This window comes from Hippocampus guttulatus, chromosome 15 (assembly GCF_054856545.1).
Source record: "Hippocampus guttulatus isolate MCC_2025c chromosome 15, RoL_Hgut_1.0, whole genome shotgun sequence".
NCBI classification, from domain to species: domain Eukaryota; kingdom Metazoa; phylum Chordata; class Actinopteri; order Syngnathiformes; family Syngnathidae; genus Hippocampus; species Hippocampus guttulatus.
Genome location: NC_141275.1, coordinates 1,671,702 through 1,815,880, shown reverse-complemented (window position 1 = coordinate 1,815,880; position 144,179 = coordinate 1,671,702). Strand labels below are relative to the sequence as shown.

At 44.4% G+C, this 144,179-nt stretch overlaps 4 protein-coding genes, 3 long non-coding RNA genes and 1 pseudogene across 14 annotated transcripts; 3 read left to right on the top strand and 5 right to left on the bottom strand.

The window, feature by feature from the left end:
* Positions 1 to 27,530: 27,530 nt before the first annotated feature.
* tiprl (TIP41, TOR signaling pathway regulator-like (S. cerevisiae)) lies at positions 27,531 to 69,764 on the bottom strand. Of its 6 annotated transcripts, none has more exons than XM_086130484.1 (10): positions 69,626 to 69,764; positions 69,376 to 69,417; positions 65,065 to 65,157; positions 60,033 to 60,159; positions 46,739 to 46,918; positions 45,737 to 45,836; positions 33,777 to 33,908; positions 31,909 to 32,004; positions 30,909 to 30,971; positions 27,531 to 27,734 (listed from the first exon to the last, which is right to left on the bottom strand). In XM_086130484.1, the coding sequence occupies exons 4-10, from the start codon at positions 60,134 to 60,136 to the stop codon at positions 27,612 to 27,614; spliced, it is 798 nt and encodes a 265-aa protein (XP_085986610.1). In that variant the 5' UTR covers positions 60,137 to 60,159; positions 65,065 to 65,157; positions 69,376 to 69,417; positions 69,626 to 69,764; the 3' UTR covers positions 27,531 to 27,611. The 6 variants fall into 6 exon arrangements, with proteins under 6 accessions (XP_085986610.1, XP_085986608.1, XP_085986609.1 ...); XM_086130482.1 differs by lacking the exon at positions 65,065 to 65,157 and adding an exon at positions 63,145 to 63,411; XM_086130483.1 differs by lacking the exon at positions 65,065 to 65,157 and adding an exon at positions 61,251 to 61,390.
* An 8,693-nt stretch (positions 69,765 to 78,457) lies between these two features.
* Positions 78,458 to 84,626, top strand: LOC147193435 (uncharacterized). Its single transcript, XR_015102998.1, has 2 exons — positions 78,458 to 78,547; positions 82,483 to 84,626. It is a non-coding gene; the product is annotated as an uncharacterized LOC147193435 (long non-coding RNA).
* Positions 84,627 to 86,296: 1,670 nt separating this feature from the next.
* LOC147193434 (uncharacterized) lies at positions 86,297 to 91,309 on the bottom strand. Its single transcript, XM_086130477.1, has 2 exons — positions 90,367 to 91,309; positions 86,297 to 88,619 (listed from the first exon to the last, which is right to left on the bottom strand). Exons 1-2 carry the CDS (start codon positions 90,491 to 90,493, stop codon positions 87,358 to 87,360), a joined length of 1,389 nt encoding a protein of 462 aa, XP_085986603.1. The 5' UTR covers positions 90,494 to 91,309; the 3' UTR covers positions 86,297 to 87,357.
* A 12,845-nt stretch (positions 91,310 to 104,154) lies between these two features.
* On the bottom strand, positions 104,155 to 112,410 carry LOC147193433 (uncharacterized). The gene is given in 4 exon segments (XM_086130476.1): positions 104,155 to 107,603; positions 107,605 to 109,430; positions 110,185 to 110,376; positions 111,675 to 112,410. Coding segments are annotated over 4 exon segments (2,100 nt in total). The 5' UTR covers positions 111,706 to 112,410; the 3' UTR covers positions 104,155 to 107,552.
* Positions 112,282 to 116,322, top strand: LOC147193432 (uncharacterized; annotated as a pseudogene). Its single transcript, XR_015102992.1, has 2 exons — positions 112,282 to 112,772; positions 114,862 to 116,322. The product of XR_015102992.1 is annotated as an uncharacterized LOC147193432 (transcript).
* Positions 116,323 to 120,084: 3,762 nt separating this feature from the next.
* On the top strand, positions 120,085 to 124,778 carry LOC147193431 (uncharacterized). The gene is made up of 3 exons (XM_086130478.1): positions 120,085 to 120,316; positions 120,483 to 120,574; positions 123,548 to 124,778. The coding sequence occupies exons 1-3, from the start codon at positions 120,312 to 120,314 to the stop codon at positions 124,618 to 124,620; spliced, it is 1,170 nt and encodes a 389-aa protein (XP_085986604.1). The 5' UTR covers positions 120,085 to 120,311; the 3' UTR covers positions 124,621 to 124,778.
* A 376-nt stretch (positions 124,779 to 125,154) lies between these two features.
* LOC147193430 (uncharacterized) lies at positions 125,155 to 126,033 on the bottom strand. 2 transcript variants are annotated; one of them, XR_015102997.1, is made up of 3 exons: positions 125,796 to 126,033; positions 125,629 to 125,724; positions 125,155 to 125,553 (listed from the first exon to the last, which is right to left on the bottom strand). It is a non-coding gene; the product is annotated as an uncharacterized LOC147193430 (long non-coding RNA). The 2 variants fall into 2 exon arrangements; XR_015102996.1 differs by having other exon boundaries at positions 125,629 to 126,033.
* A 2,066-nt stretch (positions 126,034 to 128,099) lies between these two features.
* Positions 128,100 to 129,255, bottom strand: LOC147193429 (uncharacterized). Its single transcript, XR_015102993.1, has 2 exons — positions 129,023 to 129,255; positions 128,100 to 128,580 (listed from the first exon to the last, which is right to left on the bottom strand). It is a non-coding gene; the product is annotated as an uncharacterized LOC147193429 (long non-coding RNA).
* Between the last annotated feature and the right edge of the window lie 14,924 nt (positions 129,256 to 144,179).

Here is a 144,179-nt window from a genome sequence, read left to right as displayed (position 1 = left end):
CCAGTCCACTTGTAGGCTGCCTCCATAAACTGACAAGATAGGACAAACTGGTACAGATGTATCTTTAAGCATTTGTTTTACGTTTGCGTAAGGTGAGTCGGTGAAAGGGTTAATAGGCACACTTTGTCGCCCCACGGCAGACTCACAATAGGATGGCGGCGCAGAGGGCAGCTGCTTGACTCCCACACTTTCTGTCTGAGATTCTTTTCTTGACTGTTTTACAGCATAGCCCATTGCCAACAGTCTGGCATTTTTTGTCCATTTTTCAACTTTCTTTAGACTTCCTCTCACCTTCCTGCCTCTCGGAGACAACTTGTTTGTTCTTTTCACATCTTCCTCCAATTTTTCCTTTTTATTCAAACATGCTTTTTCTACTTCTTTCATCAGAGTCACCAAGCACGCAGCCGAAGACATCGGCGGGAACCAGCCCTTGTCACAACATTCTCTCACCCACTCTCTCAGTTCATCCCTTTTTTCTTCCCTACTTTTCTCTGGCAAAGCGCCCACACACACACTACATGCACTTCTCACTTGATCACTCAGCAGCACACTACGGCCATGGTTTGGAATAACACGGGTATCGAACCACTCCAACTCCCTATCGAATTCCCCATCCATCTTTATACTTTAACAACACAAAACAAATTACAAACAAGGACACGACACACAGATTACAAACTAAGACACGACACACAGATTACAAACTCCTCTTCTCCCCTCCTCTTTTTATTTTATTAGCGGCCTTATTTATTTATTTAACGTCACACAAATTGAGGTCAATTCTTTCCCTATCAATCTCGCCCTACCTTATACTGTAAATTGAAATGTGTGACTCCCTTTATTCTTTTTCCCGGGAACCCCTTTTATTCGCGAACTGCAGTATTTAATATCCGTGAACTTCGTTGTCCACAAACTTCTGACTCACGAACCTCTTTATTCGCGAACCTCTGTATTCGCGAACCTCTTTATTCGCGAACCTCTTTATTCGCGAACCTCTTTACAAGTGAATTCTCCTGTATTCTCTTTATGATCTTATTAAATTTGAGGAATTCCTGTTTCTAAAATTCTTGACAGAACGAAACAACCCCGCCTAAAATAAGATCAGTCTTAAAATCAACTCGTCTTCCTCGAGGAATTCTAGTCTCTAGGATTCTTAACAGAACGAGACAACCTCCCTGAAGACGAGTTTTTCCTTTCCCTTTTTCCTTATTCTCTTGTACTTCACTTGTATTTCTCTTAAAATCAACTCGTCTTCCTCGAGGAATTCTAGTCTCTAGGATTCTTAACAGAACGAGACAACCTCCCTGAAGACGAGTTTTTTTTCCTTTCCCTTTTTCCTTATTCACTTGTATTTCTCTTATTCTCTTATTCTCGTGTACTTCTCTTCTTTACCGGTTATTTTAGGCCTTTGGTTTAAGCCGCAAAACGAGGAATTATTACTCCTATAACTCGATAATTCAAGCGGAGTACACCCAGTAATACGTTTAAACCGGTTTAAACCGTAAAACGAGGAATTATTATTTCTAGAACTCAGAATTAGAGCGAAATACACCTAGTAATACGTTTAAACTGGGTTTCTCAATTACCAGCCCCAAACTAATTTGGTCTCAAATCAAACGTGAATCATCACATCATATCAGTCAACAGGGCAGAAAATCAATCGAGAGGATAAATGTCCCCTTACCTTATCAATTATGGCGCGCCGAAATTCTGCCTGTTGACCGACAATCAGCTCGAATCACGTCGGGGTCACCAATTGTTGGAGGATGATCAAACAGGGGGAAGCGTGTTGTTGTCGACACGGCGGGATCCCTTGACCGTTCTCCACTTCCCCAGGTCCTCCGCGTGTTCGTTTGATTCGGGCTGAGTTGATGTGCAAAAGTCAGAGGCTGGAAATGGAGAAGTTCTTGCAAGATGTTTTACTGAACGTTCAGGGCACAACACGAATCGATTCGGGCTCCTGTGAGTCTCAGATTTCATCAGGAAGCCCCGAGCAACTACAGTCACACGTACATATAGGCATAGTATGTTAATTATATTAATTAGGGGCGGGCAGTCCTTCCCCTCATGTAAAAATCTGAAACAAAGAAAGTCAAGCAAAGTTCGATTTTGGCATTTTGACAAAGTACAGACCATATCTGTTGGTCCACAAATCTTGAGATTAGGGTTCCTCTTCGAAGGCACTTGACAGCCTTCAGGGACTTTCCCAAGGTGGGAGACGCAAAAGAAAACACTTGGGGGGCTGTTAATCACTCAAGGGGAAATAGGAGCCCAGCTTCACACTACATTCTTTGTTTTAAGTAGCGGATGTTCAGGACAGAGACCTAATAGTCAAGGTCGACCTGTCTATGATACAAAGTTTTAAGCTAAACATATAACATAGGTGATATCTTCAAGCTCTCTTCTGAAACATTTATTTTTGTGCATGCAAACACTTTGTTTTTTCTTCTTTCTACCCCCCAATTTTGCTGCTGTACACTAAATTTGTGTACAGCACAAATAAATAAAGTGTGGGACAAATAAAGGATATCTTAATCTTAAACCATAAAAGGAAGAGTTGAGGTCAAAGTATGATGATAGCCACACAATGGACTCTGCGCCAACCACCCTGATATCTTTTTCAGGTTTCGGCGACATACTGCACAGAGCCTCACATAAACAGCACAATAAGCCTTAAAAAAGACCTGTTTTCAAAAAGCAATGAAAAAAGTAGGATACACATTGTTGTGTTCCAATGTGCTAATGTTCTCAAGTTTTAAATTAGAACAGATTTTCTAGTGATGTTGAAATCTGCGAACTCCGAAAGTGGTAGTTTGTGGATGTTTGAAGCGATAAGATCACTGTCACATCACACACCAAGCTCTCCAATCTGTACTTCTCCCCAGAGTACATTATTCATCCAAAAGAAAAATAGGGGACGAAATTAGCAACAAAAAAGCACTTTCAGTACTGTTTTCTGTTTACCGTAATTTCACAAGTAGAAAACTTTTTTAATCTAAAATCGACAGGGTGATGGAAAAAAGGAAAATTCATCACATACTATAGATTAGTAATTCTCACGTTTGTCAATCTAGGACCTGCATCCGGTACAAAGTTGTTGCCAACTTTATAGAAGTTCAGAACAATAAAGCATTCATTCATTTTCCGATCTGCTTTATTCTCACAAGGGTGGCGGGGGGTGCTGGATTCTACCCCAGCAGTCTTCGGGCAGTAGGCGGGAGACACCCTGAACCGGTTGCCAGCCAATCGCAGGGCACACAGAGACGGACAACCATCCTTGCTCACACTCACACGTAGGGGCAATTTAAGATAAGATAAGATAAGATAAGATATCCTTTATTAGTCCCACACTGGGGAAATTTACAAATTTAGAGTGGTCAATCAGCCTGCCGTGCATGTACTTGGAATGTGGGAGGAAACCAGAGTACCTGAAGAAAACCCAAGCAGGAACGTGCAAACTCCACACAGGAAGGCTGGAGCCGGGATTGAACCCATGACCTCTACACTGTGAGGTCCACACACTAACCACTGGACCACCGGTCTTAATTTTTTTTTTTTTTGAAAATACATGTACACTGTATTACATTTTAAAATTCAGTTTTACATGAGTTTTTCACGACGCTAGATGGTGCCAGATATCATTGAAGCGAATGCTGAACTTGACTCCCATGCCAAAGTGAACCCCTGTCACGAAGAATAAAAAATAAAAATAGCGGTAGCACGAAGAATAAAAACTAAAAATAGCAGTAAGAAAGAAAAGAGAAGAACATAATAGATGAGATAACACAAAATGGAGAGACGTAGCGACAATCTGGAGAAAAGTGGGTCGAAGATCGGCCAGGTTAACCGGCAGCTGAGGAGAAGTTATGATGTAATTTACATTTCAAAAATCAGAAGCCATTCATTTACGAATGTGATTGCACGTTAGTTTACATATTTAAATGTTCAGATATTAAGATTTCAATGAGGCAAAATAACATGCTTTTTCTCTCAAATATATTGTTATAATTATTTGTTTCAGATGTACTGTAATTATTTTCTGCATAAAAATTAATTTGGTGTTCAAAAAGTCTTTTTTCAAACTTGAGTCTTGAAAAAGAGGGGGTTGTCAGTACGGTAATTGGCCCAAAAATGAATTATTTATAACAGATAACGTATCATTCGCAGTGATGAAAGTCCTCCGGATTTTCCCAGAATTCCGGATTTTCAAATTTTAGTGAAAGTTTCTCTGGAGAATTGAGGAAAAATCGCCTAAAATTAATCAGAATATTAGTTGACAACATTGAACGAACACGTGTTTGAGTTAGTTGTTTTGCTTTCACGAGCGTAGCCATGTTGAAGCACTAACACTAGTAACAGTAAAGAGATTTTCGTCTCCTTATAAACACACTTGCTAAACCTCAGTGGAATGAATAAAAGACGCCATGGACAAGACAGTTGTCGTAAAAAATATATTTGGACAAAAAGGGAAACACACAGATTGGCAGAAAAACGTGTCCATCCGACTTCGAGCGTCGTGTCGTCTCGGCTAGCTTAGCTTAGCTGTTGTTGTATGTCGTGTGTGACATCGGTTGTGTTGGCGCTGATTGGTTGAAATCAAAAGACGAGCGCGTGCGTACATGTTCGCGCTGACGCACGCACAGCAGAAAGCAGCGGACTATCGACTGCTGAGGCACGCTTTGCTCGAGTGGCGTCGCCACAACAGTAACACCCTTGCCTCGCCTTCTCATGGCCTCGCCATATCTCGGAGATTTCGAAATTTCGGTGAGAACGGAAGCCAGAAAGGGTGCACGTGTGCACACAAAAGGAAGATTAATCATTGAATGTCGAGTATTCGAATAGCGTTTTGTGTAAACTAATTCATGCGTGATCAGCCACGTGTGTGTGTATACAGTATATACATTTTATATATACAGTATATACAGTACTTTTTTTTTTCCTGGAATTTTCAGGAAGGTCAAACAGAACTCATGAATGAATCTTCTATTTGATGGCAGAAAGTATATAACTGGCGTGTATCCACTTGAGTTTGGTGGTATGCTGTGGTATTTTTCAAACTTAAAATGTGTGCCTTGACTCAATGAAGGATGGACAGGGTTCCCACTCTTCCGCTTGCTTTTTATTTATGGACCTTTTAATGCCTTTTGTGGACCAATTTCGCCATTTTTTAAGGACTTTTTCTCCATTCAGCGGGGGATTCACAGTGGATTTAATGCCCGCTCAGCAATACACGGGCTGAACAGAAAGCCACATATCACTGAGCTGGTGTTCAAATCATTGCTGCCAAAGGAAGGGCACATCTTTATTTTTAGGGGCAATCACTTAACCCTTTATTTGACATACTGTATGTCAAATTTTCACGTTGCTACCTGTATCACAGGTAGGAAAATGAAAAAAACATTTTTAATTAATTCTCAAATAAAACACACAAAGAAAAATTTAAATTGAGAAAAGAAAATTCAATTTATTTTCGAATAAACACAACTCTAAGAACAGAGCTAATGGTGATATGGGTCACCTGGACAGGGTTTAGAAAAATCTGGTTTCACGAACAGTAGTACTGATTGCCCATCTGAGCAGTATCCAGTATACCTGAACAGCTGAAATGCATGTCAGAAGTCTAAATCCCAAATGGTCCAACCCTATTATTTTCCCTCATATCACCTTCAATGATCAGACATGTTTTACAATGACAAATATGAAACCGATATGACAATTAGGGAATAGCAGACAGTGACTTAGTTTTCTCCTCAATCTCTTTTGCAAGTTCTTGGCGATCCATTTTCTTCTGTTTTGCTGTGTGCCTCAATGCATTTGACTTGACCAGGAGGCTATGACAAGTTTTACCTCTCACGGAGATGCTCTTCTTGCACACTCGGCAGTAGGCCGATGTATAATCGCCAGCAATTTTTGCGACTCAAACACGGAACTCCGGCTTCTCCAGCTACGCCACTTGAAAATAGCATTGTCCCGGAATATTTGTAGGGACGCCACTTGAGCGAAGCGCGCCTCAGCAGTCGAAAGTCCGCTGCTCTCTGCTGTATGTGCGTCCGCGCCAACATGTACGCACCCGCACGTCTTTTGATTTCAACCAAGCAACTGACGTCACAAATCAAATACGCTTTGATCTACGACAACAAAAAGCTAGTCTAGTCGAAACAACAGCTAAGCTTAGCTGACGCACACACAGCAGAGAGCAGCGGACTATCGACTGCTGAGGCGCGCTTCGCTCAAGTGGCGTCGCTACATATTTGTCTGTCACTTGTTGAGATCGATAAATTCGATGAATAGATTTTTCCAGAAAATACGGTAATTGTTTGCCGAGCCGGCAACCAAACCATCCATTCACTGCCCCAGGATGGCTCAATCTATTGTTGTTTCCCGGAATGACCTGAAGTGTTCACGTGATCATCGTCGTAACTAATCGGAGACGGCGAAAAAGCGGAGCGGGTACCAGGTCCTGCATGTTCCGACAAAACTATGAATTGGAAGGGTGAGGAAAATGACATACACAAATGAAATGAACACCGCAGGTTAATTTTTATGGATTTTAGAAGATTTCCCAGAAAATTATGGACAATTAAGAACATAATTTTACAACTTTTTTATTGATTTTTATGAACTTTATGGACCCGTACGAACCCTGATGGATGGCTTGATGGATAGATAGATGCAAACCCAATTCCAATAAAGTTGGGACTTGTTCAATTAAAAACAGAAAACAATGATTTGCAAATTAGCACCCCCCGCGACCCTAGTGAGGATTAGGCGGTTTGGAAAATGAATGAATGAATGAATGATTTGCAAATCATCTTCAACCTATATTTAACTGAATACACTCAAACGGGAGTCGGCAACACGCTCCCTGGAGCTTGATCAAAAAATGTTTGAAAATGGAAAAAGATTTTGATCGTAGGCTAATGTAACCAGGTGAACCATACTTAGACTTTTGTAGTGAAGGCTGCCTTGTTTAACAAATGTAGCACTGTCACTTTAAGAGCCACGCTAGATGAAAACACGCGGGAACATATAGAGCGTGTGGGAATCAGACCAGGAAGCGAAGTAAGGGTGACATGCACGTGAAGGAGGGTAGTCGTTGAACTGTGCCTACTGCTTGTCCCAACTTGATACACTCATGATCATCGTTGTAACCCTGGCGATATTCAGGTAATTGGTAGCTATTTTACCATGAAGCTTGTTAGGTGTTATATTTGGACGGGTGATTAATTATTTGAATGGTATTTGTAGAGCAAAATATCGTGGTTTGGAGTTTGAAATCTGCCGCTAGTGAGTCGTGTGAACAGCTGTATAGCGTAAGTGTTTTCGCAATGTTACAAGATGTAAATATGTTTTTTTTTTACTGTGAAATGATATGAACTGTGTATCTGTTCTTTAGAGGGGAGATCATTTGTGTTTTTCCACGTGTTTTGTATACACCCAACATGCCGGAAAGTGTCGAGTAAGTGTGTCCTCTCATCACATTGGATTGTAATGATTGCACTTTTAAGTTTCATGGATTGTTGGGGCTTGGAAATAATGCATTTTTATTTCTCTTTCCTTATCAAGCAAGCCACTTCTGTTGTTTATTATGGTGAATTTTCCTTAATCTGTTAGATAATTTTCTTTGATCTCTTAGATCCCTTTTCCAACTCTTTTAAAATTCAGTTAACATCTCAGTCTTTCATCTTAATGCTGAACAACTTTTCATTGTTCAGTCGGGAATAAAGCCCACCTAAAAATTATTTTGTGTCCAGTCCAGTCTTTCCAAAGACCCGGCTACACAATTTTGGTGTCAGAAGTGGGATTCCCTATTAAATTCTGAGATTGGAGTGGATAGTGTTAGTTTGAGTATAATAGACAACGGTCGGTGAAGGCCCTCGTTATCGAGGAATGCGGCCCCCAGGACAAGGCGACGGCTCCTGGTGCTTGTGTCTCCGATGACTGTGGAGGCCCAGTCTTCCCCGAAAGCCCCGCCCGCAGGATTGACAGAAGTGGGTTGGGGGGCCGGGCGGTTGCCGGGCCCTCTCCTTCCTCCGCGCTCGCCGGTCCTCCTCCGCAGCGACGCGTCGAGTCTCGAGGACCCGGACCCCGCCCCGCACAGCCCCATGCCAGGCCACCCGATCTGCGGCCAGGTCAGCCCACTGTGCCGGGGGAATCCGGCACCGCTGAAGATGAGCCTTTAGCTGGTCTTTGAATCGTCTTTTCGGGCCACCGCGGGGACGGGTGCCCTCCAGCAACTCCGCGTAGAGGAGCTGCTTCGGGAGACGGTCGTTGCTCATCCGCTGCACGTGGCCGGCCCACCGCAGTTGGGCCAGGGTGATCATGGCCTCGATACTCGTGAGGCCAGCCCGGGTGAGGATCTCATTATTAGTCACTCTCTCCTCCCAGGAAACGTTAAGGAGAGATCGGAGTCGTCCTTGGTGGAACCTCTCGAGCCTCTTGATGCTGCTCCGATAGAGGGTCCAACATTCGGCGCCATAGAGAAGGGTCGGGAGGACGACAGACTTATACACCATGATCTTCGTGTTGGTGGAAATGGCGTGATTCCTGAAGACCCGACGACCGAGGCGTCCAAAGGCTGTGTGGGCTGCCTGGATACGGTAGGTGAGGTCCTCCGTGAGGCCGGCGTCCTCCTGGATAATGCTGCCCAGGTAAGGGAACGCCGAGACCTGCTCGATGGGTTCGTCGTCTATGGTGATTTGGGGTGGACGATGGTTCAGGTGGAGGGTCTTTGTCTTTTTGGTGTTGACGGAGAGGCCAAAGGTCCTGTACGCCGCGGCGAAGCCGTCCGCGATGACCTGGAGGCCCCCAGAGGAGTTGGAGACCGCAGCATTGTCATCAGCGTATTGGAGTTCGCTGACGGTCGTGACCATGGTCCCCCGCCTGCTCCTCAAACGGCTGAGGTTGAAGAGCGACCCTTCAGTTTGGTAGCGTAGAGTGATTCCGTGCTCCTGGACAGGGCTGACGTGGTGGATGAGCGCGGCGATGTAAAGGCAGAACAACGTCGGCGACACCGTGCAGCCCTGTTTGACTCCGGTCCGAACCGGGAATGGGGGAGTCATTTCGCCCTGAGTCAGGACGCAACCCTTCATGCCGTCGTGAAACATCCGGATGAGGGATATGAATTTGGGGGGGGCAGCCTTGACGTTCCAGCACTTTCCAGAGTGCTGCTCGGGGCACAGAATCAAACGCTTTGGCCAGATCATAAAAGATGGCGTGGAACTCCCTCCGCTGCTCCCGGCACTTCTCCAGGAGCTGTCTGGCGCAGAACACCATGTCCGCGGTTCCCCTTCCTGGACGGAAGCCCGCCTGGGACTCCGGAAGAACCCGCTCAGCGAGACAGGTGAGTCGGTCGGCCAGTATACGACAGATGAGTTTTCCAGCAGTTGACAGCAGGGAAATTCCACGATAGTTTCCACAGTCGAGTTTGTCGCCCTTCTTGAATATCGTGACGATGATGGAGTCCTTCAGTTCCCCAGGCACCGTCTCCTCGACCCAGCATTGAAGGATGAAGGTGTGGAGGCGGGTGAGGAGATGTGCACCCCCAGCTTGTAAAAGTTCTACGGGGATGTCGTCGACTCCAGCAGCTTTGTTCTTCTTCATCCTCCTCAGGGCTCCGGAGATCTCCCGGAGAGTTGGCAGCTCTGTCATCCAGTGTTGCACGGGGAGCTGGGGCACAGGATCGAGGAAGCCGTCTATTGCACATGTCGGACGGTTCAGGAGCTCCATGAAATGCTCCTTCCATCACTGGTGAGTATCCTCCTTTTCCTGCAGGATTGTGCCGTCCTTTGCCTTCACAGCCATTGGAGGACTGTGAGCCGGACCGATGATCTTCCTCGTTGCTTCGAAGAAGGATCTGGTATCGTGACGGTCAGCGAAACTCTGCATTTGGTGGGCAAAGTTGACCCACCGTTGATTTTGGATCCTCCGGATCTCTCTCTGTGCTTCACTCTTGGCCGCCCGGTAGGCTTCTTCAAGTCTCTTGGAGGAAACGCAGTTCTGCCATGCAATGCGAGCCTCTCTCTTTCTTGAAATCAGTGGCTCAATTTCTTCCAGGTTTTCGGCAAACCAGTCGGGATTTCTCCTCTTCTGGACACAGAGGACCTCTTCCGCGGATTTGGTGAGCGCAGTTTTCAAGTGCTCCCAGTCTGAGTGGACAGTGGCAGGAAGGGTCCGAGGTTGAGTGTCCAGTTTGTCCGCGAGGGACGTCTGGTACTGTTCGAGGACTTGGGGATTCCTCAGCACCCCAACATTGAAACGTATCCTCTTGGGGATCTTCTTCCTTCTTTTCGCAGGCGCGATCTTCAGCCTAAGTCTTGAGGCTACCAGCCTGTGATCGGACCATCCGTCATCCATGGAGCGGATGGCCCTCGTGACCATGACGTCGGATCGGTCGCAGATTCGGGTAAGGACGTAATCGATCAGGTGCCAGTGGCCGGATCTTGGATGTTGCCAGGTGGTCTTGTGCTTGTTGGCCATCCGAAACAGTGTGTTGGTTATTACCATCTCCGTCTCTGCGCAGAGACCAAGGAGTAGTTCTCCATTTTCGTTGCAGTTGCCAACGCCTTCCTTCCCCAGAATCCCTCCCCAAAGCTGATGGGCCCGGCCCACCCGCGCGTTGAAATCCCCCAGAACCAAGAGCTTATCCCGGGGGTTGACGCGGAGGATCAGGCCACGCAGCGCGGCATAGAAGGACTCCTTCACCTCCTCCGAGGCGTCCAGGGTAGGTGCGTAGGCGCTGATGATGACAAGGGATTGGGATTGACACAGAGGTAGGGTGATGGACATGAGTCTCTCAGAAGTTCTTACGGGGATGATGTTGTGATCCCTAACCAGACGTGACTTAACGCAGAACCCTACACCGTGAATTCTTCTCTCCTCCACAGCTCGTCCGCTCCAGAAGAAGGTGTACCCGTGCCGAGGCTCCTCGATCTGCCTGGCACCAGGGAGACGGGTCTCGGAGAGGGCCACAATGTCCAGGCCAAGCTTCTGAATCTCAAGGGCGATGAGGGCAGTCCTGCGCTCCGCTCTCTTTGCTTTTGCATTGTCCATCAGGGTTCGTACATTCCAAGCGCCGATTTCCAGGAAAGCAGTCCGGTTTTTGTATTTGTATTTGTATTTGTTTCGCCCGCATAAAGGATGAATCTGCTGGAGGCGGGTCTCCAGCCGATCGGTGGCGGTGATGGGCGTGTTTAGGCCGCCTTTTATTGGCCCTTCCTCGGATTCAGGGGAGCAGCGCTGAGACTAGAGAGTCCTGCTCCGCCACCGTGGTCGCTGCCTCTCCCCTGCACCATCACCAGTTTGCAAGGGGAGCGACCATCGTGCCACGGCCGCCGACGTGTGGTTGTGGAGCTAGGGACGTGGGCCCTCATCTGAGCCTGTCCCCGACGCCCCGCGCCATCGCCGCCGGACTTCTTGAGGTTGAGGGAATCGGGAGAGGGGGGAAACGGGTTGAGGGGGCAGGAGGGGGGGGGGGGGAGAATCGCCATCCTGGGGGCTATGTAGCGTGAGGGAGGGGGACGGGTCGCAACCCCGCCCCCGCACTTCGACCGCGTGGCCAGGGTCCATGGCAGCGCGGTGGCCGACGGTGGTGGTCCAGGGGGTCTGCAGCACCCGAGGTTGGACCGTGGGTGCGCCGGGCCCAGTGTTTTATTTTGAAGGGTGGGCATTCCTTCATAACCCATGGGAATGGTCGGCTTGGGGATCCGGTCCGCCACCTTGCTAGGCGCTTAACGCCAGGACTGCGGTGGATTTGTATACCGCCGGACGCGGTCCCGCGGGATTTTGCTGACCCGAAGGTCATTACCACTTCGCACCAACTCTCCAGTGATGGAAAGTCCCGTCAATTCGGCGTGGAGGCTCCCTTACGGACTTCACTGCGATCCACTAGGAATTGGCGACGGTTTGATCCGCACCTTTGAGCCTAGGGATCGCAGATCTTTTGCGACTTAGTTTGAGTATAATAGACAACAGTAGTGGCGGGAAGCGAGGCAGTCCTGATGCCAGAGTTCGGGGTGTCGACGGAGTGAGGCCTTAGTGTACAAGCTGTGGTTCGTGTGGCTGAATGGGGAGCAGTTTCGCATCGACACGCATCACTGGACGCGAGCAAGTCTTCAAAGCTACCAGAAGAGAAACGGATTGACTTTTTGTGACTGTTGCGCTTTGCTGCATTAAATACATTGGAACGGAGACCTGAAAATGTCAGAGGACGACGTGCAAGCAGCTGCCATCCTAGCAGGAACCCACAGCAAGGATGACCCAAGTTCCTTACAATTGGGTGATGAAGGTAACTGTGTGACCGCATTACAGTCACAGATTAGAGAACTCAATCGGAAACAGGAGGCTCTCATGTCAAGCCTTGCAAATTTGGGTAATGTTCAGCCAAGATCAATTGTTTACATCTCAAAGGAAAAACACATTGTACCTTTTTGTGGGAAGAATGGGGAAGATGTGGACACTGTCGACGGGTTTATCGAGGAAGTGGAACGAGCAATAAGAATGAGAGGTCTACAGGAGGAAGACCAAGTAGACTTCATTCTTTCACTGTTAAAAGGTTCAGCTCTAGAGGAAGTCAAATTTTGCATGCGAGGGCAACCTAAGAAGCCCAGTGATGTGTTTTCATGTTTGCGTGAAGCCTTTCGAGAAAACCGTACTGTGCCGCAACTTCTACACGCGTTTTATGCTCGCAGACAACTTGATGGAGAAGGATTGCGCGAATTTTCACATGCTCTCTCACAGCTGCTCAATTCAGCCCTCCAACAGTCGCCTAATGTGGTATCTGATGTTCTGCTCTTAGAGACCAGTTCGTTGAGGGAGTGCGAGACTCCACCTTGAGGCGTGAACTGCGTAGGCTGCTCAGAGAGAGACCAGAAAGGAGTCTATTCGATGTGAGAAATGAGGCAATGATGTGGGCCCTTGAGGACCAACCACGCCACACTAGTGTTGCAAAGAACAGAAACCTGGTTAGTGACCACAAGGATGTGACTTTAGAGAAGAGAGACACGACCACTGGAGTCCAAACTGACTTATCCGTGACCCTGCAGGAAGTAGTTAAAATAATGGCCCAACAGGGAAAGGCTATTAGTGAATTAACAAATGCAGTCCGTGGACTCATCATGACCAATGGCAGACCTAAAGTTCAACCCAAGTACACGAGCCAACCAATTTGTCTGCGATGTGAAGGTGTTGGACATATTGCTAGGCAATGCCCGGTGACACGCAAACCCTCATATCAACGTCCTACTGTGCCCAGTCCGCCAGTCCAGGGAAACAGGAATCCCCCCCACTGTTGTGAGCCGGACAGTGAGGGGTTGGAGTGAAGGCTCAGGTAGTATGTTGACGAGAGAACGTTTTATAGAGAGGGCTGTAGGCAAGTGCCCTGAAGTAGAGATTCAGATAGGTGGAGTTCCCTTGCGATGCATACTTGACTCCGGAAGCAATGTAAGCACCCTCACAGAATGTTTTTTCAGAAACTGTCTTATTGGAACAGAGGAGGATATGCACTGTACTGCTAAATGGCTTAAATTAACCGCGGCAAATAACTTGCCTCTACCATATTTAGGTTATGTTGAGTTGGATGTGCAGGCAATGGGAATCCTGATCCCGGAGTGTGGATTCCTAATAATCCAGGATAGCACAGATGAGGCTAGCCAATTTCTTCAGGGAATTATTGGAATGAACATTACCAAGTGTTGTCAACAGTTGGCATTGGCACAGGTTGACACCCCTTTGGGAGGAAAATTGGATTTTGCCTGGAAAGAGACTTTCCAGGGGGTGCAAGAAACAGAGTTGGTAGAGAAGGTTTCAGCTGCTCGTGTCATAAGAAAATACAAAGTAAGAGTACCGTCTTCTTCTGTTGCAACAGTCTACGCAAGGGGCCTAAAGAGGTCGTCCAATAATGTGGCTGTGAAAGATAATAGCCCGACGCTGCCTGGATATTCTAAGGAAGTACTTCAAGGATTTCAGGCTGCTGACCCGACTCTCAAAGTGGTGCGAGGCTTTTGGAGCACTAATATAGCTCAAATAGATATAGATACATGTTGCAACTCCGAAAAAGGAGAGCTGTGATGTTTTTTTTTAAAACGTACACTTTATTTATGCTTTTAACAGTTTCGACAGACACAGACACGTCTGCGTCCGACTCTGTGCCTTCTCTCTTCTCGTTCAACTCGAGAGGCGTTCAAAGACAGCCTCAGAAAAACGGAAATTAATGATCACTTCACTGACACTAAGAAAAGCGAAAATAATGCACCAAAAAAAAAAAAAATCAAGCGAGGAAATTACAAAATAAATTCTATGGGGGCGTTTGTGAACACACAACAAAGGAATGAATAACAAACAATTCGGAGACAGTCCAGTCTCCTACATATATACAGCATGTGTTTCCTTCATTGTAAGTTTTATAGAAGGCTTTTATTTTTTTGCAGCTCCAGAATCAGAATCAGAATCATCTTTATTGGCCAAGTATGTAGAACACACAAGGAATTTGTCTCCGGTATAACACGCTGCATTAGTATCATCATAAACAAGGACGTGACAAATAAGTATGGAAAAATTACATATGAAAGGACATTTCGTAATGTAAGTGAACCGTAGTGCAGTGGTACCACCCAATGACAAATGTGAGACAATGTGCAAAGTATCAAGCAGAGCTAAAGTGATCAGTGGTAGAATACAATACTATAACAGCTGTACAGTTGGTGCAGAAAATCATTGAACCATTTTAAAGATTAAGATATTAAGATATCCTTTATTTTAAAGGATTTTAAAGGAAAATTTTAAAGGAAAACGCTGGGTAGGGAGAGGGAAAAAAACCCACGCTCGAACTATCCTCTTCTGAGGATAATTTAAGTCCAGGATAAAAAAAGACCCTAGCACATAAATAAGCATATGACAGTTACAACAAGTCACAAGACATAACATGTAATAAGGGGGAGGATGAATGGGAAGGGGGCGGGGGGAGGAGGGGGGTGACCGCGACGCGGCCGTCCTGACCAGCTGCACGGCACACGTGCGCTCTGCAGATCGAACCACGTCACGGGGGAAAAGAATCGGAGCGATGAAGACGGTGATAACAAGGATGTGTATGCGCGTGTGGTTGTCCAGTTGTGTATGTGTGTACAGGTCATAGCTGCTTCGTCGAGGTCTGCTCATCATGAAGACAGTCCCGGCTTATCAGTCCATGGCCGAGAAGGAGGGGGGTGATGGTGGGGGCCCTAGATTCCATGCGTACTTCCATCCATGGGAAAGGCCAGATAGCGTTGTTTGTTTTGGAGGGACGGCCACCAACAATTTCAGACAGCCTTGAGTCCGTGGTCTGTATCTCTTCACTGGCGCCGATCAGCCCGAATCCGAAGACTCTTTCCGCAGCGCGGATTCCAACTTCTCCATGTTGTTGTCGATCGCGCGGACTCGCTCCAAAACCGCAACAATATTGCGGTTGAGCTCAGTCCCCACTTGAGTCTGAGTGTTGGACATTCGCGCCAAACCATCCAAATGACCGGCAGCCTCTTCACTTCCAATAAAGCCGCTCCCGTCGGCTGAATTTTGCGATAGAACAGAAAGTTGCCAACACCAAACAGCAGCATACCTGTTATCAAAAGGCCAATAATGTAGATGTCTTCCACATCCTCCACGGACAGTATTGCCAGGCACACCGGTCTCCACTTTCTCCATGGATCCAGGGCGTATCCGTCAGCAAATGTCCCCGGAGGGCAAGCAGGCTCCCCACTGACTTCTCTTTCCGTCGAAAAAATGTTGTCGATTGCATCGAGAGACCAGCCAACTAATTCCAGTTCTTCGGATGAGGAGGCTAGGAAAAAGTTAGACAAAGACAGCACAAAGACTAAGTGGCAAGCAGGGAGAGGGTGCGGGGTGGGGGCAGGAGCTGTGCGAAAAAGCGTCCGCCTTTGTCGAGAGCCAAGCAGTATAGGGGTGACCAGTGGCAGTATTTGTAGGACAAGAAGTGTGCAATTATGCAGATGTCCTTGAGCGCTTTGAAGTGTCTGGTGCAGTGGAGTCTACGTCAGTGACTGTTTAGGGAGTTAATGGCTAGAGGGAAGAAGCTGTTTAAGTGTCTGCTGGATTTAGTGCGCATGAATCGGTAGCGCCTGCCTGAGGGGAGTAGCTGGAAAAGGTGGTTGGCAGGGTGCGGGGGATCGAGTAGGATTTTCCGTGCCCTTGTTTTGATTCTTGCAGTGTGCAAGTCCTCAAGAGTGGGTAGGGCGGTGTCAATGATTTTTTCCGCTGTCCTAACTGTCCGTGGAAGTTGGATTTTGTCCTTTTTGTGGCGGCCCCAAACCAAACCGTGATGGAAGAACACAGGATTGATTCAATGACTATCGTGCAGAATTGTCGTAGCACCTCCTGTGGCAGGCCATGCTTCCTCAGCAGCCTCAGGAAGTACATCCTCTGCTGGGCCCTTTTCAGGTGGGGTTGACCTCCAACTTCATGTCCTGGGAGACTGTGATTCCCAGGAACTTGAAGGTCTCGACGGTTGACACAGGACAGTTGGATAGTGTGAGAGGCAGCTGTGGTGAAGGATGTTTTGAAGTCCACGATCATCTCTACAGTCTTGAGCGTGTTCAGCCCTAGGTTGTGTTGGCTGCACCAGAGCTCCAGCTGCTCCACTTGTTGTCGGTACGCAGACTCGTCGCTGTCTTTGATGAGACCGATGACCGTGGTGTCGTCTGCGAACTTTATGAGTTTGACAGCTGGGCTTGTTGAGGTGCAATCGTTCGTGTAGAGCATAGGTGTCAAACTCAGGTCCTGGAGGGCCGCTGTCCTGCATGTTTTCCAAGTCGCCCTGTTGCAACACACCTGATTCAAATGAACAGGTTCAATGTCAGGCTTCCGCAGAGCTTGCTGATGATCTGATCATTTGAATCAGGTGTGTTACAACAGGCAGACTTGGAAAACATGCAGGATAGCGGCCCTCCAGGACCTGAGTTTGACACCTATGGTGTAGAGGGAGAAGAGCACTGGAGAGAGGACGCATCCCTGTGGGGCTCCAGTGCTAGTGGTGCATGTTGATAATGTTGTTCTTCCCAGTCTCACCTGTTGTGTCCGTCCCGTCAGGAAGCTGAGGATCCACTGGCAGATCGTAGGGGACACACCGAGCTGGAGAAGTTTGGGGGTGAGGAGTTCCGGGATGATGGTGTTGAACACAGAGCTGAAATCCACAAACAGGATCCTTGCGTAGGTCCCTGTGCTGGATGTAGTGCAGGCCTATGTTGACTGCATCCTACACAGACCTGTTTGCCCGGTAGGCAAACTGAAGAGGGTCCAGCAGGGGTCCGGTGACGTTCTTTAGGTGGTTCAGCACAAGGCGTTCAAAGGACTTCATGGCCACAGACGTCAGAGCGACAGGCCTATAGTCGTTCAGTTCCGATGTTGCCGGTTTCTTGGGAACTGGGATGATGGTCGACTGTTTGAAGCAGGATGGGACCTCACACAGCTCCAGGGATCTGTTGAAGATTTGTGTGAAGACCGGAGCGAGCTGGTCAGCGCAGACTTTCAGGCAGGAGGGGGACACTTTGTCGGGCCCCGCAGCTTTCTTGATCTTCTGCTGCTTCACGTCCTGTTCGTGGATCTGTATGGGAGAGAATGAGGGTGGGGGCGTAGATAGAGTAGTTTCTGGTAGAGGTGGGTGTATGTGGGAAAATGGGGGTGTCCTTTTCAAATCGGCAGAAAAACATGTTTAGTTTATCAGCCAGACCCTTATTGTTTACTGTTTGGGGGGATGGCAATCTATAGTTTGTGATTGCTTTCAGGCCATTCCACACAGATGCAGTCGTTAGCAGAGAACTGTTTTTCCAGCCTCTCTGCATAGCTTCTCTTTGCGATGTTAATTTCCTTTGTCAATTGGTTTTGGGCGTGTTTGTACACTGCCCGATCTCCACTTCTAAATGCGGCCTCTTTCTCTTTTCTAAGCTGCCTGAGTTTGGGAGTGAACCATGGCTTGTTATTGTTGAAGGAGCAGAGGGCCTTGGTTGGTACCAGTGATGTGTTCCTCGAGCCAGTCCTCGAGGCCATGGACCGCCTCGAGGACCGAAGGTCGGTCCTTGGTCCTTGGCCTTGGCCTCGGAGTCAAGTCATTGGTCCTTGGCCTTGGCCTCAGGTTGCCGGTCCTCTGACACAACGAATATTTGATCCTTCGTCCACAGATATAAAGTGGACTGCAAAAATCATGTAGAAATCAAACTAAATCCATCCAGGGAAACCCATGTTGATGACTTTATCTGCCGCTTTAAGAGGGGCGGGGCTGCCACTGACAGGTGACAGTCAGTGCAACGTGTAAAGAGCGGCATCACAGTTAGTTTCAATCACGGTTCGTTCCGTTCGCGATCGGCAGTTTAAATAGCGTGTAAAGTCTTTCTGTAACAGTGGTGTCTTTTATTTAGTTATTTTGGCACAGTCGTCACATTTGTGCGGTCGCACTAGAATATTTGTTTGAACCAAGTAATTTGCGTTACAGCTGGAGTCAATAATGCCGGCACTTCACTTCTGGGTTTGGCCGTTGGGATTTGGAGTCCTTATGCTCGATTCCAGTTATGTTTGCTGAATGCTTTCTCATATTTGGAATAATGAATATTGACAATACATAGTTTAAAATCATGGTTGATTTAATTCTTTTTTATTATTATTGTGAAGTTGAAGTTAAATTAATTAATGTAGTATTGGTGGGAGTGGTAACAAGTGTAGTACTCAGAGAATGTTTCGAGATCAGCCATCTCGTTACCTATGCGTCCCGCGTCCTAGAGGCATAATTAACCCACGGGACGCACAGTTCCAAACAATGTGCGTTTTTGGGACGCAATGAAATTTCTCAGTCAAAACAAACAAACAAAAAAAACTACGGCAAGCCTCAGGATTTCACAGTAACAATCGTTACCGGTAGCGTGTCATTGCCGTGGCATCATTTTCACGGTACAGAAAAATTGTTTAACTATAAAAGTCACCGCACACGAGTTGACTGTGTGATCAACGTGATTTCACTGTGCCTGTAATGTGTTTATGGTGTGGTGTGGTGTGTGAGTGTGTTTCTTCTAATTTACTTTCGTTTTGTTTTGTTTTCAGTGTTGGGGGGGACGCAACAGATGACGTTAGGTGCGCATGCGGGTTGCTATTTTTGTCCACAAACTGAGGAATCGCGCGGATGAAAGTTTGAGAGGGCGGCGAAAAAAACTCACCAAGGTCTACTAATTACGATATTTAAGAAATGGGAATGCTAGTCTGATTTTTCGTATGAATCGTCCAAAGGGCGTATCACTAAACTCACCTGTGACGTAGGCACAGAACGCGAGAGCGAGATACGACGCGAGGCACGATTACGAGGCAAATTGGTCATTAGATTTGTAGGCTAATCTATGTGAAAAATATTATGAAACAGTATTGGTTATTCTATAATTTACTGGTTGTAGCATGGTAACTTTATGAATAAAACATTCGTCACAAGGTGTAGTAATGCTCATGTTAACTGTTGGTAGAACTAATCATGACGTGTGTTAAATTCTTTCGTCAAATTGATCGTAGATTACACATGCATCGTCTTGGAAAGAGGATGTCAAGCCACATCAATACTTACCTGTATTAATGATTACCAGTCAATTAATCTTTGCAGTGTGAGATTGGAAAAAGTACTCTGATGATGCCACATGAGTACACCAGTTTTTGATCCATTTATTTTTTGGAATAAACCTGGAGTACACAGCTGCTGATTTAATGTTCATTGTTAATGCATAGGGCGGCCCGGTAGTCCAGTGGTTAGCACGTCGACTTCACAGTGCAGAGGTACCGGGTTCGATTCCAGCGCCGGCCTCCCTGTGTGGAGTTTGCATGTTCTCCCCGGGCCTGCGTGGGTTTTCTCCGGGTGCTCCGGTTTCCTCCCACATTCCAAAAACATGCATGGCAGGCTGATTAAACACTCTAAATTGTCCCTAGGTGTGAGTGCGAGCGTGGATGGTTGTTTGTCTCTGTGTGCCCTGCGATTGGCTGGCAACCAATTCGGGGTGTCCCCTGCCTACTGCCCGAAGACAGCTGGGATAGGCTCCAGCACCCGCGCGACCCTAATGAGGATGAAGCGGTTCGGAAGATGTTAATGCATAGTTTTCAAACATTGACCCTTGAAATATACTTTTGAGTTTCGGAATTCTTGATTATCAATAACAGTCAAAATAGAAAAATGGGTTCCCATGATGAACGTTTACGGAACCCAACATTTGTTATTGTGATTTCCCATTGGGTAATCCGACGGAACCGAAAAACGGTTAACATGAATTTCCGAAATCCTCAGGCAATCCGACGGAACCGAAAAAACGGTTAACATGAATTTCCGAAGTCCTCAGGCCTGCTCTTGAATTATTTAAATTTTTGCAGCATTTGTTTATCATTGTATGTGTATGTTGTTGCTGCGATTGGCTGGCAACTGATTCAGGGTGTCCCCCGCCTACTGCCCGGAGACGGCTGGGATAGGCTCCAGCACCCCCCGCGACCCTAGTGAGGATCAGGCGGTTCGGAAGATGTTAATGCATAGTTTTCAAACATTGACCCTTGAAATATTATACTTTTGAGTTTCGGAATTCTTGATTATCAATATCAGTCAAAATAGAAAAACGGGTTCCCATGATGAACGTTTACGGAACCCAACATTTTTTATTGTGATTTCCCATTGGGTAATCCGACGGAACCGAAAAACGGTTAACATGAATTTCCGAAATCCTCAGGCAATCCGACGGAACCGAAAAACGGTTAACATGAATTTCCGAAATCCTCAGGCAATCCGACGGAACCGAAAAACGGTTAACATGAATTTCCGAAATCCTCAGGCCTGCTCTTGAATTATTTAAATTTTTGCAGCATTTGTTTATCATTGTATGTGTATGTTGTTGTTTGTGTTATTATCATATGCAATTAAGTAGACCCTTTCAGAATTCGAAATTTGGGACTCTCTCAATGCATAATGGGACTCATACTTTTCTGATCAGCGAGTCCCTGGGACTCGCTGCCGGTAAACTGTCAAATTATCACAGAGATTACCGCTTTTTCTGCAGTCAGTGATTGACTTCTATGCAAAGTCATTTCTCAACTTGTCTTCCGTGCCATGTCATGCCTGTTGAGTGTTGATTTACTTCATAGTAAGAAACGACTGCACTAAAACATTAATTCATAAATTTATATCATATGATTTTTTTTCTCAGTATAAATAACACGTACCCGACTGTTCTACTCTTGGAATAAAAAGACTTCATTCAAGCGTTCGGGAGTGCAAAGGGTTATGATGGAGGGGTGTTGCAAATCATGAGGACCTGCCAAGTGGTATGATAGCATTGTTTTATACATGTCCTCGGCAAGGCCTCAGCTTCAAAATCAGTCCTTGGTCCTTGGCCTTGGCCTCGGAGGCAAGTCCTTGGTCCTTGGCCTTGCCTCGGAAAATTTTCCAAGTCCTTGGCCTTGGCCTCGGGTTGTCGGTCCTTGGACACAACACTGGTTGGTACACACATGTCCTCACAGAAACTGATGTATGATGTTCCAGTGTATTCATCCAGTGTGCCGGTTGAAGTTTCAAAGACGCCCCAATCAGTGATGTCTAAGCATTCTTGTAAAGCTAGCTTTGCTTCATCGGTCCATTGTTCGGGGGACTGAAACCCCCGTCTTTCAGAATGGTTTGCCCCAGCAGCACGGGGGAAGTGCGTGCGTTTGTACGGCTGGCAGTTTTTGAATACAGCGGCACATAACGAGCACTCTAGTGTCCGGTGTCTCGTTATTCTGCAACAAACATACAGAAACATGGTGTCAGAAGTGACTAGACCAGCCTCCGGTGAGGGAGAGTGCAAAACGCTCCATTGAGGGGGCTGGTAGAAGGTATGAAAACAAAACGGTAAAGACTTTAGTGGAGTGAGTGAAATAGTTGTTAGCAGCAAGCTAAGCTAACAAGGAGCAGCATGGCAGCTAATATACCACCACCAGAGGTGATGAAGATGAGTGGCAGTTCAGGGTCATGGAAAGAAATGGTTTGCTAATATAAAAATGAATGGAGGTTTTCAGAGATGCCAGTTAGACTCAGGGGCAACATGTGATGTTATGAGCATAAAAGATATAGGAGGCTTGCTCCCGAGGCAAAGCTATTACCAAGTCAGACCAGGTTGGTACTGTATTCAGGCCAGTCCATGCAATCTATAGGCATATTCCAGACAGACTGTGTAGTGAGGGGAAAAGCCCATAAATTACAGTTTGAGATTGTGAAAAGCGGACAGAGACTCCTACCGTCAGGTGAAACTAGTGAGCGCTTGGGTTTAATACAGTTCACCATCCCTGAGGAGCTTCTTAGGGTAGGACACAGCGGCTCAGTGCCATTAACTAAGCAGCATCTTATGCGTACATACAATGAAGTTTTTAATGATCCTGTTGAGTCACTCCCAGGGGATGTTCATTTTGAGCTAGATACAAAAGTAACCCCAGTACAGGCTTCCCCACGCAACGTCCCAGTGGCCCTCAGAGATGCGGTTTAGGCTCAGTTAGACAAATATGAAAGAGATGGCCATTTAACTTCAGTGTCAGAGCCCACTGAGTGGATTAGTAATATGGTTATTGTCAAGCAGCCAGAGAAGTTGAGGATTTGTATTGACCCTAAGTCACTAAATCGGCTCTAAAGAGATCTCACTACATTATGCCGACACTTGAGAATGCATTATACAAGTTACCTGGGGCCCGCATTTTTACCCTAGTAGATGTGCGATGTGTTTCTACAGTGCAGGTGGACTAAGTGGGGTGGAGCCTAGAGCAGATGACATATTGGTTGTTGGGTGTGGGGAGACAGATGAGATAGCCACACAAGACCATGATGCAAAGCTCATTGCGCTCATGCAAAGGTGCAGGGAGGTGAAGTTGCGACTCAGCTTAAAGAAACGACAGTTCAGGGTCAGAGAGGTCAGGTTTCATGGGCACATTCTTACAGCAGAAGGACTCTGAGCAGACGCGGAAAAAAATCGGGCGGTCCAGGACATGCCACACCCTGAAGATGCCAAGGCCGTGCAGCAATTCATCGGGTTTGTGACCTATCTTGCAAGATTCAGGCCACGCCTCTCAGAAGTGTGCGAGGCATTACGGAGGTTGCTGGACAAGGACGTTCCATGGCATTGGCTCCCTAAACATGATGCAGCGATCGAGGAGATCAAGCGACTCGTCACTACAGCCCCAGTCTTGCGATACTACGATGTAACTGAGCCGGTCACAATTCAGAGTGACGCGAGTCAGAAGGGACTTGGGTGTTGTCTGCTGCAAGGAAACCAGCCGGTGAGCTTCGCTTCGCGAGCACTTACTCAGACAGAGCAGAACTATGCGCAAATTGAGAAGGAATGTCTGAGCATAGTCTTTGCATGTCAACGCTTCCATTACAATTTGTATGGGCAGGGAGAGATCACAGCTGAAACTGACCACAAGCCTCTCATTTCCATTTTCAACAAGCCCCTCCTCACAGCACCCAAACCACTCCAGAGCATGCTTCTCACACTACAGGCCTATAACCTCAAGGTTGTGTACAAGCCAGGGCCCGATATGTTCATCAGTGACACTTTGAGCAGGGCCACAGCTGCACCACGTGGACCTGACGCAGAATATAAGAAAGAAACAATCTGTTGCCTACAGAGAGCGCAGGAGGAGACTGAACACATAAATCAGGCTGAGTATCTGAACGTCACTAGCCAGAGACTGAAACAAATAAAAGAGCACACTGAGGGGGATGAAAATCTTCAGCTGTTGCAAGAGGTGGTACTCCGGGGTTGGCCAGATAACAGAGAAGAGACTCCTTTGGCAATCAGAGAATACTGGTCAATGAGGGATGAAATCAGCGCACAGGATGGAGTGCTTTTCAAAAGCCAGCGAGTCATAGTACCAAAATCATTGAGGCCAGAAATGTTGAAACGCATACATGCCACCCATGTAGGGGCAGACGCCTGCTACAGGCAGGACAGGGACACACTGTTCTGGCCCAACATGCAAGGTGAAATAAAGGACTATGTGAGCCAGTGCTCAGCCTGTAACGAATACGCACATGACCAGCAGCGGGAGACAATGATGTCCCATGCGCTCCCGACACGACCATGGCAGATTCTAAGCATGGACTTGTTCACCCTAGCCGGCAAAGACTTTCTGATTATGGTAGACCATTATTCAGATTATTGGGAAATAGAGCTCCTTCCGGATCTTTCAGCGGGGACCACAGTGTTGAGGTGCAAGGCCCAGTTTGCTCGTCATGGACAGCCAGACCGGGTGATTACAGATCGGGGCCCCCAGTTTGACTGCGAGACGTTCAGGAAGTTCGCTAAAGAATGGGACTTCGACCACGTAATGTCCTCTCCCAGATACCCCAAATCGAATGGAAAGGCCGAGTCAGCTGTGAAGATAGTAAAAAGCCTGTGCAAGAAGGCAGCCAGTGCAGGCACTGCCCCATGGCTAGCCATCTTACAATGGAGGAACACGCCTACGGATGGAATGATGAGCAGCCCCGCTCAGAGACTGATGTCGCGCAGACTGAGGACTCCGCTCCCGGTTGCTGACACTCTCTTAGAGCCAAGAGTGGTCGCGGGGGTCCCGGACCGACTACGGGTGAAACATCAGACAGCCAAGCTCTGGTATGACCGATCGGCAAGAGACCTGCCTGAGCTGTGTATCGGAGAAGACATAAGGATGAAGCCACTGCCTGGGGACAGGACGGCCAGGTGAAGAAGAGGAGTTTGCTTGCAACAGATAGGCCCCAGGTCGTATCTGGTGGACGTCGAGGGGACACTTTACCGTCGCAACCGTGTGCACCTACGGCCAGCAGAGAGAGTCGCTGAACAGCGCCCTGAGCATCAGCACAACAGTTCACCCACTGTACAGCCCAGAGTTTCACCAAGCGATGCGGTTGAGAATGACGTCAAGAAAGACTCTGACACAGTCACCCAGGAAGTTGCACCTCACAGGCGGATTGTGGGACACCAGCCTCAAGATGACTCACCACCACAAGCACTTGTGCCAGTGTACAGGACGGCCAGTGGTAGACTTGTGAGAGCGCCTAACAGACTGGACTTGAAAGCTATGTGCGCGTCCTGGGAAGGGACTGTGATTTACCTGTTTGTTGAAAATGTTATGTTTTCTGGTTTCCCTATTGTTAGGGGGAGTGAAACCCCCCTCTTTCAGAATGGTTTGCCCCAGCAGCACGGGGGAAGTGCGTGCGCTTGTTTGTACGGCCGGCAGTTTTTGAATACAGCGGCACATAACGAACACTCTGGTGTCCGGTGTCTTGTTATTCTGCAACAAACATCCAGAAACATCCATTTCTTCAGTCTTAACAACCGGTTTAACACATTTGAGTTTCTGTCCGTATATAGGTATTAAGTGTATTAAATTGTGGTCAGAAAGACCCAATGCTGCGCGGGCGATCGATTGGTATGAATTTTTGAGTGTTGTATAGCAGTGGTCTAGAATGTTGCCTTCTCTGGTGAAACAGTCGATGTGTTGCTTATATCTGGGAAGTTCACGGTTAAGATGTGCCCTATTAAAAGCGCCCAAAATGATCAGGGGTGACTCTGAATATTTTAGTTCGAGTTTGTTTACTTGTTCAGCTAGCGTTTGTATCGCCGTGTTAGCATTAGCTTGTGGCGCAATGTAAACACCGACTAGTACAAATGAGGTGAACTCACGGGGCGAATAGAATGGCTTGCAGTTCAAAGACAGCGACTGCAGGTCCGGGCTGCAGTGTGCGTCGAGCTTCGTGACATCAGTGCACCATTCTTCGTTGATATAGAAGCAAATTCCATCACCTTTCAATTTCCCTGATAGCTCCGTGTCGCGATCGGCTCGGAGTAGGCGGAAGCCGGGTAGATGTAGCGCGGAATCCGGGTGGCGGTCACTGAGCCAGGTTTCAGTCAAGCAGAGCGCAGCAGAACGTGCAAAGGTTTTGTTGGTCTTTGTGAGGAGAAGAAGTTCATCATCTTGTTTGGCAGAGAACGTAGATTAGCAAGATGGATCGATGGGAGCGGGGTTCGAAATCCACGCTGCCGCAGCTTGACTAGCACACCGGCTCGCTTCCCCCTTCTCCGACGGCGTTTCCATGCTCCGTACAGCGCAGCCGCTCCGCTCGCTATTAGCTCTGAAAAACCTTGTGGATTTCCGTGTGCTGGTGAAAAAAGTCCGAGCGTAGACTCCCCAATGCTAAGCAACTTTTCCCTCGTGTAAGTAAGCCGCATAGGGTCCCCAAAAACTAATGAAAATGACAAAAACAGGGCTAATACTCGGGAGCGTGTAACCGAGGCTGCCATACTTGTCGGCGCCTGATGACATATTTGTTTTTTGTTTTTGTTTTTTTGTCCTATATGGCTCTTTCAACATTTTGGGTTGCTGACCCCTGCACTAAAAAGACAAGATACTTAATGTTCAAACTGATCAACTTTAATCTTTGAATTTTATGGCTCAAACACCCTCCAAAAATCTGGGATAGAGTCATGTCCCACTGTGTTACATCACCTTTTCTTTGAACAAAATTCAATGAATATTTGTGAACTGACAACACTAATGGTTTGCAGCTTTGTAGGTGGAATTCTTTTCCGTTCTTGCTTGATGTACAGCTTCAGCTGATCAACAATCCACGGCCTTGTTGTATTTCATAATGCGCCACATATTTCCAATGGGTGACAGGTCTGGACTGCAGCCATGCAAGTCTAGTGCCTGCACTCTTTTACCATGAAGCTACGCTTTTGTAAAATGTGCAGGATGTGGCCTGGCATTGTCTTGCTGAAATTAAACGGGGAGTCCATGAAAAAGACGTTGCTTGGATGGCAACATAAGTTTCCAAAACCTGTCTGTACCGTTCAGCATTCACTCATTTACTCCAATTATTTTCATTGGAGCACCTTTAGTACCAACCGTTTTACTGGATTTTGGCTGATTTTGCAACGTCCAAAGATTCTTGTAAGATGAAGAAACCTAAAAGAAGGATTAGAGATCGTATAGTGTTTAGCTTTTTCATGTATTATCAGCATTCTAGCTTAGTTTCATAAAAAATAAAATTTCCGGGAAAAAAAGTATCCTTTTGTAAAAACATTTCAAGCAAAACTAACGCCACATTTTTTTCCCTTTTCTATCAGCTCAAATATAGAAATAATACTTTCCTTCTCCAAAGGAACATAACATGGCAAAAAGGGCTTTTGAAATCAAAATAATCGTTTATATACACATACAACTATTAAAGTGAAATATATACAGGAGGGAGTGAGTTAGTGAGTTGAAAGTGTGATGTTGTGCTCACATGCAGAGGTGTGTGCTTGTGTGCGAGTGTAAGTGGGTGTGTGCATGTGCGTTACCCTGCAAATTACACAAGGTTTTGTGTGACTGTGTGTGTATATACAAGATGTGAATTCCTCACCAAAAATATCCCCAGTGTTTTCCTTCATTCACCTGTCTTGGAACATTGGAATATCGTGTGGTGGAGGGCTGTTTGGCACTACTAGTATGCTGAGTGCATGCATATATCGACTAACTTTACATACACGATGGTGACTGTATTATTTATTATTTGAACAAGTCAGTTTACTGTTCCGTTCAACGTTCAACAAAAAAAATGAAGAATAAACTGGTCATTTAAGGTCTTCATTAGCAGGCTCCTGCTCCGGAAATTCCAACTTCTCACACTCTCTGAGCTTGAAAGTTAAATGTTGAGCAATCTCATTCGGATCAGTGTACAATGAAGGAGGAACACTCTGAAAGACAGGGGGGAAAAAACAATGTTACGACATATCAATTTTTAAAAATAACTTTTTTATGAACTTGTTCTGCATTGTAAAGTTTACTGACAGCCGTCTTAAATTTCATTTGTAATATTTTGAGTTGACTTTTGAAAAATCCTTTTCCAAACTTAAGGGAACAGTGGGACCTCTCCAGTGGAAATAATGTGCAAGGTGCACAATTATGTAATGGACACAGGATGTTTAAATGGCAAAGAAGCTCTTATGTCATTTGGGTTGGTGGTGAATAGGAGTGTTTAAGCATGACATACTGTATGTCCACTTTATGAGGAACTACCGTATTTTCCGGACTTTGTGAAAAGCTGTTGCCATAGTAACACGTCATTCGCCAAGAAAACACTACTTTTGAGTCAAGTCAAGTCAAGTCAACAGTATTTATAGAGCACTTTCAAACAGCCATCGCTGCATACAAAGTGCTGTACATGGAGCAATTTAACATGCACAATAAACAGTAAGACAAATCGGTAATAAAGGCGGTAGAAAGCACCAAACAGTAAAACCAGGAACAAATCTAAGTCATGCTGAGTCGAATGCCAAAGAATACAAGTGAGTTTTGAGGAGGATTTTGAAGATGGGCAGCGAGGAGGCTTGCCGAATGTTCAGTGGGAGGTCATTCCAGAGAGAGGGACCAGCAACAGAAAAGGCTCGATCCCCTCTGAGCCTCAGTTTAGTTCTTGGTACTTCTAATAATGTCTGGTCCACAGACCTGAGGCGGGTGTGTAGGGGCGGATGAGCTCAGAGAGGTAAGGTGGTGCGAGATTATTCAGAGATTTGAAAACAAATAAGAGGATCTTGAAAATAACTCTAAAATGAATGGGGAGCCAGTGAAGGGATGCCAGAGTAGGAGTTATGTGCTCCCTCTTACGAGTACCAGTCAAGAGGCGAGCAGCGGCATTCTGGACCAGCTGAAGGTGCTTAATGGAGGACTGGCTGACTCCAAATTAAAGGGCATTGCAGTAATCGAGCCGGGATGTGACAAAGGCATGAATTACTGTCTCAAAGTGTTCATGTGAGAGGAGAGGTTTTATTTTGGCCAGCTGTCTAAGGTGAAAGAAGCTGGATTTAACAACAGCACCAATTTGCCGATCGAGTTTGAAATCACTGTCCAGTTTAAGGCCCAAGTTTGAGACTGTTGACTTAAGATAAGGAGACAGGGGGCCCAAGTCTACAGGATGGAATGTACAAGGGCCACTGGGACCAAACAATATCACCTCTGTCTTCTTTTCATTCAATTTCAAGAAATTTTGTGCCATCCAGGTTTTGATTTCTTCCAGACAGGATAGGAGTGGCCTTAATGAGAAGGCGTCTTTCTTGCTCAGTGGGACATAGATCTGGCAGTCATCTGCATAGCAGTGGAAGGGAATACCATGTTTCCTTAAGATGGAACCCAATGGGAGCAGATACAGCGAGAACAGCAGAGGCCCCAGAATTGAGCCCTGTGGAACTCCACATGTCAGCTCAATAGGACCTAAACTACTCAAGAGCACTGCCGCCAATGCCCACCAAGTGCTGCAAACGAGTCAGCAGAATACTGTGATCCACTGTATCAAATGCTGCAGTTAAGTCCAATAAAACTAGACACACGTGGTCTCTAGAGTCATTTGACAGGAGGATGTCATTAGAAACGCGTAACAGGGCTGACTCCGTGCTATGCATCGTCTTGAAACCTGACTGGAAGACCTCCAAGATGTTATGTTCATCCAAGAAAAATTTCAACTGCATGTGCACCACTTTTTCCAGAATTTTGGAAATGAAAGGCAGTTTGGAAATGGGCCTGAAACTTGACAGCACATCTGGATCAAGACCAGATTTCTTGATCAAGGGTTGGACCACAGCATGTTTAAACTGTTGGGGAACTACACCAGAAGAGAGGCTGTTGTTGATGATATCCAAGACCGATGCGCCAACACTCGGGAGAACCTCCTGAAAGAAGTGCGGGGGAAGAGAGTCGCAAGGGGAGCCAGATGGCTTCGTCTGGCGAACTACATCCTCCAAAAGCGCCAAGGACACAGTTTCAAAAGAATTTAGCACAGCTGAACATGGAACATGGACAGAGGGGTCAGATGCGGTATTTGAGACCGGAGTCCTAGCTGTAGAGACCTTATCAATGGAAAACTGAAGGAATCTGTTGCACATCTCGGGTGAAGAATCCGAGCAAGTAGGCAGAGGGGGTTTGAGTACAGAATCTATCGTTTTAAATAGTGTGCGTGGGTTGTGACGGTTAGCTTCAATAAGGTCCGACAGATATTCTCTTTTGGCCTCTTTTACTGTGAGCTGGTAGTTACGCCAGCAGTCTTTCCAAATTTGATAAGAGACATGCAATTTGAGGGTCTAAACATGCACGAAAACTCATGAAACATCAGGCCTGGCAAAATTATCAAAATGAATTTCTGTCTACAGTCTGCATTGATACGCGTATTATTAGAGTAAATCCACCTCCTCCCCCCAGCATTTGGAAAACACAAATGTTGCTAACATAACTTAGTCGCAAAAGGGCAGGTTTCAATGTTAACGGTGGCCACCACGTGACAGTGTCGGACCACCTGAAGTGCACTAATGGCCAGTGCTAGTTCTGTAGGGGCCACCACAGGCCAAACTGTGGTGGCCCAACAGAACCACAGAGGGGTTGAAAAGTCACCAAATGTAGCGAAAATAATCAAAATCAAACATCAACATAAAACCAGCATTTTCAAAATAAAAGCACCATACAGTGTGCACTTCATTTGGACTACCAAAACATAGTGAGAGACTGTCAGACAGTGGAGCGGGGCCGGATGTGACCTGCAGGACCTAGCTGCCCAGGTCTGATGTGGAACATGCTTTAGACCAAGGGTGTCAAACACATTTTTGTCGCGGGCCAAATTTTAATTACAATTTCCCTTGGAGGGCCGTGATGACTGAAACCATATAAAGAAGCCAAGAATAAGGATTTGTTCACCTATTGTTCAAGTTACTGTAATGAGGAGTTTGGTAAGAAGAAAATGCTTACAGTATCATTCTTATATATTACAAATGAGAATAAAAAATTTTGGTAGCGATTTTAGGAAATGTCATGAAAGTTGACATCTTTGCTTTTTGCGGGCCACATAAAATGATGTGGCGGGCTTTAGATTGTTGTACAAAGTTTACCTTCAGTTCAGCTATGTTACTTTCCCTTGTGCAGAACTCTCTTAACATGTATTTCTGTCCAGCCTGGAAGCAAAAGAAAGGACAAATTGTCTTCAAGTGTTTCAAAAATTAGACAACTAAATAAATACATCCATCCATCCATTTTCTGAACCGCTTTTCTCCTCACAAGGGTCACGGAGGGTGCTGGAGCAGGAGGCGGGGGACACCCTGAACCGGATGCCAGCCCTAAGGTTGCGTTGTACGGGCACTGCGCACAATATATCGGCAGGCCTTCTGCAGCATTATTAGTTGCAAACCATGACAGAGGATTCCATCCATGCACCAATATAGTTGGAATGTTTTTGGATAGGATTACATCCATGTACTCGTATAATACTTCGAATCGAACATTTTCATAAACAACAGCCAGAGTTATTGGTTGTCACATCCACCTTTTGCAAACCCTTATCACAAGCAAACCGGTTGAGAAAAGAGTGCTTGTAACACCAGCATGAAATGTATTTGCTTTGCGAGAACAAACCTGGTCCATTTATGTTCCCTATTCTTTTTTTTTTTTTTTTTTTTTTTTTTGGGCACTCAAACAATTGTTTGCCTGAATGTGAACAATGCATCGCTACACAGCGCCGAGGCATTTCGCCGAACAACTCAATGGCAAAGACCAGTTAACGGGACAATCAACAATGCAACAATGGCTGACTGCCAACTCTGTGAATGACGTCACTTGCTGGAGATTGCCAAACAAGAGCATTTTTGTGATGAAGAGTGTTTCTATGGGTCTAACTATGAACATGGGTGGTTGCGTTAAAACAAAAAAAGTATGCTACTTTTATAGTTTTATCCGTAAGTATTACTCAAAAGATGGTTGGCCTAGTTTACTTCACACTTGCCCTTTAAATGGATCACCTAATTTCCCATTGTGTTCGTATTTTTTGGTTAAAAAAAAAAAAAGATGTGGCACATGCCGCTGCGTTTTCTTTAGCCTTATGTCCTGTCAACTTACCTCATGATACAGGCGTGTGTCATTTATTCTGATCAGGACACCATCCACTCGCAGGAAAAAACGCAGCAATGTGAAGAAACTGGTGGGCATCACCCTCTGCACGGCATGGCATCACATCACATACACACAGGCACACACGAAATAGTGTAAATTTAAGAAAATAGAGTGCAAAAGAAAAAGTGATGAAAAATAGCATATTTTTTATCAAGGCTGAAAACCGATTGGGCAGGGGACAATATCACTTCTACCTTTGCTGTGATGTGCTGAACACAACACACACAATGATTCTAAGCATATCTGACCACCAACCATAGTTCAACTTGAGATACTTAGGATTCTCAGGTCAGTTATGAGACAGTCTCAACGAGGTCTAGAGTGTAGATTCTAGATAGTTTTGTCACAAGGAAATAACCCCATGAAAAAGAGATTGAGAGCAACTATGGCGTGTTCGCGCTGTTGCTTTAAGGGCACAAAAAAAAGGAACAATAGCATAAAAATATTGTGATTATATTATACATTTATCATCACTACATTAGATTTTTCACAATATAATCGGTGTCATGATATTAAAAGGAGCATGCGTCCATCAAAGAAGATTGCGTTTCGCCCACTTCAAGCGAATACGGTATCGTTAACTACATAGACATCATGTCATTGTCGCACATCATAAATTAAGCATTTGCATTAGGATTGCCCAACCAGTTGATCGTCGCCGACCAGTAGTCCATGGAATGGTCCCATGTCAACCGCACATTATTAATATTTTTGTCTTAGTGTACATTACAGAATACAGAATCAGTCTTGCGTCCACAAAAAAAGTATTCAAAATAAATAAAGTAGAACACCTTGGACCAATTTATTTAGTGGCACATGACCTGCATCACAGGAAGTTGTGAGCGGTCAGCAGTCTGCAATTGCAGGGAGTGATCAGAGCTATTTTTTGTTTATTCTCATTGTTGTTTGCCTGCAATGCAAAGATGGCATTGGCAAAGAAAGGGAATCGGGAATGCCAGGAGGAGCATTTTAAAACAGTACATGCGAGGTACGATATAGTGATGTTTCTGCGCTTGGCACGCGACAAAAGTGCATCCTAGCCTCCCTGTGTCAGGTCTCACTAAAGTAGACAGTGATTTCCTTTTTATACACTTTGGCCATACGAGTCTTGAATCTTAGTTTATTTTTCTGTTTCGTTCATGTTAGGGCTGTTGCTCATCAAGGAATGTGTGTGTGTGTGCATATGCGGATGTGTGTGGACATGCACGTGCGAGAACGGGTCTATTGTGCGATATTGGCTGCTTGAAAAGTAGATCTTCGGTCAAAAAAGGTTGGGCACCCCTGGTCTACATGGCGGCATTACTAGTATCACCACAAATGTCTGCTTTGTTTTTTGTTTCAAGGGGGAAAATATTAATTAAGATATAAAGTCAATACTGTAACCTTTGCCTGTGTGGAGCGCATCTGATAACGTCTATGTCGGATAGTGGACCTGCCCGTTCGGACTGCGGTCACATTGCAAAAATTCGATAAGTACCCAATCCAGGACCACATACGAAACTGGCCCAGCTTGGATTTGAAAAAAAAAAAATCAATCATTATTGAATCGCTCAAACTGTGAGAAGGAAAAAAACACATAAAGGTCGTATAAAAATCCAATCTGGGTCAGATTTGCCTGCAGTGTGACGCAAGCCTTTGATCTTAAAAAAAATTAAAAAATGGGATTCCAATGCCATTTAACTTTTTGTTTGTTTGTTTGTTTTTACACAATATCATGAATGTTTACACAGTTCCGTGAGCTTTTTTATATTGCCAACCTCCCCACAATATTGTGATAATCATCATAACGTGAACCGTATCAAGACAGCACTTACAATTTTAACACTTATCATTGAGACCCCATGGTCATGCAGCTCATCCTCAAAGAGTAGGACCTCGTCAAAGAACACAATCTGTTCACGGGCCCTCAGCTTCTCCAAGTTAATTCTTTCTGTCGTCTCAGCCACCTTGAAAATCAGCAAGAAAGAAACAGACACAGTTAGTAGCAGAAAATATTAAGATTGACAATAACAGAAAAAGAGACTCCTGTCAAAAGTAACTTGAGTAACTATTCCCTATATTCACCACTCCGGGCGAAGGGACGATTTGTCCATCAAAATTGCCTCGGGAAAGCATTCGCTACAAAATGTAAAAGTCTCGATGTAAATAATGGTGAGTGATTAATTTGCATTAAGCAATCGATAGTTTAAAACGCGGCCATTGATTTATTGTGTATTGTGGGCTGATGACTTCCATCACTGTAACAGGCAGATGCTTGTGATTTCATATTTACATTCTTACTTGCAATGCACTGAAAATTTGTGGTTCAAACGGATAGGATCAAAACGGGAACATGAGATTAATCTGTCAACTCCCGCGGTCGGTGAGACGCCAGGTGCAATCAAATATCGGCCGGCATTTCACACTCAAACAGAAAGGTCCCTCGATGCAATAAACGTTAATAACTACAAACATCTAAATGTAGACCACATATCTGTGAACCATCCCATTGAAGTCCAAGTCCATAAGGTGGTTGGTGCCTGTCGTGGCGGCAACCCCCGTATTCGCTGGTGGACATCAGCAGTAAGGGATGCCGTCAACCTGAAGAAGGAGTCCTATCGGGCCTTTATGGCCTGTGGGACCCCAGAGGCAGCTGACGGGTATCGACTGGCCAAGCGGAATGCAGCTTCGGTGGTCGCCGAGGCAAAAACTCGGGCATGGGAAGAGTCCGATGAGGCCATGGAAGCCGACGTCCGGACGGCTTCGAGGAAATTCTGCTCCACCATCCGACGTCTCAGGAGGGGGAAGCAGTGCACCACCAGCACCGTGTACAGTGGGGATGGGGCACTGTTGACCTCGACTAGGGACGTTGTGAGCCGGTGGGCAGAGTACTTCGAAAACCTCCTCAACTCCACCAGCACGCCTTCCTTGGAGGAAGCAGAGTCTGGGGACTCTGAGGTGGGCTCTCCTATCTCTGTGGTTGAAGTCACCGATGTGGTTAAAAAGCTCCTTGGTGGTAAGGCCCCAGGGGTGGATGAGATTCGCCCGGAGTTCCTCAAAGCTCTGGATGTTGTGGGGCTGTCCTGGTTGACACGCCTCTGCAACATCGCGTGGTCATCGGGAAGAGTGCCTCTGGATTGGCAGACTGGGGTGGTGGTCCCTCTTTTTAAAAAGGGGGACCGGAGGGTGCGTTCCAACTACATAGGGATCACACTCCTCAGCCTCCCTGATAAGGTCTATTCAGGGGTGCTGGAGAAGAGGGTCTGTCAGCAAGTCGAGCCTCAGATTGAGGAGGAGCAGTGTGGTTTTCGTCCTGGCCGTGGAACAGTGGACCAGCTCTACACCCTTAGCAGGGTCCTCGAGGGTATGTGGGAATTCGCCCAACCACTCTACATGTGTTTTGTGGACCTGGAGAAGGCGTTTGACCGTGTCCCTCGGGGAGTTCTGTGGGGAGTGCTTCGTGGGTATGGAGTACCGAACCCCCTGATACGGGCTGTTCGGTCTCTATACCACTGATGTCAGAGTTTGGTTCGCATTGCCAGCAATAAGTCGGAATCCTTTCCAGTGAGGGTTGGACTCCGCCAAGGCTGCCCTTTGTCACCGAATCTGTTTGTAACCCAGCCTTGATAAGACTGTTATTTTATTGTTAGTTCTGGAGGGTGATATTTGTTTGTGATACTGCTGTTTCCGAGGGACAATGAACGCACCGCAGCGCTCGGAGCGAGGACCCGTTAGCGAGAGAGACAGAACATTCTCGCACCTTTCCCAGGCGGGTCGAAACGAAAGAACGATAAATGAAAACTAGTCCTTGAACCTCTACCTGTACAAGATAGTCAAGTTAAATCCTGTGGCAATCTTTCTTTTTTTTCTTCTCAAGGCAAGAGAAGGGTTTAGAAGAGATAACGTTCCTGGTGAGTGTTTTTTGTTGAATATGTCCGGTTAGCATTTCTAGCATTCGATTTGTAACATAAAAAAACAGTCAGGAATGAAGTTGGTGAAAATGGAGATTGTTGTTCTGTTGATATAAGATATAACTGTGCCGTTATAAAAGAAAGAAAAAGGGATAAACCATTGTACCGACACGTGCGCTCCATAACAAGTGTATTAGCATCGAGCTAAGCTAACGTGCTCACGGCGAATAGCGCTGTGGCCTTCGTTCGAGCCAATTTTAGAAAATCTTTATTTTCCCTAGCCGATTATTGCCACGTTTAGTGAATGCCTTGCGCACTTTGTGCAGGCTGGTTTTTTTTTGGGACTCATAGACCATCAGAAGATTGGGGTGCAGGCTGTTTTTTTTTTGGGACTCATAGACCATCAGAAGATTGGACTACATAGTCTGGAGATTGGATGCCACGTGGGACGTTGGTGAAGGACATCTTGGACTTCAAAGCCACCCGTCCGCTGGAGGGTGGTAGGACAGTTGAAAGGATTTCCCTCTCTTTTTTTTTGTTGAATCTGAGATCTCAGTCGTTTTTTTTATGGGTCAGATCTGATACCAAAAAAACAATTGATAAGAACTGATAACAATTTAACTTACTTTATGTTTTTTTCCTTGTTCATCTTTATGCATTCTGGTTCAGTTTCCCATCTACTCCTATTGTAAATATTCACTCAATATATTTTTTTATAAAAACCTCAGTCAGTGTGTCTTCTTCCTGTTGGAGGTTTCCCCTTGACTCTAACTAGAGTCTGCTGTTGCCAATCTCGCTGTGACCTTAAGTAGTGCACCCTAACTCAAATAGATTTGATAGATTGACACACTTTCCCTTGACTGACAACTTAATAGAAGGGTGCCACTAGTAGCTGCACCTAGGGTGGCTACACAATTTGGGGAGCTAGCCAGGAGATTGGCATAGCAGCTTAGTTACCTCCAACGCAACCCCTAAGACACAGGTGACAGGTTAGTCTATTTGATTTTCTTTGACAAAATCTCAGCTTTGAAAACCTGGCCACGTCCATCTACTTTCAAAGAATTGAAGTGTTTTCTAGGCTTCGCTGGATACTATCGCCGTTTTGTTGAAGGATACTCCAAGATAACTAAACCCCTTAACCGCCTCACTGCAAACTATCATCCACCAAAGAAACGAGGAAAGATTTACAAACGAGAGCCATCCCAGTTGTCCCGTCGTCCCAATCACTCACTTGCTGACCTCTGGACTCCAGAGTGTGAGACAGCTTTTCATTCGATCATTGAGAAACTTACCTCAGCACCTATTCTCGCTTTTGCAGACCCACAACTTCCATACATACTACACACTGACGCTTGTCAGGATGGTTTGGGAGCTGTGCTGTATCAACAGCAGGGAGGGAAGCTTCGAGCAGTTGCTTATGCTAGTCGGGGGCTTTCCAAAAGTGAACAAAATTATCCCACACACAAACTTGAATTCTTGGCCCTCAAGTGGGCCGTATGCGACAAGTTTAATGATTACCTGTATGGTTCCTCTTTTGTTGTCCTGACTGATAATAATCCCCTAACATATGTCTTGACAAGTGCCAAACTGGATGCAGCTGGACATAGATGGTTGGCTGCCTTGTCTATGTATCATTTCACCATTAAGTACCGGGCAGGTCAAGCAAACAAAGACGCTGATGGCTTGTCCCGGCGGCCACAAGAGCCACCTCATGAAGACGAGGCCTTTTGCAAGGAGAGAACTCGAATTAATGACATGAAAGAACACCTCATTGAGGCATCCAACCAAGTAGACCATGGAACTTTCACTGCATTGTGTCAGCGCCATTCTGTTCCATTTCCATCAGAACCGGTTGTTGTTGTGGAGTCCCTAGCTATTGACCCTTCAGCAGTTCCTGAAGCCTATGGGGAAGACGTCTTGCCCTCAATGACAGATGCCGATTGGCGCACAGAACAAGGAGCTGACCCTTCTATTGCTCGCGTCATTACCTTGTTAGAAGGAGGTGTGAAACCTGGACCCAAGGAAATGAAGCGTGAATCTACTGATGTTAAAGCCATGCTAAACCAATGGAACAAACTGGAGCTCAGTAATGGGGTGTTATATCGCAAGTGTAAAGACAAAGATTCACCTGTCTACCAGTTGGTATTACCTCATCAGTACCGTGAAAGAGCCTTGCGAGGTGTACATGATGAGATTGGTCACCTTGGCTTTGACCGTGCCCTACATCTTGCACGAGCTAGGTTTTACTGGCCAAAAATGCCTCTGTCCATTGAAGACAAATGCAAAAGATGTCCCCGATGTGTCATGAGGAAGGGGATTCCCCAGAGGGCTGCTCCACTGGAGAACATCCATGCAACTTATCCCCTTGAATTAGTGTGTATGGATTACTTGTCCATTGAGCCAGACAGTCGAGACACAAGAAATGTGTTAGTATTGACGGATCATTTTACGAAATTTGCCATAGCAGTGCCTACGAGAGACCAGAGAGCTAAGACGGTAGCTAAAGCTCTTTGGGATAATTTGATCATTCCATATGGCTTCCCTTGTCGCCTGCTCAGTGATCAAGGCAGAGACTTCGAATCTAAGTTAGTCAAGGAGCTTTGTGAGTTCGTCGGGGTAAAAAAGATTCGTGCCACTCCATATCATCCCCGGGCAAACCCAGTAGAACGCTATAATCGGACCCTGCTCGACATGTTGGGCACATTAGAGGAAAAGGACAAATCCCATTTGCGAGACTTTGTGAAGCCCTTGACACATGCCTACAATTGTACAAAAAATGACACAACAGGTTATTCCCCATATGAACTAATGTTCGGCAGGCAGCCTCGATTGCCCATTGATCTTGTCCTTGGTACTTACCCCGGTAAAAGTGGCCCCAAATCACATGCAGATTATGTCAGAACTCTTCGTGACAACCTCCAGGAGAGCTACGCTCTTGCTTCCGAACACTCGAAGAAGATGGGTGAGAAGAATAAAACACGGTTTGACAAAAAGATAAGGGCTGCTGAGCTCTATGTCGGTGACAGAGTCCTGGTAAGGAATGTTAACATCAGAGGAAAACACAAACTTGCAGACCGTTGGGAACGAACCATTCACACAGTTGTAAGACGCATCAGAGACAGTCCTGTTTATGTTGTTAAACCAGAAACCGGAGATGGCCCTCACCGCACTTTACACAGGGATTTACTTCTCCCTTGTGGGTTCTTACCTGTTGTGGACCAAAGTGAATCAGATCCTCAAGGAGGAAATTTGAGAAAGATTTGGACACGGAGCAAAAGAAGCAAGATGAAAACCATCGACGGTGATGCTGAAGCAGTGTACAGTGACATAGAAGAGAGTGATGAAGAGGACACTTATATTGGCTCGTGGGAGCCACAGATAATCACGAAGGGCCCCTATGTCCAAACTGAAAAGTTTCCCCCAAAATCTCAAGATCCTACACATATTCAACCCAGAGCGTCACCTTCTGATATTGCAGTGCCAGACAGATCGACACTTGACTTTGAAAAATCTGACAAGGCCTCACAACATGAGATTCCTGGTTTGGGTAGTGGTGAGTTATCATCCACAGACGCTAGATGTCCAGACCAGGTTGAAGTTGATATCCAAAGACCTCACATGACAAACACCCTGACTGACAGGGTTTCCATTCCATCAGACTCTAGACCTATTGCTGAGGCTATCGAACTTGATGATGTTGACGTAGAGACGGTAGGCTTGCGACGCTCTGGTAGAGAAAGACGTCGACCTAAAAAGTTTACCTATGATGAGTTGGGAGAGCCACTGAGCTTAGCCATTAATTCTTTTATACAAGCTTTATGTGTTGCGTTCTCGAAGGCTGCAGCATTGCCTTCATAATGTCCAGGATGGGTAACGGGGCATGAAGGGACTCATGCCGTTTAGAGGGGGAGAGTGTAACCCAGCCTTGATAAGACTGTTATTTTATTGTTAGTTCTGGAGGGTGATATTTGTTTGTGATACTGCTGTTTCCGAGGGACAATGAACGCACCGCAGCGCTCAGAGCGAGGACCCGTTAGCGAGAGAGACAGAACATTCTCGCACTTTTCCCAGGCGGGTCGAAACGAAAGAACGATAAATGAAAACTAGTCCTTGAACCTCTACAAGATAGTCAAGTTAAATCCTGTGGCAATCTTTCTTTTTTTTCTTCTCAAGGCAAGAGAAGGGTTTAGAAGAGATAACGTTCCTGGTGAGTGTTTTTTGTTGAATATGTCCGGTTAGCATTTCTAGCATTCGATTTGTAACATAAAAAAACAGTCAGGAATGAAGTTGGTGAAAATGGAGATTGTTGTTCTGTTGATATAAGATATAACTGTGCCGTTATAAAAGAAAGAAAAAGGGATACACCATTGTACCGACACGTGCGCTCCATGGCAAGTGTATTAGCATCGAGCTAAGCTAACGTGCTCACGGCGAATAGCGCTGTGGCCTTCGTTCGAGCCAATTTTAGAAAATCTTTATTTTCCCTAGCCGATTATTGCCACGTTTAGTGAATGCCTTGCGCACTTTGTGCAGGCTGTTTTTTTTTTGGGACTCATAGACCATCAGAAGATTGGACTACGTAGTCTGGAGATTGGATGCCACGTGGGACGTTGGTGAAGGACATCTTGGACTTCAAAGCCACCCGTCCGCTGGAGGGTGGTAGGACAGTTGAAAGGATTTCCCTCTTTTTTTTTGTTGAATCTGAGATCTCAGTCGTTTTTTTTATGGGTCAGATCTGATACCAAAAAAACAATTGATAAGAACTGATAACAATTTAACTTACTTTATGTTTTTTTCCTTGTTCATCTTTATGCATTCTGGTTCAGTTTCCCATCTACTCCTATTGTAAATATTCACTCAATATATTTTTTTATAAAAACCTCAGTCAGTGTGTCTTCTTCCTGTTGGAGGTTTCCCCTTGACTCTAACTAGAGTCTGCTGTTGCCAATCTCGCTGTGACCTTAAGTAGTGCACCCTAACTCAAATAGATTTGATAGATTGACTGACAACTTAATAGAAGGGTGCCACTAGTAGCTGCACCTAGGGTGGCTACATGTTCATAACCTTTATGGACAGAATTTCTAGGCGCAGCCGAAGCGTTGAGGGGGTCTATTTTGGTGGCCTCAATATTACATCTCTGCTTTTTGCAGATGATGTGGTACTGTTGGGCTCCTTCAAGCAGGGCTCTCCAACTCTTACTAGAGCGTTTCGCAGCTGAGTGTGAAGCAGTTGGGATGAAAATCAGCACCTTCAAATCTGAAACAATGGTCCTCAGTCGGAAAAGGGTGGAGTGCCCCCTCCGGGTCGGGGAGGAGATCTTGCCCCAAGTGGAGGAGTTTAAGTATCTTGGGGTCTTGTTCACAAGTGAGGGCAGAAGGGAGCGAGAGATCGACAGGCGGATCGGTGCAGCGTCGGCCGTGATGCGGACTTTGCATCGGTCTGTTGTGGTAAAGAAGGAGCTGAGCCAAAGGGCGAAGCTCTCAATTTACCGGTCCATCTACATCCCAACCCTCATCTATGGTCACGAGCTATGGGTCGTGACCGAAAGGACAAGATCCCGAATACAAGCGGCCGAAATGAGTTTTCTCCGCAGGGTGTCCCTTCGAGATAAGGTGAGAAGCTCGGTCATCCAGGAGGGGCTCAGAGTAGAGCTGCTTCTCCTCCACATCGAGAGGAGCCAGATGAGGTGGCTTGGGCATCTGATTCGGATGCCTCCTGAAGGCCTCCCTGGTGAGGTGTTCCGGGCATTTCCCACTGGGAGGAGACCCCGAGGAAGACCCAGGACACGCTGGACTAGTCTGGAAGTCTGGGCTTCCTTGCTAAAGCTGCTGCGGATAAGCGATAGAAGATGGATGGATGGATGGAATGAAGTCCAAGATGGTGCCCGAGTAGGCAGCCGTCGGCAAGTGCTCTCATGAGCCTTGCTTTTTTTTTGTTCTTGTTTTTGTGTTTGTTTTGTCACTTGGTGTTTGTTGTTGCGTCGTGTGGACTGGATGTGTATTGTTTTTCAGCATTTTTTGGCCACGACATTCATCAAGGCGGAGACTCAGTGCTTGGTGGTTGCGCCTTCTCAGCAGCATGGGCATACCAGCACTGTATTTGATTGGGAGGAATGTCGGGGCCATTTGACTGTCATTGCTTGACAGCTCTCGGGCGCTTATGTTTTTTTTGCGCCTATAATGGGCAGCATTTTACACAGCCCCGCTTTGTTCAGCGGAGAGATCGGTGCTGTTGAACGGTCTGCGGCTGGATGGATGAAGGCTTGAGGACCCGACGATGAGAAGAAAGGAGTGTCAGCGCAGAGCGCTGATGCGGATGTGGAACTGGGAGTCGCAGTTTGGAGTTGAAGCGGAATACGTTGGACAGGAGATGTGAGCCAATCTCTTTTCATCAATGGACGCTACAGCTTCGTGTTTGCATTCAAAACTTAGCTTGTAGCAGACGTGTGCACATTTTCAGTGCACATTTCAGGTGCGCCTCATAATCCAGTGCGTCTTTTAGTGCGGAAAATACGGTAATCTGAATTTTTTTGTTTGGTTTTTCTTTTATACCACCGCCCCCCTCAATTTTGCTGCTGTAGATTGCAAATTTCCCCAGTGTGGGACAAATGAGGGTTTTTCTTATATATATATATATACCTCTACAATTTTTATTTTTTACATTTTTTGACCGATTCAAACCATTCTGACTTGAAATTTGCCAAATGCCAAATTTGACCACAAATTCAAAATTTTCCCCCCAAAAATTCCCACAAAATTAAAAATCCCCTTCAATATCTAAATTTTTTGACAGATTCAAATGATTTCAACTTTAAACTGCTCTGCTTAGCACAACCATTGGCAAAAATTCACACGTTTTACAATTAAAATACCCACAAAAATTCTACTATGATTTCCCCCCTCTAATTTGTATTTTTTCCAAGCGATACAAACCGTTCCAACAAAACTGTTCATCTTATATCGACCAATGCCAAAAATTTCCACTTAAAAATAAATAAATTCTATATTTTCACCATTACAGTAAAATACCCACCCCTAAAAAAATCACAAATTTGATTTTTTGGGGGGTTGTTTCTCATTTCTACAATTTTCAATCACTTCACACAGTTACAACTTTAAACTGTTTACCTATCCTTACCGAGGCCGAACATTCCCATTTATCAAAAAATTCAAGATGTGAAAGACTATGTCACTTCCAGAAAACTATTGATTTTGGTTGTTGCTGCTGAGGGTGACCTAACCAGTTGTAACGCTTAAGGGGGCAATTAATCTTTCCCCACATAGGGCCATGTAGGCGGCCCGGTAGTCCAGTGGTTAGCACGTCGACTTCACAGTGCAGAGGTACTGGGTTCAATTCCAGCTCTGGCCTCCCTGTGTGGAGTTTGCATGTTCTCCCCGGGCCTGCATGGGTTTTCTCCGGGTACTCCGGTTTTCTCCCACATTCCAAAAACATGCATTTAACACTCTAAATTGTCCATAGGTGTGAGCGTGGATGGTTGTTCGTCTCTGTGATTGGCTGGCAGCCTATTCAGGGTGTCTCCCGCCTACTGCCCGAAGACAGCTGGGATAGGCTCCAGCACCCCCCGCTACCCTAGTGAGGATAAAGCGGTTCGGAGAATGAATTAATGAATAGGGTCATGTAGGTTTGGGATTTTTCTCCCTGAATAATAAAAACCTTGATTTAAAAACTGCATTGCTTGTTTTCTTGTGCTATCTTAAACTAATATTTACATTTGTTTAAAATGGTGAGTGCAAGCAAAAAGATAAATCAGGAAGTAGGCTTTTAAACTTTTACAACATTGTAAATGAAGTGTATAATGAGCAAAACCTAACCCTAACCCTAACCCTAACCCTAACCCCTAACCCCTAACCCTAACCCTAACCCTAACCCTGACTTCCCTGACTTCTTTGGATGCCTTCTTTTTCCCCATTGATTTGCTTTGTTCACTTAAGTTTCTTGACTCGTTATCTCCCTGACAAACAGAGTGATCACTTGTTACTTATTGCCTCTGATTGTCCATGGCCAAAAACTGTCTGATGTGTAGTGTGTCTGTCTACGTGTCTAATGTGCCACCGTAACATTTATGTACAAATAGCTGTTACTAACTGCACTATAACAATGCCACTCAGGCGCTGTGTTCTCCCGTCTATAGCATTTCTCATCATGTTAGCATTAAGCCAGCAGACCTAAAAGCAAATTTATGTGGTGTTTAAAAAAAAAAAAAAAAAAAGACTTTCAATTGCCTTTTTTAAAATTAATTTGACAGTAAACTTCAATTGTGAGTGGCACTAAATCGCTGGAAGCTTCTTTTTTGAGGAATTGCTTACAAGCTCTCAAATTGCTGCTTGTTCTTACAAAGTGACTTAAACCTACTGCTACAGTGCTTGTAAGGGAGGCGTAGGTGGACTTATTTATGAAATATAACACCCCATTCCCGAGCTCTGCTACTGTGGAGAGTTTTTCTTTCAAGAGCTGGTGAAATGGTGAGAATTTTGGGGTGGGACTGGTGGGAGATAAGGACGGAAGCGACTTAAAAGGATGAGGACGGACAGGGACGGAGGACAATTATTTTATGAATAATAAGGAGTCGCGGACAGAGGACGGACCGGAAAAATACGGTAAAGTGCCCATCTGTTTTGATTGCTTTAAGATAAGACAAAGATAAGAAAACCTTTATTAGTCTCGCAATGGAGAAATTCCCAATTCACAGCAGCAAAGTTATGAAAGGAAGAAGTAGAACAACAAAATATAGGAGCTGCTAGAAAGGCAGCCACTCTCGCGGCGCCATTTTGAAATCAAAAAAACAAAAATAACACAACACAACACATAGGACACAGACAGTCGTGCAATCTCCACCAATTTTCTGCATACACTTTGTTGTCTGAAGCAGTTCTAGATGAAAGAGGAAAGGATCAGAGTGTCCTTTCACCAGTGGATCAGAGACGTCATGCTGAAAATGTGCACACGTCTGCTACAAGCTAAGTTTTGAAAGCAAACACGAAGCTGTAGCGTCCAGTGACGAAAAGAGATTAGTTCACTTCTTCTGTCCCACGTAATCCGCTTCAAACTCCAAGCCGCGACTCACACTTCCAAATCTGCATCAACGCTCCGCGCTAACGCTCCTTTCTTCTCATCGTCGGCTGCTCAAGCCTTAGATCCATCCAGCCGCAGACCGTTCAACAGCACCGATCTCTCCGCTGAACAAAGCGGGGCTGTGAAAAATGCTGCCCATTACAGGCGCAAGACACAAGCGCCCCGGGACTGTCCAGCAACGACAGTCAAATGGCGCCGACATTCCTCCCAGTCAAAAACAGTGCTGGTATAAACATGCTGCCGAGAAGGCGCAACCACCGAGCACAGAGTCTCCTCCTTGATGAATGTCTTGGTAAAAAAAATGCTGAAAAAAGTCCAAATCAGGTCCACACGACGTAACAACAAACACAAAGTGACAAAACAAACACAAAAACAACAAAAAAAGCAAGGCTCATGAGAGCACTTGCCGACGGCTGCCTACTCAGGCGCCATCTTGACTTTAAACTTTACAGCAGTTCAGAATCATTCTACCCCTTTCATCTCATTGTCAGTTTTGTTTTTTGGGGGGGAGGTTGGTGTAGAGAACGGAAAACATTCAGTTCAACATCACTTTTTGAAAGGACCACTTTTCTAAATTCTACGGTCTGATCACTTTATCTCTGCTTAATGACTGCACATTGTTTCACAGCTGTCATTGGGTGGGACTACTGCACAACGGTACCCTTATTTTACGGAAATAATACTAGGGTAGCCTGTACTACCAGAGACAAATTCCTAGTGTGTTTCTACATACTTGGCCAATAAAGATGATTCTAATGTTCCAGTCCATATTAGATATGCTATTAACCCACCTTGAGCTGTATTTCCTCTCCTATTAGGGTGCCCCGGTAATCTGTGGTGAATGTCCAGTCGTATGGTCTCACCATCTCTTGAGGGTGTTCAGAAGCAACTCTGGAAGAAAATCAAAAGTATTTTTCTCAGTTTTTCCTTCGAGTTGCATGTCCTGTTTTTGTTGTTCCTTAAGTTTTGGTTTATGTTTAATTTCAAGAAACACCCATTCATAATAACAAGATAATACAATACAATACATGCTGATTTATATAGCGCTTGCACAACAGCGGCAGCTGTAACAAAGCGCTTAACAAAACAGTTAACATCAAGTAAAATAATAAACACAACACATAACATAAAACACAGACAGTCGTGCAGTCCTAACCACTTTTCCGTCACACGCTTTGTTGTTTGAAGCAGTTTGAGATGAAAGAGGAGAGAATCAAAGTGTCCTTTAACCAGCGGATCAGAGACGTCATGCTCAAAATGTGCACACGTCGGCTACAAGCTAAGTTTCAAAGTCAACAAGAAGCTGGAGCATTCATTGACGAAAAAATTGATTGGTTCACTTCTCCTTTCCCATGGAAATCCATTTCAATTCCAAGCGGCGACTCTTGGTTCCAAATACGCTCCTCTCTCCTCATCCTCAACTTCAGCAGCCATCCATCCAGCCACACCAACGCCGACTGTCCAATAGCGCCGACATAACCACTGAACAAAACGGGGTTGTGAAAAATGCTGCCCATTACAGGCGCAAAAAACACCAAGTGCCCCAGGTCTGTCCAGCACCAACAGTCAATGGCACCGACATTCCTCCCAATCAAAATCTGTGCTGGTACAGGTGTGCTGCCGAGAAGGCGTAACCACCAAGCACAGATACTTCTCCTTTGACGAATGTCGTGGCCAAAACACGCTGAAAACAGTCCATATCAGGTCCACACGATGAAACAACAAACAACATGTGACAAAACACATTCACACCTATTTGAAAAATTGGGAGTCCAGTGCTGTGATTATCTTGCCTGCTCTCCTGCCATTGTTGAGCACAAGCCACTTGGACAGTGTCATCTGTGTTGTGGATTCTCTTCAGGGCATCAATGGCATTGAATTCAATTCCAAAGCCATCACAGTGTTGGATACGCAGGATGTTGTCCCCAAATAACATTTCTGGGAGGGCGGGCAAATTCAACTCTTCTGTTAGTCTGCAAAGGAAAAAATAAAATACATTTCAACTGAAAGGACAGGATTTAAAAAAAATAAATAAATGCTGTGAAGCCATCTTCATCTCGTGTGACACATTTCTATCTGCGACAGGAGGAGCCAAGTTATCATATACTTGTAAATTCCACGCTGAACTTTTTGATCAGTGTTATTTTCTGCTATTCTACCATATACTTAGTACCGTATTTTTTGGACTAAAAGGCACACTGGATTATGAGGTGCACCTTCAATGAATGGTCTATTTTTTTCATATATTGGACGCACTGGATTATAAAACGCAATCTACAATGCATCCACTAGATGGAAGTACACTCCTTGCTTTCGACTCGAGAGGCGTTCATGATCGCCTCCGAAAAACGTAAATTAACGATTACAGTACTTCAATGAAATTACTCAAAATTGAAAATAATGCGTAAGAACAAAAAAATCAAGCAAGGAAATCACTAAATTAATTCTATAGCCCCCCACCCCCTCCTACTTGGCATTTCCTTGAGCGTAGCTCCAACAGAAAGATCAGATGTTAGTTAAATGTTGGAGACTGGACTGGTCTCAGAGGTTTTTGTTATTTATTCCTTTGTTGTGTAATCACAAACGAGGAAATAAAATAAATTCTGTAGGGGGGCTAGAGAATTTATTTTGTGATTTCCTCGCTTAATTTTCTGTTTTGATGCATTATTTGTAATTTTCGTAGTTTCATTGAAGGAATTGTTAATTTACGTTTTTCGGAGGCGGTCATGAACGCCTCTTGAGTCAAACGGAAGAAGAGAAGGCACAGAGACGGACAAAGACGTACCTGCATATGTTGAGACTGTGAAAACCATTAATAAAGTGTGTGTTTTTAAAAAAAAAAACAACACCACCGCTCTCCTTTTTTCAGAGCTGCAACAAAAACGTATTTAACAAAGCAGCGTTCAGTTCACTGAACCAACAGCAAGTTATAACGTAAGCATGTCTCCAGCAAGGAGGCAGTTTGGGGTCGACATATTACCGCAATGACCATACAGACGCACCAGATTTTAAGGCGCACAGTGATCTTTTAAGAAAATGGAAGCCTTTTTGGTGCGCCCTATAGTGTGGAAAATACGGTACATTAAACCAGACTGCTTCATTACCAAAGAGCATACCAAATTGACCAAAAATAAATCATGCAATGCCCCTAGGGCACAAAAAGGATGTGGGGCGGTGGATCACCAAAAAAAAAAAAAAAAATCAAACTCGTAAAAAATCCTAATAATGATAGGAATAATAATAACTATATAATACTTATAATTACGGTTTGAAAAGTATAAGTTAAAAAATTAATGTAGGCTTATTCATGCAAAAACAGATTAATCTCCTGTGCGGACCTCTCATCAGTCTAGCTTTGGTGTCAACCACCCGTCTCTCTTACATTCCCTTGTACAGTCAAACCTCGGTTTTCGAACGTCTCTGTTCTCGACCAAATCGGTTTTCGACCAAAGATTTCGAGTTTTTTATGCCTCGGATTACGACCGAAAATCGGTTCTCAACCAAACTGAGCGCACTTGAATGGACCACTTGACTCCTCTCGTCTTCCTTACACAAGGAAGTGACGCTTCCTCGGGTAGACGAGGAAGTGACGCTTCCTCGTGTAGCGTTACATTGTGAGCAGAGGTGTTCAATAAAGATTTTTTAAAAAAAACAAAGAGTGTGGTTTCGGTTTTCGAACAGCCGTCTGGAACGGATTATGGTCGAAAACCGAGGTACGACTGTAGTTTGTTCCATTTTGTTTCAATCGCAAATTTGGCAGGAGTTTATTTTGCGATATCTGGACATGCCGTCGAAATATCAAGAGTCGAGGGTGGAAAAGAGGAAAAGAAAAAAAAATTGTGAGATGATGCTCGTGCATCACTTGCAGTTAAGACAATGTTTTAAATAATTGTGTTTATTTTGTTACAGCCATGTTTCGATGACCACAAGTCAAGTCCAGGTTTATTGTCAAATATGCTCTGTGTGCAACATACAGCACAGATGAAGTTACTTTCCTCTCTCAACCACAGGGAAAACATGCAGTGCATTGAAACACGCACAGCTAAAAATAAGGGCAGCAAACTCAACTGCATAAAAATACATAAAGACATAAATATATAAATATAAACAAATAAAACAATAAATAGCAAACAACAGACAACCAAAGGCACTTGTAATTATTGCAGGTTAAAGCTTAGGATGTGAATTGTTTAAGTGCAATAATCGGATGTCAGATGCTGAGGGAGGGACACAGTCTGTGGCAGAAGACGGGGGTAAGTGGGTGGGTAGTGCAGGCAGAACAGGGAGGGAGTTGAGTCTCCTGACCGCCTGGTGGAATAAACTGTTCTTGAGCCTGCTGGTTCGAGCACAGAGACATCGCAGTCTCCCACCCGATGGCAGCAGGTCGAAGGGGCTGCGATCTGGATGGTTTTGCGGGCCAGACGAGAGTTGTAGATGTCCATAAGTGGGGGAAGAGAGACACCAAGGATTTTCTCAGCTGCTCTCACAATGCGCTGCAGACTCCTTCGGCAGGACACGGTGCAAGCGGAGTACCACACGGTGATGCAGCTGGTCAGGATGCTCTCAATGGTGCCTCTATAGCAGTGTTTTCAATCTTTTTCAGGCCAAGCCACATTTCTTCATTGAAAACATCCCGTGGCACACCACTACCTGAAAATGTGAAAAAATATTATTTTAACAATTTAGTGTTATGTTGTTACTATTAGCGCTCTTTTTTAACATTGAAAAATAACACATGATTATAACACATTGAATAGGAATCAAATCAACCTCAATCCAATATCTGGTGCATTCATTTTACTGGCAAGTAAAATCTAGTCAATTAGAACTTCAACTTGCTCCGAGTCCGATTTTTTTTTCTTTGTGACAGCCGGTTCTTTTTTTCACAGTCATTTGCACTCTACCGCAATATTGTACCAATCCCTTTTCCCATCTCGAGTCTTTGTATAATTCTAACATCAGTCAAATGACTTTTCTACTGAATGTGTCGCTTGAGGTAGTCCAGCTTCCGTTTAGTCCAAATTTCTCCATCGGAAAATTCGCTTACAACTTTAGCTTTGCTGCATGTTTTGCAGAGCATAACTTTCTCACTCAAAAAGAAAATATCTCACCCAGTTTCACTGCTTGATCTTCTATTTGCACAGACTCCGACAGCCATTCCAACTTAAAAGAACCGCAGTTCATTCTTATTTTGGTATGGGGAGTCACATTCACTGCCCGGTCGTTTCGCCATGATAAAGGATTAGCATTAGCTTCACTTATCGTCGCCGCACTGTTATTGTTATGGAGCAGAGAACAAGCGCAAGTACTGTCAATGCTGTGATTGGCTGCATAGCGTCATTGCATCGTATCGTCTGATTGGCTGGACATCTGTCACTCACTGGATTACATAGAAAATTGATATAGAAAAAGAAGTTATATATCGAATTCATTTGCAGTACGTTCACTGCGCTGGATAGGTTTTCTTGTGCGCTGAGTCACACTCACCGTGACTGGGCGGTAATCATTGTAGCTGGAGGGAGACGACTTCATCGGGACCGGGATGATGGTGGTGGCTTTGAGGTATTGGGGACAACAGCCTGGTTCAATAAGGTGTTGGAAGATGTCGGTGACATATGTGAGCTCCTCAGCACAGCCTCTCAGGACACGACCAGGGATGTTGTCAGGGCCTGCTGCTTTCCATGCGTTTGTCCCTTTGAGGGATCGCCTCACGCTATCCCAGGAAAGCGTCAGCAACTGGTCGCAAGGAGGAGGTGGTGTCTTCTGTGCTGGGGTGTTATTGTCTACCTCAAAACGGGTGAAGAATTCGTTCAGGTTGTTAAGCAGAGAGCTGGAGTTGTCACAGGTCTGCAGAGAGGACTTATAGTCCGTGATGGTATGGGTACCCCGCCACAGGTTCCTGGTGTCTTAGATGTCATTGAAATGGTCTGCGATCCTCCTGGAGTATTGTCTCTTGGCCAATCTCATGCCTCGTGACAGGTTGGCCCTGGCAGTCCTTTGACCCACCACGTCCTCAGCTCTGAAGGCAGTGTACCTGGCCCTCAGGAACCTGCGGACCTCACCTATCAGCCATGGCTTCTGATTGGCCCACAATTACCACAGCCATGTTTTAGATGCACTTCAGTAATGCAATAATGAGAAAAACCTGGTTTACATGGTTCAGTCAAGTGTTCGATTTCTTTCCAAATCCATGACGTAAAACTCTTGGTCTCACTATTGTAATACAAGCTGGCCAAAAACAAACCAAAATGCTATGCTATGAAAATTAAATGGATGTTACGAGACAAATTTGTTTTATATGCAACAACTAGCAGGCAATCAGTCAGGCGCTATCTGTGTCGATCTCTCCCTTTCATATTCATAATCACAGTTTTCACATTACGTCCATAATATTTATAAAGGTAGAATACTGGAATTTCCATGTACCTGGTTTTTTTTTATAATATAGGTCTACATAATAACAAAATGTAGAAAATGTTTGTACCATGGTTCAAAACTATATTTCACTGTAGAAACCATGGATATTTTGTCTTGTATTTCTGAATACACGATCAATATATATATATATATGTTCAAGGAGGAACTCAAGGCCAAGTGAAAGTTTCAGATGATCAACCATGTCAATAGTAGTGGCATTAAGGATGGATGCTAACTAAGCTAAAAGCTATGATGGACAGTCCCTCCCACCCTCTCCAGCCCGCCCTGACAGCACTAGGTAGCTCCTTCAGCCAGACTGTTACACCCGCGCTGCAAGAAGGAGAGATACCGACGCTCGTTCCTACCAACTGCTGTCAGGCTGCTGAATAAAAAATAGCAACAATAATATTAATAATAATTAAATGATGTGGAAAACAACTGTAAATAGCACTGCGATTTATCCATTTTGTATTTATATTGCACTTAATTGAACGGTGTTTGTTTGTTTTTTCTTCTTCTTTCTGCCTACATTCTTGCTGCTGGAGGCTGTAAATTTCCCCAGTGTGGGACAAATAAAGGATATCTTATCTTATCTTATTTTCACGACTATAAGGCGCCATTAAAAGTCTTACATTTTCTCCAAAATGGACAGGACGCCTTATAATGCTATTGTGTAGTGCAATTATAATGTCTAGTGCATGCGCCGAGTTCCAAAGCCTGACTGAGAGCACCTCTGGCCGACACGCTGTTTATATAAAAAAAAGGCGGAGTGAGTGACGACAGGCATGCGGAAGTCCGCCAATGAAGGGTGGGCGTGCAAGAGGACGCTAAAGGCACGTCCCTAGCAGGTACCAGTCGCCAATGAGTGAAGGGTGGGCGTGTAAGAGGACGCTAAAGGCACGCCCCTCGCAGGTACCAGTCGCCAATGAGTGAAGGGTGGGCGTGTAAGAGGACGCTAAAGGCACGCCCCTAGCAGGTACCAGTCGCCAATGAGTGAAGGGTGGGCGTGTAAGAGGACGCTAAAGGCACGCCCCTAGCAGGTACCAGTCGTGTGAGTACATTGTAAAATGGCGAAATAAAGTACAACCGAACTCAGTTTTGCTTCCGTTGCCTTTTCAAAAACGTGTTTTTAGCGAGCGTGCATGCATGCCGTATGTTTAAACTGGCGTATGTTTTACCATGCCGGGCTGCGCCCAATAATACAGTGCGTTTTGTGTATGTGTCAAATACAGAAATAGCACCCCTTACTGAGACTGCGCCCAACAACACGGTGCGCCGAATGGTCGTGAAAATACAGTACATGTTGCAGCTCGGAAAAAGGTGTTGGTTTTTTAAAATGTACACTTTATTTATGGGTACACTTTACACTCATTGTGTTTCAAGTGAGTCCATTCTATAATGTTATCTTCCCATCTTTTCTTTTGCCTCCCTCTTCTTCTGCCACCTTGTACGGTGCCTTGCAGGATGGTCTTTGCAAGGCCTGAGGATCTGGTGACGTGTCCGTACCACCTCAGTTTCCGCTTATTGACAGTGGATAGGAAGTCATCATGTGGGCCGATGGCTTGTCTCATCTTTTGACGGACTTCCTCAGTAGTGACATGTTGGGTGTAGGAGATACCCAAAAGTCTTCTGTAGCATCTCATCTCCATACTCTGTATTCTCCTCTGCAGTTCTGATGTAAGGGTCTATGTTTCGCAAGCGTAGAGAAAGATTGGGGTGACAAGTGAGCGCAGCAGTCTCACTTTTGATGCCAGACTGATGTTATTATCTTTCCATATGAGCCTGAGTTTTGCCAGGGCTGCAGTCGTTTGAGCAATTCTGGCAAGGACTTTTTGCTTTGATCCTTCATCGGACACAATTGCTCCGAGGTACTTGAAGCTCGACACACAGTCTAGTGCCTGTCCATTGACTTCAATGTCAGAGAGAATGCCATTGTTGTTGTTGGTCATGATTTTTGTTTTGTCAGCATGGATCTCCATACCATATGCTCTGGAGGTGTTGTCAAGCCTTTGAACTAGGCTAGCAAGTTCATTTTCTTCTCCAGCAAGCAAGTCGATGTCATCAGCAAAACGAAGGTTTGTAATTGGTCTACCTCCTATACTGACACTTCCTTCGTGGTCCGCCAAGGCATCCGCCATAACACACTCAAGAAAGATGTTAAAGAGTATGGGAGAGAGAAGACATCCTTGGTGCACTGCAATTGTTGTCTTGAACCAGTCACCGATGGCTCCGTTGTAGAGAACTGCACTGGTAGCTTTGCTGTACAGATGTTGTATTTTCTCATGGTTGTCCAAAGTGCTGCATGCCATACCCGGTCAAAGGCTTTCTTGAAGTCTACAAACACGTGGTAGAGATGTTGTTGATGCTGCAGATATCTCTCGCTGATAATCCTTAGGTTGAATATTTGTTGAGTGGTGCTCCGCCCTGCCCTGAATCCAGCCTGTTCTTCAGCTATGATCAGTTCAGCTTGGGGTTTTAACCTATTCAGTAGGATCTTCAGAAGGACTTTGCTGGGATGGCTAATCAGACTGATGGTGCAGTGGTTTTGGCACAGTTGTAGATTGCCTTTTTTCGGAATTGTGATGATGAGTGACTGGGTCCATGATGTAGGCCACTCCCCACTCTGCCAGATTTTATTACAAAGGATGGAGAGAGTGTCAGTCATGGCTTGTCCCCCTGCTTGCACAAGCTCTCCTGGGATGTTGTCCACTCCAGCTGCTTTTCCCTTTTTCAGTGCTCGCACTGCTGCCTCAACGTCTTCACGAAGGATAGGGAGTGAGTCTTCTTCCTCCGTCAATTGAGGACACGTCAAGACTGTTGGATTGCCGCTTAGAGTGTGGTTGTAGAGCTCAGAGCAGTATGAAGTCCAGCTGTCCAAGATCTTTTGTTCTTCCAATAGGCATACACCGGTCTTGCTTTGTATTGCAGAGACTCTGGTCTGCTTTGGTTTTGTTAGCTCTTTAACAGTTTGATATGCCTTCTTGGTGTTGTTGTTGTTGGCATTCAGGCTGTTCTCAATTTCTTGGCACTTTCCCTCAATCCAGTTCTGTTTTGCTGACTGCAAGCCTTTCTTGACGCGCTTGTTGATTTCTCTATAGGCGTCAGATCCTTCAGGTGAGTTCTTACTCTTCTTCAGGGCTCTCAGCTTGTCACACAAGTCTAGCAGTTCATTAGTGACCCAAGGTTTTTTCTTTGGGCGGAGTTTGCCAAGAATCTCTGTGGCTGTTTCGGTTACGACTGTGTTCAAAGTGGTGGTCATGGTATCGACATCAATTTCTTCTGCGTCCAGGGTGAGCAGTGGTGCAAACCTCCCTCCTATCATCGCTTTGAAGGCTTCTGCCACCTCAGGATCTCGCAGTTTATCCAGATCAAACTTCAGTCTAGTGTACTTGGAGCTTTTGATCTTCTTTAAGCGCAGGCGGAATGACATCAGGACAAGATTGTAATCACCCCCAATATCTGCTTCCCACCGGTGTGAACGCTTGAGCGGAAGCGTTTCTTGACCAAGATGTAGTCGATCTGCTTGTGTTACAGTGATCCCTCGCTATTGCGCGGTTCGTTTATCGCGGCTTCGGTGCATCGCGGATTTTTTCAAACATATTCATAAAAATAAAAAAAAGTTGTTGTTTTTTTTTTGGCAAGTCCGCAAAAGGTCCGCAAACGGTCCGCAAACGGTCCGCGAGAAGCAGTGAAAGTCAGCAAAACAACAGTGAGTCACATAGAGCAACATATACAGTACATGTGGGGTAAGGGGGCGGCTGAGAAGATGTAAAGTCATGTTGATTGGCTGTGCATCTTCTTTTGGTCTTACCACTTGGGTTACTCTTCGGTCTTTAATCAGTGCCTAAGTGTTGTTTACGATGCTGCTAGTGTGTGCGTGCGTGTGTGTGTGTGTGTGTGTGGCTGAGAGAGAAAGAGAGAGAGAGAGAAGGCTTACAAGAACAAAAGCAGGTCTCTTACATCCTTAATTGACTAATCATAAACACGTCTGCTGCACGCTGCGGGATCGCTGGCCTGTGTGTGTGTGTGTGTTAGTGCGCTCTGCTCAAGCGCAAAGGCCCACGTGGGGCAATTTTTTTTTTTTATGGATATGTTAATTGATCGCTACTTGGCGGATTTTCGTTTATAGGAGGTGGTTTTGGTCCCCATTTAGCGCGATAAACGAGGGATTACTGTATTTTTCACAGGGGCTGTGCCAGGTCCATCGTCTGGAGGCCTTATGGGGGCCAAGTGTGTTCGCTAGCAGTAAGTTGTTGTACCTGGCGAACTCCAAGAGCCTTAGGCCTCTGTCGTTGGTCTCGCTGTTGCCATATGGACCACATGTGTCTTTCCAGTTGGAATAAGTGTCTTGTTCAACCTTTGCATTCGAGTCCCCTTGCACAATAATGATGTCCTTCTTTGGAGTTTGATCTAGGACTGCTTGCAGTTGATCGTAAAAATCCTCCACCTCACTGTCATCATATGTGGATGTTGGTGCGTAGACCTGAATGATGGTGATGTTAAATGGAGTTGCTCTCATGCGAATAATAATGAGTCTGCTTGAGACTGGCCGGCAGCCCATGACAGTGTCCGTGATGTCTTTATGAATAAGGAATCCAACACCTTGCTGGTGTTTGTCTTCCTTGCCGCTGAAATAGAACTTGTGGCCTCTGTCGGTTGATGTTTCACCGAATCCTATCCAGCGTAGTTCGCTAATGCCTAAGATATTCTAGCGGTATTGGTCCATCTCATGGGCTAACTCTTCGGGTTTCCCAACAGCAGTTCGTGTTCTTACGTTCCAGGTTCCGATCACTATGTTGTCTCGAGCGCGGAACCCAGTAGTTAACTTTCCACCTCCGTCCTGGTGGCCAACGGAAGGCGTGGTGCTTGTTGACCCGGGCAGCGACCGAGCCGATATGGTTGAAGCTGTAGTTGTCATCATGTGGTGTGTCTTGGGCAATTAGACCTGGCGGCGCTCATCCCTCTCCCGGTCGGATGCAGTTTTACGTCATACCCAGGATGTGAATTTCCGAGACACTGAATTTTAGCCACAATCATCAAAATTACCAACAAAAAATAAAAGCTTGAAATTATTTCACTCTAATTTGTGTGTAATGAATCGATATACAGAGATGAAAGTGGACTTTCCTGAAAATTCAGAAAAAAATAATTTGCATATATATATATATATGCAAATTATATATAATTATATATAGCGGCTGGATAGCTCAGTTGGTAAGGCATCGGTTTGGCGTACGGGAGACGGTGGTTCGAATCCCGCTTGGGGCAAAAAATGAGCACATAACACCATCCAGTGTGGGTCCTTGGGCAAGATCCTTCACGCTAATGCCTACCTCATACAATGATGAGAGACAATAAAATGAATAACACTCAGACGTCGCCCGGCCAAACAAGATCTGCCTCAGGCGCTGGGGAACCAGAGCACCTTGATGAAAAATGGGCTACTGGAACAAAGCGGAGATGGGTGAGATGCGATAACATGGCTCTGTTGGAATGCTACGACTCAAGCAACCCTAGTCAGAGGGGTTACATGCAGAGAATGTGGGCTGAATGGTTACTTCGAAACCCACAGTCACGGTTGACCACGAAACAACTAGTAGCTCAGTGTTCCAACATCCACAAACGGCAACTGCTGTCACAACTTGAGATTGATGAGGTACAACGCAGGTTCCATGGTGAAGGGCCCCAGGCTGCCAGATCAGAAGAGGAGGTCATACCAGAGATTGGGAGGCAAGCCCCAATGAATGCAGAAGATGAGATTGGGAGGCCAGCCCCAATGAATGAAATGCTGAGCGAGGCAGCAACTGACCTGAAAGCTAAGATCATGGCGAGAATGAAAGCTGGGCAACCTAGAAACCGATTACAACGGCTATGTGAAGTACCGCCTGAAAGTCTCATGGTGTGAATGCAGCACTGAGGGCGATCCCTACCGTAACAATCACGGACACCAATGAGCTGATATACGCTTCAGCATCAGTGATCCTAGAGATGCTTGGCTATAAGAGCAACCATGGAAGCCATGAGATACGTTACCCACCATGGAAAAGACGGTTGGAGGCTAAGATCAAGGCGGCTCGGAAAGATGTGAGTCAATTGACAGGCCCAGTGAGGTGTGATGAAAAGGCCGATACCCGAGAGGTACATCCAGATGACCATACCTGAAGCACTCGAAACTGCCAAACAAAGGCTCCAAGCCTTGTCCAGCCGCCTAAAGCGGTACACGAAAGAGAATGAGGCCAGACGAATAAACAGGCTGTTCGCAACACAACCTGCGAAGGTGTACGCTCAGTGGCAGGGTCCTAACAACTGAGCTGACCCACCAAGACTGGAAACTGAAAGGTACTGGAAAGGCATATGGGAGAAGGAGGTTGCACATAACAGCAGTGCACAATGGCTGGTGACCCTGAGAGAGGAGCACAGCAACCTCCCTGAACAGAACCCAGTTACCATAACAGTGGTAGACATACAGGAAAGAGTCTCAGATATGAAGAACTGGACCAGCACCAGGCCCGGACATGGTCCACACCTACTGGCTAAAGAAACTCACAGCACTCCATGAGTGCCTAGCAGCACAAATGAACCAGCTGCTGAGGGATGGGACTCGCCCAGGATGGCTAACCGAAGGGCGAACGATCCTGATCATGAAGGATCCCTCAAAGGGTGCAGTCCCATCCAACTATCGGCCAATAACCTGTCTCTCCACAACATGGAAGCTCATGTCAGGCATCATTGCGGCTAAGATAAGTGGACACATGGATCAATACATGAGCGAAGCACAGAAGGGCATTGGTAGAGATACCAGAGGAGCCAAACATCAGCTCCTGGTTGACAGAACAGTCGCACAAGACTTACAGCCTGGATTGATTACAAGAAAGCCTATGACTCTATGCCACATACATGGATCACTGAATGCTTGGAGTTGTATAAGGTGAACAGGACCCTAAGAGCCTTCGTTGCGAACTCAATGAGGATGTGGAAAACCACACTTGAAGCCAATGGCAAGCCACTTACCCAAGTGTCCATCAAATGTGGCATATACCAAGGTGATGCACTCTCCCCACTGCTGTTCTGCATAGGACTGAACCCCCTAAGCCAAGTAATCACCAAGACAGGCTATGGATACCGCCTCAGAAATGGAGCTACGATCAGTCACCTCCTCTACATGGATGACATAAAGCTGTATGCTAAGAGCGAAATGGACATAGACTCCCTGATCCACACAACCAGGATCTACAGCAGCGACATCGGGATGTCATTCGGGCTTGAGAAATGTAGTCGGATGGTGACTAAGAGAGGAAAGGTAGTCCGCACTGAAGGGGTCTCACTCCCTGAAGGAACAATAGCAGACATTGAGGACAGCTACATGTACAGAAGCACAGAATGTGCAGTGCTGGGAACAGCAAGGATACTGCGCAGAACCCTCAAACTTCCTGGCCTCTGGTAGAGGACCCGAGCTGAATGAGGGACAGACACCACCCGAGGGGTGAGACGAGGATTTTTATATACATATATATATATATATACATACAGTAATCCCTCGTTTATCGCGGGGGTTACGTTCCAAAACGAACCTGTGATAAGTGAAATATGTGAAGTAGGATTTATAAAAATATATTTTTTTAAAAGCAAAAGATTGTGAGAGGGAAGAAATTTCAAATCAGCTGTCTGTTTCACATACAGCACATTTGACAATAAAGTTGTACTTGATACTGGATAGTCAGCTTTGTTTTTTACAGTTATTATACAACACTGAACTTTGTATACAATGCAGAGGCGATTGCTCTAAGACTGCAAGGGAAGCTTAGCTTCTCCTAAAATGTCAAAAAATAAGTGATCAAATAAATGTGTGTAAATACAATTGTGTGTACATGTCATTGACTAAATATGCGCTACAAGAGAGAGAGAGAGAGAGAGAGAGAGAGAGAGAGAGAGAGAGAGAGAGAGAGAGAGAGAGAGAGAGAAGCAGCAGTCGACAGTCCGCTGCTCTCTGCTGTGCGTGCGTCAGCACGAACATGTACGTACGCGCGCGTCTTTGGTTGCAACTAATCAGGGCCGACGCAACCAACGTCACAGATCAAAGAAGCTTTGAGCTACAACAGCTAAGCTAAGCTCGCCGAGACAACACGACGCTCGAAGTCGGATGGACACGTTTTTTCTGCTAATCTGTGTGTTTCCCTTTTTGTCTAATTATATATTTTTTTTTTACGACAACAACTGTCTTGTCCACGGCGTCTTTTATTTGTTCCACTGGGAACAAATAAAAGTTAACAAGTGTGTTTACGAAAGAGACAAGTGTGTTTATGAAAGAGACAAAAATCTCTTTACTGTTACGAGTGTTAGTGCCTCAACATGGCTACGCTCGTGAAAGCAAAACAACGAACTCAAACACGTGTTCGTTCAATGTTGTCAACGAATATCCGGATTAATTTTAGGCAATTTTTGCTAAATTTTCCGGAGGAATTTTCGTGAAAATTTTTAAATCCAGAATTCCGGGAAAATGGATATAAAAGTTTCATTTTATGAAATAACTGACAAAATATCGAACTTTTTCCACTTTGTTAACATTTAATGTAGTTATTCTTTTACCTGCATGTATGTGTCAAGGGTACTGAAGCACAGCACAAATTGCTGACTGCCCCCCAAAAATAAATAAATAAAATTACATCTCACCTTTCAACATCTTTAGATTTCATGATATGGTTTTTGGCAGCTGTAACTTTCCATGGGCCAAAGGTAAAGTCCTGTTTGCTACTCTTGAAACCATGTGAAATCATGATAGATCGAAGGCCAGCATCCACTGCAAGCAAAGATAGGATTGGATTAAATTCATACATAGATTCATTTTATAACTTTTATTCATTAATTGTAGAATTAGTAAAATAATAATAAAAATAACATTTTTTTTTTTTAAAAAGATAAAGCAGTACTAGTTGTACATTTCACCTAGATCTATGAAAATTTGGTGGTACAGTATACGTAAAAGGCCAGGACAAAAAAAAAGTCTCCGAGAGACAAATGGCTGTTTGCCCATGTGTGCCCTGCGATTGGCTGGCAACCAGTTCAGGGTGCAGTGATAATTTTACAGTTTACCCACAGCGAGTCCCAGGGACTCGCTGATCAGAAAAGTATGAGTCCTATTATGCATTTAGAGAGTCCCAAATTTCTAATTCTGAAATGGGCTACTTATTCAATTGCATATGATAATAACACAAACAACAACATATACATACAATTATAAACAAATGCTGCAAAAATGTAAATAATTCAGTCGCAGGCCTGAGGATTTCGGAAATTCATGGTAACTGTTTTTCGGTTCCGTCAGATTACGCAATGGGAAACCACGGTAACTCATTTTGGGTTCCGTAAACGTTCATCATGAGAACCCATTTTTCTATTTTGACTGATATTCATAATCAAGAATTCTGAAACTCCATAGTATAATGTTTCAAGGGTAAATGTTTGAAAGCTATGTATTATTAATGAACATTACATCCGCAGCTGTGTACTCCAGGTTTATTCAAAAAAATAAATGGATCAAAATATGGTGTACTCATATGGCATCATGAATACAGCATACCACAAAATCGGAGTACATTTTCCAATCTCACACTGCAAAGATTAATTTACTGGTAATCATTAATACAGGTATTGATGTGGCTTGACATCCTATTCCCAAGACGATGCATGTGTAATCTATCAATTTGACGAAAGAATCTACCACACATCATCGTTAGTTCTACTGACAGTTAACATTCGCATTACTACACCTTGTGACGAATGTTTTATTCCTAAAGTTAACATGCTACAACCAGTAAATTATAGAATAACCAATACTGTTTCATCATATTTTTCATAGCGATTAGCCTATAGATCTAATGACCAACTTGCCTCGTAATCGTGCCCCCCCGTCATATCTCGCTCTCGTGTTCTGTACATATATCACAGGTGAGTTTAGTGATACACCCTTGGGACGATTTGTTTGAAAAATCAGACTGGCAGTCCCATTTCTTAGCCCCTCCTCACACACACTGAAAACAAAACAAAACGAAAGTAAATTAGAAGGAACACACTCACACACCACAAACACACATACAAGCACAGTGAAATCGCGTTGATCACACAGGAGACATTCGATCAACTCGTATGCGGTGACTTTTATGGGAAACGATTTTTCGGTACCGTCAAAATGACGCCACGGAAAAGACACGCTACCGGTAACGATTGTTACCGTGAAATCCTCAGGCCTGCCGTAGTTTTTTTTTTTGTTTTGACTGAGAAATTTCCTTGCGTCCCAAAAACGCACATTATTTGGAACTGTGCGTCCCGTGGGAAAATTGTGCGTCTAGGACGCGGGACGCAGAGGTAAATGATGGCTGTGGGTGACCTTACTGCCTGAAGACGGTTGGGATAGGCTACAGCACGACCCGCGACCCTTGTGAGTTCAAGCGGAGGTTCTTATGTGTTGTCTTGTATTATTTTGTCATTTTATGTTAACTTTTCTTTTCATGATGGCGTGGGCACCCACAGCGGCCCCTCTTGTTGCATGTTGTCTTGAGAGGGAAGAAATTTCATCTGTGCTGTACAGCACATTTGACAATAAAGAGGGACTTGACTTGAGAAAGTGGATGGATGGATAATAGTGCAGGTATGAAGACATCTACTGTATAAACTTAACTTTAATCGTAGTGGTGGTGCCACCTACTGGCTAAAGGAAATTTATGTTTTACTCTTATATTTTTCCTCACAGGATTAACAGAGCTACTCCATATTTGGCCATCATGATGTTCGAACGTGAAATTTGTGTGTTTTTGCAAAATACTGTTGCTGTGGCAATACACAGTTTTCCAATAAAATAACTCAACATGCATGGAAACACATTCAACTTTGCGCACACAAACCAGGGCTAACAATATCATCCACCCATCCATTTTCAGGGTCACGGTCGTGCTGGAACCTATCCCAGCCGTCTTCAGGCAGTGAAGCTGAATCGGTTGCCAACCAATCGCAGAGCACACAGAGACAAACAACCATCTGCGCTCACATTCACACCTAGGGACAATTTAGAGTGTTCCATTAATGTGCCACGCATGTTTTTAGAATGTCGGAGGAAACCGGAGTATTCGGAGAAAACCCAAGTGGACTTTTTTATTTTTAATTGCTCACTAGTGCTCCGTAGAATGTTTTATTTTTTTTTAAACGCAGCCTTGGTTGAACGGTACACCAAAATCGATGAAAATTTGCATGTGTATGTAACAGGTGGGCGGCATGGTCATCGACTGGTGAGCCTTACAGTGCAGAGGAGCAGGTCCATCACGACTTTATTTTTTTTTATTGAGGAATTTTTTTAAATGGCTCGATAGCGTCCCGAGAAATTTTTAACAATGCAATCCCGGTTCTATGTTTCACTTAGCTCTACAAAAATGTGGTTGTCTATGTAACCACCAAAGACTGACAAAAAAAAAAGTTTATTGGAGCCACATTGCTAAAACTGACAGGAAGGCCGCCATTTTGAGTTTACTTAAAAATTCTGCATCACGTTGACTGCATAAACAGCTGTAACGTGACACACATGATCACATGCTGTCAATATTTGACATATTTGATAGGTTTAAGTCTGAAGATATCCACAAATGTATTCATTATTTAAATGGTCAGGCCTGGGGCAGGTGGATGACATGGCCAAACCATCGCACTCGCCGCATTGCAGCGAGACGAGAGGCTGGCGGCTGGTTGGTTTTGTCTCTTAAAGCCTGATTTGTGATGTGCTGGGACCACAAGATACCTTCAATCCTCCTGAGGGCCCTGGAGTAAAGCCATCAAGCCTGGCCGCTTGAGTGTTATTCAGTGGCCAGGTTTCGGAGCCATACAGGAGGACGGAGATAACTGAGGCATTGTAGACTCTTGAGTTTGTTGCCCAGGATACGTGCCGGTGGCGCCACAGCAGTCTCCACAAGGACTGCATGACAGAGGCTGCTAGGGCGTGCCAATGGTCGACCTTTGTTTTGAGGTCTCCATTGTTGGTCACTGCCGAGCTGAGATACAGTGAAACCTAAATGGGCGAAAATACCACCTTGTGTGAAAAAATCTTCATGCATTAACACCATTCCCACTTTCCTGCCCCCCATCCAACGAAAAAAAAAATCTTGTTGCGTTATACGAAATCTTTCTCTCTGCTCTTGCCTCGCAACGAGATTCACTACAACGAAGTCTTATCCAACAGTGACCTCGACTGCTTCGTTCGGAAACGGCAACAGCAACCACCACACTGGTTTCTACATGCACAGTAGTCCAGGAAGTATTTGTTATTGTTAGTTTGACGCTAAAATGGCTACAAAACGGACCTTTGGATGTCAAGCAGCTAAGACAAGAAGAGCTCTGGCGCCGGAAGAGAGGGTAAAAGTGTCTAAATGAAAGACAGGGGAAGCAAAATAAAAGACATTATCCAAGAAATTGATGTAAGTGAAAGTGAATGCTGATCGTAAATTACGCAATTTCTTTCCCTTTTTTTTCTACACTGACTATATGACATGTCAAATAAGTGTATGCTCATACTTATGCACTATTGGAATAATAATAAAGGTTTGTTTGTGTGTGCGTGTACACATACGTGTGTGTGTGTGCATGTGTGTTTACATCTGAGATCAAATTTGCTACAGTGAAAATTGTGAAAATTTTCTTGCTGCAAATATGATTTCGTTGTAGAGGAGTTTCACTGTATTTAAGGTGGAGACAAAGTGGACAGGGGTGCCATCAAATACTAAAGATGGTGGGTCAGGTCCATCGCCAACATACATCAATTCTGTCTTCGCCCAACTTATCTTTCGGGTAAGCTTTTTGAACTCCTCATTGAACGCTCTCAGAGCCTCACGACGCTTATCGGCAGTCTCGCTGAATAGGATGGTGTCATCAGCATACTCGAGGTCCTTGAGAATGCAGTTGGCGAGTGGCACTCCAGGAATCCGCTCACAGACTCTTGATATCAGGTGGTCAATGACGCAGTTTAAGACCTCTGGAGCAGCAACATACCTGCTGTTGATGGGGAACCACTCGGAGTCTTGGCCATTCACACGTACACAGCTTTCCGCACCATGGTGCAGTTGTTTTACGAGTGTGGTGATCTTGGTTGGGACTCCAAGGGATTTTAAGATGTTCCGGAGAGACTCATGGTCCACTGTGTCAAAAGCTGCCTTGAGTTGCTTTCGTAGGTTTCGTAACTTTTTTTTTTTTTTTTTGCCATGTCATCCGCCTGCCCCAGGAACATCCACCCAGCACCACCTTGGCCTTAAATCCCCAGCAAGCTGGCTGGAGACGACCCAGAGGTGCCCCCCGCACTCGCTGGCTAGACGAAATAGCCCTGGACTTTGGGGCCTGCATGATGACCCTGGCACAAGCTCAACATCTTCCCCACAAAAGACCCAGACGAGAGACCTGGTTGCTGTGGTTGGCTCTACGCACCATGAAGTACAAGAGGACTACAGAAAGTAAGAAAGAAAGAAAGAATGGCCAGGCCACCTATTGGCTGAAGGAAATATGTTTTACTAGTTGATGACTACTTCAGCAGATAACCAGATTTACCTAATATTTGCTCTGAAATGTGTTTGTTTTGTTTGTTGTTTTATCAATTATTTTTGCTCCATGTACAGCGGCGGCTGTTTTAAACTACTCTATAAACATGAAGCCCCTCCGTGAGCCGTCACCTTACCGTGATGGAGGGGTTTGTGTGTCCCAATGATCCTAGGAGCCAAGTTGTCTGGGGCTTTATGCCCCTGGCAGAGTCACCCATGGCAAACAGGTTCTAGGTGAGGGACCAGACAAAGCACGGCTCAAAGACCCCTCATGATGATTAAAATTATAGGACCTAAGTTTCCCTTGCCCGGACGCGGGTCACCGGGGCCCCCCTTTGGAACCAGGCCTGGTGGTGGGGCTCGTTGGCGATCGCCTGGTGGCCGGGCCTACACCCATGGGGCCCGGCCGGGCTCAGCCCGAAGAGGCAACGTGCGTCCCCCTTCTCATGGGCTCACCACCCATGGAAGGGGCCAAAGGGGTCGGGTGCAATGTGAGCTGGGCAGCAGCCAAAGGGAATGTCACCTCACTGGCAGGGAAGGAGCCCGAGCTGGTGTGTGAGGCAGAGAAGTTCCGACTGGATATAGTCGGACTTGCCTCCACACACAGCCAGTTCTCTCAAGAGGGGTTGGACTCTCTTCCACTCTGGAGTTGCTCACGGTGAGAGGCGCAGAGCAGGTGTGGGCATACTTATTGCCCCCCGGCTCAGTGCCTGTACATTGGGGTTCACACCGGTAGACGAGAGGGTTGCCTCCCTCCGCCTTCGGGTGGGGGGACGGGTCCTGACCGTTGTTTGTGCATATGCACCAAACTGCAGCTCAGCGTACCCACCCTTTTTGGAGTCCTTGGAGGGTGTGCTGGAGAGTATTCCGGCTGGGGACTCCCTTGTTCTGCTGGGGGACTTCAATGCTCACGTGGGCAATGACAGTGAGACCTGGAAGGGCGTGATTGGGAGGAACGGCCCCCCCCCCCCCCCGATCAGAACTCGAGTGGTGTTTTGTTATTGGACTTCTGCACTCATCACGGATTGTCCATAACGAACACCTTGTTCAAACATAAGGATGTCCATATGTGCACTTGGCACCAGGACACCCGAGGCCGCAGTTCGATGATTGACTTTGTGGTTGTATCATCGGATTTGCGGCCGCATGTTTTGGACTCTCAGGTGAAGAGAGGGGCGGAGCTGTCAACTGATCACCACCTGGTGGTGAGTAGGCTCTGATGGTGGAGGAAGATGCCGGTCCGTCCTGGCAGACCCAAACGTGAGGGTTTCTTGGGAGCGTCTGGCGGAATCCCCTGTCAGAAAGAGTTTCAACTCCTACCTCCGGCAGAGCTTTTCCCATGTCCCGGGGGATGCGGGGGACATTGAGTCCGAATGGACCATGTTCCGCGCCTCTATTGTTGAGGCGGCCAATCTGAGTTGTGGCTGTAAGGTGGTTGGTGCCTGTCGTGGCGGCAACCCCCGTACTCGCTGGTGGACACCAGGAGTAAGGGATGCCGCCAAGCTGAAGAAGGAGTCCAATCGGGCCTTTATGGCCTGTGGGACCCCAGAGGCAGCTGACGGGTATCGACTGGCGAAGCGGAACGCAGCTTCGGTGGTCGCCGAGGCAAAAACCAGAGCGTGGGAAGAGTTCGGTGAGGCCATGGAAGCCGACGTCCGGACGGCTTCGAGGAAATTCTGGTCCACCATCCGACGTCTCAGGAGGGGGAAGCAGTGCACCACTTACACAGGGAGGGGGCGCTGCTGACTTTGACTCGGAACGTTATGAACCGGTGGGCAGAGTACTTCGAAGACCTCCTCAACTCCACCAACACGCCTTCCTGGGAGGAAGCAGAGTCTGAGGACCCTGAGGTGGGCTCTCCTATCTCTGTGTTTGAAGTCACTGATGTGGTTAAAAAGCTCCTCGGTGGCAAGGCCCCAGGGGTGGATGAGATCCGCCCGGAGTTCCTCAAGGCTCTGAATGCTGTGAGGCTATCCTGGTTGGCACGCCTCTGCAGCATCGCGTGGTCATCGGGGAGAGTGCCTCTGGATTGGCAGACCGGGTGGTGGTCCCTCTTTTTAAAAAGGGGGACCAGAGGGTGTGTTCCAACTACAAAGGGATCACACTCCTCAGTCTCCCTGGTACGGTCTATTCAGGGGTGCTGGAGAGGAGGATCCATCAAGAAGTCGAGCCTCAGATTGAGGAGGAGCAGTGTGGTTTTCGTCCCGGCCGTGGAACCGTGGACCAGCTCTAGCAAGGTCCTCAAGGGTAAGTGGGAACTCGCCCAACCAGTCTACATGTGTTTTGTGGACTTGGAGAAGGCGTTTGACCCTGTCCCTCGGGGAGTTCTGTGGGGGGTGCTTCGGAAGTTTGGGGTACCGAGCCCCCTGATACGGGCTGTTCGGTCCCTATACTGCCGATGTCAGAGTTTGGTTCGCATTGCCAGCAATAAGTCGGAATCGTTTCCAGTGAGGGTTGGACTCCGCCAAGGCTGCCCTTTGTCGCCGATTCTGTTCATCACCTTTATAGACAGAATTTCTAGGGGTTCCGTTTTGGTGGCCTCAGTATTGCATCTCTGCTTTTTGCAGATGATGTGGTACTGTTGGCTCCTTCAAGCAGGGCTCTCCAACTCTCACTGGAGCGTTTCGCAGCCGAGTGTGAAGCGGTTGGGATGATCAGCACCTCCAAATCTGAAACCATGGTCCTCAGTCGGAAAAGGGTGGAGTGCCCTCTCCGGGGGGGAGATCTTGCCCCAAGTGGAGGAGTTTAAGTATCTTGGGGTCTTGTTCACGAGTGAGGGCAGGGGGGAGCGAGAGATCGACAGGCGGATCGGTGCAGCGTCTGCTGTGATGCAGACATTGTATCGGTCTGTCGTGGTAAAGAAGAAGCTGAGCCAAAGGGCGAAGCTCTTAATTTCCCGGTCGATCTACGTCCCAATCCACATCTGTGGTCACGAGCTATGGGTCGTGACCGAAAGAACGAGATCCCGGATATAAGCGGCTGAAATGAGTTTTCTCCGCAGGGTGTCCGGGCTCTCCCTTAGAGAGAAGGTGAGAAGCTCGGTAATCCGAGAGGGGCTCAGAGTAGAGCCGCTTCCCCTCCACATTGAGAGGAGCCAGATGAGGTGGCTCGGGCATCTAATTAGGATGCCTCCCTGGTGAGGTGTTCCGGGCATGTCCCACTGGCAGGAGACCCAGGACACGCTGGAGAGACTATGTCACCCAGCTGGCCTGGGAACGCCTCGGGATCCGCCAGGAAGAGCTCGAAGAGGTGGCTGGGTAGAGAGAAGTCTCGGCTTCCCTCCTAAAGCTGCTGCCCCCGCGACCCGACCGTAGCGGTGGAAAATGGATGGATGGATGGATGGATGGATAAATATGAAGTTTGTTTGTCACTTCAAGCTGTTCCATGAAAAATTGGCATGAAGAAAAAAATGACAAGGCACTTATCCATCCATTTTCTGAACCGCTATATCCTCATAAGGGTTGCGGGGCATGCTGGAGCCTATCCCAGCTGTCTTCAGACAGAGGACACACTAAACCAGTTGCCAGCCAATCGCAGGGCACACATAGATAGATGAACAGCCATCTGCACTCACACTTAGACTTCGGGACAATTTAGAGTGTCCAATCAGCCTGCCATGCATGTTTTTGGCATGTGGGAGGAAACCGGAGTAGCCGGAAAAAAACCACGCATTCACGGGGGGAACACGCAAACTCCATACAGGAAGGCCCGAGCAGGGATCAAACCCACAACCTCTGCACTGTGAAGTCGGCACACTAACCACTTGACCACGGGCCGCCGAAAATGATCACTTACGTCAAGGTAAATTATAAAGCTTCAAATTACACGCATTTAACTGTCCAGGGTGTTGTATACTCATCTTCTTTTACGAAAACTAATGACGAAGACAAGGGAAACAACAGAATGTCTGCATGTATGTAAAGCTCTCTTCAGACTGCTCAACCAGCAGCGATGGTTGTGGCTCACACCCATGCATTGTGAGAGATGCAGAAAAGGACAACCCCTCTATATTGCATTGAGCCGATTACAATGTTGCTTCATCTACATTAATGCTTCTTTCTGGCATAAATTATTTTTACATCCATGCATACCTGTACTTGTCATCGTTGATTTCGCGCATGCGAGTCAGTGGGAGCGCCAGGTATGAACTTTAATTGAGGTGAATACAACCAACACGATCGCGTCAAATTGCATCCCAGAAGCCAGTTGACATTGGCGATTACGTTGTGCGCCAGATTAAGTTTGCCCTCGCAGGGGAACTTTTGAACTGCAAATACAAATTCTGCGCCTGTGAAAACTAGTGATGTTTTTGTTTCCCCCGAAGGTGCCGCTTTATTCTGTCGCGTCAAGGGGTCGATTCTGTGTGTGCGTGTTATTTTTCCCCTCTGTTTGCAATCTCTTGCAGCCAAATGAGATGTGTTTCACGAGTTTATTGAATAACTTCTTACCAGGTATGCAGCCGAACAATTCCGATTTAGCTCGTGGCGAATCTGCAGAGGGGAAAAACAATATTACTGGACTGACATTGCCACAAAGACCACAGATGGAATCGGTAGCCAGTGAGTCTGGAAGCCAGTCGAACCGTGACACGGGCACAGCAAAATTACTACTACGTACTTTTAAATTGACGTCCTGTTAACTGCTTCCCGAATGTAGGCCACCGTTTGTTATTAATCGGCATCAGAGAAGTAAACTTACGTGTTAATTTGCAAATCTGCTCACCAAAGAGCACTTAATATAGACGATTATGCTTATGCTTTCTGCTGCTGCTCCTGTCTTCTTCTTTTTCTTTCTTTCTTCTTCTTCTTCTTCTTCTTCTTCTTCTTCTTCCTCATCTGCTGCTGCTGCTGCTTCTGTTGCTGCTCGTGTCTTATGGCGGTTGGCTAGAAACGTTTACGTGCATTACCGCCGCCAACTGGAATGGAGTGTTGTCCCATGTACATCCACCATTCATCCATTATCCGAACCGCTTTATCCTCACGAGCGTCGCGGGCGTGCAATCTTATCCCAGCTGACTGCAGTACACCCTGAACTGGCTGCCAGCCTATATCAGGGCACACACAGACAAACAACAACCATTCACACTCACAATCACACAATTAATCCACCATGCATGTTTTTGGAATGTGAATGGAACCCGGAGAAAACCCACGTGCCTGCGAGAACATGCAAACTACACACAGGCAGGCCAGTGTGTAGCCTGCAATTGAACATAATCCCCCAAATCATGATAAATAGATAGATCGATAGATAGGTCGAGCCTGTGGTTGAAACTGTCCTGCTGCCTCCACTGTTTTCTTGATTTCAGATTACAGTAACTGCAACATTGTTTATATGACATAAAATTGACAATTGTCTTTCTTCGCCACAATAGTGTTATGTTTTTGTTTTGTTTAGGTTACATTTGCTTTTGTTCCCTCATGTGCCCTCCCCACCTGTTCTCGTCATCCGTGTCCCTTGTGTGTTAACCAATCAGCTCCCTCAGCCTTTTTGTCCAGGGGTTTCTCGTTGTCTCATCACTTTGCTTGTATTTAGTTCCCTGGGTTCTGTCTTTGTTGGATCACTGTGTTCTCCTGTCACGTTTTGTTTTCCGTCATAGGTTTTTTGCTACTTTGTAGTGATGGGTGGTGATGGTTCCATGAGGCGTCATGAAGCGTGTTGACACAATGACACACGGTGTTGTTACTGTGTCGCTGACCACTGACACCTGCTGGACTTTCAAAATCCCATGCAGGCAACCCACTTGACAGACTGCACTGAGTGATTTGATGACGAAGTGTATCCAGTATCATTGACATAATAATATACATACATACATACATTTTCCGAACCGCTTTATCCTCACTAGGGTCGCGGGGGGGGCGCTGGAGCCTATCCCAGCTGTCTCCGGGCAGTAGGCGAGGGACACCCCGAATTGGTTGCCAGCCAATCGCAGGGCACACACAGACGAACAACCATGCACGCCCACACTCACACCTAGGGACAATCTAGAGTGATCAATCAGCCTGCCATGCATGTTTTTGGAATGTGGGAGGAAACCGGAGCACCCGGAGAAAACCCACGCAGGCCCAGGGAGAACATGCAAACTCCACACAGGGAGGCCGGAGCTGGAATTACCTCTGCACTGTGAAGTCGACGTGCTAGCCACTGGACTACCGGGTCGCCCCGTGATAATAATAATACATTTTATTTGTGGGCGCCTTTCTAAGTGTCATGATTCGGTTTAGGGACCAACAGGTGGCACTGTAGGGCTCCCCTGGCAGCTGCACACCTGTTGGTCATAGGTAATCAGGCCTTTAAAAGGACTCCCAGCCCGAACACTCGGTGTCGGGTCATTGTTGCTTCTTGCTACTGTCATGTGTGTTGCTTTTGCTACTGTTTGCTCTTAGTTTCTGTCATGTTTAGTTCATTGTTATGTTTTAGCTTTAGTCATGGTTTTTTTGTTTGATACTTTGGACTTTGTGTGTTTGGGATTTAGTTTTCTTTGTTTTAATACAATTCTTCAAATACACCCTGCTCCTCCCTCCTGCCTGCTTTTTGGGGTCCACCACCACCTCGCAGACGTGACACTAAGAACTCAAGGACACCTTACAACAAGCAGGTAAAAAACACAAATACAATGTTAAAAACAACATCAAATAAAACGAAATAGAGACGATGGATTTATGGTTAGAGTGAATAAGCTTGTCTAAACAGATGTGTTTTGAGGCTGGATTTGAAATGTGTTAATGAGTCTGTGTTATGAAGGTCAGCTGGTAGTGTGTTCCAGAGTTGGGGAGCAGAGCGACTGAAGGCTTTGTTTCCCATGGTGACGAGGTGAGCTGGGGGGACAGTGAGAAGGAGAGAGGAGGAAGAGTGAAGAGAGCAGACAGGTATAAGAATGTGGATGAGGTCAGACAGGTATGGAGGGGCAAGGTTATGGATGGCTTTGAATGTAAGGAGCAGGATTTTGTATTGAATGCGGTGTATAATAGGGAGCCAGTGGAGATGTTGGAGGACAGGTGTAATATGGTTTATGGATGGTGTGAGCGTGATAATGCGAGCAACTAAATTTTGGACCACCTGAAGCTTATGGAGGGTTTTTTGAGGGAGACCGAGCAGGAGGGAGTTACAGTAGTCAAGTTGGGAGGTGACGAGGGTATGAACAAGTATAGCAGTGGAGTGAGGGGTGAGAGAAGAGCGGAGCCGGTGAATGTTTCTAAGATGATAATACTGTATGCAGAACGAGTTGAACGAGAATGTTGTTGATATGTGAGGTGAAGGAGAGGGTGCTATCAAGGATGACGCCCAGAATCTTGACCTGAGGGGAGGGGGAGATGGAGGAGCTGTCAAAGGGAATGGAGAAATTGTTTATTTTGTTTAGGGTGGACATCTATGCATTCATATTGTATTATTCATTATGTTTGAATAATGTGAAATTATGTGAATGAGGATGCTTTTGGCTTTGTCTTCAAAAATCTTTATTCAGAATAATAAGGTGAATTTGAGTCTGTTACGTTCCTTGCATGCTATTTCCCCTACTGTGGAAAACACAAGCTCACATGGCACTGATGATGCCAGCGTACAGAGGAACTCCTGTGCGAGCTGGGAGAGGTTTGGAAAAGTAGTGTGTTGGTTCTTCCAATATAACAGTGGGTCTTGACTGCGTGCAATATTCTCCTCTGCCAGGTATCGCTGGACCTCAGATATAGCATCTGCTTTTGCACTTCTTCCTAGTCTCCCGACCTCATCATCCAAATGTTGCCCCGGGTCATCTAAAAAACTAAACCGAACAAAAGTGGCATTTACAACAATTTCCAAAAAAGAAACTGATGTGTAACATGCCAAATGTCATTGCAGAGGTGCTTTTTTGGTATATGATATTTCCGTATGGCAAATTCGACATTTCACCTGCAATAAAATGTGTAAAGTAAACTAAGATTTACCTTGAAATTAATTTGAATTAGAATGGCGGCCTGGTAGTCCAGTGGTTAGCACGTCGGCTTCACAGTGCAGAGGTACCGGGTTCGATTCCAGCTCCGGCCTCCCTGTGTGGAGTTTGCATGTTCTCCCCGGGCCTGCGTGGGTTTTCTCCGGGTGCTCCGGTTTCCTCCCACATTCCAAAAACATGCATGTCAGGCTGATTGGACGCTCTAAATTGTCCCTAGGTGTGTATGTGAGCGTGGATGGTTGTTCGTCTCTGTGTGCCCTGCGATTGGCTGGCAACTGATTCAGGGTGTCCCCCGCCTACTGCCCGGAGACGGCTGGGATAGGCTCCAGCACCCCCCGCGACCCTAGTGAGGATCAAGCGGTTCGGAAAATGGATGGCTGGATGGATAGAATGGAATAAGACGTCAAAACTCCGAGAGGCACTTGGTGAGACAAAGAGATTTGAATAAATACCTTATTCTCCAAAAGGAGATCAAAATGGCTCTACACGGTGGACAATTTGCGTTTCTCCGGGAGCTGCTCCATAATATGCACGTACTGTAGCAACGCCACTCGAGTGAGGCCTCAGCAGTCGATAGTCCGCTGCTCTCGGCTGTGCATGCCTGAGCGCGAGCACGAGCACGTACTCACGTGGTTCAACCAATCAGCGCCGACACAACCCACGTCACATATCAAAGAAGCTTTGAACTACGACAACAGCGAAGCTAACCTAGCCGACACGACGCTCGAAGTCAGACGGACAAGTTTTTCTGATAATCAGTGTGATTTCCTTTTTGCCCAAATATATATTTTTATTCGAGCGAGGGTGAGGTCTGGCTTGTTTCGGCAGGCGGCATCGCGCCGCTCGACGCACTTCCTTATAAACACAGTTTGGGGGGCTTTTGCGGCATTGACGCCCCCTGGTCTGAGTCGATGCAGTTCATGTATTGGGCACGTGATCGTCATGAAGCAGTACATGCACCGACGCCGGGATTGCACTGTGAGCTTGACGCGTGCGTCGATGCATTGGTGTTGCTGGACCCATCACTAGCAATGGGTCCATGAGGCATCATGAAGCATGTTGACACAATGACACACTGTGATGATATTGTGTTGATACTGTGTCGCTAACCACTGCCACCTGCTGGACTTTCAAAATCCTTGCAGGCAACCCACTTGACAGACTGAACTGAGTGATTTGATGACAATGTGTATCCAGTATCGTTGACATCTATGCATTCATATTGTATTATTCATCATGTTTGAATAATGTGAAAATTATGTGAATGAGGATGCTTGTGGGCTTAGTCTTCAAAAATCTCTATACAGAAAAATAAGTTGCACCAGTGGCATCCAAATGTTGTCACAGGTCATCTAAAAAACAAAACCTAACAAAATTGGCATTTAGAACCGTTTCCAAAAAACAAACTAATAAAGATGAATAACATGCCAGATGGAGTTGCAGAGGTGCTTTTGTTCGTGCAGTATATGATATTTCTGTGTGGCAAATAAGACATTTCACCTGCAATAAAGTCCAGCCACCTTGATACCCCTGCGCCCCGCGTCCTAGACACATAATTTTCTCGCGGGACGCACAGTTCCAAATAATGTGCGTTTTTGGGACGCAAGGAAATTTCTCAGTTAAAACAAACAAAAAAAAAAAACTACGGCAGGCCTGAGGAGTTCACGGTAACAATCTTACCGGTAGCGTGCCATCATTTTGACGGTACCGAAACCATAAAAGTCACAGCACACGAGTTGACTGTACGCGATCAAATCTCTCCTGTGTAATCAACACGATTTCATTGTGCCTGTATGTGTGTTTGTGGTGTGGTGTGTGAGTGTGTTTCTTCTAATTTACTTTAGTTTTGTTTTGTTTTCAGTGTTGGGGGGGACGGAACAGATAATATTATGTGCGCATGCGGGTTGCTATTTTAGTCCGCAAACTGAGGAATCGCGCAGATGAAAGTTTGAGATGGCGGCGAAAAAAAAAAGGTCTACTAATTATGACATTTAAGAAATGGGAATGCCAGTCTGATTTTTCGTATGAATCGTCCAAAGGGCGTATCACTAAACTCACCTGGGATGTATGCACAGAACACAAGAGCGAGATACGACGGGAGGCACGATTACGAGGCAACTTGGTCATTAGATCTATAGGCTAATGGCTATGAAAAATATTATGAAACAGTATTGGTTATTCTATAATTTACTGGTTGTAGCATGGTAATTTTAGGAATAAAACATTCGTCACAAGGTGTAGTAATGCTAATGTTAACCGTTGGTAGAACTAATGATGACGTGTGTGAGATTCTTTCGGCAAATTGATAGTAGATTACACATGCATCGTCTTGGGAAGAGGATGTGGTATCCACGTCAATCAGCAAAGGCATCTGGCCCGCATTCGGCATGAAGCTGGCATAGCTGGCCACACTGGTATAATGCATGTGGGCAAAGGAGGCACTGGCTTGACTCTGGCAAACCAGATGAGGGCCAGTTGTGGAGTGTAGTATTTGGGCCAGAAATCAATTTACAACTCCGGCCCATATATGGCCAGCCACTATTGAGCCACCCTTAAAAGCAGTTTCAGATTTATTTTTTCGACACACAGCCTTGTTTTACAAAAGCAGACCTATGCGGAATTCCATTCATCTCACACGCACACACATTTGCACACGCACGTACTAATTCTGGTGCACACTCGCGAGTGCATACGCACAAATTAAACGTGGTCAAGTAAGATTATGTTGCAGTCGACTGCCGTCAGCGAAAGAAGGTACAAGTACAAGTTTTAAATTTGTGTGTTTTTTGGTTTTTTTCCTCGTACGTACTTTAATATACAACAGTCAAGTATTTCTACACTCCGATACAGTAGGTGGTGATGCACCGCAAACGTTAGCTGCCACCCGCCAATTAAGAAGAAGAACAAGGAGAAAAAGAAGAACAGCGCTCGCAGCCTCGTGGTGAGATGCCTCCGAGTGGCACGCGGGCTGAGTGCCGGGGCTCTTGGGCCCTAAATGCCCGCCCATCAGCTTGGCGGGGTCTCACCGGAAAGTGAGGCGCCCAGTGCTCGCCCCGCCGGAACGTAGCAGAAGGGTCCAGCTGCCAGTGATGTGTTCCTCGAGGACCGAAGGGCGGTCCTTGGTCCTCAGGTTGCCGGTCCTCGGACACAACGAGGGATTAGAGCCTCTAATCAGTGATTAGAGGCTCTAATCCCTCGTTCTAATTCCTCTAATCCTTGGCTTTGACTTTACCCCAGAAAATTTTCCAAGTCCTTGGCCTTGGCCTTGGGATGCCGGTTCTTGGACCCAACACTGCTAATCAGGTATTAAGTAGGCCAGGGGACTGTTAAAATCATAAAGGAACCAAATAAAATTCATCCAGGGAAACCCACGTTGATGACTTTATCTGGCGCTTTGAAAGGGGCGGGGCTGCCACTGTCAGTCAGTACAACGTGTAAAGAGCGGCATCACAGTTAGTTTCAATCACGGTTCGTTCCGTTCGCGATCGGCAGTTTAAAATAGCGCGTAAAGCCTTTCTGTAACAGTGGTGTCTTTTATTTGGGTATTTTTGCACAGTCGTCACGTTTGTGCGGTCGCACTTGAATGTTTGTTTGAACCAAGTAATTTGCGTTACAGCTGGAGTCAATAATGTCGGCACTTCACTTCCGGGTTTGGCCGTTGGGATTTGGAGTCCTTTTGCTCGATTCCAGTTATGTTTGCTGAATGCTTTCTCATGTTTGGAATAATGAATATTGATAATACATAGTTTAAAATCATGGTTTATTTAGTTATTTATTATTATTGTGAAGTTGAAGGTATTCATTAATGTAGTATTAGTGGTAGTGGTAATAATAGTAGTACTCAGAGAATGTTTAGAGATTCAGCCATCTAGTTACCTCTGCGTCCCGCGTCCTCGACGCATAATTTTCCCACGGGACGCACAGTTCCAAATAAAGTGCGTTTTTGGGACGCAATGAAATTTCTCAGTCAAAACAAATAAACAAACAAAAAAAAACTATGTCAAGCCTGAGGATTTCACGGTAACAATCATAACCGGTAGCGTGTCGTTTCCGTGGCGTCATTTTAACGGTACCGAGAAATAGTTTAACCATAAAAGTCACCGCACGCACACGAGTTGACTGTGTGATCAACGCAATTTCACTGTGCCTGTATGTGTGTTTGTGGTGTGGTGTTGTGTGTGAGTGTCTTCTAATTTACTTTCGTTTTGTTTTCAGTGTTGGGAGGGGGGGGGGGGGGGTTGCAACAGATAACGTTATGTGCGCATGCGGGTTGCTATTTTTGTCCGCAAACTGAGGAATTGCGCGGATGAAAGTTTGAAATGGCGGCGAAAAAAAAACTCACATAGGTCTACTAATTACGACATTTAAGAAATGGGAATGCCAGTCTGATTTTTCGTATGAATCGTCCAAAGGGCGTGTCACTAAACTCACCTAGAATGTTTGCACAGAACACGAGAGCAAGATACGACGAGAGGCACGATTACGAGGCAAGTTGGTCATTAGATTTGTAGGCTAATCGTTATGAAAAATACAGTATTATGAAACAGTATTGGTTAATCTATAATTTACTGGTTGTAGCATGGTAACTTTATGAATAAAACATTCCTCACAAGGTGTAGTAATGCTAATGTTAACTGTTGGTAGAACTCATGATGACGTGTGTTAAATTCTTTCGTCAAATTGATAGTAGATTACACATGCATCGTCTTGGGAAGAGGATGTCAAGCCACATCAAGTAGGTTATCACAGTCATTTACAAATCCCACTGAAGAGCACTGGGTAACTGCCAAACATGTATCTGAAAGGTGCTACAACACATTGATGTTAAGTACCATTTCATTATATCTACTGTAAATGATGGCAAGGTTGATGGCTACAGTATTGTCCAACTGAAGTGACGCTTGCAGATGTTATGACGAAACCTGCATCACAAATTAAGTTGTCGATTATTTTGAAGTTGTTATTTGGGTCATGAGTATTTTTTGTTTTACTTTGAAGGACCTGATCCAACTTCCGGTTTGTCCGTTTTTTTTAAAAAAAATATATATACAGTAAATATTCTCTAGTACGGACTCGTGTTTGCGCTGTCCAATTTGTCCCGATAACAGAAATTCCTCATTTGGGAAATGAGCATGGTACATGTCCTTTATGAACCTGCAAGTATGTTGACAAAATGCACGTGTAACAACACAATCAATAAAATACAAAAATATACTGTCCAAAAACTGTTTACATAACAAAAACTGCAATACAGGTGTATCCCCAAAAAATCACAACAGTAAAATACGTACAGTATTTAAATGTTTATTTTTTTCTGTCTTGGGGAAAAAAATTGTATTTTGGATTGTTTTGTTGGATGCATTATTTGGTTTATGACAATGTTTGCCTGCGTGTCATACAGTTTTCTTGCTAGTTGCAAGTAACTGTCCCGTTGATCACCGATGTCTGGTAATTCTTGTGCATACTGAAGGATTTTGTTGCCATTTGCATTGCTTCCTTGCTGGATGGTGGCTTGTCATCAGGAGTTGAATTGATGCCTTGTTTTTTAAAGTTTCGTAGATTTGCGTCTTTCCGACTCCAAGTGTCTGCTGCATCTTTTTAACTTTGTGTCCAGCCTCGCTCAAACGGATGCATTTCACTCGCTCCGCTCCAGTCGTTCTTCTACGTTTCGATGCGATGATCTACACGACGTAAGTGAATAAAGTTAAAATCTTTCGCAATTACAGTAAAACGCACGCCAATAAAAAGTCGCTTACACGTCTTCGTTTCGAATCTAATGAATGAAAACGGCGAAGCGAACACGTTTCTTCGGTCATGTCGAGTGGGTGCTGCTTTTAAGCTAGTGCCGCGTTCTCCAGGACGTAAGTGAATAAAGTTAAAATCATTCACAATTACAGCAAAACGCACGGCAATAAAAACTCGCCGCTGACAACACTTTTAAACATGTATTTCTGTTTCTGCAGAGGGTACATTAACCGACAATTTTCCATCATTGACGGCTTTTTTTAAGAGTTGTAGGAACAATTTAAGGCCGTCCGTCATTTTGACGGTTTGAAAATGGGCCATTAACCACAGCAGCAGTACGTCCTTAAAAATCTAGTGCGGCACTTTAAGAGAGAGAAGCAGAGAGACAAAGAAAAACAATGATGGCTGGATAATAGACAGAGACAGGAAGGAGTTCTTTGAATTGTCATTCCAAGAGTTTAGTACAGTACGTGTTGTGATGAGGGGACTTCTGTTTTTTTACGAACCACGGTCTCGTGGCCAAAACTATTGACGGCCTCGAAATGAAAAAAAAAAAAGGCAGTGCGAGAGAAACCCGGCCCGACCCGAACCCGAAGCAATGATTGACAGTTAGGCCCGATTTCGGGTCGGGCTTGGGCTCGGGCTCGGGCCGCCCGATCTTACCTCTATTTCATGGTCTTCTCACTGCAACGTTTCATGTAAAACAATCAGAAATTCTAAAACTATATAAAGTATAAAAACTGTAACAACATTTCAAAACACATTTGTTATTATATATTTATCTATTTAAGAAATTAAAACAAATAAAAACATCTGCACTGTTTATGCAATTTTCTGTTTCAGTTATTACAGTTTGGTACTGTTCCATATTTATGTTTGTCCATTTTTCCTACTTCCAAGACTGCAACTTCACTTCAGGAAGTTGACTGGATCCCTTCTGCATCCACCATTTAACATTGCTGCCATTGAAACCTTAAACTGTCAGAGGGGCTAACGTTGTGCTTTATCAATGTCGTAATCCAATAATACTGAAATAACAACCTATATTTCCAACCTGCCTTTCCAAAAAGATGAGAAATGTTTCTTCATTTAATACTGGGGTCTCACACTCGCGGGCCACAGGACGCTAATGGACACCTTGTTATATGGATGCTGTAAGTACAGTATTAGCACTATTTCTGTGCTAAATAGTTAGGTCTGTCTCATTCGAAGGCTAACAGCTTCGGAGCACATGAACTATAACTGCAACGTGACCGTGCCCATGGCGCCCACCACCAGCATGAATACTCGTGTTAAACCACGAATACAAACAACAGATACATCAGATCCAGTAAGAGTTGAGTAAGAATTACTTAATATTTTCCTACCTACAATCTTTAGTTTCCTGTAATTGTTACTTGAATCTAATGAATGGGATACATTTGAAATATGAGCAGTGAAATTTACTCACTTAGAGTGAGTGCAAAAATGTGACGAGTCGTTTTTTTCCCAGTGCATTCTTCTCCATGAAGGCTTTCACTTCTGCTCTCAACTCAAATAAAAATCTCTTCACATGTTTCCATTGGGCGGCCCGATGACCAGTAGTTAGCACGTAGACCTCACAGTGCAGAGGTACCGGTTTCAATTCCAGCTCTGGCCTCCCTCTGTGGAGTTTGCATGTTCTTCCCAGGCCTGCGTGGGTTTTCTCCGGGTACTCTGGTTTCCTCCCACATTCAGCACTCCCTGCAACCTGGTTGATGCATTCAGGCATTTGCTGCAAAGGGCCTGCTGATAGATGATGCAATACAGACCTATCGCTTCTTCCACACCCTCCTCTTCTAGTTTTGTTTTGTTTGTTTTTTTAACAAATCCCACCAGTCAACTTTTCCTCCCTCTAATTGATGGCGCTCCATCAGTTGTTATACCGACAAACCTCTTCCATGAAAAAACGGCATTCTCAATTGCATCGCACAGCTGATGAAATATCTCCTGAGCGGTATACTTTGCCAGCTGCGCAATGTCAGTGATATCTATGGCCTCATCAAGAGCGACTGAATATACACTGAAACATTTTGCTGTCTCACATTGTCTGTACTCCACTGGATGAGTCTCTAGTTGATCATAAATGTCACTTGACATGTCACAAATGCACTCTGCCAGAGTGTTGGCAGAGAGGCTGATGTCGCTTGACTGACCTTTCTTTTCTCGACAGACAATACTTGCGGCCTATAACAGGCCCTTTTTTTTTACAAACTCTCTCTCATCTCCCTGGTATTTTGCATGTCTAGTTGTGGAATGATGTTTCAAACTAATTCTTATGCACCGCATCTTTCTCTGTCCAAATAAGTGTCGTCAGGGTGCCCCTGTGCTCCACAAAGACATATTGAATTCCCCACTTTTCCTGAAATTGTCGGTGCTCATCACTCTGAACTACAACACGGCTTTATTTTTAAAAATAAAATCACAAAGAAGACAAATCAAAATTTTCTTCTAGAACTATATCACTTTAGCCTCGACGCAGGATGACCATTGTTACTTTATTGGACTGTAACATCATTATTTCAAGTTTCTGGGGCTAGCTTAGCTGACTTAGCCTTGCTTGCTAGCCGCTTCGTCGCAAAGCAGAGATCAAGTCAACGGAAAGTGTGGTGGTTTTCTTGGAAAATGCGCCCAAGAAAGAACAGCGGAGAACGAGGAGCAACTTTGTGGGGCAAAAGAGGAGAGCGATGCTGTTTTTAAGAAATCTCGATTTGGCTCACACAGAGCAGGTTTGGTAACTTTGAGTTCTTACTCTATAGTCCACAAACTACCGGTACTTTTTTCGCATAAAGCTTTGTTTTCTGTCTATAGTGGCCAAGCCAGCTGCCACGATTTTTCACACTTGCACATGCTGCAAAGGTCAGTTTCAAAATAAAAGCCTTAAAAGACATTGGTGACCATGTATTACCTAAAAGATTTCTGCGCCTCGTGGAGATCCACACAACAGACATTTGTAGCAAAGTCAACTGTTTCTTCAACACAGGATCTGTCCGGCACGTGTTTTTCAGTTAATACTGTATGAAAAAAATATTTTGTTGACCGATAATTGTCTGCCTCATTGAACATGCTCACATCCTTCTGCAGCTGAAAGCAGGGCTCGATTTTTCGTCTTTTATTGGATGTGATCCTGAATAAAAATGGGCATTTTCCATTGTGTCATCAAATATGTGATGTAGCCATATGTATTGTTATTTGACACTGTGTGTGGAATCACCGCTCATGTGCAGACAACGGCGCTAAGTGCTAAGCTAGTTACAAATTACCTCTGTTTTTAAGGCAGGGGTGACCAATACGTCGATAGCAATCGACTAAGAGCCAGTAGACTGGTCCCAAGTCGACTGCGAGCAGTGGGAGGAGGAAAGAAAAGATTTGTGTCTTTGTGTCTTTAGGTTTCATTTATGTTCTGGCGCTCAGGCTGTTGCTCGTCGTGGCGTGCATGCATATGTGCGTGAGTGTGTGTGTGTGTGGGGGGGGGGGTCTCTTTGCAGTAGCACAGTAAAAAAAATTGGCTCTTAGTCTCTGACTGGTTGGCCACCCCTGGTCTAAAGTCACTAAATATGAAATAAGCACTAAAACTTAGTGCCTTATGTCATGAATATTTGAGGCCAGTACCACTTTTGACTTATCCACTTCTCAAAAATGGAAACTGTCAGACTCTGTCAGTCTTTCTGCAAATAACCATGGCTAAAAAAAATATTTATTAAAAAAAATCACCACCAGGGATGGAAAAAAAATACCATCAATAACAAACTGCTCATGTCACATCGTGAATAGTAATCTGAACTCATCTGGCTCTCCTAATAACCTTCTTTGTCAATATAAACCGGATAACCATGTGTGTTTGTCTTCTCTTATCTTTCAGACATCAGTGAAAATGCTTGTCCTGAGCGGCTGGATGCAGAGCCCTCTTACATTAAACAGGAAGAGGAGCAGCAGGGCCATTACATTAAAAAAAGAGGAGCACCCTTGCACAAAAGTGGAGGTGGATGAGCCCCCGGACATCAAAGAAGAGGAGGAGGAGATGGAGGAGGAGGTTGTCTGCAAGTTGCCATTGACTGGTGTCCCTTTGAAGAGTGTAGATGAAGATCAAAGTGGGGCAGAGCCTCCAAGCAGCAACTCCTGTCAACGTATGACAATACAAGACAATAGAAACCACTGGGGACAATCAAAAGCAGATGGCCTGTTAGCTCCACTATCATAGGATAAAAAGTCTGATAGTGATCTGACACGTCAAACTAATAAAAAACGCTGGAAATGTTCTCACTGTGGCAAAACGTTTACATATGAGTCGTTTGAAATTACACGTGAGAACTCACACTGGTGAGAAACCGTTCACCTGTTCAGACTGTGGCTGGAAATTCTCTTGTACGGGAAACTTAAAAAGTCACAAAAGAACCCACACTGCTGAGAAATCTTTTGCTTGTTCAGATTGTGGCCAAAGATTCTCTCAGAAGGGTGTCTTAAAAAAGCACGTAAGAAGCCACACTGGTGAGAAAACTTTTGCCTGCTTAGTTTGTGGCCAAAGATTCCCTTGGAAGGCAGTCTTAAGAAGGCACGTAAGAACACATACTGGTGAGAAACATTTTTCGTGCGCAGTTTGTGGCCAAAGATTCGCTCAGAAGGGGCACTTAACAATACACACAGGAACACACACCGGTGAGAAACCTTTTGTCTGCTCAGATTGTGGCCGAGGATTCTTTCAGAAGGCTCTTTTAAAAGTCATACAAAAACCCACACTGGTGAGAAACTGTTAAGGAAATATTCCGCTAGAAGTAGTAGTAGAACATTGTTGAGGAATTTCATCTTGCTATGAGAACTATTGACACTAGTCTCTGTCCTGAACATCTGCTGAAGTACTTAAAACAAAGAATGTAGTGTGAAGTTTAGATCCTATTTTCACTTGGTTAATTAACAGCCCCCCGAGGGTTTTCTTGCCTCCACCACCTCGTATAAATCCCTGAAGGCTGTCAAGTGCCCTCAAAGAGGAACCCTAATCTCAAGATCTGTGACCAACAGCAGTGGTCTATACTTTGTCATCATATCAAGATCGAACTTTGCTTGGCCTTCTTTGTCTCTACTTTTTACGTAGTTAGGTTTAATGGTGATGGTGTTATTCCTCTCTGTTAGTTGTGTTTGTTCAGACACTTGAAAGGAACAATGTAAAATGCTGTTGAAGGTATTTCCTGCTCACTGTTTTTACAATCACCTTTAGTGCCCTCGAACCCCACCACTTTAGGGCCCCCCTCCACAGGACATGTTTAACATCAAAAGAGGAACTGTTATCTCAAGTATCTGTGTTCCTGCCATCACACCAAATGGTGGGTAGTGGTGGTCGGGTCTCACCTCACCGCTCCCAACGTCTTCCAGCCACACCGGGTCAGATGACATGTTACTTTCTTTGTTTCGGGGATTTGCATGAGAGGCGTACCTCCCCGCCTCTCATTATCATATTGTCTCTATATAATCTCATGAATGAGTTTCTTTGGGGCTTCCGAAAGAAATCTGAAACTCTCAGAAGCCCAAATCGATTTGTGTTGTGCTGTGATAAACTGAAAAAGTACGACGTGGTGTTGGGTCTTTATTCCACCTTACAGAGGTATAAAAGGACTTGTGTCCAAGGAGAGCAAGAAGCAAACGAAAAGCTGACTCTCCTCAACAGAAACCTTTTGCCTGCTTAGTTTGTGGCCGTAGATTCTCTGAGAAGCAAGCTTAAAAATACACACAAAAACACACACTGGTGAGAAACCTTTTTCCTGCATCGTTTGTGGCCGAAGATTGTCTGAAAAGTCAAACTTAAAAATACACACAAGAAACCACACTATCGAGAAACCTTTTTCCTGTTCAGATTGTGGCCAAAGATTCTTGTTTGTATTTGGCTTGAGTTGTGATTTTTAAATGTAGTTTGTTTTAATTAGTTGTCAGAGAATGTTTGGTCATTTGTATTTGTCCTTGTTTTTCTTTTTTCTTTTCAGACTGTGTATGGCAATAAATAATGTACAAAAATAATAGAGATGGATCTGTATTTATTAATAATAATTTAACAAGCACTGATTGCCTCAAGAAATGCTGTTATCTCCCTGCATGATTTCATTTGTTCAAATGATTGAAATGCTTTGAAGATACAGTTTTCCGGGATTGTCAGAAATGAGGGAAATTATGAAGGTTTGTTTGAAGTCAAGTGTACTAACAAAGCATTAACCTCCATGTTATTATTGTTTGGGATTTTATTTTTGAAGTTGGCCAATCTGCACGATTGACTTGTCTATCCCTAAAATTCAACATTTTCACGAGGATTTGGTAAAATATACATACTCCTCACCGCGCCACAGCCAAACCACGAGCAAAAGAAATTTGAGGGATTGACTTTCTCAAAACCCTGAACTGCATAGAATCACATGTATTTTTCTTTTACATGATAAAACAAAATGCTTTCATTTAATTGACATCATTTAACTTGCCATCTCAGCCTCTGGGCCTTGAGGTCACTTGGTGGTCAGTAAAGAAGGAGTAGTCAACAAATTATTTTGACGGACTGAAAGGCGTCATGATGCTGTTCTTGTGTGTGTCCAGCAGGCGGCAGTGGAAGGCTTCTCTTCCAGCGTTCACACCTGCTGCCAAAGTCATCATCAGGATTCAGCTATGTTTTTAATGACTGCCAAAATCATATCTCTTGTCGGATTATTGACATTGTCGCTGCTCTTGCTCACGCGTTGTTTTTCCTAACCGCTAGATCGCGTCATAGTCATCCTTTTCCCTTAGTTCCACGTTTTATAAGTAGAGTCATTGTTTAGTCATTTGATCTTGCTCTTATGATTAGTTAGTGCAATTGGACTCAAGTCATTTCATTTCTATCCTCGGATTAATATTTCCTTGCCTATTGCAAGCGCTTTTTTGTTATTGTGTTGTTTTTCCTGGTTCTTGTTGACCAGCGATTTCTGTTTATACCACGCTTTTGTTATTCAATAAAAAAAATTGTTATGCGGTTTTGTTTCGTGTCTACATTTGTAGGATCCGATCGCCATTTAGTTTGTTGTGAACTATGATATTTGTAGATTCTGAGTTTTCTCAATAAATAGAACTATTAATAAAAGTGACCCTCAAGCTTGTCCCCGACCTCTTCTTTAAAAAAAAAAAAAGAAATTATGTCTGAGCAGATTTCTGCATTTCGGAATATTTTCTGCGCAGCTGCTTATTTTATGTGTTGATTGTAAGGATGCTCTGTATGAAATGGGAATATCTGTTCAATCAAAGTGGAAAACTTAATAATGACAAAAATAGATTAAAGTTTCCGAGAATTCAAACAAGTCTACTAACTTCAATTCAAAATTAGAATCCCAACAAAACTCCCAATGAAAAGCGTGATAATTATCGATCTGATAGAACATAATTTCATAATCTATTTGTGCACAATTTTGACCACTTTCATCACCCTTTATTAAAACCAAGTGCTGATTTATCAAACTTTGGAGCTCCATTCGTAGTGGTATTAGATTTGGAAATGAAAAAAAAAAAGAGAATTTATCAAATGTAAGTAATATAATAAATCATTTGGAAATAAAACTTGAAAAATTCACCCGTGAATCCACTTGGGCCGGAAAGGGAGGCCCCTCAAAACATCCACAACCTCCTCCAGGGTGATTGGCGTGCCAAGGAATTCCATCTGATCAACAAGCGACTCAATGTTTGATGTATGACATTTATTCACAATCACATTTACACTTGCACATCCAAAATGACTTCATATGGACATCACTACATTATACAAAGTTCATGCAGTACTGAAAGTAATTTAGCACCACTGTGAAGCCTCCAAGAGTCTTAAAGAAGACACAAAGACTACAGTAATGTATTCGTGTGATGTCTTGAGAATTGTGGGACTGTTTTTAAATGTACGCTACGTGTGCAGAGGTTTTTTTCCCCTCTGGCTCAAAACATCCTCCCATTAACAGAATGGTTGGAGTCTATCGTATTTTTTGGCCTCCTCATATTCCCGACTGTTTTCCTTCCATATCTAAGATATCGGGGCGCTGAACAGCGACCTTCCACACTCGTTCTGTCTGGAACCATGTCAGTCTTGTCGATGTTTCTCTGAACGGGTTGTAACTGGGAAGTGAATTCCTTGTGTGTTTCTTGCATACATGGTCACTAAATCTAATTCTGATCAGCAAAAACACAACATGGTACACAGAATATAATAACATAGACCGTTGTGAATAAGTGTAATGGAGTGATACATGATGTTTATTAAATTATGACAGTAGTGACCCAACAGCGCACAGTATGGCACCAGCTTCCCACCTTAGCTCAGACAGAGCTACGAGGAAGTCGCATCTCGTTGATGGTCCACATTCATTCATAATTTTCTAAGAATATTTCACATTGTTTTTCTTTTTCTATTGTGTGGTGTGTTAAATTACTCCCGTGATTCGTTCTGAGTCCACATTGCTTTTTGTATTATTTAATTTACGTTTTGTCGAGTAGAAGTTTTTACACGTTGAGTTAATAGAAAGTGCTTGTCTGTTGCACAGTTATGTCCAAGATCCAATGCGACTTCACCATTGCTCCCGTCATACTGTGTTGCAGAGTGTCATTAAAAGAAAAGCCAAAATTCACCCAAGTATCAAGTGTTCTTGAAGCGACATCGACATGGCGCTAAAGACTGCCACAATCTGTCGTGACACTCGTCACATAAGTATGATGGTAAATCCTCTCTGTGTTAAATGTGTACGTTTGCATATCAAGCTTGATTACAGCGTTCCTCACCAGCACACTTGTGTCTCTTGACCTTCTCCTTCTGATAAATTTTTTGGCCACAAACTGAGCAGGCAGAAGGTTCCTCTGCAGCGTGGGTTCTCGTGTGTATTTTTAAGCTTATCTTATGTGAGAATCTTTGACTGCAAACGGAGCAGGCAAAGGGTTTCTCTCCAGTGTGGGTTCTTGTGTGTATTTTCAAGTTAGTCTTTTGAGAGAATCTTTGACCGCAAACTGAACAGGCGTAAGGTTTCTCACCTGTGTGGATTCTTTTGTGTATTTTTAACTTTGTGCTAAGAGAGAAGCTCTGACCACAAACTGAGCAGGTAAAGGGTCTCTCACCAGTGTGGGTTCTTGTGTGTATTTTTAAGTGTGTCTTTCGAAAGAATCTTTGACCACAAATTGAGCAGGAAAATGGTTTCTCACCCGTGTGGGTTCTTATATGACTTATTAAGTTTCCTTTAAGAGAGAATCTTTGGCCACAAATTGAGCAGGAAAAAGGTTTGACACCAGTGTGTGTTCTTGTGTGACTTATTAAGTTTCCTCTCTGAGAGAAACTCTGGCCACAAACTGAGCAGGAAAACGGTTTCTCACCAGTGTGGGTTCTTGTGTGACTGATTAAGCTCACGCGCTGAGAAAAACTCTGGCCACAAACTGAGCAGGTAAACGGTTTCTCGCCAGTATGGGTTCTTGTGTGGCTCATTACCTGTCCCTTCCTCGAGAATCTTTTCCCACAAACCAGACAGGAAAAAGGTTTCTCTCCTGTGTGTGTTCTCATGTGTTGTTTTAAACGGCTCTTATAAGCATAGCTTTTCCCACACTGAGAACACTGCCAGTGTTTGTTTTCAGTGAAGCATATCAGATCACCTTCAGACTCTTCATCATCATCATCATCACAATCATGATCATCCCCATGAGTCGCATGTGACATGTCATCACTATCTGACAGTGGAGCGATGAGGCCGTCTTTTTGTGATCCTCCATGGTGGTCACCATCACCGTCTGTTGTCATGCGTTGACATGAGGTGCTGCTCGTAGGCTCCACCCATCTGCTCATCTCACTTTGACATTGATATTTACTCTTCAAAGTGATGCAAGTTGATGGTAACTTGCAGATAGCCTCTTCCTTGATGTAGGGGGGCTCGCTTCCCTCCTCATTATAGTTGGGAACCTCTTCCTCCTCCTCTTCCACCTTAATGTCAGGGGTCGCTGGCTCCTGCCGCTCCGGCTGAACATCTTCACTGATGTCTGCAAGACAAAAGAAGACAATCACGATATGATGGTTTGTATTTGGAATCAGGGGTGTACATAAGCGGTGCGCCAGTGCGCATGAGCACGCCAACTTGAATATTAAGCTCTAAGTCAAGTCTCTCATCGTGCTTTTGCGCATGAGAATTTCGCAACTCAGTCAGCATGACTGCAGTCAGGCTATGCAACCTCCGATTTAAGTCAAGTCAGCCGCCACAGCAATGGCTTCCAAAGACCAACTTCAAAATTAACGTCAGATAAATCGTTGCGATATATCCACAGTATCACTTATTTCGTATTTATGTTGAAGTAGACACTTGTAGCGGGTGGCACAGTGTATGAACAAATCGTCCCAGCTGGCTTGACTACATTCATCGTAAAATGGTGGGCACATGCAAGAGAACCGACCTTCGGGTGAATTGACTTTCATCAGGATTTCAAAAATAGAGTAAAAAATAGACATGATGTCACAAATTCAAGTTCAGAAATGTGGTGTTAAAAGGGGCTGAAAAAACATTAAACAAAAAGTATTTCGTTACATTTTTCAAAAATGTAGTACGACCTTCGGATTACGGATGAACAATTTCAGGGTGAATCTGGATTTTTCTGACAGATATTGGGATTGCGAGTCAATTTAGGATTTTTTTTTTCAAAATGAAGCTTCAGCTGTTAATATTTAAAACTACGACAGAAAATTACATACCATCAAAACATATACACATAAAGAAATGACTAATAACATTGGATGTACAAAAAACTTTTTTTAAAGAAAAATGTTTCAAGTTTTACATTCGTTTGCATTTTGATTCTACATAAATGAAAGATCGTATGTAAGTTGTTTTGTGTATTTATGCCATGTTTAACTTGCCTCATATGCAGACTGAAAGGGGAGCGATATGGACTAAAATTCATATCATGCTATAAATTGAATCCATTGACAGTAACTGCACCTTTGGGGATATGAAATTAAGCATAAATACTATAATGGAAGTATGACAGTTGTTTGTTTTTACTTCCTGTCTTGAAAAGATTCTTACTCAGTTGTCGGTGACGTTAATGGTACGAAAGGTTTTAAATGATTTATGCTGGCCACATTTTTTTACATCGTAAAAAAAACTGCAGTTGAATTAGGGGTGTGTGGACTTTGTATAGCCACTGTACAAAGCAGCTTCCTCACCTTGCTACTTTTTTAGTAATATGCATGCATATTGTACAATAGTATTGTAGTTGTATGTAATAAAGTTTGTTTCTGTGAAGTGTTTCAAACTCTTCTTCAATGTGCCACCTTTGAACTTTGGGCACCAGCCGCTCCAAAGGTTTTAGCATGCCCCTGGCTGACACCACGACTTTACTATGTTGAAATTGTTCACAATATCTGAATTGTCTGAGATGCAAATCCTCCCCCTTCCCCATCTTGTTTATTGCCTCAGTCATTTCGGTATTTCACTCGATGCGAAATGAGTTCTAACATTAAATGGCTTTTACTTCCTCAAACAAATGCAACAATAAATAAATAATTTATTCAAGATATTCTAAATTGCTTTTGAGCACGCACACTCTGCAGTATTCTGTCAGACTCCGAAGATGTCAATCAATCAAGACCACAACTGCGGATGAATGTACCGCTCCCAATTATTATTTGTTTTTAAACATTGCTTCATCATCCAGAGAATGAAAACCCTAACAACACTTAAAATCAGAATGTGCTTTCTCGACAAGTGAGAGTAGGCCAAAGAAGTGACCAAACCTGCAGTGCCGAACGCAACTCTTGGTTGCATGTTGCAAATGGCGTCCACCAGTTGAAATGGTCGCTTGTTTTCCTCTTTTGGTCTACAAAACTCCTCCTCACACTCTGCTGTCCTTCTTGAGCTCATTTTCCCACGATAATCGTAAAACTTTACGCTAACACTTGATCTTTGCTTCGCGATGTGTTGATCACAAATGCCTCTCTTTGTTTGTGGCTAGCAAGCTAAACTAAGCTAAGCTAATCGAGGCCGAGTAGCTTCGACGTGCACCGAAACGATTTAACACAGACACAGGAATTTTTCAGTCCGGTGAAGTAGTGATGGACGACTTGCATTGAGGCTTCTGTACGCTCATTCGGTCCAAATTCGGAATGATTTGAAAGCGCGTGTGGTTACGTAAAATACGAACGAGAACGTACGTTGTGCTCCACGAAGGCCCACTCCACCAAAAGAGGTCAACTCTCGTGATGCATTTCAAAACAAAAGTCCCCTAATATTTGCATATTTTATTTCAATACCCCTTATATTATATCACGCGCATATGCACAGAACAGGAATGAAGATATAGCGACTGACCATTAAAAAAACTTATTATTATACGACCATTATTGTTTGATTATAAAAGTCAAATCTGTCATTCCATGAAGTTTGACTTAATCGTGTTGCCGTATATGGTCCGCTGTTGTTGACGTTCTGCTGACAGAACTCCCACAATCACACGGGCTTCACGAAAAAAACAACCAAAAATTCTCAGTACAAGTGAATACACTGAAACCTCTACGCAGGGCATGAACTCAATTCACTAAAAGTCATGTCAGGTCCACGTTGATTGTTTAAGGCCTAATTTAGCTTCCTTAGCCTAGCTTGCTAGACGGTAACAAAGAGACGCGTTTGAGATCAACGAATCGCTCAGCAGAGACCCAACTGTGAGCAATAGTGATGTGTCGTTCGCGAACATCACATCACAAGAATCCATGGTAGAAGAGGGAGGGGAGGGTTACACACACACACACGCGCGCGCACACACACACAGTCACACGCACGCACGCGCACACACGCACGCACACACACGCGCACACGCACACACACACGCGCGCACACACGCACACACACACACTTATCCACCAATAAAATATCATTTTTGAGCATCCCACTGTTCTTCTTTGAACTTGTATATTTATTAGAGCTGAGAAAAGAAATATGTGCAATTGGCGGGCGATCAATATGCACTACATAATTTGTAGTCAAAGACAAAAAATATATGAGGTATTATGTGGGTCCATTTGAATTGTACTTTTCATCTTGATAATTGATTATTTAATTTCATCTTGATTATTTAAGTCATTCAGTACCAGTCATTTTCAAACTCTTTCAGAAAATTGAAAAAAATATACATAAATACATGGGATTGAATGTGTGGAGTCTGAAAAGACATATAAATCTTTGAGAGTGAATGAGTTTTAATTAGATCATTAACTCATTTAATTAACCACTTGGCAGGTCTTCATGATTTGCAACACCCCTCCACCATAACCCTTTGCACTCCCTAACGCTTGAATGAAGTGTTTTTATTCAAAGAGTAGAACAGTCAGGGTACGTGTTATTTATACTGAGAAAAAAATATATAAAATCATACGGTATACATTTATGAATTAATGTTTTAGTGCAGTAGTTTCTTAATATGAAGTAAATCAACACTCAACAGGCATGACGTGGCACGGAAGACAAGTTGAGAAATGACTTTGCATAGAAGTCAATCACTGACTGCAGAAAAAGCGGTAATCTCTCAGTGATAATTTTACAGTTTACCGGCAGCGAGTCCCAGGGACTCGCTGATCAGAAAAGTACGAGTGCCATTATGGATTGAGAGAGTCCCAAATTTCGAATTCTGATAGGGTCTACTTATTCAATTGCATATGATAATAACACAAACAACAACATATACATACAATGATAGACAAATGCTGCAAAAATATAAATAATTCAGGAGCAGGCCTGAGGATTTCGGAAATTCATGGTACCCGTTTTTCGGTTCCGTCGGATTACCCAACGGGAAACCACGATTACAAATGTTGGGTTCCGTAAACGTTCATCATGGGAACCCATTTTTCTATTTTGACTGATACTTGATAATCAAGAATTCCGAAACTCAAAAGTATAATGTTTCAAGGGTCAATGTTTGAAAACGATGCATTAACAATGAACATTACATCAACAGCTGTGTACTCCAGGTTTATTCCAAAAAATAAATGGATCAAAAACTGGTGTACTCATGTGGCATCATCAGAGTATTTTTTCCAATCTCACACTGCAAAGATTAATTGACTGGTAATCATTAATACAGGTAAGTATTGATGTGGCTTGACATCCTCTTCCCAAGACGATGCATGTGTAATCTACGATCAATTTGACGAAAGAATTTAACACACATCATCATGAGTTCTACCAACAGTTAACATTAGCATTACTACACCTTGTGACGAATGTTTTATTCATGAAGTTACCATGCTACAACCAGTAAATTATAGAATAACCAATACGGTTTCATAATATTTTTCACAGCGATTAGCCTACAAATCTAATGACCAATTTGCCTCGTAATCGTGCCTTGCGTCGTATTTCGCTCTCGCGTTCTGTGCCTACGTCACAGGTGAGTTTAGTGATACGCCCTTCGGACGATTCATACGAAAAATCAGACAAGCATTCCCATTTCTTAAATATCGTAATTAGTAGACCTTGGTGAGTTTTTTTTCGCCGCCATCTCAAACTTTCATCCACGCGATTCCTCAGTTTGCGGACTAAAATAACAACCCGCATGCGCACATAACGTCATCTGTTGTGTCCCCCCCCCCCCCCCCCCCCAACACTGAAAACAAAACAAAACGAAAGTAAATTAGAAGAAACACACTCACACACCACATCACATCACAAACACACATACAGGCGCAGTGAAATCGCGTGCATCACACAGTCAATTCAAGTACGGTAACTTTTATAATTAAACTATTTTTCGGTACCGTGAAAATGACGCCACTGAGACGACACGCTACCGGTCACGATTGTTACTGTGAAATCCTCAGGCTTGCCGTAGTTTTTTGTTTGTTTGTTTGTTTGTTTGTTTTGCCTGAGAAATTTCCTTGCGTCCCAAAAACGCACATTGTTTGGAACTGTGCGTCCCGTGGGAAAATTATGCGTCGAGAACGCGGGACGCAGAGGTAACGAGATGGCTGAATCTCTAACCATTCTCTGAGTACTACTATTATTACCACTACCACTAATACTACATTAATGAATACCTTCAACTTCACAAGAATAATAATAAATAATTAAATCAACCATGATTTTTAAACTATGTATTATCAATATTCATTATTCCAAACATGAGAAAGCATTCAGCAAACATAACTGGAATCGAGCAAAAGGACTCCAAATCCCAACGGCCAAACCCGGAAGTGAAGTGCCGACATTATTGACTCCAGCTGTAACGCAAATTACTTGGTTCAAACAAACATTCTAGTGCGACCGCACAAACGTGACGACTGTGCAAAAATAACTAAATAAAAGACACCACTGTTACCGAAAGGCTTACATGCTATTTAAACTGCCGATCGCGAACGCAACAAACCGTGATTGAAACTAACTGTGATGCTGCTCTTTACACGTTGCGCTATCACATGTTAGTGACAGTCCCGCCCCTTTAAAAGCGACATAGTTGTTCCAACAATATGGGTTTCCTCCAATGAAATTTAATAGAATCTTTCATGATTCTTGCGGTCCTTATACAAGGGATTTGAGGCTCTAATCCTTCATTGTGTCTGAGGACCGGCAATCCAAGGCCAAGGACTTGACTCCCAAGGCCAAGGACTTGATACTAAGGACAGGCTCGAGAAACACATCTCTGGCACAAACACCTGGACTTAGTGATGGGTCCATGCGGCCTCATGAGGTGTGTCGACACAATGACACACTGTGTTGATACTGTACTGATACTGTGTCGCTGACCACTGCCACCTGCTGGACCTTCAAAATCCCTGCAGCCAACCCACTTGACAGACTGAACAAACTGATTTGATGATGACGTGTATACAATGCACTACCTCACTCTATTCACAATAGCCACAAGCGCCATTGTTTATGTTGTTGTTTATGCTGTTTATATTGTTTATATTGTCTATACTGTTCAGATTACATGTCTTTTTTATACAGTGTAGCTGCTATCCTTTCTTAGCTGTGTGTGTTTAATGCACAGCACGTTTGCATGCATGTATGCACTGAGGATTGAGAGGAAGAAATTTCATCTATGTTGCATGTCATACATAAAGCATATTTGACAATAAAGATGACATTGACCCTTGACAATATCATTCACACCCATGCATTCATATTGTATCATTCATTGTGTTTCAATAATGTTAACATCATGTGAATGAGGATGCTTGTGGGCTTTGTCTTCACAATTTTTTTATTTAGAAAAATAAGATGCTCCAGTGTTTTAAATTTCATTCTGTTGCGTTTAATGCATGCTATTTCCCCTGTTGTGGAGAACACACACACACAATGGAATAAGACATGTCAAAAATCCGAGAGGCACTTGGAGAGACAAGGAGATTTTAATAAATACCTTATTCTCCAAAAGGAGATCAAAATGGCTCTACACGGCGGACAATTTGTATTTGTCCGGAAGCTGCTCCATAATATGCACGTACTGTAGCAACGTCACACGAGTGAAGCACGTCTCAGCAGTCGATAGTCTGCTGCTCTCTGCTGTGAGCGAGTGAGCGTGAGCACATACTCGCGGCGCCGACCCAACCCACGCCACATATTAAGCTTTGAACTACGACAACAGCTAAACTAGCCTAGCCGATGTAATGATGGTCAGCAGACAAGGTTTACGTTTTATGTGACTTTTAATAGCAAGGTGGCAGAGTCATCAAACATGCGGTGTGCTCACTCGCAGTCACTTTCTGGAACTCCCCCTTATAGGCGGGACCTCTCAATCAACTGGAGTATGACGTACAGTACAAACGTTCATAAAGCACTTCTCATATAATAATAGCCTATTATATGACAGACGACATGACGCTCGAAGTCAGACGGACACATTTTTTCTGATAATCAGTGTGTTTTCCGTATTGCCCAAACATATATTTTTATTCGAGCGAGGGTGAGGTCTGGCTTGTTTCAGCAATCGGCATCGTGTCGCCAGACGCACTTCCTTACGATACACTGTGCGGGCTTTTGCTGCGTCAACGCCCCCTGCACTGAGTCGACGCCCCCTGGACTAAGTGGCGCAGCTTGGACTGTGCCAAGCAGCCGATGCAGTCTAAACTGCACCGGTGCAGTTCACGTGTCAATTAGCAGCCTGGACTGTGTCAACGCAGCCGATGTGTCAATTAGCAGCCTGGACTGTGTCAACGCAGCCGATGCAGTCTAAACTGCGCCGGTGCAGTTCACGTGTCAATCACGTGACGTAATGAAGCAGCACATGCACCGACACGTGGTTTGCTCTGTGAGCCCGGCGCATGCGTCAACGCATCGGTGTCGCTGGACCCTACTTCTCACTCAACCAAGCCACCCCACCCGGTTACACCTTCATCGACAAGCCTCGCCTCACCAGCCAAGGTGGTGGGGTGGCATCAGTCCATAAAACAGAGTTTAAAATCAGCTCTATATCCACCTCACCCACTGAGTCCTTTGAACATATCACCTTCAAATTCCCTGGTCCCTCCCCCCTGGTCATTGCTGTCATTTACCGTCCCCCAAAATTCAACCCATCATTTTTATCTGACTTCTCCGATTTTGTCACACAGCTCTCACCTATCTCACCTTTCACTCTGCTCCTTGGCGACTTTAACTTCCATATGGACAACACCAACTGCAAACATGCCTCTGAATTTCTTGACCTTTTGGACTGCCTTAACTTCATTCAACATGTCAACTTCCCCACCCACACCCACGGTCACACTCTGGACTTGGTTTATTCCACCGGTCTCACCATTGAAAAACTCTCTAGCACCAACCTCAACATTTCCGATCACCTGGCTATCACTCTGGACCTCCACCTCCCTACCCCCATTCCCAAGGAAAAACGCACCGTATCATTCAGAAACCTCAAATCCGTTTCCCCAACTGACTTTTCTACCTCCGTCCTCAACCACCTGTCCATACTACCTCCTCCACTGTCCCATGACCGCACTGTTCTCACCAACTACTACAAAAGCACTCTCTCCTCCTGTCTCAATCAACTCTCCCCCATCAAAACCAAATCTGTCTCCTTCACTCGCTCAGCCCCCTGGTACACCTTAGAACTCCCCAAACTTAAAACCCGAAAACGCCAGCTAGAAAGACTCTATAAAAAATCCGGTTTAACTGTTCATCTCCTCGCCTACACCTCACAACACTGCCCCACTGTCCCAAGGTGTTCCCCAGGGTTCTGTGCTTGGTCCTCTTCTCTTCATTCTCTACCTTCTACCCCTCGGCCAAATCATTCGTCATCATGGTCTCCAGTTCCACTGCTACGCTGATGACGTCCAATTGTACATATCCACCAAATCATGTACCCCAACAACTGACTCCACCCTGTCTAACTGTCTTTCAGATATCAAATCCTGGATGCAAACAAACTTTCTCACTCTTAACTGTACTAAATCTCAACTGCTTATAATCGGTCCTCGGTCCCTCACCCAAACAACCTCCAACTTTAACCTCACTATTGACAATTGCACCCTGTCCCCCTCCTCTCACTGTCGCAACCTCTGTGTCCTTTTTGATAATAATCTCTCTTTCGACCAACACATCACCCAAATCACCAAAACTGCTTTCTTCCACCTCAAAAACATCCGCCCTTCACTTTCTTTCAACGCTGCTCAAACCCTCATCCACGCCTTCATTACCTCCCGCCTTGACTACTGCAATAGCATTCTCTACGGTACAACCTCCAAACTCCTCAATAAACTACAGTACATCCAGAATGCCACCGCCCGCCTACTCACCCACACCCGCACTCGTGATCACATCACCCCCGTCCTTAAAAACCTCCACTGGCTCCCCGTTCCCCAGCGTATTAAATTTAAACTGCTCCTACTCACCTATAAAGCCCTTCACAATCAGGGCCCCTCCTATCTTTCCGACCTTCTTTACTAATACACTGGTTCCCGCAATCTCCGCTCCTCAAACACAAACCTCCTCGCCATCCCCGTCCGTGACCAAGCTCAAAACCTGGGGGGACCGAGCCTTCTCTGTCGCCGCCCCCACCCTCTGGAACGCTCTACCACAACACATCGGCAACTGTACTGACCTCCAATCTTGAAATCATCTCTTAAAACTCATCTTTATGAGTTTAAAGACACCTATAATGCTTTTAACACCTTTTAATCTCTTTTACCTATTTTGCTTTTTGTTCATCTAAATGTGCTTTTGTAAATTATGCATGCTTGTTTTAAGTGCACATTTTTATCCTGTGTTTTAAGCTCTTGTAAAGGAGTCTTTGAGTGTGATGAAAAGCGGTTTCAAATAAAATGTATTATTATTATTATTATTATTAACTTTAAAAACACTCACAAGAACCCACACTGGTGAAAAACCATTTTCCTGCTCAGTTTGTGGTCAAAGATTCTCTCATAAGACAAGCTTAAAAGTACACACAAGAACACACACACACATACATACAATACATTTGACAATAAAGTTTATCCAATCCAATCCAAACACATGGGTGAGAAACCTTTTGCCTGCTTGGTGTGTGGTGAGAAATTCAATCAGAAGGGACACTTAATTAGTCACACAAGGAAGCACACTGGTGAGAAGCTTTTTACCTGCTCAGTTTGTGGTCACAGATTCTCTTGTCAACGAGACTTACAAAAACATTCAAGAACTCACACTGCTGAGAAACCTTTTGCTTGCTCAGTTTGTGACCTAAGATTCTCTCAGAATGTTCAGGTCAAGCAACACAAGTGTGCTGGCAATAAATGTAGAAATCAAGAAGCTTTAAATGAAAATAACAATGTTTCATAAACCACTTGAAGATCTCATCTGCGCATGCATGAGAATCAAGTCAAAAAAATGAATAAATAAAAGGCGACCGAATGAGGAGCAGTTTTGTTTGATAGTTCATAAGGCGTAGAAAAAACGGCTGCCTCCGCCGCCGTCCTCCTCCGCCCTCGGTTTTTACTCGGCCCGTAGTGTTCATCAAATAGTTCGCTGAATTTTTTTGATACATCAATGGATGCTATTTGCTTAACATTACGGTGCGAGCATGCGACTGTAACACACAAAACGCGGTTTAAACATGTCATCGGAGATCGCGGCCGCCGCCATGTTTCAATGTTGTTGACAGACGACAGGGCAAACGACGCATGCGCTCAACGTGAATATCGCGAGAGTTTGCACCGATGTAAACCTACACAAAAATGTAGAGGGTTTGAAAAAAATGCGGACCGTAAAGTATTTTTTCGACGTAGAAATTCTCGGTCGGTCGGGTTACCCGAAACACTACTTTTTTTTCTACGCCTAAGTGTATGCCTAACTATACACCTTAAAGCTTGCATGTATTGTTTCACAGGATTTAGCCCTAAGTGACCAAGCGACAAGTGCAATCGGATTTTATATGCTTGAACGTTGCTTTAAAAACAAAAACAAAAACAAAAAACCCCCACCACAAAACATTGTTCATGGTCCGACCAATGTTTCGTAGACTGGTAACAATCTGTTCCATTCCTGCCTTGGTGTTAGCCTACGATTGGGCCAAATATGCACTGCTTCAAAATTTGTGTGTGTGGGGGGTGGGGGGTGGTTTTATCGTCTCGAAACGCTTCTGGCAGATAATTTCAAAGCGAGAGGTAAAAATTTCCCATTAAAAGTGTCAGAAGTGCCACCAAAAAGCTCTTCATTTCTGTGTGCTAACTATTGGAGTGGTTGTTAAATTTTATCTGGATAGACTTATTAATTGTAATACAGTCAAACCTCGGTTTTCGAACGTCTCTGTTCTCGACCAAATCAGTTTTCGACCAAAACTTTCGAGTTTTTTATGCCTTGGATTACGACCGAAAATCGGTTCTCGACCAAACTGAGCGCACATGAATGCACCACTTGACTCCTCTCGCCTTCCTTACACGAGGAAGTGACGCTTCCTTGTGTAGCGTTCCATTGTGAGCAGACGCGTTCAATAAAGATTTTTTAAATAACATCAATAAAGCGCGTGTTTTGGTTTTCGAACAAATCGGTTTTCGAACAGCCTTCTTGAACGGATTATGGTCGAAAACCGAGGTATGACTGTACTCATTTTCTGTTCAAACCCTAATGAAGTTCCACCCAGACATCTGTGAAAAGTCTCCTGCACACCTCAGAAGTCCTTTGTGTGTTTTACAGACTGTGCATTGCACATTCATGACTAGCATTAGCTTCTCCTCACCATGTTCTCTCTTCTTGCTCTGTGTGTGTCTCTGCATGCTTAGCGATAACTTAGCATGCAGTTATCGCTAAGCATGCGATAACTAGCGATAACAATCACTAAAAGGGGAACCTTTTAGTGATTGTGCTACCTGTTAGGAAAGGCAAGGATTAGTTTCTGTCGGGGTAACGTGCCTCGTCAAGCGATGAGTTAAGCACAAAATCGAGGGAAGGGAATTGGAATGGTTTAAAGTCCTGGGACAAATTCCTAATTCGAACGCTAGAGGGGAACAGAGTGAACCAAAAGACAGTGAGCGCCAGCTCCACAAATCCTGAACAATAAGTTTCAAATTAATAAAATACAGTATCGGTTAAGAGCGGATTCCAAAGTCAATGCTCCGTGGAAAGCCTTACAAATTAATTGCAGAATTCGGTAACTCATAAGGAGTTAGCCAAGCATGAAGAGAGGTTAAGGGAACAATGCATTCCTTTCCTTTCCTTTTTATCATTCTTTTTATTTTTCCAGTCATAGTAAGATGGCATTATATTGGAACGAAGATATTAATTAAATGCTTAAGAAATGCTTTTGAAACCGCTTTGAGTGAAGAATATTACCTTGTTACTATTGCTTTCTCTCCAAGTAATGGCATATGATGTGCAACAGAAGTTAATGTTTAATGCCTAGTGCCTACAGGAGAGAAGTGTAAGCAACATGTTTATGTATACTGTATACATTATAACCAGGGACAGAACATTCGAGAACAACATGTGACTTTTGGTCAGAGGTGGCCCCCTCCGTGGGGGCCAGAGCTGATAAAAAGGGATAGATTGCAAAATCGCAGAGCAGAAGGGCTGAAGGGCGAGGCGAGCCCTCTGAATAGCGCTCGGTCTCCGGAGGAACTTCCCCTTTTTGACATCCGCGCTCCGGCGCCCGGGAGGCTTCCTCCGCCGAGTTCTCCTTTTTCTCCCTTTTTCTCCCCTTTTGAACTTCCCTAAAAATTACTCCTTAGTTTCGCTTTTATGGCGGATCTCTCCCTCTTTGATTTTTACTCGAATTGGATTTACCAAGATGACCCCCGTATTGGATTCTTACAGAGATTTTATCCGATGCAGTGCATTTTTACTGCAAACGGGAGACCTATTTTTGTGGAGTCTTGTAAAATTCCTTACAAGAACGAGCTCGACTGAAGCCATCACAGAATGATAAGAAGGCATGACCCACGAGATAAATAGCGTACTCCGGAAATTGCAATATAAAAATCATGCTGATAAAGATAACGTTGTCGGTTAAGACTAAAAGATTTTTAACAACCTTCAAGGATTAGGCAAGTTGCACCTCGGGAGCATTTCGGGACCTGATCAATCTGCGAAAGGCGCACCGATGATAGACAAAAGCAAAAAGTATTAGAACCGCATTTATTCGATGATTTATTATTTTAAATATTATTTTCCTCTTATTATTTTTCTTTACTCTATTATAATTCTTTGAGACCACCTATCTATCATTTATATCCTTCAATAATCTCTTTTACCTATCCTTTAACCCTTTCGCCTATAACCTAAATTGTTTTTATTATCTTGAGATGACCTGGATAAATGTACTCAATAATAAATTTTTTGATGTTCGTGATTACTGTTGTGAAATCTCAGCGACTGGCTGGTTTGCATCATGTAAGAATGAATATTAAAAACCTGTTGATAATACACTTAAGCCCGTGTCCTCTCTTATGATATTAAAAGCGTCACCATCACACCCTCCATCTAAAAAAGTGTGAACGCCGGTAGGCTCTACCATCAGGGCCTCCATAAAATTCCATCGATACGAAAGAACGAAGAATTGTGTTTTACTCCGGTTTTAGGTTATGCCCAAACATATCAATACCCACCCTAACAAAGCTGAATGACTGTAACAACGGTGATTAAACCTTAACCTAGGTGTGATACCAATAGCATCAGCGTAAAATATGATGAGAGTGAGCTGCCGTAAAAACGAAGCGTTCGCATATTTCTCCGACTCTGAAGATAGCAGTTACTCGTCGGGGACAGACGGAACGGATGAAGACCGGTTGGCTTCGCAAAAACAGTTTATTATTATTCTTATCATTAACTCATTCACTCCCAAAGACGTTTTTAAACGTCTTTTCAGACTTGGTCTAGAATTGGCTGGTACTGAATGAGTTAATAAAGAACATAGGCGATTCTCTCTCTGTCATGATTCGGTTTAGGGACCAACAGGTGGCACCGTAGGGCTCCCCCGGCAGCTGCACACCTGTTGGTCATAGGGAATTAGGGCTTTAAAAGGACTCCCAGCCCGAACACTCCGTGTCGGGTCATTGTTTGCTCTTGGCTACTGTCATGTTTGTTTGCTGCAATCAGGTTTGTTTCAGTCATGTTTTGGTTGCTGTTATGTTTTATCTTCAGTCATGATTTTTGTTTGCTACTTTGGACTTTGTTTGCTTAGGATTTAGTTTTCTGTGTTTTATCAATACACTTCTTCAAATACACCCTGCTCCTCTCTCCTGCCTGCTTTTTGGGGTCCACCACCACCTCGCAAACGTGACACTCTCAGCGGTCAGTCCGCCATACGGAGGATGGGGGGGGGGGGGGGGGGGTAGAGGGGAAGCGCCGCTCCGCCTCATTGCTGGTTCGCTTTTCTCTCTCTTTTGCCCCGTCTGACAATAAGCCCATTACCGGGAGGGCCGACTCTCGGGAATGGTGATCAATCTCTGGAAGTGAAAAAGTCGAATATGATGTATGAGGCTTTTTCATCTTTTCAAAGTTCCCGGTTCGATTCCCGTTGCTGACATTACTTAAAGGAGAGGATCCGTTATGTGCAAAAAGTAATTGTGCGGCCCAAATTAGCTTGGCGTGTAGCGTTTGCTCTTTGAACTAGCTCGGGTCTGGGTAGTGTGACCTGTCCACAGTAGCATTGGGCTTGCTGGCATGAAAGTTGATGATCCCAAAATCATGTTGTCGGCGATGCCAGTTTCGAACCGAAAACGATACATCATTCACCCATCACATGGATGTACAAGGACCCAAGTAGTAACTGATACAAGAAGACAAGTGGAGACTGAATTGCTTGGAAATTTTTGTGATGTTAAATTATTTTATTTTCATATCCTGTTTTGGTGATGTTGTAATGAGTGTCTTAAGCAAGGACAAATTAAAAAATTGAAGTGGCAAACATAAATACAGTCTCCATTTAAAAAAATGTGTTGTATGTTTACTCGGTTGGAATTCATCTGATATTTAGACTTGGTTGATGATTTTAATAGTGCTGTCAAGCGATTAAAACATTGTGAGATTAATTAATTATAATTTGTAATTAATTGATCTAATTAATCTATATTTTAATCTCATGTAAAAAGGGCTGAGAAAACCCCTATTTTCATTTTAAATTCATTACATTATTGTTATCACTCAGGTCCTCGTCCTCCCTCCACCTCTCTCTACCCTCTGCCCGTCTCAGTACAATGGGGTGCAGAGCCTTCAGCCGCTCTGCCCCCAAACTCTGGAACTCACTTCCACCCAATATTCGTAATATAGACTCTCTTTCCACTTTCAAAACCCACCTATTCAGACTTGCATATCCACCTTAGATCTTTCTCTTCTTTGTTGATATTTTATCTGTGGTTTTATTATTTACTCTTGGTTGTATAGTGTCCTTGAGTGTTGTGAAAGGCGCTTACAAATGAAATGTATTTTTATTATTATTGTTATTATTATTATTGAGGCAGATCAAAAGACAAAAGAAAAGTGGCATTCTAAAGTCTTTGATTGTTTGTAAACAGACTTCAACAGATGCAGTCCTATGCATTCACTTGCTGCTGGAGTTGAGACTAGGCCCAAATCCTACCTGCAACCTTTAGTTTCGACCACCAGGATGAATATCTCCCAGCCATCTCATTACCTCTGCGTCCCGCGTCCTAGACGCATAATTTTTCCCGCGGGACGCACAGATCCAAATAATGTGCGTTTTTGGGACGCAAGGAAATTTCTCAGTCAAAACAACAACAAAAACTACGGCAGGCCTGAGGATTTCACGGAAACGATCGTTACCAGAAGCGTGTCGTTTCCGTGGTGTCATTTTGACGGTACCGAAAAATCATTTAACCATAAAAGTCACCGCACATGAGTTAACTGTATGCGATCAAGTCTCTCCTGTGTGATCAACGTGATTTCACTGTGTCTGTATTGTTCGTTTGTGGTGTGGTGTGGGAGTGTGTTTCTTCTAATTTACTTTCGTTTTGTTTTGTTTTCAGTGTTGGGGGGGAGGGGGAGGGGGGGGGGGACGGAACAGATAACGTTATGTGCGCATACGGGTTGCTATTTTAGTCCGAAAACTGAGGAATCGCGCGGATGAAAGTTTGAGATGGCGGCGAAAAAAACTCACAAAGATCTACTAATTACGACATTTATTTTATCCGATTGGAACTGTTGTCGCGGGTCACCAGTTCATCTTTGAGTAGGGTGTTCGCGACGAAACAACCCACACAGCGCCCGATCGTCATAGCCACTCTGGGCGGCCAAGATCCAAAACTCGATCGAGTAGTCCGCCACGGATTGCCTCCCTTGGTGGAGCTCGAGTAGCCGGTCCTCAGCCTCTCTTCCCCGTACGGGATGGTGGAACACCTGACGAAGCGCAGCCACGAAGCCGGGGAAGGAAGACCGGAGGCTCGGTCTTGCTTCGCTCACCGCCATTGCCCATGATGCTGCCTGACCTGTCAATAGGCTCATTATATATGCAACCTTCGCGTCATCACTAGCATAAGCGGACGGTTGCTGATCGAAAATGAGCGAGCACTGATGGAGAAAGTGCCCGCACTGACCGTGCTCTCCCCCGTAACGTGGAGGGTGTGGAAGCATCGATTCCCTACTAAACGTAGGGGGAGAGAGAGGTGCCTCTGTGGGGTTATGTTGAACCACCGGGGGAGGTGCTCTCCGCTCCTCTAGGCGTATAATACGGGGTTCGTAGTCATCGAACCCGTGAGCCAGCATGGAAACCGCGCCGCGGAGTTCCGTAATGGCCTGGCCCTGCTGACTCATCTGTTGCTCTTGACGGGATAGAGCGGACAAAATCCTTTCTATGTCTGCGGGATCCATGGTGGCCGGAGTATTCTGTCACGTTGAGCCCGAAGTGACAGAATAATCGCTTCGTGCACAACAACTAGAGGTAAGTGGATCCCCGAAACAGCAGACACAGAAAAGGAATTTTGTCATAAAAATGAAATTTATTATAACACAAAATCCCCATCTAAACGGACAACAGTATATATTATTAATTAGTGGGGTGTGTTCACTGTGAATTTACATTTGAGGCACGTTGCAACTGTTTTCGGTTAGCATTTATGTACAGCGATTAGCGCATTAGCTCGTGAACGTTATCAACACTAACGTAGTCACGCGTTCGTCATGTGTCAGGCAAGTGGGGCACATTGTTTTGCCACGTTTTATTTTGCGACGTGTAAGTGTTTTTATGTTTGTGTGTTACAGTTTGACACCTTCTTGACTCGCCTCTATGGTGAATAAATTGCAAGAAACATCAACGGGTTTGGTCATTGAAGGAGTTATCTGTCTGTCTAAGCGCAGCGGGGACGTGGCGAGGTCAGAACAGTTACCATTGACTTTATTTTCTATCTCAACTTCAGAACGCTTCTTGGTGCTATTCTGGTGTGTCAAACATACGGCCCGTGGGCCGGAACCGGCCCCCATGGAGGTTCAATCCGGCCTATGGGATCATTTAAAAGTGAAAAAAATGCATTAAAGACACAGAATGAATATTTTAAATAAAATACAATTAGTGGATTACCCAGTAGGGGGCACACCGTTTTGATCACAGTAGAAGACATTGTTTTGATCGGGGCAAGAAAACAGCAGTCTCAGTCCGTCACCGAGATAGACCCAACGCAGCAAATGATATGAAAGCGCCAATCAATGATTCTTGAGACCAAAACAAAGGAAAGCAATGATATTTTGGTGATTCAGCACATTATGGTGTAATGTTAATGGTTTGGCCCACTTGACATCTACCGAGTCCGTATGTGGCCCACAATGTGAAATGAGTTTGACACCCCTGCTCTAACCCCTAATTAAAAAAAGCTTCACATCAGTGGCAGAGCCATCTTCTTACCGAGATCCCTTCTGCTTTTGTGTGTGGCTGAACAGAATCAACACATTTCAGGTAAATGGCCTGGTGGTAGAGCATCCAAGTGCCTCGGTGTCACGAGATAGAGAACTCCACGTAGATCATAGTGGAGTTAGATATCGTAGATAATTTTAAAAAAACAATCAAACGTTTGTCATCAGTTAAAACATCATATTACCTGATGGTAGCGTGTTCTTCAAACTATCTTTCGAAATGTCATCCATCTGTGGCCCGATCTTGTGCCTCAAATTTAATTTTGAATGATTAAAATCCAACCAATCAGAGACTGCGCAACAGACATAAGGTATGGCCAACGGGGTCTGTCAATCATATCGTACACACGCCTCTGTCTCCAGCCATTTCAGTGACTACTCCAGTGGAGCAGCAGTCCTGTGGGAATAGTGGTGGTTCACCGAAGGGGCAAAAAAAAAAAAAATACATACACATACTGTACATACATACATATGAAATGGCATTTGCCCCCTTCCTGATTTCTGTGTTCTTTGCATATGTATCACATACAAAGGTTTTAGCTAATCAAACCAATAATAATATCACACAGAAACTACCCAGAAATACAAAATGTAGCTTCTAAATGCCAATTTAATTTATTAAACACAAAAAATCCCCCAAACCTTTCTGACCCTCTGTGAAAAAGTAATTGCCCCCTTGTTAAATCATAAAGTAACAGTGAATAACGACAGTTTTGGGAAAGCTGAGTTCAATTTTACAAGCAACACCCTTGCTCCACATTTGTTGAATCAAGAAATTACAGAAATAGAATCTGTAAGACAAAGTGAAGTTGGCTCGAAAAAGTTATTTAAATATATGAGTCTGGAAAAAGTTACAAATCAATTTCCAAGACTCTGAGACTTCAGCAAACTGCTGTCAGAGCCATTATCCACAAATGGATAAAACTGGGAACAGTGGCAAACATTCCCAGGAGTTGGGGACCAGCTAAAATTACTCCAGGAGTGCAACGATGACTCATCCAGGAGGTTGCAAAAGAACCTAGAACAACACCCAAAGAACTCTAGACCTCGCTGGCCTCAGTTCAGGTCAGTGTTCACAACTCTACCATAAGAAAGGCACTGGCCAAAAATGGTATCCATGGGATATCTCCCAGGTGAAAAGCACTGCTGTCCAAAAAGAACACAAAGGCGCATCTGACATTTGCCAAAAGACATTTTGATGAACTAGAGCAGTGGTGTCCAAACTCGGTCCTGGAGGGCCGCTGTCCTGCCTGTTTTCCAGCTCTCCCAAGAGCAACACACCTGATTCAAATAATCAGGAATGTGTTAATGCTGTTTCAGAGTTGATTGATGAGCTGATCATTTGAATCAGGTGTGTTACAGCTTGGAGAGCTGGAAAACGGGCAGGACAACGGCCCTCCAGGACCGAGTTTGGACACCCCTGTACTAGAGTGAAAACACAGAACGAATAAAACTCTGATGACAACTCACAATACTTTCAAATTCATGACAACAAACCTCTGAGCTTTCCACTGCAGTGACGGAAAACAAAAGTTCAGCCTTCACCCCTAAGAAAGTAAATAGAATTCAGTCATCCTTGGAGTAGAAGTAATGAAGACTGCTCAGATCAGAGGAGATCTTCATTGATGACTGCTTGTCTCACCAACACACTTGTGATTCTTCACCTGATACGTCCAAGAGAATTTTTGGCCACAAACTGAACAGGCAAAGGGTTTCTCACCAGTGTGGGTTCTTGTGTGTCGTAACAGGGTTCCTTTCCGAGAGAATCTTTTGCCGCAAACTGAGCAGGAAAAAGGTCTCTCACCAGTGTGCTTTCTCATGTGTGTCTTTAAGTCTGTCTGACGAGAAAATCTTTGACCACAAACTGAACAGGCAAAAGGTTTCTCACCAGAGTGTTTGGTTATATGTTCCGTCAATTGTCCCTTGATCGAGAATCTTTGTCGACAAATTGAGCAGAAATACGGTTTCTCACCGGTGTGGGTTCTTGTGTGACGTTTTAAGCTTTCCTTTCGGGAGAATCTTTTGCCACAAAGTGAGCAGATAAAAAGTTTCTCACCAGTGTGGGTTCTTGTGTGATGTTTTAAGCTTTGCCTCCGGGCAAATGCTTTGTCACAAACTGAGCAGAAAAAAGGTTTCTCCCTAGTGTGTGTTCTTGTGTGTTCGGTCAAGTGTCCTTTAACAGAGAATCTTTGGCCACAAACCGAGCAGACAAATGGTTTCTCACCAGTGTGGGTTCTTGTGTGAATTTTTAAACTTGCCTTATTTGAGAGTCTTTTGCCACAAACTGAGCAGACAAAAGGTTTCTCACGACAGTGTGTTTTCGTGTGTGTTCTTAAGTGTGTCTTATCATAGAAACCTTTGCCACAAACTGAGCAGGGAAAAGGTTTCTCTCTAGAGTGTGCTCTTGTGTGTTCTGTCAAGTGACTCTTTATGGAAAGTCTTTGGCCACAAACTGAGCAAGCATAAGGGTTCTCACCAGTGTGTGTTTTTCTGTGTATTTTTAAGTGTCCTTTAACAGTGAATGTTTGGCCACAAATTGAACAGACAAATTGTTTCCCAACATTGTGGGTTCTTTTGTGAATTTTTAAGCTTTGCTTCCGATAGAATGTTTTGCCACAAAGTGAGCAGGAAAACGGTTTCTCACCAGTGTGAGTTCTTGCGTGTCGTCCTAGGCTTCCCTTCTGAGAGAATCTTTGGCCACAAAGTGAGCAGGCAAAAGGGTTTTCACCAGCGTGGGTTCTTGTGTGTATTTTTACTGTTTTCCTATCAGAGAATCTTTTGTTGCAAACTGAGCAGGGAAAAGGTTTCTCACGACTGTGTGTTATTGTGTGTTCTATCAATTGTCCCTTCAGAGAGAATCTTTGACCACAAACTGAGCAGACAAAAGGTTTCTCCTTAGCGTGTGTTCTTTGGTGACTCTTTAAAGTTACCGTGTGAGAAAATCTTTGGCCACAATCTGAGCAGGAAAAAGGCTTCTCACCAGTGTGGCTAATCACATGACTCGTCAAACAGCTCTTATAAACATAGGTTTTCCGGCACTGAGAACATTTCCAGCGTTTGGCAGTTTCACTTGTCATATCACCTTCAGGCGGTTCAACATCAGTATGAGAGTGTGACGTTGTCCCGTCACTATCTGATCGGGGAGCTAAGTGGCCGTCCACCCATGACCCTCCACAGTGGCCTCCATCACCTTCTGTTCTCATGTGTTGACTTGAGATGTTGCTGCATGGAGGCCCTCCGCTCGCTTCACTTTGACCTTCATCTTTACTCTTCAAAGGGCCACCAGTCGATGGAAACTTGCAGATACACTCCTCCTCTTCTGCTTTGATGTAGGGAGGCTTTCCGTCATCCTCCTCTGTGTTGTGATGCTTTTCCTCCTCCTCCGTTTTGATGCGAGTGGGCTCCTTCTCCTTTTTAATGAGAGGTGGGTCAGGCTCCCCCTTTTCTTTAATGTGTGGTGGCTCTTCATCCTTCACTTCCTCCTTAATGTGGGCAGACTGTGGCTCCTGCCGCCCAGGACCAACATCTTCACTGATGTCTTCAAGACACATGAAGATAAACAGAAAATGTTTGATCGTGTCAATTCTCAAGTTTAAACTTTGAATTTGCACACTATTGTTTATATTTAAACTCAAGGTGCATTGGAGCTTAAGGCTGTTCCAATAAAAAGGTGTAGTTATTTATTAGCAAAATGATCTACCCAATGAGGCTACTGTGGTTTATCTGTCCGCATTAAGACAAAAACAAATGTTATTGAAAGACCGGTGACAAAGGTTTGTCATAATGACAAATGTGTAAAATCGACTATCAGACTTGAGGCTGAGGTTTGTGTGTGTGTGTGTGTGTGTGTGTGTGTTTTCCCACTGCGTATGTCCCCATGTTAAGAATGTAGTGGTTGTTTTATCTTGCAAAGCCATCAATAATTAGGGGCCAGTTGCTGTGGAGCCATTTTCAGTGTGTGGCGTAATGTAAGCATAATGAAGATGGCCGCTACCTGATTGACCACAGGCTTGTGACCATTCCTGGAATCAACGTTTTGACAATCTGAGGCTTGATCGTGTGCGAGCCAAAGTCCTTGGACGCATGCAAAAAATATCATATTAAATTGTAGTTGCCTTCTCTAAGCACTTTGTGCAACATGATGATTCTTGCAAGCGGAAGGTTTCTTATGATTGAGAGAAGACAAAATCGAAGTCACGATTACATTTCAATGAACTGGCCAGCTCTACCTTCAGATTTATAGCACTGACTTGAGCTTCTGCTTGGAGGCTTCGCTACATTGCTTTTCTCACTTTGACCTTGGTCTTCGGTCGATGATAGCTTGGTGATGTCTGCCTCTTCCTCTTTGACGCCGGGGTGTCCTTTTTCCTCCTCCTCGCTGTGAGGATGCTGTTCATGCTCCTCTTTTTTTATTGGGAAGGAGCCGCGTCTCATGTGAGGGGCCTCTGGTTCCTGCTGCTCCAGACAAAGGTGTTCATTGACATCTGCAAGACACATGAGGACACTCATGGTTTGCTCAAAGCAATTCTCATGTGTTGACTTTAATGTTCTGTAATGAGACTCGAATTACATGAATTAGAATTGCGAATTGCGAATCAAAATTCACATTTTGTGGCTCAGTCAAGCAATAATTAATTGACAAGGAATCAATTGTCAAATAAGTCTTAATGATGATGGAGAACTAACTTAATTGTGATCTTTTCCCCCAAAAAATTGCAATTGTGATTTTGTGTGTTCTGTTGTATTATTGTTGTTTTTATGCTAAAGGGTCTAGAAGACACTTTGTTACAGCTGTAGCTATTGTGAAGGTGCTATATAATGATATACAGTACTGTATTGTATTGTATTCTACTGTATTGGGGGGGTTTTTCGCGAGCAGTGAATGGCACACAAGACACTTTGTTTTCAATCTATTTTGTGAACAGATATTGTGTCTACAGCAAATGCAAGAGCAAAGTTGAATCAAGGTACTTTTATTTATATTGCCCTTACTCACAAAAGAGTCTCCAAGGACTTCACAGATACACAGTTGCAAAAATATTGGTGACAAAGACTATGCCGCCCATGCCGCCGAACCCTACACATCAAACTGGGGCATGGGAAAAACTCAAAACCCCATTTCGGAGGAGATGAAGAAACCACAAGAAGGAACCACTGGTGAGGGTCTAAAAATGTGTGAAAATTCATCAGAATGTACACATACATCAGGCTTGTCAAAAAAATAAATTTGTTGGAGGCATGCCAGTGCCCCAAGGCTGCAAAGACCCTTTATAGGTGTAATTTACTTTTTTGTCTTTTTTTTTTAAATCAAATAGTCAGAGACTAAGAGCCAATTTTTTTTACTGTGTTACCGTAAAGAGCCACCCACCCACACACACGCACACACGCACATAACCACCCACCCACACGCAGACACTTTTTTGCCCAAAGATAGACTTTTAGAGCGACCAACCTCCCATGATCGAGCATGTGCAAGCATATGAACACACACACACAAACGCAATCATGTACTCAACCATCAAAATCAACAGCATTGGCCTAGGACCCACCGTGTACAGTGTAAACCAAAGCTGTGATTTCCAACCATTCAGATTCACAATTTTCACGTTGCTGTACTCTTGCTACAGTGGCGTCAACCTCTGGTGCCCCTTGAGAATAACAGCAAAATTAATATGTGCGCCCCTGGCTATTGTCAATTTTTCGTCAGAAATCACAGGAATATCGTTAAAGATCCTTTATGTATTTTCCTTGAAACAAAAGTGAGAGTAAGAAGTGACCCAACCTGCTCTGTGAAGCACAGTTCTTGGCTTCATTCTGCAAACGGCGTCCGATAGTTGACGTTGTCTTTCGTTGTCCTGTTTTGCTCCACAAAGTTCCTCCTCGCACTCAGCAGTCCTTCTTGCACACACGTTCACATCACAACACTTTACGGTCACACTTGATCTCTGCTTGGCGATATGTTGACCACAAACGCGTCTCTTTGTGAGCGGCTAGCAAACTAAGCTAAAATAAGATAACGCTCGGCCGAGAAACTTCAACGTGCACCAAGACGGGATGACTTTAACTAAAATCGAAGATTTAATGGATATTGTTTTGTCCAGTAAAGTAGTGATGGAAGTAACGCATAGAATATTCCAACGTGTACGTGTACATCGGCAATGGATTCAAGAAAAAATGTTCAGCGAAAAGCGAGTGGTAAATAAATGAGCGGAGGTGAAGGCAGCCGATGATGTAGTACGGCCACGGGACTTGGACAAACCTTTTATGTTGCACGAGTAAATTGCAATTTAAATATTCCAAAAACCTCACATACGGACGATTGTAGTCTTGGATCAGTTTGTTTGTTTATGTACGCAGTCACAAGTTTCCTGTTGTTCATACCCTTGAATAATTTTCGTGACAGTGAAGTTTGTCCAAGGGACGTTGCCGTAAATTGTTTTTTGCAGCGCTACCTGTGCATTCGTTTGTCCTTTTCACGAAACGACCAATATTTTTTTCATGAATTAGTAACGGGGGTACTGAAGTTTCGACTCAGTACGCCCAATTCACACTTTACTTAACCAAAACATCTTTCGCGAAATCTTCGTGTCCAATTTAAATTGTCTTGGTGCACGTTGAAGCTTTTCGGCCTGGTATAGCTTAGCGTAGTTTATTTTAGCTTGCTAGCCGCCAACAAAGAGACGCGTTTGTGGTCAACATGTTGCAAAACTGGCATTAAGTGTGAGCGTTAAGTGTTGTGATTGTTGTGTAAAAATGTGCACAAGAAGGACGACACATTACGAGGAGGATCTTTGTGATACAAACAAGGACAACGACAGACAATGTCAACTGCTGGACGACGGTTGGAGGATGCAGCCAAGAAATGTGATTCACAGTGCAGGTTGAGTCACTTCTACATTTCACCTGTTTCCCATTTTTTTCTTGTAAACAACATTTCTGTGTTTCTATTCTGATGGAATCTAATCTGCGTTCCTCGCAACCACAGCAACCCGTTTTGGGTGAAAGGGCAAACAGCTGCGGTTTCTCTTAAGGGACAAATCTTGTTCCCATTTTTGCTTTGATTAATCACAATCATGCATCAGATTTACATGCTTTTCTGGAACACACTCAAAGCGCTCACAATGGATACGTTCATTCATACAAACACAGAAATGAATATTAGAAGGTGAGATTTGGGGGTTTGGGACGAAATGACCTCAGAACCCATTTGCACTTTTGCCTGCTAAAACAGCACAGTTTAGTAAGCCTAATTTGATCAAGCTGCAACTGTGTCAGAGTGTCAGCATCGAAGGTGAGTGTTCACTTTCATTTTTCGGTTTGAATCTGCTTACAAAAGTCGTCTGACGGCTCTTGCCCTCTTATGCTGAGCACTCGCTGTTAGCAGCAAACGCCAGTGACTGGAGCCATACCATACAATGACAGTCTATATAACTGAATATCTTTTTGGAGCATCCTGAGCAATTGAGCAAGATTATGGATGTGCTTATGTTGGTGGCAACAGTACGTTACAAGTGGGCTCAGGCCAGCCTCCTGTCAGGAAAACAAATCAAGCCAGTCGCCACAATGATTGTTCATACATATACATGCGCCGCGAGGGCTGTGTGATAATTCGATATCAGTATATATATCGCGATCGACACATTATCAATATCAATGGCCATCACACTCAATAAAATATAGATTGCAAAAAAAATTAAAGCAAACCCCAATCCCCGGCATGAATGCTGTCGGATGTCGGTTGGATACGTGGTTTACAAGTACATGTATAGGACTTGCTAGCGTCAGTGTTTACCAGCGCCGACCTGCTCAGCATTGCACTTCACAGGCAAGTAAAAAAAAAAATGCCCTATGACAGAATGATCCAGCCAAAAAAAAACGGATCGTCAACTGTAATGCCTACAGTCCAAGAGAGCATGATTTAGCTATGACTACATTCTATGGACAACTATTAAAGGTTAATGTAGCTGCATAAAAATACTGCTTTGCAGTTGAGTCTCCACAAATAAGCGTTTACGGCGACACTGCTTGAACCAGGAGCGTGAATGTACAGGAAACTACATCACACGTTACACTGCATTACAATGTACACATTAGACATTCCTTGAAAATGAGTTGTACAATGAGATATTGTTAAAAAAAAAGTTCTTCTCTTGGTGGTATAAGTTTTATCTGTTAAAATATTGCTTTAACGATGGCGGTAGGGAGTTCGTTCGCAGTCTTTTAAGGTTTACCGACCCGGTTAGCTGTTTTTTAAGCATGTCACAAGGAAACCATGACATTGACAGCTCAGGCGAAGGCTGAAGAGACGGCCGAAACTGTCAGCCCTGTCCCAGTTTTTTTTCTTCATCAGTAAAAATACAATTTTCTGATTAAAAAAAAAAAAGAAACCTTAAAACTATTTCAACTAATACAACGACAAGGTTATATAATTAAAGATTTAAGTCAAGGGCCACACGGTGGTTGACTGGTTAGCACGTCAGCCTCACAGTGCAGAGGTGTAAGGTTCAATCCTTCTTGTGTGGAGTTTTTATGTTCTCCCAGTGTCTGCGTGGGTTTTCTCTGGGTACTCCAGTTCCCTCCAATCCCAAAAACATGCATGGTAGGTTAATGGAACGCTCTCAATTGTTCTGAGGTGTGTTTATGAGCGCAGATGGTTGTTCGTCTATGTGTGCCCTGTGATTGGCTGGGAACCAGTTCAGGGTGCGCCCCACCTATTCATCGAAAACAAGTGGGATAGGCTCCAGCACGCCCGCGACCCTTGTGAGGATAAACAGATGTGAGTAAAAAGTGGATCGGGGGGACATCCGGCTTTTATTTTGAAATTGGAATTGCCCCCCCCCCCTTCAAAATCTATTAGTAAGTAAGTATATTTGCTAATGCCAAACAGTAGCTTGCCTCTAGGTTGTCAAAGGACTGTCATTATAAATCCAAACCATAGTACAATGTGTGTTTGTCTTCTTATCTTGCAGACATCAGTGAAGATGTTCGTCTCGAGTGGCAGGGGCCAGAGTCCCTTCGTGTTAAAGCGAAAGAGGAGGACAAAGAGCGTTCCTACTTTGAGGAAGCAGTACAAAAAATTATTTACTTTAAAAAAGAGGAGGTAGCGGACCACCATTGGATAAAAGAGGATGGAGAAGGGCTCCCCTACATCAAAGAGGAGGAGGCGGCAAGCTGCACGCTGCCATCGGCTGGTATCCCTGTGAAGTATGAAGATGGCCAAAGTGAGGAGAGCGGATGGGTCGAGCCTCCAAGCAGTAGCTCATCTCAACACATGACAACAGAAGGTGATGGAGACCACTATCGTGGATCACAAGCAGATGGCCTCTTGGCTCCACTATCGGATAATGACGAAATGTCACACACTCCTGCTGATGATGATAATCATGATAATAACAATTCTGAAGATGAGATGACATTTCACACTGACAACAAACACTGGAAGTGTCCTCAGTGTGGGAAAGTTTATGCATATAAGAGCCATTTGACGCGGCACATGAGAATTCACACCGGTGAGAAACCTTTTGCCTGCTCAGAATGTGGCCAAACATTCTCTCAGAAGGGAAGCTTAAAACGTCACACAAGTATACATACTGGTGAGAAATCGTTTGTCTGCTCAGTTTGTGGACAAAGATTCTCTGAGAAGGGAACCTTAAAAATACACTCAAGAACCCACACTGGTGAGAAACCTTTTGTGTGCTCACTTTGTGGCCAAAGTTTCTCTCGGAAAGGGAGCTTAACAATGCACATAAGAACACACACTGGTGAGAAACCTTTTGTCTGCTCGGTTTGTGGCCAATGTTTTTCTCAGAGGGGTAGCTTGACAATGCACAGAAGAACCCACACTGGTGAGAAACCTTTTTCCTGCTTAGTTTGTGGGCAAAGATTTTCTGAGAAGGGAAGCTTAAAAATACACACAAGAACACACACTGGTGAAAAGCCTTTTCCCTGTTCAGATTGTGGCCAAAGTTTCTCTCTGAAGGGACACTTAATTTATCACATGAGAACACACACTGGTGAGAAACCTTTTGCCTGCATGGACTGTGGCCAAAGATTCTCTTGGAAGGGACACTTAATAAGTCATACAAGAACCCACACTGGTGAGAAACCCTTTGCCTGCTCAGTTTGTGACAAAAGATTCTCTCTGAAGGGAAGCTTAAATGATCACCAAAGAACTCACACTGGTGAGAAACCTTTTTCGTGCTCAGTTTGTGGCCAAAGATTCTCTCGGAAGGGACACTTAATTTACCACACAAGAACCCACACCGGTGAGAAACCTTTTGCTTGCCCCGTTTGTGATCAAAGATTCACTCAGAAGGGACACTTAAGTTGCCACACAAGAATCCACACTGGTGAGAAACCTTTTGCCTGCCCAGATTGTGGCCGAAGATTCACTCGGAAGGTCAAGAGACACAATTGTGTCGGTTAAAAAAGCAATCAACATGTAGCTGCAAATGAAAGTGTTACTGTTTAAAACTGAACATATTTACTGTAGGGTGGCCCGGTAGTCCAGTGGTTAGCACGTCGACTTCACAGTGCAGAGGTACCGGGTTCGATTCCAGCTCCCGCCTCCCTGTGTGGAGTTTGCATGTTCTCACCGGGCCTGCGTGGGTTTTCTCCGGGTACTCCGGTTTCCTCCCACATTCCAAAAACATGCATGGCAGGCTGATTGATCACTCTAAATTGTCCCGAGGTGTGAGTGAGGGCGTGCATGGTTGTTCGTCTCTGTGTGCCCTGCGATTGGCTGGCTACCAATTCGGGGTGTCCCCCACCTGCTGCCCGAAGATAGCTGGGATAGGCTCCAGCACCCCCGTGACCCTAGTGAGGATGGAGTGGTTTGGAAGATGAATGAATATTTACTGTAATTATTTACAAAAATTTGTACAATTTAATTCTCTGTAAAATCTTTTATCTAATCTTTTTGACGTATTTGTGTCCTCAAAGCCTCATGTGGACAAGTGTTGAGAATTAGCACTGGTGCTAGATTACTTGAAGCAATGCATGTACTTTGTGCAATGTTCTAGTGATGTCCACATGTATGAATTAATGAATGATTGATTTGGCAAACTTGGAAGCGACATCGAGAAGGGAGTAAAGTGTAAATGTGAGTCTAAATTTCCAAGATGGCGCCCGAGTAGGCAGCCGTCAGCAAGTGCTCTTCAAGGGCCTTGCGTTTTTTTTTGTTGTTTTTGTCTTTTGTTTTGTCACATGGTGGTGTTGTTACGTCGTGTGGACCTGATGTGGAATGTTTTCAACATTTTTGGCCACGACATTCATCAAAGTAGAAGAATCTGTGCTAGGTGGTTGCGCCTTCTCGGCAGCACGCATGTACCAGCACTGATTTTGATTGGGAGGAATGTCAGCGCCATTTGACTGTCGTTGCCGGACAGTCCCAAGGCGAATGTGTTTTGCGCCTGTAATGGGCAGCATTTTCACAGCCCCGCTTTTTTCAGCGGAAAGGTCGGTGCTGTTGGACATTCTGCGGCTGGATGGATGCATGGCTTGAGGAGCTGACGGTGAGAAGAATGGAGCGTAAGCGCAGAGCGCAGCTGTGTATTTTGAACTGGGATTCGCGGCCTGGAATTGAAGCGGATTTACATGGGACAGGAGATGAGAGCCAATCTCTTTTTCGTTAATGGATGCTACAGCTTCTTCTTGCTTTCAAACCTAGCTTGTAGCAGACATGTGCACATTTTCGGCATGACATCTTTGATCCATTGGTGGAAAGGACACTTTGAATCGCTCCTCTTTCATTTCAAACTGCTTCAAACAACAAAGTGTATGCAGGAAAAGTGGTTCAGATTGCACAACTGTCTGTGTCTTATGTGTGTTGTATTATTTTGTCATTTTACATTTAACTGTCATTTAACTGTTCTTTTGATGTCGGCGCGGGCACCCGCAGTGGCTCCTCTTGTTGTCTGGTTGAGAGGGAAGAAATTTCATCTGTTCTGTGTTGCACATACAGCGCCTTTGACAATAAAGTTGTACTTGAATTGACTTGACTTGAAATATAATACAAATTGTTAAACAGTGAGTCTTTTTTTGTCTCTAAAATAGGCTGAAAACAGTCACTGAGAAGGTGTGTCCGGCAACATATTAAAGGGACTATTTAACCAAGATAGCCCATTTTTAACTGAACAACAATGTATTTTTTTATCACAACAAACGGAATTAGCTTTCCTGTTTGATTTTATCAGTTTGTTTTGGTGAAATCAGTCAAGTCAAGTCAACTGTATTTATAGAGCACTTTCAAACAGCCATCGCTGCATACAAAGTGCTGTACATGGAGCAATTTAACATGCACAATAAACAGTAAGACAAATCGGTAATAAAGGCGGTAGAAAGCACCAAACAGTAAAACCAAGAACAAATCTAAGTCATGCTGAGTCGAATGCCAAAGAATACAAGTGAGTTTTGAGGAGGGTTTTGAAGATGGGCAGCGAGGAGGCTTGCCGAATGTTCAGTGGGAGGTCATTCCAGAGAGAGGGACCAGCAACAGAAAAGGCTCGATCCCCTCTGAGCCTCAGTTTAGGTACTTCTAATAAAGTCTGGTCCACAGACCTGAGGCGCCGGGCAGGTGTGTAGGGGCGGATGAGCTCAGAGAGGTAAGGTGGCGCGAGATTATTCAGAGATTTGAAAACAAATAAGAGGATCTTGAAAATAACTCTAAAATGAATGGGGAGCCAGTGAAGGAATGCCAGAGTAGGAGTTATGTGCTCCCTCTTACGAGTACCAGTCAAGAGGCGAGCAGCGGCATTCTGGACCAGCTGAAGGCGCTTAATGGAGGACTGGCTGACTCCAAAGTAAAGGGCATTGCAGTAATCGAGCCGGGATGTGACAAAGGCATGAATTACTGTCTCAAAGTGTTCATGTGAGAGGAGAGGTTTTATTTTGGCCAGCTGTCTAAGGTGAAAGAAGCTGGATTTAACAGCGGCACCAATTTGCCGATCAAGTTTGAAATCACTGTCCAGTTTAAGGCCCAAATTTGAGACTGTTGACTTAAGATAAGGAGACAGGGGGCCCAAGTCTACAGGATGGGATGTACAAGGGCCACTGGGACCAAACAATATCACCTCTGTCTTCTTTTCATTGAATCTCAAGAAATGTTGTGCCATCCAGGTTTTGATTTCTTCCAGACAGGATAGGAGTGGTCTTAATGAGAAGGCGTCTTTCTTGCTCAGTGGGACATAGATCTGGCAGTCATCTGCATAGCAGTGGAAGGGAATACCATGTTTCCTTAAGATGGAACCCAATGGGAGCAGATACAGCGAGAACAGCAGAGGCCCCAGAATTGAGCCCTGTGGAACACCACATGACAGGGGAGCAGTGCGTGACTCAGAGCAGCCAAATCAGGACAGAACTAATCTAGAAATTCCCCTTTTCTCCTCTTCAATATAGATTTGCACCCCTCAACCCCCCCCCCCCCCCCCCTCAATATTTCAATGAGAACATCCGCAAAAGTGGATACAATTTGTGCCGTTTAAATCACTGACGTTATAAGAAATGTACAATGTCCAAAAACTCTGCTAGCTTGGCACCAAAATGTATGTGGGCATCTCAATTAGTGCCCACTTCAACTTCGGAAAATATCACAACAATCAGCTTTCCATAAGCGTTCACTGTTAGAGAATGAGGGAGTTAGTAAATGGGCTGCTTTTTTTCCTCACAATGAGGACAACAGATAAATGGGCAGCTTTTATAATGAAATGAAGAACAGATAAGGCAAAATAATTAGCTTACAGTGCAATGCATTCACTTTGCACTATTTATTGTGCATGCAATAAAAGTTTGTGCCACTGACAGTTCCACCAGCTGATTGAAAAAGAATGAATAACAGCAGAACACATTCCACACAATGTAAACTCTTTACTCAATGTAAAATTAGGTGATACTGTGTATGATGTTAATCCGCCGCCAGATGGGCACCTTCAAAATAAAAGCTGGCCAATTTATGCATGCATGTCAGTGGTTTGGATTGAAAATAATGTTATAAAATGAACTATTTTGTGATTAGGACACCATGAGTTCACGGTTCTCAATATATATATATAGATATATATATATATATCTATATCTATACAGTATATATATATAGATATATATAGATATAGATATATATATATATATACAGTATATATATAGATATAGATAGATAGATAGATAGATATATTGAGAACCGTTTTTTATGCTCACGGTCACGCGCACACACACACACACACACATACACACACTGTGATTAAGTTTGTCCCAAATAATTTGCCGTACATCGTTACTGCGGCCTGTACCTCCGCAGAACAAAATACTCCATTCATACGCGGTTTACTTAAAAACAAACAACCCCCCCCCCCTAAAAAAAAACAAAGACTTGGCCCCTTCACAATCACATTACCTCTTTTTAATTACTAAACCCACAGAAGGCTCGATGAGGTACGTCCACCATTCCTTTATTGGACTATATCATCCGCTCAAGCTTCTCGGCCTAGTTTAGCTTACTTAGCTTGCTCGTCGCTAACAAAGAGACGCGTTTCGTCGCCCAGCAGAGATCGAGTGTATGTGTTAAGTGTTGGATTGAATCTCATGTAAATGTGTGCAGGAGGACAGTAGATTACGCGGATAATTTCTTCGGAGAAAAAGAGGACAACGACGCTGTTTTGGAGATGTTTGGAGTTGGTTCGACTAGAGCAGGTTTGGCCACTTCTGTATTTTCGCACTATTGCAGGAGTCACTAACCGTATTGAATAGTGAGAGCTACTTTTTGGTTAGGGTTAGGTTTTTGGTTGCTGGTCAATGCGATGGGCCACCACTTTTATGCACAATTTTGAAACACGTTTACGCAGATTACGTTTTCATAATGTGTCAATGATGTCTCTTCATACATAAAATGTAACTACTATGGCTTCTGGATGGAAGCTGTGCTGCCAGCTCTTTCAATCCGACAAATATTTAGAAAATAATTTGTCATCCAACCTCCATGACAATTTGTTGGAAAGTAAAGCTCCAATTTGCAGGCTCATTTTCTGCTATTTTTGAAGATGACAACTAGGGTTGCCACCTTTCAGATCTGGAAATAAGGGACACCCACTTAGCAATGACGAAACACTTAACAGCTGAATTTGAGTATGTTGACCCGGTCTACTGTATTGTATTCATATAAAGTGCTGTACATTAAACAAAACCTGTCTGGGGATACTTTTACTGAAAGAGGACAATCAAATAGCCTATAGTGTGCTGCAAATGTAACAACTGAGGACACTTTTACTTTAAGGGCAAGACAAAAAAAATGAAGCTTGCGTGTGTGTGTGTGTGTGTGTGTGTGCGCGCGCGTGTGTGTATGTGTGTGTGTGCGTGCGTGTGTGTGTGTGTGTGTGCGTGTTTTAATACACTTCCCTAAAATGAAAGATTATCTTCAGCAGTTTCAACAAAAAATAATTGTCTGATTATGGTGGTATGACAAATGTTTTTTTCAGATGGAACCTTTGACCATAGAAATTATGATTAAAAGCAAAAAAAAAAATTGTTTGCATTTATCAATCACCTGGCTAAGAAGATTTGTGAATTATATCCGAAACACCACGAGACGGTGATTTTTGTTTACGATGATTTTTCAATTGATTTGTTGAAATCTAATAATCATATGAAGACTGTAGAATTTATGAATGCTGTGCTCAGTTTGGGTTTCTCTGCATTTATATTCAAACCTAGCGGAGGGTGCAACATTGTGCTGTCATCGACATGTCATTCATGTTTTGTAAATTGGCGCTATCCAGCGGTTGGTTTCGGATATGGCAGACGAGAAAAAATATTTATGTCACCGGTCTTGCAATCACATTTGTTTTTGTCTTAAATGTAGACAGACAAACCACACAGCAGCCTCATTGAGAGATCAGTTTGTTAATAAACACATTTTACCTTTTTCTTGGAATAGTCTTGTCCAGTTAACCATGTGTATAAATTAGAGCTGTCAGTTTAGCACGTTTTTATTGGCATTAATTTAAATGAATTTTAACGGGATTACATTTTTTCTCGCGTGATTAACGCGGCACACATCACAGCGGATGTTACGTTTCTCTATGAATAAACCAGAAACAAAACAACAAGCGCTCTACACAGGTCCACGCACGTTTGTTTTGCCAGCCACGGCAGCGCGAGATACCGAAAACGGATACTTAAAGAGTTTATGAATGGAGTTTACTTTTAAAAAGTTGCCAGATTGTTCCACTGACAAGACCAAAGTTACCTGTATGTTTTGCAGTCGTAAACTGAGTCTGAAATACCATTTAATGGCCAAGCACACAGCTGATGTGAGTACTCCGCCCCCTCGTCTCAGACAGACAGCTATGGATCATTTCAAAGCGAAGAAAATGGATGACATGACGAAGAACAAATTTGCTGAAGCCATAGCTAAATGTATGGCTACTGCATGCAAGCCTGTCAACATTGTCCACAGCTTGACTCAAGCTGAAATCATTCGCATTGCGTCGAACGACTCCACTACGGATTGCCAGCGAGAGCCTCCATTACAAGCTGTGTACAGAGATTGTACGTAGCGGAGAAGGCTAAGGTACACCAAGCGGGAGAAGACACTGTTTCAGGAGAGAAATAAGAGACTAGGTTGATGAGCCTCTGGTGAATAAAGAGCAGGCATTACTTTGAGTTCGATGCATGCCACTGACGCGATTGTTACTTGTTTGGAACTATTTTGTGTGGAAGGTTACAGTGTTCTGTGTCCATATAAATAAAGCGGGTGGAGCTTCTCTGTGTTCGTCTGACAGCAACTGTGTGCTGATGCACGTCGAGAGTTTAGCGGTGCAGTGGTAGCAACCACACTGAAAATAAAACGTCTCCAGTGTTGTCATCGAACCAAGTGTAGTCATCCGAAATGATGTCTACACAAAACCGTAGAGACTTCCGCGCAAGAAGGACCAACACAATCAAACAAAAAAGTATGCAACCATGGTTTAAATCCACTATAGGCTGAGTGCTAGTTTACCTTAGATGTGCACTTTATAATGTTATGTTGCTCTGTTTTGATTCCATAAAAAGAGCTGTTAAAGCAGCTGTTGTGTGACAAAATATTTTTTCACTGTTGTTGATGGACAGTAACATTGTGTGAATAACTGAAAATCGAAATTGTTGTTTCAGTAAATATTTGCATTTTGCACATAGAAAACTGATTCATGATTCCATGTTGATGAGAGCATTAAAATGGGGGAAAAATAGAACAACAAATATAAAAGGAAATTCAGAAATGATAAAAAATGTGTGAGTAATCACGATTAATTTTTTAGTTCATTTGAGTTAATTATGACAGTTACATTTTTAATTAGATTAAATATTTTAATCGTTTGACAGCTATAGTATAAATATAAACAGCCATCCGCAAATTCAAAGTTTAAACATGAGAATGTACGTGAACCAAACGTCAACTTTTGTAAATGGTCTTTCAATAACATTTGATTTTGTTTAAATGTGGACAGATTGTGTCACACCAGGTGGCTAATAAACAGTACGAGCCTTTTTACCTTTTTATTGTAATAACCTTAAGTTACAATAAAGCACAAGTAAGTATAAATCTAAACAATATCTGCCATGAAAATTTACACCATGAGAACTGACCTCGCTGAACCCTTTTTTTTTTTTAAATCTTGTGTCTTGAAGATGTCAGTGAAGATTATGGTCCTGGGCGTCAGGAGCCAGAGTCCCCCCACATTAAGGAGGAAGTGGAGGATGAAGAGCCCCCCTGCATTCAAGTAAAGAAGGAGCCAGAGCCTCCTCTCAATAAAAAAGATGAAGAGCACACTCACATCAAAGAGGAGGAAACGCATCTCCACACCCTGGAGGATGAAGGAAAGCCTCCCTACATCAAAGGGGAGGAGGAGGAGCAAAATATCTGCAAGTGGCCACTGAATGGTGACCCTTTGAAAAGTGAAGATGAAGGACAAAGTGAAGCGAGCAGAGGGGCAGACCCTCTATGTAGCAGCTCATATCAACACGTGACAACAGAAGGTGATGGAGGATCACCATCAGGCGGTGATGACATAACGCCACGTTCTACTGAGACTGGTGATAAACCGTCTGAAGATGATATAACATGTGAAACTGAAAAACGGTGGCAATGTTCTCAGTGCGGGAAAATGTATACTTATGCGAAGAGCTTGAAGAGGCATATGATTTGCCACACTGGTGAGAAACCTTTTTCCTGCTCAGTTTGTGGTCAAAGATTCTCTCGGCAGCATCACTTAAAAATACACTCAAGAACCCACACTGGTGAGAAACCTTTTACCTGCTCAGTTTGTGGACAAAAATTCTCACGGAACGGTACCTTAAAAACACACACCAGAACACACACTGATGAGAAACCTTTTGCCTGCCCAATTTGTGGCCAAAGATTCTCTCGGAGGGGAACCTTAATAACACACACAAGAACACACACTGATGAGAAACCTTTTTCGTGCTCAGTTTGTGGCCAACTATTCTCTCAGAAGAAAAACTTAAAACGTCATACAAGTAAACACACTAATGAGAAAACTATTTTCTGCTTAGTTTGTGGTCAAAGATTCTCACGGAAGGAAAGCCTAACAATTCACACAAGAACCCACACAGGTGAGAAACCTTTTTCCTGCGCGGTTTGTGGTCAAAGATTCTCTCAGAAGGGACACTTAAACATCCACACAAGAACACACACTGGAGAGAAACCAAAGATTCTCTCAGAAGGGAAGCTTAACAATTAAAATTAGAACCCACACTGGTGAGAAACGTTTTATCCTGTGTAGTTTGTGGTCAGAGATTTTCAGAGAAGGGAACCTTAAGAAATCATATAAAAACCCACACTGGTGAGAAACCTTTTGCTTGCACAGTCTGTTCCCAAAAATTCTCTCACAAGGTAACTTTAAAACGTCACAGAGGAAGACACTGTTGAGACGCCTTTTTTCCTGCACAGTTTGTGGTCAAAGATTCTCTCTAAAGCATGGTGAATCGATCATATGTTTTTGTTTGAAATTATCATGAGTAGTCGTCTTCTTTATACAAGTAAATATTCTCTAGTACGGACTTGTGTTTGCGCTGTCCAATTTGTCCTGATAACAGAAATTCCTCATTTGGGAAAGGAGCATGGTACATGTCCTTTATGAACCTGCAAGTATGTTGACAAAATGCACGTGTAACAACACAATCAATAAAATACAAAAATATACTGTCCAAAAACTGTTTGTATAACAAAAACTGCAATACAGGTGTATCCAAAAAAATCACAACAGTAAAATACGTACAGTATTTTAATGTTTATTTTTTTCTGTCTTGGGAAAAAAATGTGTCTACTTTGGATTGTTTTGTTCGATGCATTCTTTGGTTTATGACAATGTTTGCCTGCGTGTCATACAGTTTTCTTGCTAGTTGCAAGTAACTGTCCCGTTGATCACCGATGTCTGGTAATTCTTGTGCATACTGAAGGATTTTTGTTGCCATTTGCATTGCTTCCTTGCTGGATGGTGGCGTGTCATCAGGAGTTGAATCGATGCCTTGTTTTTTAAAGTTTCGTAGATTTGCGTCTTTCCGACTCCAAGTGTCTCCTGGATGCTTTTTACTTTGTGTCCAGCCTCGCTCAAACAGATGCATTTCACTCGCTCCGCTACAGTCATAACAGTTCTACGTTTCGATGCCATGATCTACACGACGTAAGTGAATAAAGTTAAAATCTTTCGCAATTACAGTAAAACGCACGCCAATAAAAAGTCACTTACATGTCATTGTTTCGAATCTGATGAATGAAAACGGGGAAGCGAACACGTTTCTTCTGTCGTGTCGAGTGGGTGCTGCTTTTAAGCTAGTGCCGCATTCTACAGGACGTAAGTGAATAAAGTTAAAATCATTCACAATTACAGTAAAACGCACGCCATTAAAAACTCACTGACACGTCGTCGTTTCGAATCTGATGATCGAGAAACGCGAAGTGAAAACGCGTCGCAGCGTCGTGTCTTTTCCGTCGCATTGGGTGGGCGTTGCGTGTATTTAAAGACTAAGTGAAGTAAAGTTGGCCAACTATGTTTTTGAGTAATATCAATGGCTGAACAATTATAAGCATATTTCCGTTATTTTTTTTAACGCAACCCTTCCAGATTCTTTGTTTAACCATTAGCAACGCCCTTGACAATGAAAATGCTTTTCTTCGACAATCTTCGGAAATGACGTCACATGGAGCGATACGAGGGAAGTCCTTCCATTGAACAGCATTGTTGCATTGCTTGTTGGTAAGATGCCACGGCGGTGTGTGGCGATGTATTGTTCACAATCGACAGAAAAGTTGTGCCAGTGGCCGAAGGATAGCAGGGCACTTAAATGGACATCTTTTATTCGCACGAAGCGAATGAATTTCACGCCGTCATCGACGAGTGTTCTCTGCCATCTCCACTTCAAAGATGACTGCTTTCTCAATCGGTCTGCTTATGATCAAGGATTTGCAAAAAAGTAAGTGTGATTTTTGGATAGATGATGATGATTTGGTCAAAGATAGCTGCCAACTCTTGTGGAATGAAAAGTAGCCTAGCTACCAACTCTTGTGGAATGAACAGTAGAAGGTAGCGACGTTAGCCGAAAGCTAACTCGAGAAGCTAGCAACGTTGACAGGAGAAGCTAGAGATAGAGACGTTAGTTTTCGGCTCGAGGCAAACCCCGATCGATGCTATTCATATCAGCGATGAGTAATGGCAGTCAGACAAATTGTTCTGGAAGTACATTTCAATAGGTTGGCAGCGCTGCTTTGTTGACGAATGAACATGACACGTCCTCTTGGAAAACTGCGACGAGCCCATAGGCAGTGAACTGCTTTGTAGATTATATGCGGCATAATTACATGCCAATTATTTTAGTCTCATGACGCGTATTAAATTTATCCTTTAGAGTAACGAGACTGAGGGAAGCTATGGAATGGAACTGGAGGGCCTGAAAAGATGCCGTTCGGAGTTGGAATGCTTCAATGCAAAAGTTGTCGTCACTGACAGGCATCGCCAGCGCCAGGTGGGGAAATGGATCAGGGAGAATTGGACCCAAGTCATCCATTATTATGATTGTTGGCACATTGTTAAAGGTTAGTGTTTTTCAATGTTTATAAATACGCTAGTTTTGGGATTATATTATTTATCATGCACGTCACTTCACGAGTTTTCTTATCATATTAAATATACAGGTATGTGCAAGAAACTGGACTCCTTGGCCAAAAAGAAGAGCATGTCGATCCTGAAGGATTGGGTACAAAGTTTGAAGTGCCATTTGTACTGGTGTGCACTTTCCTCCCAGACACCGGAGGAAAAGAAGCAGAAGTGGCTGGCATGTGTGGACCACCTGCAGAACGTGCATAGTTGTTTACATCCTCCAATTACTAGAGAAAAGGCGTGGCTATTGCCAGTTTTTTTTTGTTAGATGTTGCCTGCTAGTTAACCCTAAAAAAATAGAGATATTGTCATTCCTTGTAAATTCATTTAAAGGTACTGAAGTCAATGTCGCAGTGGTGGAAAGACAAAGACCATGTTTGTCAATGATGTCATGAAGATGTCTCACCTCGGACAGACCAGTGGTATGGAAGCTTTTCACAGTGTGGTGAATCATTTTGCCCCAAAGATGTACCACTTCTTGTACAAAGGAATGAAAAGCAGGTGTGTTAAAGAAAACTGATATGCATGAAATGTAGAACTTTGAGATATAAAGTTATTTAATCAAAATTTGACAATTTTTTAAAATAAGATCAGGCATTTTTTGTTCTATTCCAGAATAATTCTTGCTGCTATGCATTGTAATAAAAATGCTGGCAGACCACAGAAAGTGACAAAGGAAGGAATACACTCCTACTGTATTGTTTATCCCAAATATAAGAGTGGTGGCTATTCTCTGAGAAAGATACTGGTGGATACAACTTATGGTGAGTTATGAAATAAAAAGTAATTCCAGGCCGATGCATTACATACTGCGTATAACCCATATGTCGTCTAAATATTTATCATCCCAATGTTGTTGTTTTTTTTGGTAGACTATGTGAATGACTGCCTGTCAGAAGTGATGAAACTGACTGCCATTCAAAATAAGTACAGAACTGGTGATGTGTGTGTCGACCCGCAATTTCTGACAGCAGCACTGAACAGACCAGACCGGACAAGTCAACCGTTATTGCCGAGCACCAGACTAGATTCCTCAGGAAATAAAAGAAATTACATTCCCTGTATTCAGTTGTCCTCATTTGTTTATTTTTATTCCAGTATTTTGTTATGATAGACAACATGTCCACATTAACCACTCTAAAACCAGTCCAAATCACAGTTCTGGAACATTTCTCTGTGAAACACGAAACCCTTTAAATACAGCTGACTCTTGTCCTGGTGGTGGAAAATGTGCCCTGATACAAGACACGGCGCATGCTGGGAGCACAACACGGTTGTCCTGACCAAGAAACTTCCAGCATCAGCGCATCCTGTGGCCCATCAAATGCCTTGCCTTTGTACTGCTGCTTGTAGGTCATCCATGCCACCTGTAATCCATATGGGTCTAGGCACACAGCATTGAGTCCAGGATGGTCGGTGATGCAGTCCAGCACCTGATTGAAGTGTTCCTGTCCTTGTCGACGTACAGTCACTCCTTCTTGAATTTCATGGCAGCAAACACATTCGACTGCTGTAGGCAATTGCTGGCGTTTACCACAAGTACACCTGAAGTAAAAAAAAATAAAATACTGAGCGATGACACCATGAGCATAAATTTTATTGAACAAGCGTATTGCTCACAGTTGTCACTGGGTGGTAGCACCGCACTACGGTTCACTTACATTACGAATGTCCTGCCATACTCATTTGTCATGTCCTTGTTTATGATGGTACTAATGCAGTTTTATTGTGTTATACCGGAGACAAATTCCTTGTGTCTTCTACATACTTGGCCAACAAAGACGATTCTGATTCTGATTCTATACCCATCAATCAATAATTCTGTTGTGTGATTTGCTAAAAAGAATGCTCAGTGCCGAGTAGGCTAACTGCTTGAACATGAAGTCTGATTTTTTTAAAACAATGTCATCAGATAGACAAAAACATAAAATTATGTGCACATGCCTGCATCTTCCAATCATAAAAATAATACCAGCCTATATCTTACCAATCTTGATGGGTCTTGTCTCCATTCCATGTCAGGTCGTCTGGGCACATTGTTTGCATCCTGATTAGTGTCTGGCTCGTACATGTAAGGTCCAACATGTAAAATTCCAACCTCCTCTTCTTCATCTAACTCTTCAAAAATGGATATCCTCACTTGCGCTCGATCGATCGCACGTATCGCTGTTTGAATCATTGTTTGAAATGCTTTGCATGTGGCCGTATGGAGCTCTGCCATCGCTGTTCGCCATGTGATGAATCACTTCCGGGTTCGCCCCTTTCAGGCTGGAACTTCGGAAAATCGATTATTTGTCAAATATACAACACATAAATTATTTTTTCATGCTTTATTTGGTGGACAATGTTTAAGTACTTTCATTGTGACCCTATTTGGCATTTCATGAAATTACTTCACACTTGGCCTTGAACAACCCATCAAGCATGAGTATGTGAAAATAATAATACATTTTAATTATAAGCGCCTTTCAAGACACCCAAGGACACTTTACAAAAACACAAAACAATACGGGTTGAGCAGCGGCAGCCAAACGCGGCAGCCAAACGCGCCAGCGTTCACTCAACCCTGAAGTCAGAAAGAAACCACAAGGGAGGGAGAGGGGGAGAAAAAAAAAACACGCTCGAACTATCCTCATTTTGAGGATAATTTGAGTTAGGCAAAAACTCCTGCACAAGCATATGACAGTTACAACAGGTCACAAGACATAAACAATGAAGACGGTGATACAAGGGAGCGTATGAAGGAGGGGGTGATGGTGTGGGGCTAGCTTCTGTGCATACTTTCATCAGGGGAAGGTCGAGATAGAAGATGTTGTTTTGGTAGCAGGCTGCCCAAGAATTTAAGACAGCCTTGTGGCAGGCTTATGTCTCTTTAGTGGCGTCAATCAGCCAAATCCGTGATTTCTGTCAATATTTGAGCACGGATTCCAGTTTCTCCAAGTTTTTGACCATCTTGCAGAGACGCTCCAAAACCGCAAAAGTTTGTGGTTGAGCACAGTCTGAGTCTGAGTGTTGGACATCCGCACTATGCCATCCTTAGACCGGCAGCCTCTTCACTTCCAATAGAGCCGCTCCCGTCGGTTGAATTTTGCGATAGATCAGGAAACTGCTAACACCAAACAGCAGCATACCTGTTATTGGAAGGCCGAGAATGTAGATGTCATCCACATTCTCAATGGACATTGTTGACAGGCACGCCATTCTCCGCTTCCTCCAGGGATCGAGGGTGTACACAGCATCAAAAGTCCCTGAGCGGCAAGTAAGTTCCCCACTGCCTGCTCTTCTCGTCGAAAAAACTTTGTCGATGGCATCGAGAGACCAGCCAACCAATTCCATGTTTGTTTTTAGGATGAAAATACGACAGTAAGCTAGGAAAAGTCAGACAAAGAGCACATGGACTGAGTGGCGAGCAGGGAAGGGCGGGGGGAGGTACAGAAACAAAAAGCAAAAGCGTCCGCCTTCGTCGAGAGCCAAGCAAGAAGTGAAAATGTGTGCAGGAGGACAGCAGATTACGAGGATGATTTGCTCGGCGCAAAAGAGGACGCAGACGCTGGTTTCGAGAAGTTTCGAGATGGCTCGACCAGAGCAGGTTTGGCCACGTCTCATTCTTTCTCTCGATTGCAATGTCCACCAACCATTTTGAAAGTGAAAGCAACTTTTTTTGTCGCTGATCAACGCAACCACTTTCAGACACAATTCTGCAATAACACATTTAATCTGACAATGTTTGAATCATGTTGTAATTTTGTCTCTTCAGACCTGTAATGTTATCAAGATGGCTGCTCGTTAGACACTGTGCTGTCAACTAATTCCAGTGTGACAAATATCAAAATAATTGTGTATTTTTTTTTACTTAACAAGAAAGTAGAGCTACAATTTTCAGGTTTGCTTGATGCCATTTTTGAATATTTTAACACTTTTCATGATGAGCTTGACAACCAGCAAAATTGAATTACGTGGAACCTCAGCAAAATGTGTATGTATGTATCTGTGTGTGTGTGTGTGTGTGCGTGTGTGTTTCTTCTAATTTACTTTCGTTTTGTTTTGTTTTCAGTGTTGGGGGGGGGGGGGGCACAACAGATGACGTTATGTGCGCATGCGGGTTGTTATTTTAGTCCGCAAACTGAGGAATCGTGCGGACGAAAGTTTGAGATGGCGGCGAAAAAAACTCACCAAGGTCTACTAATTACGATATTTAAGAAATGGGAATGCTTGTCTGATTTTTCGTATGAATCGTCCAAAGGGCGTATCACGAAACTCACCTGTGACGTATGCACAGAACGCGAGAGCGAAATATGACGCGAGGCACGATTACGAGGCAAATTGGTCATTAGATTTGTAGGCTAATCGCTGTGAAAGATATTATGAAACAGTATTGGTTATTCTATAATTTACTGGTTGTAGCATGGTAACTTTATGAATAAAATATTCGTCACAAGATGTAGTAATGCTAATGTTAACTGTTGGTAGAACTAATGATGACGTGTGTTAAATTCTTTCGTCAAATTGATCGTAGATTACACATGCATCGTCTTGGGAAGAGGATGTCAAGCCACATCAATACTTACCTGTATTAATGATTACCAGTCAATTAATCTTTGCAGTGTGAGATTGGAAAAAGTACTCTGATATGCCACATGGGTACACCAGTTTTTGATCCATTTATTTTTTGGAATAAACCTGGAGTACACAGCTGTTGATGTAATGTTCATTGTTAATGCATCGTTTTCAAACATTGACCCTTGAAACATTATACTTTTGAGTTTCGGAATTCTTGATTATCAATATCAGTCAAAATAGAAAAATGGGTTCTCATGATGAACGTTTACGGAACCCAAAATTTGTTACCGTGGTTTCCCAATGGGTAATCCGACGGAACCGAAAAACGGTTACCATGAATTTCCTAAATCCTCAGGCCTGCTCCTGAATTATTAAAATTTTTGCAGCATTTGTTTATCATTGTATGTATATGTTGTTGTTTGTGTTATTATCATATGCAATTCAATAAGTAGACCCTTTAAGAATTCGAAATTTGGGACTCTCTCAATCCATAATGGCACTCATACTTTTCTGATCAGCGAGTCCCTGGGACTCGCTGCCGGTAAACTGTAAAATTATCACTGAGAGATTACCGCTTTTTCTGCAGTCAGTGATTGACTTCTATGCAAAGTAATTTCTCAACTTGTCTTCCGTGCCATGTCATGCCTGTTGAGTGTTGATTTACTTCATATTAAGAAACTACTGCACTAAAACATTAATTCATAAATGTATACCATGTGATTTTATTTTTTTTTTCTCAGTATAAATAACACGTACCCTGACTGTTCTCCTCTTTGAATAAAAACACTTCATTCAAGCATTAGGGAGTGCAAAGGGTTATGATGGAGGGGTGTTGCAAATCATGAAGACCTGCCAAGTGGTATGATAGCTGATAGTTTTATACATGTCCTTGGCTAGGCCTCAGTTTCAAAATCAGTCCTTGGTCCTTGGCCTTGGCCTCGGAGGCAAGTCCTTGGTCCTTGGCCTTGGCCTCGGAAAATTTCTCAAGTCCTTGGCCTTGGCCTTGCCCTGGAAAATTTTCCAAGTCCTTGGCCTTGGCCTTGGCCTCGGGTTGCCGGTCCTTGGACAAAACACTGATGTATATACAGTCAAACCTCATTGAATAAATGGTTATATATTATTACAGTCAAACCTCAGTTTTCGAACCTCTCTATTCTGGACCAAATCGGTTTTTGACCAAAAATTTCAAGTTTTTTATACCTCGGATTACGACCGAATATGCGCTACTTGACTCCTCTCGCCTTCCTTACACGAGGAAGTGATGCTTCCTCGGGTCGACGAGGAAGTGAAGCTTTCTCGTTAGTATTCCATTGTGAGCAGACGTGTTAAATAAAGAGCTTTTTTTTTTTTTTTTAAAGAGCGTGGTTTCAGTTTTCGAAAAAATGGGTTTTCGAACAGCCTTCTGGAACGGATTATGGACGAAAACCGAAGTATGTCTGTTTATATATATATAAAATCCTCGTCTCACCCCTCGGGTGGTGTCCGTCCCTCATTCAGCTTGGGTCCTCTACCAGAGGCCAGTAAGCTTGAGGGTTCTGCGCAGTATCCTTGCTGTTCCCAGCACTGCACATTTCTGGACTGAGATGTCCGATGTTGTTCCAGGGATCTGTTGCAACCACTCATCGAGTTTGGGGGTCACTGCCCAGAGTGCTCCGACCACCACAGGCACGACTGTCACCTTTACCTTCCAGGCTCTCTCCAGCTCCTCTCTGAGCCCTTGGTATTTCTCCGAGACAATAAAATGAATGACATGCCGGCTCAGACGTCGCCAGGCCAAACAAGGTCTGCGTCAGGTGCTGGGGAACCAGAGCACCTTGATGAAAAATGGGCTACTGGAACAAGGCGGAGATGGGCGAGATGCGATAACATGGCTCTGTTGGAATGCTACTACTCAAGCAACCCTAGTCAGAGGGGTTACATGCAGAGAATGTGGGCTAAATGGCTACTTCGAAACCCACAGTCACGGTTGACCACGAAACAACGAGTAGCTCAGTGTTCCAACATCCACAAACGGCAACTGCTGTCACAACTTGAGATTGATGAGGTACAACGCAGGTTCCATGGTGTAGGGCCCCAGGCTGCCAGATCAGAGGAGGAGGTCATACCAGAGATTGGGAGGAAAGCCCCAATGAATGCAGATGATGAGATTGGGAGGCCAGCCCCAATGAATGAAATGCTGAGCGAGGCAGCAACTGACCTGAAAGCTAAGATCATGGCGAGAATGAAAGCTGGGCAACCTAGAAACCGATTACAACGGCTATGTGAAGTACCACCTGAAAGTCTCATGGAAAGTGTGAATGCAGACTGAGGGCGTTCCCTACCATAACGATCACGGAAACCAATGAGCTGATATACGCTTCAGCATCAGTGATCCTTGAGATGCTTGGCTATAAGAGCAACCATGGAAGCCATGAGATACGTTACCCACCATGGAAAAGACGGTTGGAGGCTAAGATCAAGGCGGCTCGGAAAGATGTGAGTCAATTGACGGAGGCCCAGAGAGGGGTGATGAAAAGGCCAATACCCGAGAGGTACATCCAGATGACCATACCTGAAGCACTCGAAACTGCTCCAAGCCTTGTCCAGCCGCCTAAAGCGGTACACGAAAGAGAATGAGGCCAGACGAATAAACAGGCTGTTCGCAACACAACCTGCGAAAGTGTACGCTCAGTGGCAGGGTCCTAACAACAGAGCTGACCCACCAAGACTGGAAACTGAAAGGTACTGGAAAGGCATATGGGAGAAGGAGGTTGCACATAACAGCAGTGCACAATGGCTGGTGACCCTGAGAGAGGAGCACAGCAACCTCCCTGAACAGAACCCAGTTACCATAACAGTGGCAGACATACAGGAAAGAGTCTCAGATATGAAGAACTGGACAGCACCAGGCCCAGACATGGTCCACACCTACTGGCTAAAGAAACTCACAGCACTCCATGAGCGCCTAGCAGCACAAATGAACCAGCTGCTGAGGAATGGGACTCACCCAGGATGGCTAACCGAAGGGAGAATGATCCTGATCATGAAGGATCCCTCAAAGGGTGCAGTCCCATCCAACTATCGGCCAATAACCTGTCTCTCCACAACATGGAAGCTCATGTCAGGCATCATTGCGGCTAAGATAAGTGGACACATGGATCAATACATGAGCGAAGCACAGAAGGGCATTGGTAGAGATACCAGAGGAGCCAAACATCAGCTCCTGGTTGACAGAACAGTCGCACAAGACTGCAGGTCCCGACGCACCAACCTGTGCACAGCCTGGATTGATTACAAGAAAGCCTATGACTCGATGCCACATACATGGATCACTGAATGCTTGGAGTTGTATAAGGTGAACAGGACCCTAAGAGCCTTCGTTGCGAACTCGATGAGGATGTGGAAAACCACACTTGAAGCCAATGGCAAGACACTTACCCAAGTGTCCATCAAATGTGGCATATACCAAGGTGATGCACTCTCCCCACTGCTGTTCTGCATAGGACTGAACCCCCTAAGCCAAGTAATCACCAAGACAGGCTATGGATACCGCCTCAGAAATGGAGCTACAATCAGTCACCTCCTCTACATGGATGACATAAAGCTGTATGCTAAGAGCGAAAGGGACATAGACTCCCTGATCCACACAACCAGGATCTACAGCAGCCGACGGCACCGCGGGGTCGGGCCTCGGGGGCTGGGGGCACTTGCGGGTCGGGGCGGGGGAGTAGGCGACCGGCCAACGACCGGCACCGTACCCCCCGCCCGTCTCCTTCACGCCCCCGCCCGTCTCCTTCACGCCCCCGCCCCGCGCCTCTCCCCACGGGCCGCCTTCGACGTCGCCGCCGCCGCCGCCGCGGCCTCCGCCGTCCTCCGCCGTCCTCCTCCGCCCTCCTCCGCCCATCTGTTCGCTCCGGACTCGGGGGGCCGGGGCGCGCCGGGGTGCGCCAGCGCCGCCACCGACGGCACCAACGGCACCGCGGGGTCGGGCCGCGGGGGCTGGGGGCGCTTACGGGTCGGGGTGGGGGAGTAGGCAACCGAGTGAGTGTGAGAGCCACTGTCCAGGATGAAACATCCAAGCTCCATGAATACATCAAGGAGAAGGCTCCAACGGATGACGTACTCAGAGAATGTCTTAGACAATGGGGAACAGAAAATGAGGCGCTGGAGGAGGGACCATCATGGGAGGACAAGCCCCTACACGGGATGTACCACCGGACCATAACTGAAGTGGCCGATCTCAAGAAGTCCTATCAGTGGCTAGAGAGGGCTGGCCTGAAGGACAGCACAGAGGCACTCATCCTGGCTGCTCAGGAGCAGGCCCTGAGCACCAGAGCCATTGAGGCCCAGATATACCACACCAGACAAGACCCAAGGTGTAGGTTGTGCAAAGAGGCACCTGAGACGATCCAACACATAACTGCAGGGTGTAAGATGCTGGCAGGGAAAGCCTACATGGAACGCCATAACCAGGTGGCTGGCATAGTCTACCGAAACATCTGTGCGGAGTATGGACTGGAAACCCCAAGGTCAAAATGGGAAACACCTCCGAAGGTGGTGGAGAATGACAGAGCAAAGATCCTGTGGGACTTCCAGATCCAGACTGACAAGATGGTAATGGCGAACCAACCAGATATCGTGATCATAGATAAAGGGCAGAGGAAAGCCGTTGTAGTGGATGTAGCGGTCCCAAGTGATGGGAACATCAGAAAGAAGGAACACGAGAAACTCGAGAAATACCAAGGGTTCAGAGAGGAGATGGAGAGAGCCTGGAAGGTAAAGGTGACAGTCGTGCCTGTGGTGGTCGGAGCACTCGGGGCAGTGACCCCCAAACTAGATGATTGGTTGCAACAGATCCCGGGAACAACTTCGGACATCTCAGTCCAGAAATGTGCAGTGCTGGGAACAGCAAGGATAATGCGCAGAACCCTCAAGCTTCCTGGCCTCTGGTAGAGGACCCGAGCTGAATGAGGGACGGACACCACCCGAGGGGGGGTGAGACGAGGAATGTTTTGTATATTTATATTTCCGGAATTTTCAGGAAAGTCCACTTTCATCTCTGGATATAAAAATAGAAGCCCAAAAACAGAAGGTTGCCTGTATTTAAATGTTGACCATGATTTCAACATGTCTCAAATAAGGTCAGAATGGAATTCCTGAACGCCCTTTGGGCCGGGAGGTCCGAGCCGTGAAGTCAGCAAAAAAAAGTTCCCAAATTCACTCAAAAGAGAGGATCCCAATGGAGACGAAGACTGTGAATGGCAAAACATCCTCCAACCATCTATTTTCTGATCTGCTTCAGCCTCACAAGGGTCGCGGGTGTGCTGGAACCTATGGTTAAATGTAAATCTGTTATCCCATATCTACTCTCAGTATAACTGCAAAACCTTTGTTCCAGAGTTTGACTTCACAAATACTCGTTTATTATGGGAGACTTGTCGGCCTGGGAGAGCTCAGCCGGCTCCTGTTTTGGCTCTTAAGTTAACATCCTTTTGTTCAGTTAACGGCTTCTGTTCAAAGTAACTGTTGCTTGTGAGAAGGTAACATCAACTCCAGGACACCACAGCTGTGTTCACGGACCACTGAACTCGAGCAGGAGCCACCGAGACCACAGGAATGAACTGTGTGTTCTCATTGAAAGTCTCCTCTACTGAAACTGTTGTGAAATGTGCAAATACTCCCCACACACATTAGAAGATCGTGTATCAGGGACATCCTTTCAATAAATGCAAGGAGATAAACGCGGTCTCTTCAGAGTTGCCCCGGAACCTGTAATGATTTCCATGGCAGAGCCAGCTGGAGAGCTGCTCCGAGATTGTGAACCAAGACATGTTTTAGCGCACTCTCTCTTGCAAGAAAGACAACCATGCCCACCTCCTGAGTCTTCCTGTTCCTGATGTATTCTTTGTGTCAGATTACCAGCATAAACCTAACAATATTCACATTTAACTTGGTGTTACCAGGTGGCCGTAAGTCAGGGGTGTCCAAAGTCGGTCCTCAAGGGCCGCTGTCCTGCCTCTTTTCCAACACTCCCCGGAGCAACACACCTGATTAAAATAATCAGGACCGTTCTCATGCTGTTCAGAGCTGGCTGATGAGCTGATCAACTGAATCAGGTGTGTTGCAGCCAGGAGAGCTGGAAAACAGGCAGGACAGTGGCCCTCCAGGCCCGGAGCTGGACATGCCTGCCGTAAGTAATAGTCCTGGGTACCGTGAAATAGTGCAGGGTCCGACATTAAGGAAATTTGTTTTTCACACTGTTTTCTTGCCTCACCTAACTGCTCACAACTCCACAACAATTTTCAGATCATACAATATTTTGTTTAAAAGCAAGAAATCTTCAGTTTCAACATATTTATTAATAAAAATTGGACTGGACCTACCAAGCCAACATCTGGAATGCCCAGGGTGGCCCAACACAATGCATCATGGTCCAGGTCCATTGGTCCACCGTCAATGTTGGACCCTGTACTGATTCTCGCCTCGCACCGCTGCCCGTGCTCCGTCGTCGTGATCCACCGACACTCACACCAGTGCACACCAGTCTTTAATTGGGTCAGAATGCCAGGACATGATGGGAAGCATCACCGTGACCACAGAACCTGGCTCAGGCTGAAATCAATCAGCTGGGAAAGCATGTGACTGAGGACATATGGGTCCTTGGTTTGCTCCTGGGTTTCAGTATTAAACACACACGTATCAGAATCAGAATCATCTTTTTTGGCCAAGTATGTAGAACACACAAGGAATTTGTCTTCGGTATAACACGCTGCATCAGTATCATCGTAAACAAGGACATGACAAATAAGTATGGAAGGACATTTCGTAATGTCGGTGAACCGTAGTGCGGTGGTACCACCCAGTGACAACTGTGAGACAATGTGCAAAGCATCAAGCAGAGCTAAAGTGATCAGTGGTAGAATACAATACGATGACAGTTTGTACAGTTGGTGCAGAAAATCATTGAACCATTTTAGAGTGACCAGTAGCAGTACAAGAAGAGGGACTACGTCAGTGACATTTTATAATGGCTAGAGGGAAGAAGCTGTTTAAGTGTCTGCTGGATTTGGTGCGCATGGATCTGTAGCGCCTGCCTGAGGGGAGTAGCTGGAAAAGGTGGTGGGCAGGGTGCGGGGGATCCAGGAGGATTTTCCGTGCCCTTGTCTTGATTCTTGCAGTGTGCAAGTCCTCAAGAGTGGGTAGGGCGGTGCCAATGATTTTTTCCGCCGTCCTAACTGTCCGTTGAAGTCGGATTTTGTCCTTTTTTGTGGCGGCCCCAAACCAAACCGTGATGGAAGAACACAGGATTGATTCGATGACTGCCGTGTAGAACTGTCGTAACACCTCCTGTGGCAGGCCATGCTTCCTCAGCAGCCTCAGGAAGTACATCCTCTGCCGGGCCCTTTTCAGGATGGAGATGGTGTTGACTTCCCACTTCATGTCCTGGGAGACTGTGATTCCCAGGAACTTGAAGGTCTCGACGGTTGACACAGGGCAGTTGGATAGTGTGAGGGGCAACTGTGGCAAAGGATGTTTCCTGAAGTCCACGATCATCTCTACAGTCTTGAGCGTGTTCAGCCCGAGGTTGTGTCGGCTGCACCAGAGTTCCAGCTGCTCCACTTGTTGTCGGTACGCAGACTCGTCGCCGTCTTGGATGAGACCGATGACCGTGGTGTCGTCTGCGAACTGTATGAGTTCGACAGTTGGACTTGTTGAGCTGCAATCGTTTGTGTAGAGGGAGAAGAGCAGTGGAGAGAGGACACATCCCTGTGGGGCTCCAGTGCTAGTGGTGCGTGTTGATGATGTTGTTGCTCCCAGTCTCACCTGTTGTGTCCGTCCCGTCAGGAAGCTGAGGATCCACTGGCAGATCGTAGGGGACACACTGAGGTGGATAAGTTTGGGGGTGAGGAGTTCCGGGATGATGGTGTTGAATGCAGAGCTGAAATCCACAAACAAGATCCTTGCGTAGGTCCCTGTGCTGTCGAGGTGCTCGAGGATGGAGTGCAGACCTATGTTGACTGCGTCCTCCACAGACCTGTTTGCCCTGTAGGCAAACTGAAGAGGGTCCAGCAGGGGTCCGGTGACGTTCTTTAGGTGGTTCAGCACAAGGCGTTCAAAGGACTTCATGACCACAGACGTCAGGGCGACAGGCCTATAGTCGTTCAGTTCCGATGTTGCCGATTTCTTGGGAACTGGGATGATGGTAGACTGTTTGAAGCAGGATGGGACCTCACACAGCTCCAGGGATCTGTTGAAGATTTGTGTGAAGACCGGAGCCAGCTGGTCAGCGCAGACTTTCAGGCAGGAGGGGGACACTTTGTCGGGCCCCGCAGCTTTCTTGATCTTTTGTGTATGTGTGTTTCCTTTGTCTATTGATGTTGATCATTTTTCGTTGAGTGCTGTGATTCGTTTGCATCACAGCACTCTTTCTCATCCAGTGTGCGCCATGAGTATGGATGAAATGAGAACCTTTTTGGAGGCCAGTTCCATATGGTCTCCTGCCGGTCGACACATCCACGCTTTGCTTTTGTCTTTGGTCTCCTTCAGCAGGTTGTGGATCAGCTTCTCCACATAAGCATGGTTGGATCCTTCATCGATCTCCTCGTCTTCTTCGTCCACTTCCTCTCCATCTTCCTCCATGTCATACTGGCGTATCTTACCCAGCTCACCCACAGGAGGCGCTGCAAGCTCAGCTTCCATATAAGAGTTACAGGATTGCATGACCATCTCCTCAGGGAACTGTGAGAGGACCAGCATGTGGACTTTTAACTGTGTCTTTTGACCAACTGTGGACCATCCTTAGCCCACCAACAGACAGAAATAGCTCAGGTAGGAGAGTGTCACACTCAAACTATTAAGGTCTGTGGTTCAACCCTGCATTTTGGCATGTAAGGCACAGAGATTATTTGGTGTTTATGACGACTGCACGACGATGTGTCTTGTGACTCAGTTGTCAGTTTACCGATAGCTTCCCATTAATTGACTGGTGAAAAGGCCTACGTCCAACGAACAATAGGCTGAAATAGCTCATTTGGGAGAGCGTTACACTCAAGATCTAAAGGTCACTGGTGCAACCCTGGGTTTCGGCATGTAAGGCACAGTAATTTTTTCTTTAATGCAATTACTGCATACGATGTGTCCTTTGACTTGCTGTTGTCATTTTGGTTGACAAGATCCCATTAATTGATTGGTGAAAAGGCCTTAGCTAACCTCAAATGAGGCCGAAATACATCACTTGGGAGAGCGTTAGACTGAAAATTTAATTTGGCATTAAAGGCAAACAATTTCTTTGTTGCGATTCCTCATCTGTACTACGATGTGTCATGTGACTCGCTGTTGTGATTTAGGCCAATATGATCCCATTAATTGACTGGTGAAAAGGGCTTATTTAAACACATGAGAGGCTGAAATAGCTCCGTTGGGAGAGCGCTTGACTGGAGATCTAAAGCTCAGTGGTTCAACCCCGGGTTTTGTCATGTAAGGCATAGAAGTAAAATCAAGTACAATTGTATTGTCAAATGCGCTGCATATGCAGCACAGATGAAATTACTTGAATTCATTTCTTTGTTGTGATTTCTGTACGACGATGTGTCATGTGACTTGTGATTTTGGCCGATAAGATCCCATTAATTGATTGGTGAATAGGACTGAGGAAACCTCAAACGAGGCTGAAATAGCTCAGTTGGGAGAGGGTTAGACTTAAGGTCACCGGTGCAACTCCATGTTTCAGCATGTAAGGCACAGAATTCATATCTTTGTTGCGATTACTGTACGACGCTGTGTCCTTTGACTTGATGTTGGGATTTTGGCCGATAAGATCCCACTTATCGACTGGTGAAAAGGCCTAAGTTTATGCCACGAGAGGCTGAAAAGGCATTGGAAGCAGAGGGGCTCCCTCCCTTTATGTTGTTCCCTTTGTGTCTCTTCAAATAGTTCTGCAGAGTAGATCTAAAACCAAAAGAGCAAGTCAAGTCCTCTTTCAGTTTTTTCTTTCAATGCAGGTCATCAAATGTCATGTCGACCAAATTTCTTATCAGTAATACAGGATCTGAGGGTACATTCCCAAAAAAGAAGTATTGTATGTCACTTGGACTGGGCAAAGACCACGTCATAGACCGCTTGCTTGTCCTCAGACAGTTTAAGTTGATGCACTTACAAGTCCGGTCAGGAAGCGCCACCTGTTGACCAGATATTTCCTTTTCTTAATTTTTTTTATTTTAATTTTTTTTGTGGTGCCATGAATTTTGAGATGTTTGCCGAAGGCCTGCATGAAATAATAACGAGATTCCGCATAAGTGGTTTTCCTGAAGAATCCTGCTGGTCTTTGGTGCGTCACAGCAGCAAAGTCCTGGTCAGGATGTTGAGTCGTTCCCTGCCTTGCTTGGAGCCATCGTACACTTGCGCCTTTCATAGTTTGTACTCATCCAATGGAGCGCAGCGCAGAAACTTGGATGGGGCAGCAAAAAAATCTCAAACATGGGATTTTACACGGCAGGTTTACAATACAGACCAATGTGTAATCTGCAGGGATGAGAGTGGCTAGTGATGAAAAAAATCTGAAAATCAGACGGGGGTCTGGGGGCCGCAGGCAATGCCCTGGATGGGTGTCCAGGGGGCAAAGCCCCCAGAAGCTCATGGGTTTTAGAGATTTTAAAGCCTGAAAACCCTTAATTTTATCAACAAAATTTTCCAATTTTTGTTGAAATACCATTCCCTATTTGCTTACAAAATTGGCACTTTATACTAAACATGCTAAAGATGAAGTGTATTCAATGTACACACGACTTGAAACTTTCAAAGAAAAAAAATCCCAAGATGCACTATTTCACGGTACCCAGGACTATTACTTACGGCAGGCATGTCCAGCTCCGGGCCTGGAGGGCCACTGTCCTGCCTGTTTTCCAGCTCTCCTGGCTGCAACACACCTGATTCAGTTGATCAGCTCATCAGCCAGCTCTGAACAGCATGAGAACGGTCCTGATTATTTTAATCAGGTGTGTTGCTCCGGGGAGTGTTGGAAAAGAGGCAGGACAGCGGCCCTTGAGGACCGACTTTGGACACCCCTGACTTACGGCCACCTGGTAACACCAAGTTAAATGTGAATATTGTTAGGTTTATGCTGGTAATCTGACACAAAGAATACATCAGGAACAGGAAGACTCAGGAGGTGGGCATGGTTGTCTTTCTTGCAAGAGAGAGTGCGCTAAAACATGTCTTGGTTCACAATCTCGGAGCAGCTCTCCAGCTGGCTCTGCCATGGAAATCATTACAGGTTCCGGGGCAACTCTGAAGAGACCGCGTTTATCTCCTTGCATTTATTGAAAGGATGTCCCTGATACACGATCTTCTAATGTGTGTGGGGAGTATTTGCACATTTCACAACAGTTTCAGTAGAGGAGACTTTCAATGAGAACACACAGTTCATTCCTGTGGTCTCGGTGGCTCCTGCTCGAGTTCAGTGGTCCGTGAACACAGCTGTGGTGTCCTGGAGTTGATGTTACCTTCTCACAAGCAACAGTTACTTTGAACAGAAGCCGTTAACTGAACAAAAGGATGTTAACTTAAGAGCCAAAACAGGAGCCGGCTGAGCTCTCCCAGGCCGACAAGTCTCCCATAATAAACGAGTATTTGTGAAGTCAAACTCTGGAACAAAGGTTTTGCAGTTATACTGAGAGTAGATATGGGATAACAGATTTACATTTAACCATAGGTTCCAGCACACCCGCGACCCTTGTGAGGCTGAAGCAGATCAGAAAATAGATGGTTGGAGGATGTTTTGCCATTCACAGTCTTCGTCTCCATTGGGATCCTCTCTTTTGAGTGAATTTGGGAACTTTTTTTTGCTGACTTCACGGCTCGGACCTCCCGGCCCAAAGGGCGTTCAGGAATTCCATTCTGACCTTATTTGAGACATGTTGAAATCATGGTCAACATTTAAATACAGGCAACCTTCTGTTTTTGGGCTTCTATTTTTATATCCAGAGATGAAAGTGGACTTTCCTGAAAATTCCGGAAATATAAATATACAAAACATTCCTCGTCTCACCCCCCCTCGGGTGGTGTCCGTCCCTCATTCAGCTCGGGTCCTCTACCAGAGGCCAGGAAGCTTGAGGGTTCTGCGCATTATCCTTGCTGTTCCCAGCACTGCACATTTCTGGACTGAGATGTCCGAAGTTGTTCCCGGGATCTGTTGCAACCAATCATCTAGTTTGGGGGTCACTGCCCCGAGTGCTCCGACCACCACAGGCACGACTGTCACCTTTACCTTCCAGGCTCTCTCCATCTCCTCTCTGAACCCTTGGTATTTCTCGAGTTTCTCGTGTTCCTTCTTTCTGATGTTCCCATCACTTGGGACCGCTACATCCACTACAACGGCTTTCCTCTGCCCTTTATCTATGATCACGATATCTGGTTGGTTCGCCATTACCATCTTGTCAGTCTGGATCTGGAAGTCCCACAGGATCTTTGCTCTGTCATTCTCCACCACCTTCGGAGGTGTTTCCCATTTTGACCTTGGGGTTTCCAGTCCATACTCCGCACAGATGTTTCGGTAGACTATGCCAGCCACCTGGTTATGGCGTTCCATGTAGGCTTTCCCTGCCAGC

Excerpts from the sequence above, each read along its gene's own strand:
- tiprl (XM_086130480.1), bottom strand. The coding sequence starts at position 69,608 with ATGCCGATTAATAACAAACGGTGGCCTACATTCGGGAAGCAGTTAACA. Across the intron at positions 33,909-45,736 it reads GAGAGGAAATACAGCTCAAG|GTGGCTGAGACGACAGAAAG; the intron begins GTGGGTTAATAG and ends CTGATTTTCAAG. Across the intron at positions 32,005-33,776 it reads CAATGATAAGTGTTAAAATT|AGGGTGATGCCCACCAGTTT; the intron begins GTAAGTGCTGTC and ends CATGCCGTGCAG.
- LOC147193434 (XM_086130477.1), bottom strand. The coding sequence starts at position 90,493 with ATGAGCTCAAGAAGGACAGCAGAGTGTGAGGAGGAGTTTTGTAGACCA. Across the intron at positions 88,620-90,366 it reads AGTTGCGTTCGGCACTGCAG|ACATCAGTGAAGATGTTCAG; the intron begins GTTTGGTCACTT and ends TTTGTCTTGCAG.
- LOC147193431 (XM_086130478.1), top strand. Across the intron at positions 120,575-123,547 it reads AGTTGGTTCGACTAGAGCAG|ATGTCAGTGAAGATTATGGT; the intron begins GTTTGGCCACTT and ends TGTGTCTTGAAG.